Genomic DNA, 144,179 nt, shown 5'->3' with positions numbered 1-144,179 from the left:
CTGTAAAAATGAGGCTTGGGATCTGCCCGATACACACTTGGGCAACTAACGGAATCTCTCGTTTCCCTCAAAGTTGATTTCATGGGGCGCCTGGGTGGCTCAGTGGTTAAAGCCTCTGCCTTCAGCTCAGGTCATGATCCCAGGGTCCTGGGATCGAGCCCCACATCGGGCTCTCTGCTCCGCAGGAAGTCTGCTTCCTCCTCTCTCTCTGCCTGCCTCTCTGCCTAGTTGTGATTTCTCTCTGTCAAATAAAAAAAATACCAAAAAAAAAAAAAAAAGATTCTTTGCTGCTAAAATAAAAGCAAGAGTCTGTATTATTAAAAAAAAAGTTGATTTCATTTCCAGGAGAAAAAGAAAATGAAAACTTCCCTATCAGTGTAGAGATTCATATTTGTGGAGACAAACCCAAGTGTTTTGTTCCCCATGTAAAATTCAAACAAAATACCAAAACAAAACCCTGTCCTTTTGGAATGTAGTCTGAGTTCCCTGAATGTTTTGAAATTTAAATCCAGCCCCAAACCTAAAGTATGTTTGGCAATTCTTAATTATTAAAATCTTGGGGAAATTTGAGTGAAATTTTATCCATTTACTTCTGATCTGTTTGCATTCAACCCATCAAAAAAAATATTTAAATGCTACTTCATTTCAAGAGATTTTTTACAAAATCAAAAACCAGGAAGTTCTATTTTACAAACAGTAAACAAATTTAAACACCAAACTCTTTCATTTGGTGGGATTTGTCTAGACCAAAGAGACCGAATGAATTCTAAACTTGGCCAGACACAGCCCTGCCTCCCTACCAGACTTATTCTATCACATGCAAAAAGGCATGAAGTGATACTAGGAGAAAAAAATTTAAATGTATTTTCGATTTGCATACAAAGCTTTGTTCATATCAAACTAGAGTAGAAACTTAAAAAGCATGAAAAGTTTCTGCTCTTTTTGTTGTGATTTCCATCTCAATTTCTCATGGGATTCCATGGCACTGGGCCAGTTTTCTCATTTTGCTGGAGCTCAGGTCTCTCAAGGAAGAAAGAGTCCCAGCATAGGTTACTCTCATAGAAATATACTGAAGGATTTTCTTCATTGATTACAGTGCCTGGAACAACAATAATTTATTTTACCGTACACTGTGGTGATCGTGTGAACTGCCTTGTTACATTTAAAGAGAAAGTTTAGAAAATCCCTAAATGGTTTTCCATGGTGTCTAATTCATTAGCTTTATTTCTTCTTTCTTTAGTTGTTCAATGTTTCCACTAGGAGAAGATAACATGTGAAGTCCTGGCATTGCAAATACCAATGAGTTTAAGTAAAGATCACTTTTAAATTGACCGGATGACCATAAACTTTTGAATTCTTAGTTTCTTAGAAACCAAGCCCCAAAACATTGGATTTTAGTTCAAGAGGTAATAAGAAATGACAACATTAGAGGACCAGCCAGGAAGCTGGAAGGGAAGGAGACACAAAGTATAAAATAACTCTTTATCAAGGGTGAGGTTAGAAATCTCCAACCACAGATACACTCTATCATCACCAAACCCACTATAGTAGACGGATTTCATCAGGTGCTCTAATCATTCACCTTTCACTGTACCCACCACTTGCCAAGGAACTTTCTACTTGTCACTCTGGTGTGAAGCCCTAGACCGAGAACTTTTTAAAAAATCAGCTTTTTTGAGTTATAATTGATATACAAGAAAACATACCCGTTTTTAAATGTATTGGTAGGTGGGTGTGATCAATATATAATTACCACCACGATCAAGCTATAAAACATTTATATCACTCAAAAAGTACTCTTATGCCCAGGTCATCATCTCCAGCCCCAGACAAAGACTAATCTGGTCTGTCGCTCTACAGCTTTGCTTTTTCTAGACTCTCCCAGACATCAAATCACCTGGTCTTCCACTCTGGGCTTCTATCGCTTAGTATCATGCTTTGTTCTTTCATGTATCAGTAGTTCATTTCTTGATGTATTCCATTGTCAGGAAATACTGTAACTTATTTATCCATTCATGAGTTTATAGATATCTGGGTTGGTTTCAGCTTTCAGTTAGTGAAAATTAAGTTGCTATGAACATATATGTACATTTCTTTATGTGGACCCATGATATTTTTCTTATGTAAATGTCTAAGGATTGAATCGCAGGTCATATGATAAGTGTCCATTTAATTTTATAAAAACTGAGAAACAGTTTTCCAAAGGACTGTACCATTTCCCACGTTCCATCAGTAATAGAAGAGAGTTCACATTGTTCCACATCCTCACCAACACATGGTATTGTAAGTGTTCTTAATTTTAGTCATTTAAGTTCATGTGTAGCAATAACTCATTGTTTTTAACTTGCATTTCCTTAATGACGACTGATGTTGAGCATTTTTCACGTCCTTATTTACCATTTGTATATCTTCTTTGGTGAACAGACTGTCCAAATCTTTTGTCCATTCGCTTTTATTTATCAGAGCTGTAAGAGTTCGTCATATATTCTGGCTACAAGTCCTTTATAATATATCTGTTTTCCAAATATTTCTTCCCAGTCTGTGGCTTGCCTTCTCATTTTCTTGATAATGTCTGTTGAACAGCAAAAGTTTATAATTTTGAAGAAATCCAGTTTATTTTTATTTTTCAAAGTTTGTGTTTTTGTACAAAAAAATGTTGTTTTTTGTACAAAAAAATGTTTGTTTAACCTAGTTCAATTTTTTTTTGGTATGCTTTCTACTAGAAGTTTTGTTTTGTTTCGTTTGTTTTTATTTGAGAGAGAGAGGGTGAGAGAAAGCACTGAGCTGGGAGGGGAGAGGGATGCAGTCTCCCTGAAAGCAAGGAGCCGGATACGGGCTCAATCCCGGGACCCTGAGATCATGACCTGAGCTGAAGGCAGAGGCTTAACTGACTGAGCCTCCCAGGCATCCCTCTACTGGAAGTTTTATAGTTTAGGTCTTACACTTAGGTCTATTACCTGCTTAAAATAAATTGAGTGTATGGTATGATGTAAGGTTCAAAGTTCATTTACTTCCTTACAGATGTCAGGTGTTTTTTGTTTTGGTTTGGTGGTTTTTTTTACTTTAAAATTTTTTTTAAGGATTTGATGTATTTATTTGAGAGAGAGAAAGACATAGAGACCATGAGCATGGGAGGGGCAGAGAGAAAGGGACAAGTAGACTCCTCAGTGAGTCGGGAGCCTGACACAGGGCTCAATCCCAGGACCCTGAGATAATGACCTGAGCTGAAGTTGGACACTTAAATGACTGAGTCCCCCAGACATCAACTGTTTTTTTGAAAAAACTCTCCTTTCTCCATTGAGTTACACTGGCACCATTTTTTGAAATTTGATTGACCACGTATGTATGAATCTATTTTTAGATTCTCTATTTTGTCTGTATCTCTCTATTAAGTCTTTAATTTCTCCCAACAGAATCTTATGTTTTAACAGATGCTGCACATATTTTGTTAAATTTATCCCTAAATGGGCGCCTGGGTGGCTCAGTAGGTTAAGCCTCTGCCTTCAGCTGAGGTCATGATCTCAGGGTCCTGGGATCGAACCCCACATCAGGCTCTCTGCTCAGCAGGGAGCCTGCTTCCCCCTCTCTCTCTCTGCCTGCCTCTCTGCCTACTTGTGATCTCTCTTTGTCAAATAAATAAATAAAATCTTTAAAAAATATTTATCCAAAAGTAATTCATATTTTCGATGCCATGCTAAATGTTATATTTTAAAGATTCAATTTCTAGTGATTTGGGACTAACAAAGATACAGCTGATTTTTGTTTAATCAGTTTACATGTTTCAACCTGGCTAAGCTCACTTACTCATTCTTAAAACTTTTTTGGTAGATTTTTCAGAATTTTTCCATGTCAACAATCACGTTGTTTATAAAGAAAAACATGTGTCAGTAGCCCATCCTTTTTAATTGCTAAGTAGTATTCCATTGTAAGGATGTACCATCATTTGGTTTTGTATTCACCAAAGAAGATTTGGCTTTTTTTGGCAATTGTGCGTAAAAGTACTATAACATTTTTGCATATTATTTTCTGTGAGGACATATGCTTTCATCTACCTTGGGTAAATACCAGTTCTGTTTCATGTTTCTGAAGTTCTTATATTAGGTGTGTGTGCGTCTAGGATTGTTACATCTTCCTGATTAATTTATTCCTCTCTCATTAATAAATATCCCTCTCTATCTCTGTTATTATTATATGTTCTGTTGTGCACCAACATGATGCATTTCATGGAATAGTCTGTTCAAAAGCCCCAGAGGTTTCTGGAAGGCCTTTCCCTCTAAAGTGTGTTCTGAGATCAGGGTTATCCTAGTTATCTCAGACAGGGGTTACAAAACAATGCTTGAATCACCTTCAGATCAGAGCCTGGCCAAGGAGAAATCCAGTTGGCAAGAAAGCACTGGATTGCCTTAAACTATTTTCAAATATCACAGTCTTGAATCTCCTCAAACCAACAGGAAATTAAAATTCATTGAAAACTCCTATATCAAGGCTCACAAGCCAGAATGACTCAAATGTGAGATGATGAAATGTCAGGACTGATTTTTGAGGTTTTGGTTCATGAACTTTTTGGTTACTCCTTTTTTCTCTCTTCCTTAGTTTCTTCTAAAACTTTTTGCAAATACATGTAAGTTACTCATGGCTGTGCCCACAATTTCCACAAACACTGAGGACAGAAAACTGTCCTAATGTCCTTCTGTCGTTCTTCCTTCCCTCCTTTTCCTCTTCTCTTATGCCCCTTTTTCTTTCTTCCCCATCACTAAACATTTATCAAGTACCACTATGCATAAGGTACAGTTGCCTCAAAATTTTTAATCATGACCCACGGTAGAAAACACATTTTTACATCAAAACCCAGCACACTCCCATCTTTCTTCCCTTTCTCCACTTGCCCCCTTCTCCAGACCATCTTCCTGTCCCTCTCGTCTGGTTGGAGGGCGGTTAACAGAACAGTGAACACCAATGCCGGGACTGCATCCCCAGCAACTCTAATCTAATTGGTGTGCTGCAAAACTCACAAACCCTTTTTAAAAGCTGCCCAGGTGATTTTAATACAGAGTCAGGGCTAAGAGGCATTCAACTTAATAGTATTTAAGCCCCTTGTATTTCCTTTCCTGGGAAACTGTGATTAAAATATTGAAAGAATTAGCCCCAAGTTACCCCATGAGGCAAGCCTAAAGCCCCGAGATCTTGCGTGTATCTATGCCCCACCTCTATCTGCCCGAAGAGGATGAATATACAGGCAGCTCTTTGCCCTTGATCTAGCGTGGCTTGAGGATTCCCGTCTTCTCTTTTGCTACAGTTTGTAGGTACTGTACCTCCCATTAGTATCTCTGTTGTTCCTGGTTCTTAATAGCCTAGATGGTATCAAGAGCCTAAAGTGTGTTCACTGATAGCTAGAAAGCATCTTAATAAAGACCAAGCCTTTTTCAATTGATCAACATTGATTGTTTCCTCCGGTTAAAGGGACTGAGACAAAACCTAGAGCAGGGCGTGTTCTTGTTGTAGTTAGTGAGATTCCACGAGGGAGCACAAGTGATGGGACCTCCAAGACTATCTCCACAGGAAGAGACAGGCTGACAGCAAAGAGAGGAGAGCACGCTCATCCCCCAGGCTCACGGCCAGGGCTGGCCTGCCGACAGCTGATGTGTCTGGTTTAGACACTGTAGCTCAAGCTGGGGTTTGGATTCCTTCAAACAATCTACACACAAGGAAAGGAAAACACCAACATGATTTTCTTTGACACTTTCCCCTGAGTTCCTTTTCCATTATTATTGTTAGAAATTCCAGAAAGAAAAACACTGAATTAAGCATTACATACATTCCTCCCAGGATGAGAATCGGGTGTGTAGGTTTTGGACTCATGATTAAAGTTCTTGGGTACCCAGTTACTTGGTAACCCAGGAAAGGCCACAGGAATTCCATGCCTACCTTACCTTCTCTAGGGGTACAATGGGCTCAACACAGAGACGTTAAAGGCCAAACTACCCACCATAGTCTTGCTTGAATTTTCCTGACTGGAGGTTGGGATGGTCAAGAAAGACAGGGACTCGCCTCAGCAGAGCTAGCATGTTAGTCGGGGTCCCTGCAGGAAGCAGATGGCACACTCCAAAGGGGTGACTGGAGAGAGATTATAAATGGATAATTTGCAGGGCGATGGGTCAACCTACAAGGGACGATGACACATCCCAGGGCTGACAATATACTGTGCCTTCCCATCCTCGGGCTTGAAAGGAAAAAGTGATAAAAAGCAGTTCCTGGAATCTGGTGAGACCTGCCATGGCGGGAGCTGTGGTCTTCAGTGACGGGATGGAGCTGCTGCCAACCCACAGCCCCGCCGGGAAGCAAACACCCCAACCTCACTCCTCCCTCCCTCCCTCCACGATCTCCTGCTGTGCCTCCCTTTGTCTGAACCCAGCAGGAAATGGGGGCAAAGAAGCCCAGCTGATGCAATCCTTAAAGGCCAGCCGCCCAGGGCGCAGAGCAGGATGGAAAGGGGAGGTAGGGGGAGAGCAGATCCAAGGGGCAAACAGAGTACAAACAGAGAACTGCACAAAAGCCCCAGAGTCCCTTCAAAAGGGAAAGTCTCAAAATACAAATCCACAGTGGATACTCCTACTTCAAACATTCTATCATGATGCGTAAATTGTTAAATATGACTTTGTACACAAAAACACACATGAACTCTGAAGACCTACCCATAGTCCTATTATTATTAATAATACTATTCAAAGGGGAATTAGAAAACTCTATAGCGATTGGATGTGAGGAGCTGAGTAAGTCAGTCATTTAGCAGCTGTAAGGTACAGAGGCTGTTATCAGGCCGCCTCAACCCCCGGGCCCTGCCCCATTTGGGTCCCACCTGTAACACCAAGTGGCCCTACTAGGGATTCCAACAGTGTAAGCTACGGTCCCCTTTGCCTGCTTGGTGCTGACTTTCCTCTCTTGGGCTCCTGCTGGGTGGAATGTCAGCTAAGTGGCAGGGAGCCTGCTCACCAAAGCGGCTGGCTGATTGCTTTGGAAACCCATCCCTCTACTGGAATTTAATGAAAACCACCCACCAGACGCAGGGTGGGGGCATTGGCTCTTTAAATGATGCGTTCCTTTAAGGGAGAAAAAAAAAATCTATCTGTGCCAGCAAAAAAGAGAAAGAATCTAGTTATTCAAAGATGGAAGAAAAATGTTTTTAATTTGTAACTTTGCTAATTTCATTCCCCTGCTCAAAGCTCTTTGATGTTTATCATTGCTGAGAAAATAAATTTCAAATGCTTTACCCTGAGCTTTGCCCTCATCTTTTTCTACCCAGACTCTCATGACTCTCCTTCAATTCTCCTTCTTTCTTCAGAGGGACCGACTCAGAGGAATTTTTCTAGGCCATTCCATGTGTGCTCCCATACACCGGTCTCTCATGCTTTCCACCAATATTTCCCAACCCAGGATTGTCTGCTACTTAGGGGACATTTGGCAATATCTAGGGGCATTTTTGATTGTCACAGCTAGGGAGAGGAACTGCTGCTGGTATTGAATGACTGGGTTTTAGAGATACTGCTCAACATCTCATAAGGCACAGAGAGCCTCTCACAACAAAGTGTTACGGAGCCCCCAGATGACAACAGGGCCAAGGTTGGGGAGCCCTGCTTGAGACTCTGCCAGGAAGTCCTCCTATGCTCCCCCTCAAAATGCTGTCCATTCCCTCACCACTTAGACCAGCACTGCCCAACTGAGGAGCCACTTACCCTCCGGGGCTATGGAGCCCTGGAAATGGGGCAAGTACGAGTTCGATGCACTGTGTCAAATGCTCATCAGATCTCAAAGACTTTGTATGAAAATTAGAATGTGGAATGTTTCCTTCATAATTTTTATATCGATTACATGTTGAAGCAACATTTGGATGTTCTGAGTTAAGTAAAACACATTAAAATTAATTTTACTTGTTTATTTTGACTTTACTAACAGGGCTACTAGAAAATGTTCAGTTACGTATAGGACTGAGTTATATTTCTATCAGTACTGGTCTAGACCAGGAATTGGCAAACCTTTTCTGTAAAGGACCAGACAGCATTTTAATGTTTATGGCCCGTACATGGCCTGGACGTATTTTCTCCTTCTTCTCCTCCCACAGCTCCTCTTCTTTCTCCTTCAACCTTTTAAAAATCTAAAAACCATTCTTAGCTCCAGGGCTATATAGAAACAGGCCTTGGCCCCAGACTTAGCCTATGGGCCATCGCTGACAGACCCATGGAGATCACTGAGCTCCAGAAGTAATCTTTCCTTCCTGGTCTTTCACCAAGAACTTGGACTTCCCCAAATCCCTTCTCCTATAAATTCTGATGTCTGCATCTCGGCCTTTCCTAAATCCATTAGCTCCTAGAAAGTTGATACCATCTTTCCCAGACATGGATCCTTCAGAGAGACGAGCAAGATCGTTCACACCAAGCATGGCCCTATGCGGAAAGCAGGAGCACACAGGGGTGAGGCACCCAAGCTGTGCTTAGCTCCAAGGACCTCCCTGACCTTTTGTTTTCCTTAGCTCTAAGTGGAGCTAATGGTACAACTGAGCTCAGAGACTAGGCGTGAGGATGGATGGAATAACAGACAAACAGAGCACTCAGCACTTTGCCGTGAACAGAGCTGTGCTTCTCATTACTGTTATTACTTTTGTGAGTAATTGTTAGAATTAAAATTCAAGTATTTATTGAGTTAGAGATGAGAGAAATATGAAAACAATTCTTGTTATTCTTCTTGTTTTTATGATTATATTTTAAAAACCCAAGTATTTATGAATTGAATTATAAAGTCCATAGAAGTATAGCCTACAGCTTCCAAAAATCTGATGGTTTTTCCAGGGAGTTACACACACGCATGAATGTGTATATGTTGGCAGCTCAGAATTAACAGGGTATTTTTTCAAGTTCTAAATTCCTCTCAAATGAGAACGAAGTGTTCTCCTGACCCTTCCTACACTTCATATTACTGTCGACATCTGCAACTAATTGGTGATCTATAAGTCAAAACTGTGACCAATGCAAAAAACCTTTAGCAAAGCCGGCCCCAGGTTTGGCTGACCCTTCTTAATGTATTTCAGATTAAGACTAAAACAAGCTACCTTTTAACTGTTCAACTGAGTACCAAACGGTAGCAGTGAATATTTATCAAACCTCAAATAATAACATGATCAGATAACATGCTTACCGGTGAAAATCTAATTTGGAGCATTTCTTAAATTTCATTTGAATTTTTAAATCTCAGACATTTTTGAGAGGTATAGAGGAATATATTGTCAGCATGCTATTTGATTGATTAAAGTAACCCTTTAAGACAACAAATCAAATTATGACCATCAGAATATCTTTGTCGTGACACTTTAAGAAACCGTAGGAAGAGGCAACATAGCATTTTGCTTAAGAACTTGGGCCCTGAAATAAATCGGCCCAAGTTTGGGTCCCAGCTTTACCTTTTACGAGCTAGGTGATGCCCTAAACTTTTGCCTTCATCCATGAAACGGGGGAGAGCAGAAGCTTCTTTGCAGGGAAACCCTGGGAGGGTTAAATGTGATACCTTTAAAGCAAAGTGTTTGGCACACTGCAAACTATGTGTTTCAAACATCAGGCACAAGACGCCTACAAAATGTACAGCCTAGATAAGTAACTATCTTTTTAAAATTAAAGTATATAAAAGGTGATGGACTTGAAAGACTGTCTGTGTGTTGACTAACTGACCTACCCCGTGTTCTTTAGGAGAAGATGGAACTGACTCCAGAGAAGTGCCCATAGGAGAAGCAGCTTGTTGCAAACCAACAACCACATTCCAACTTAGGGCCCCTGTGTGGCAATTTGCTTTCTTGGTCCCGTATCTTAATTCTGGGGCCAGCACCCCCTCAGCTGCCAGGCACGGCTACTTGTGCCAAATTTCAGTTTCATTCCTTCTGAAGAGCGGTGGCTTATCTTCCTGAGATTCCCCTTGGGCAGAGCCCACATTTTCATACCACCCTACCATGCTCTTCAAATCTGGGAAAAATCCACCCAGCAATCTTCATGGCCTGTAGTAAAGGCAAACAAAGAAACAGAAATCTCGCTTCTAAACTGAAGTTCACTTATGTTCATTTATGATCCATGTAATTCAAAAACAGGCTAATAGGAAGACGTTTGTTTATTTTTAAAGTACTAATAGTTTTGAGCAGGATGATTAGACTTTGGATTTTTTTCCATGGACATCTGCCTGTCTCGGGCCCTGGGTCAGGCATCTATAGAGCTGTAGACGTTTCCTTCCACCTGAGCTGCTACTGCTTAATGTCGCACCACCGCTCTGTGAAAGGAAGTGGCCCCCCAGCCTGATGTCTCTGCAGAAACGGGGTCCCCGGAGCCAAGAATGCAGGCACGGTGGCCATGTACTTCTCAAAGGGGCGAGCTCCTTGGGCTGCCGTATCAGTACACATTAACCTTCCTTCATTTGTAGGGTTCTGAAGCTACTTGGAATGAGGGAAAGTACACTGACCACTTGCCCATACCAAGGTTTCCAGGCCCTGCTGGAAGCTGTGGCCACCTCCCAACAGAAGACCAGGTCACCAAGGAGCCTTGGAAATAGTCCTCTGAAGCCATGCTTGGGAGAAAGTTGTCTTCCCACAGCGGAAGCAGTCGTTGATGGGCTAGGCCAATCTCTCTTCCATAACCAGGGTGGGATATGTGCATGGGGACAAGCACACACCAGTGACATCAGCATACTCCCTTCTTCTCCAGCCCAAATATGGCCTGCAGCAGGGGAGGGAAAATGACCACTGCTAGCCACCTCCAGCCAAGCTGCTTAGGCGAGGCGCCGGGGGATCTGGGTATATTACCTCATTTAATCCACGACAGTCTTTGGAATTAGGTCTTTCTCTCTCTCCCCATTTTATACCTGAGGAAGCTGAGGTCCAAGGAGGTTAGAACATTTGCCCAAGCTCCTGCAGATCATAAGTAGCAGAATCCAACCCAGGTGTGAACAACACATTCCTACCCAGACCCCCAGAGCAGGCCAGGAGGGAGTGCAACTAATTGCATCCCCTGATGGCTACCTGTCAGGGTCACTGGGACCGGGGCTTTGTTCCAGGGCTGAATGCAGGCTCCCTCTCCCACTCCCCCTCTCCCCAGGTTGCCAGAGTAATGTGTCTGCTCTGTTCTGCTCCCAGTTTCCCAACTCAGAGCGCCGGAGTCCTCTGCTTGGCTTGGCCGGCTCTCAGCAACGCAGGGCCGTCCATCACTCATGTCTCAGGTTTGCTCCTCGGAGAGCCGCAGTTGACCACAACTGCTTTGGCACCGTTCCACTGTGAGGGAGTCACAAAACTGGCATTTAAGTCCGGAGCGGAAAAAACACCCCAAGCTTGTTCGTTTTTTCTGACAGGTGCTGGAGCCCATGAAAGGTCAGATTCCAGCTCGCAGTCACATCCTGGCTTAGCCGGCTCCAGGCACACAAAGGCCTGTCTGTCTCACCCGAGCGCGGGGAGTGAGGACCCAGGCCAAGGGCTTAAAATGGCCGCCTGATGGCCCGCGCCTGCTGATCCGTTCCTTCACGGACATTGGCCTAAATGAAGCATTGGGGAGCCCAGCTGCCAAGGATGTGTGAAACCAGTGAAATGAAGAAGAATGCGGGCTTTTTTCTGATTTGTAATTGCAAGAGATATTAACCCCCACCGCCACCCCCACCCAGCAGCCCATGAATCCATCCCCTGACATACAGCCCTGCTGTGGCTCATTTGTGAGAGCCCTGGGACACTTCTGTTTCATGTTCAAAGACTTGCTGGGCTGGAAAATTGAGCGAGAGCTGTCCCTCCAACCCCAGCCAGGCTGCTGGGAAAGGAAGGAGTTCGTTCTCTTCCTTGCTGAGGTATCAGGGGTAGCTCCGCATTGTGGTGTTATTGGAACAGAGGCTGTGTGTGTTTAAATGCACGTAGCGCATGCTTTCCACCAGGAATGTTTGTTTTTGCTGCCTTTATGAAAACATGCCCCAATTCATAATGGCTCCAAGGCCCCACAGTCCTGTATTTTAAGTTCCTCATCAACAGCTGTAGGCTGAGGCTCTTCGACACCTTTAACGTCTTCAAAGGATGGTCACTCCACTGGCCCTCCAGCCCCCTCTAGTCATGTGACTCTTTCCCTCCTCCTTCCCCCACCCTCCCCACAACTTTATAGGGAACTGTGATGCTGGCAAGGAGCCAAGGGACAGTGGCTACCACAGATCACCCTGGAAAGGAACATGGGAGATCTTGATTTTATAAGGGCTTCATTTGAAAGCTCCTGCTAAATAGCAAGCTCAGACTCCCAATAAAATTCTTACCAAAAAAAATAATAATAAATCTGTGAAATAAAAGCCTATTGTTTTGGAATAATTTCTTCCCCACCAGTGGAGAATCTCACCCTAACAAGAGACTTTCTTAGTAAAATAAGCCACAGACCAGGCACTGGGGCCCTAGCCTCTTGTCCTAACCGTGCGTTGGAGTTGTTCTGGGTCAAAATGTGCTCATACCCACACGACTAGGGAGCCCCAGCTATATAAGGGGGCAAGATATGCCATGAGCCCTGGCAGGAGGCTGACCGCCAACCTCCTCCTTTGTCTACCCCACTCCCCGCATATCCTAAATGTACCCCCCCAACTAACCCCTGAAATTCCAGTCTCTGCCACCTCAGCAAGGTTCCATCCCACAGACTTCACCAGTGGTTGGACTCAAAGAACTTCTGTTGGCAGCTTCTGTGAAAAGGCGTCCTGGGAGTCTGTCCCACAGCCACTCTGTAATCTCTCTCCGGGAAGCACAGCTCAACCCTAATAAACACACCAGTGCTCACACCGACAATATGCACATATTGTGCTAAGCTCTTCCCCAGCACAGTCATAGGATTTCCCCACCACTCGAGGAAGTTGGTGTGATTCGTCCCATTTCATAGAAAAAGAGCCTGAGGTTCAGAAAGGCCCCCCTCACGGGGTGGAACCGGCATTCAAACTATATAAATCTGACACCACAGTTTAGCCCACTGGGCCACTGAGCCTCTCCCAACCAGGGATGTCAGGAATAAATAATCCCCAACAATCTTTTCAAAGAGTTTAGTAGAAAAAAGCATTTTGGCCAAAATACCTCTCATTTTTTTGGACTCTCAGTATGTGCCTGACACTGCCAGGAGCTGTGTATAAATCTCCCCCAGCATTCCTACAAGGTAGCCAACCTGACTCCATGTTGTGTCAATGGCCTGACAGACATGAGAACAAAGCAAAACGCTGAGTGAGCTCGATCCTAGAGTAAGAGGACCCTGGCCATGCAGCTGGCTTCCATACGATGTAAATGTAGCAGCATCTGGACAACTCACTGCTCCATTTTGTTATTTATTCTTATCAGAAACAATAAATGGCATTTATTGAGCATAAAGCACATGTTTTCGGGTTCCCATCCTAGGTTAGGTTTGTGGTCCCTCTTTAGGGATGTCAGCTTTCCAAAAATGTGATTCCTGTGATTTCCCAGACTGCCTGGGGCTCCGTGCGTGAGTGTGTGTGTGTGTGTGTGTGTGTGTGTGTGTGTGTGTTTGCACACTCCCGCTATGTGTCGGTCACACTGCAGGGAGCTTTTCCTCATTTAAACAGCCAATTAAAACCCACTTTGGCACTTAACGCATGTCACTGCTTCTAGGTGCTCAGCTGCCTTCCCAGCAGGCCTTTAATTTGATAAAGAGCTTCTAATAACGACTAACAGAGCCCCAGTAAGTTAATTAAACCTTGTCCTTTATTTTGCTTTCAAGGTGTACCCTCCCTGTAAAAGGCCCAAGGTCTGTGCTTGCAAATGACTTTAGACAATGTTCCATGCTTCAATGAGAAAAGTATGTCTGTCATGTCCTGGCAAGTTACACTTAAAGTCTCAATTTCAGCATCATGTCAGGCTTTAACGGAGGCCAGAAGCAGATGGAAAAAACCTCTGCACCCAGTTGTATGGAAGCCAGAGTTAGCAATAGAAGATGAGTTTCCTCTGAGACTATAATGCTGAAAGACGACCTGGCTGTCATACCGACCTCCATTTATCCCATTTCTTTAAAGTAATCTGAGAGACCAGATGGGCTGTATAAACAGAACAGGAGGTTCCTGGGAGTTCACTAGCTTAATGAAGCCCGTATGTTTGACTCATGTAATAAGTATTTAATCATGCTGATGAAATTCATTTAAACCTCAGCCACACACGCTGTTGCGAAGTCCCGATAATGCCCCCACGTCACTTGCGCTAGCCGTGCTGGAGTGAGATAGGTGAAACAGAGAGCCGGTGACATTTCTCTTGGTAAGTGGGCTTTGGGAAAGATAATGAGCCGTGAGCAGCTAACATGTAGCATTACTGCCTCTGAGTCCTTGACATCCTGCCCTGCTTCTGCCCATGCAAGGTGCTACATGCTGGGTAATAACTCACGTGTCCCCTCTGCCTAATTTCTGAGTGACCAATGAGAAAAGATACACCACTTGGGAAGCTCTCCGCTGTAAGTAACAGAACCTCCCCCCCCACCCACCCACTTAAACAATCTAGAAATTTTCTGGATGCACATAATTAGAAGTCCTGGTACACAGTGCCGTCAGACCCTGTTAATTCAGCAGCTTTATCACATCACCAAAGACCAGAGTCCTTCCTGTCTCTCATCTGTTATCCGTGGTGGGCTCAGGTGTCCGCAGGCTAGCCGCCTCCACAGCCTCCATGATGGTTGCCCGCGCTACATCACAGCAGGATGTAAATTACCGCAGTCCATTCATAGCCAGAGGAAGGGGAGAAGCCGATCGTTCCTTTATTAACAAAGAAAACTTTTCTTCAAGTGCCAGGTCCCATCCCTAATAGCTTTTGCTCACGAGCCAAAGACTGACATGAGGAGGGGATCCCCTGATTGACTTAGACTCTTTATCTCTGAGCGGCTGGCGCTGAATTGGAGCAGCTCAGGCCGATTTGCAGACGCGGGTAGCACACAGCTCTTACCCTCTTACCAAAGGCCTCCGTTTAGTGACCTCGTGTTGGTATCTTGAAACCAGCCACAACGGGCAGATTTATACCACAGGAACTGGCAGACACTATAAACAGGGCTTTTTCCTGAAGAGCCAGCTGATATGTATTTCCCAGCACATCACTACAGTAGGGTCACTTTCCTTTTTTTTTTTTTTTTTAAAGATTTTATTTATTTGACAGAGAGAAAGAGATCACAAGTAGACAGAGAGGCAGAGAGAGGGGGAAGCAGGCTCTGCTGAGCAGAGAGCCCGATGCAGGGCTCGATCCCAGGACCCTGGGATCATGACCTGAGCCAAAGGCAGACTTTAACCCACTGAGCCACCCAGGCACCCCTAGGGTCACCTTCCTTAAGGCTGGATGCCAGAACAAAACTGGGGCTCTTTTAGCTAGAAAGAAAAATAGGGACGTGGATGCCACATGAGCACTGAACGTTATCTGTCTGAGAAGGGCTCAGCAGCAGAGAAAACACAACACTCAGAGTCTGGGCAAGATTAAAATACCTCATAAAAGTATAGGGCAAACTCTAAGTGGCTTTCAAAATATCCTGGAAGAACCTGCTTGGGTAGAAGGCGCTTGTTTTGTTGTTTGGCTTCATTTTTCTGCCAAAATTGAAAAACTTCTCCTAAGAAAGCTCTTGGTGTCCCTTTGTCTGAAACGGTTCTCCACACTTAGGGTGTTCCAAGCCCATCCAGGAGAATCTGGGATCACTGCAGGCTCCTGGCAGCTTCCCCAGGAGTCTGGTTCACTGGCTCTGCTGAGGGGATCAGGAAGCTGCACTTTGAGCACCATCCTCCTCCCCGCCCCCTCTGTGATTCTGATACAAGTTGTCTGAAAAGAAATTCCATACAGCTAAAGAAGCCTTCCCCACGGTGGTCTAAATCAGAGGTTGGCCAACTAGAGCCCACAAGCTAAGACAGATTTGTATATTTTTAGATGATTTCTAGATCTCAAAAGAAGAATATACTGTTGTGTGATGTTAAGGTAATATGAAATGCAAATTTCAGTGTCCACAATAAAGTTTGCCTACGACACCATCACACATGTGCATCTGTGTTTTACAGAAAGCAGCTGCCCTCAAGCTATGATAGCTGAGTTGAGTCGAACTGCAACAGGAATCCCATGGCCTGCAAAGCCTAAAGTATTTACTCTCTGGCCCTTTACAGAAAAAAGTTTGCCAACCCTGCTCTAACATATTCCATTCAGTCCAAGAACCAATGGAATGAGAAGACTTTCCCTATCAATTCCCTAGCAGAGGGGTTCCCAATGGGTTAAGTCAAAGCCCACCAGCCACATCAGAGCCTTGCAACCTGGGAATCATTCTATGGCTCCATTTCCTTTGGCTCAAAGATGACTAACAATGGCCACATGGCTTTCCCTTTGACTGCTAACGGGCCCTTGATGGTGTGTAGAGTAGGTCGTGGTGTTTTCTTAGTAATATGCTCCACATATACAAAATCAGTAGCCATCATGCCATTCCCCACGGTGCTTCTACCCTGGACACACCCCTGTGCTTGCCCATGGTCGGGGTCAGTGGGGAATGAATACAAACACATAGGACACATGGCCTCTGCCCTCCTGGGACTTACACTTTAGCTGGAAAGAAAATACAGAAAACCTGCAGGCAATGCAAAAACAGCAGCACTTCCATTCCAAGCGGTGGGACTTTTCTAAAAAAAAAAAAAAAAAAAAAAAAAGTCAGATATTTGTTCAACCATTAGGCATCCTAGGTCAGGGCTCCATGAAATAAACGTCCTCTGTGAGAGAGGGACCCACAAAGGAGAGCTCCCAGGACTGAAGGCCATCACTGAGGACTCTGGAAAGTTCCACTCAAAGACTATTTGTTGTCTGAATGTCCCTGATGAGTAGGACACAGAATGTGAACTCAAGGAAGCAGAGGTCTCAAAAGTGGGGGCGGAACGAAAACTGAGGAAGAACGCACAGAGAAGATGATATCTGAGATCTTAAAGTTGGGGGTGGGGCATAGAACCATCAGACTAAGGGCACAAAAACAAGAAAGTATAGGATGACTGAAGAGAATGATATGTCCCCCGGTGAGGTTGGACCAGGGGAATTAGTCTGAGAAGGCAGGTCAGGTCACAGCGCAGAAGATCCCTAATGCCAGAGTCAGACATTGGCACTTAATTCCATAGAAAAGGAGGACTGTTTTTTAATGTACATTTTGCACTAAAATATAACACATACAAAAGGGGACACAAATCACAAGTGATTTTGCAGCAAGTGAGAATATCCAAATAACCAGTAGTTCTGTTCCCTGAAGTATCCCGATCTGTGGGAATTCTCCTCATCCTGGTATATAATTAATAATAACAACGATCATTATGTCTTACACTTATATAGGATGTTATGATTTTTAAATGTCTTTACATGCATTATTTAAGCCACCCGAATTATGTGTAGCTATCATTGTCATTGGCCTTGTACCACAAAGGCATAAAGCAGTAAGACCATGTGAGTATTCAGTAGAAGAAGCTGGACTCTGTATCCTCACTCCATTAATAGTACAATCACTAAAATGATGTGGCAGATATATATTTATTCAAATAGAAACATGGTTAAAATACATTATGGAGTTGAAGAAAACAGACTACCGAATAAGCCATATAGAATTTCGCTCGTGGAAGATCTCGTGGGGCTGTAGAACATTTCAGAGTCAGACCATCTGCTTTCAAACCCTGGCTCTGACATTTACTGGCTGTGTGATTGCTAGGGACTGAATATTCTGTGGGTCCCCCATCTGTGGAAGCCCTAGCCCCCGGGGCAGTGGTACTTGGAACCGGGCAGGTAAGGAGGAGCAGAGGAACCTGTCACAGAAGGGCTGGTGACGTCTCTGCTTCTCCCTCACCGGTACTCTGGGAAATTGATGACTTGATCTGAATGGCCTGGATTTAACTGTTTGGAATTTTGACTCATTTACCTAGTGTTTCCTAGTGATCTGAATTCTGATAACCCTTGTGGAAGGGGTTAGTTCACATCTTAAACAGGGGAGCGTTGGAGTCCTGTGTAGAATTCTCAGCTCCCCCAGGGACCGGTTGTTTGATCTTGAATAATTAACCTCAAACGAAGCTCAGTCTCCCCATCTGTAGAAGCAACGCATTCCTGACAGGCTGCTGAGAGGACTCAGTGAGATGACATTCTGAGCACAGTGCCGGACAGAAAGTAAGCGCCCCAGAGGGGTAGCATGAGTTCGTTAGTAATCACCAACAAAAGGGCACCATCTCAAGAGCAGGGACCCCGAAACAAGCACAGTGGGTGCCTTCCCTACAATCCATGAGGCCCCCAAAGCACCCCAGAGTCTCCAGCCCACATTTATGCTGAGCTCTGCTGAAGTAAGAGGCTCAGGCCGGCTGATAGAGGCCACAGAGGCCAGTAGAGACCAGGGGCGGGGGGAGCCACACGCAGGAGCCTGGTGAGCTGAGAGTAACGGCCCTCACCTCCCTGGGACCTGCCATATCCTGCCACGGGCTTGGGACTGTCTACAGATGCCTGTCTCCTCCAGGTGAACACCCAAGCACCCCCTGTGGGTGTGAGCAAAGGAAGGAACTCTGCAGAGTTCACCAAGTTCCTTCACCAAGGAACTCTGGCTTCCAAAGCAGGCAATGTCAGGAGGTACTTCCCACTCTCCCTCCTACTCTGTCTCAGTTGGGCCTCTGCCACATCCCAGACCCTGAGGACACCAATGCCCTGATGTAGCACCAGAGTAAGGCTGGGGCACCCAAGTACAATGAAGAGGTGAATGCCATTCTCTTATTCCTTCCTTGACTTCTTGGAGCAAAAGGTGGTTTTGAAAAAGCTCAAGGCCCATCCATAGTACAGCACAGAGTGGGCTCAGGGCCCTAGCTTGGGGCAGCGTTCATGACAGTTCTCCTCTCCTGGAAGGAAACTCCAATCCCCTCAGTTTTCATGCCAAGAAATCAAAGACCTGTGCGTTATAGGAACAGGAAGGAATAAAGGAGGTCGGAGAATGAGAAGGACGGAGAGAAAAATTGGACTTCATTGTTTGGAGCCAGGTCCACAGTAGATGGAGAGTGGACTCTGGCAAGGGACAAAGATGTAGTGAGAGGATGATGACCAGGGCTGCAGCCCAAGAGCGACACAAAGAGCTGAAAGCACCAGCAAAGCACATGTGGCCACGGACCCGCAGTCACCCAGCCCTCGACAGCAGGTGCCATGGGGAGACGGACATGCCCCCAGCGCCCATGCTGGTGTGGAGCCCACTTGTCCAGGGAGAAGGGGGCAGAAATAAGAAAAGGAAAAGATGGCTGGCTCACTCTGGAGTCATAAATCACTGGAAGGGAGAGCCCCTGCCCAGTGAAGCTGGAGACTCTACCTGGCACCGTCCTGAGGGCGAGCCTGGGTGTCACCAATCCCTGTGGCCCTGCCCACTGGCCCAGGGTAAGGATGATGGTTATTTTGCTGGCTCTGGAGCAGGTGTCTGCCAACTCATGGACACAAGCCCATTCTGTGTGTTTTCCCTTGAGTGTGAGGGGGGCTAAGAGCAGAGTGGAAATCTGTCCCTGGGAACCTGGGAACGGGGCCCAGCGACCTGGCAGAGCTGGAATGTCCTTGGCCAGTTCTTTGTGAGCAGAGACAGTCAGGAGATGAGTCTCATGATCAGATGACTTGGGCTTGCTGGAGTATTTTCCTCAGGTTTTGGACATCTGAGGTCACTTGAGTGTCCTTGATTTCCTTGTTGTGTCCCTTAGGTAGCTCGCTGAGTTCTAACTGTTTAGCTTGTGTTAATGTTTAGCTCGGGTGAGCTTGCCCAAGAGGTAGATGTCAAAGATGTTGTCAAAGATTGTCAAAGATGTGAATTGTTCACCTCACTGTCGCACCCAAAAAGGAGGGGCCATACCCAAAAAGGGAGAGATTATGGATGGCAATCATCTCCCTCCCTACCAGCCCAGGCGAGCTACATGGATCCTTGCTCCCCAAGGCTTCACCACTCTCCAAATCACATCCCCGCTGGTATATCTGCAACAGCCCTTCCATCTGGCAAACACTCAATAAGGCTACAAGGTGTCTTCCAGGAAGTCTTCCATGACATCTCCCCCACCTCATACCACTGAATGCCAGAAAACCAACAAGAGCTCTTCTTTCTTTCATTTGCTTAACAAATGATTGTTGACTCCTACTATGTGCCAGATGCTGTCAAAACAGGATGGGTACAGTCTCTGCCTTCCTGGAGTTTAGTCTGTTGTGGATTAGAGAGATAATACAATATAAATAAATAAGATGGTCACACTTGAAAATGCTTTAAAGGAAATCAACAAGAAACTGAGAGCAAATGATGACGATGAAAGTTGATAAGTTACCATAGGTGGGGCAATGGAAGAAGGCCTCTCTGAGGACAGATATTCAGCAGAAGCTAGAATATAAGCAGCCAGTGGTACATAGTTCAAAGGGGATGATGTGTGCAGAGAGACCCCAAGTGAGAGGACAGAGAGGCTTCATGCATTTGGAGAACGGTCAGGCTCAGATCACTCTGGGCCAGCAGCCATGGGAAGGAGCTGGGTGGCAATCCACACTCATGATCCTTCAATCATTGGGTATTTTACGTTATTCTGGCAGGCATTCTGTTACACCATTCCCACTGATTTACTTCCCTACCTTCCAAGCAGAGTATGAGCCTTTCAAGGGCAAGGCTGTGTTTTGCTCTGACTGCATCTTTGGCACTAGCCCATTCAGTGCATGTGGATGGATGGGATGGACATTGACCCCTGACCACCTGAGTAGACTTCATACGTGTCTGTTCTCCCCCTTTCCCTCCCTTTCCCAAGGTAAGAAAGAAGCTCTGGCTGGACAAGGGAGTGGCAGAGCCAAGTGGCCAGAGTAACTGACCTAGCCTTTGTCCTGAGATAACCCTGGCACCTGAGACACAAAATCCCCAGGGCTGGAACTGGTGGAGGCTGTGAGCGCTTCTCCAGCTGCTGGCAGCCCCAAAGGTTCTCAGCAAGACCAAGCACCTTTTATGGACTCATCCATGTTTTGAATACATGGCAGAAACTCATGAGGAATTCCTGCCCATTGTTGAAGAATTGTTTACATATAAAAAATCCGGTAAACATAATTCAGGTAATATAATGCTCATGGCATGATTTGATCTGTGGCAAGAAGCATTGATCCTGGGTGCAATTTTGTATTTCATTTTAACACTCAATTCTAGGCCAGGCCCTGCCTTCAGAGAGCTTACAGTCTGGTTAGAAGACTTGTAAACAAGTAAATTCCAGAAAGTATTTCCGTTGCTAGGACATCAGCTCCATTTACAGATGAGGTGATCAACTTTTGCGGGGGGAAAAGGGAGAGCAGGGGACGTTGGGAAGGTTTCCATTTGGGAAAGGAAGAGTATGTGTTGACCAGACAGATGAGAAAATGTCTTTCAGGTGGAGGGAGCAGAGTAAGCAAGGGGGTTGGGGGAGGAAGGTCAGAAAGGGAATATGGCACGATTGTATGTGTATTTGGCAAGGCTCAGTGTCCAATACTGGGGAGAGGAGGGGGGTGGGGCAGGCTACGGATATTTGAGGGCTGTGCTGTGGAGCTTCGACTTGATCCCGTGAATATGTGGAGCCCGTGAAGAGCTTTATGTGGGACAGAGAGCAGAGAGTAGAGGTCACAGTGGCCACCCCCCCCAAAGGCAGCAGGAAGTGGGGGGCAGGAGCTCAGTCAAGGCACAAGTGAGAGCTGCTGCTGGGTGGAAGCCGAGGGTTGAAAAACAGGGATGATTCTGTGGAGGAGCTGGAGCCCTTCGAAAGCTGCTCTGGGGATGGAGAAAGGCTTTCACTCTCAGAGTTTCCCTCAGGGTGGATGACAGCAGCAGCCTGGAGGCGAGTAGATTTGGCGGGAAATTCATCCCCTTTCGGGAGAGTTTGAGTTTGACATACTCAGTACCAAATGTGTAGCTGAGTGGGCATTGGTGGTTCAGTGGTAGAATTCTCGCCTGCCAAATGTGTAGCTGAGCAACTGGGTGCCCACCCTGAGCTTGTCAGCTTGGTGGCCCCATCCGAGCCCTTCCTGGATCACACTGCTTTCCAGGAAACCAGAAGTCTGTGGGACCACCAGGATGAGCCTGCCTACATGCAGGGTCACCTGCTTCTCGACCTTGACCTGGGTGACTAGAACCTGGGACTCCCCTGCCCAAATGGCCCCCAGTTGTGGCCTCTTCCCAGACCTGTCCATCCACGGGTGGCTGATGGGCACACTTTGGTTCCAGGCAGTGGCCCAGTGGTCACTGTTTGGGGCAGTGCAGAGGCCGAGCTTGGTTATGGGTTCCTTGCCCATGTGCATGTGGTAAGGCCTCTTGGGGTCTGGTATAGGGGAGGGGTTTGGAAAAAAAAAAAAGAGTTGCCATTTGTCTCCCACGGATATTAGGGACAGACCTAGGGGTAACCTGTAGGGTTACTTTCTTGGTGTTCTGAAATCGCTCTTATACACTAGTTATAACATCTGCCAGCCCTACCCCCTGCCAGTTGGTCTGACTCCTTTCCACACCCCTCATCATCTTGGTTACCTTTTCTGAACTGACTCTGTCTTGTGTAACTAGACATTCAGATCGCTGCTGCATAAACTCTACAATCAGGGACGGCCGGGGAATTCAGATTCAGTTACGCAGAACAGCATATAGTACCCCCTCCCCAGATGCTGAGTGATGTAGAGGTGACTCGGGAATTAGGTTAGTGGAGGGAGAGAGAGTGGTGACCCAGGGAAGGGTTTGGAGCTGTAGGGCCGTAATCGAGAGGGGAGAGAGAGAGAAAGAATGAGCAAAGAACGGAGGGACAAGGACGAGGAGGTGAGGGCATGCATCTCAAATGACAGCAGCAGAGACAAAGCCACATCTACACCTACGTGTCCTGCAGGGACACAAAACACAAAGGGAAGGGAGGGTCCACTTCACTTTCAAGCCCAAGGTGCTGACCCTCCGCAGTCTTCCTTGTGTCTCTTTCCGGAACAAGGTGGGGGAGGCGGTGTCCTCCTCTCCCTTCCCCTCTGCCCTGATTACTACAGGCCGCCTTCTCCCAGGGGGCAGCAACCATCCTGACTATCTTCTCTGCCCGGCCGGCTCTTCAGCTCCTCACCTTTTCATAATCTCATCTGAAAACATCCTTTTTCATTTGTCTCTTCATTTTTCCCTCCTCCACACATGTCTTTCCCTCCTCTTCTCTCTCTCTCTCTCTCTCTCTCTCTCTCTCTCTCTCTCTCACTCGCTCACCTGGCTGCTGTTGCTTTATAGAGCACTGGGGGGACAGATGACCTGAGAAAACACACCCGTAAAGTAAGCCACTCTGGCCGGGTCTCTGCCTTGTCCGGACCTACAGCAGCTGTGTGATGTCGCAGGCCCCGCTAGTCACCGGCCCCGCTGTTCACCGGCGCACAGCCCAGAGGCCCCACGGTGCCGGTGCTGGCTTAGGAGCTACTCCGTTCCTGTCAGGAGTGTCTTGTGCACGGTTGACCTTAGATCACTGGGACCACTCAGCCCGCAGCCCTGGTGGGTCACTCAAACGGAGTTTCCTGGTGGGGGTGCGGGTGGGGGGCGCTGCTCCAGCCCCGGGGTGTGGGGCGCGGGAGTGGAGGCGCAATAATTCCAGGAGCCTGACATCGGGGCCCCTGGGGTGTTTCATAAGCCCCGACATCTCCTCAGCTCAGCTTCAGGGGGAGCGGAGGCTTCTCTGGCTTTCCCACCCCGTTGTGTCCCTGGACGGGCTCACTTTCCCCACTTGGAGTCTCTTCCCAGACAAAGGACGGGGAAGTGACTGCATGAATCAAGAAAGGTCAAGTCTGGCCCGAAAGAAAAGGGGCACAGTAGGCCCCATTTCGCAAGAGCCCTTTGCGGTTCTTTGAATTAGCTTGTTTTATGTTGCGCTAGGTGGGGAGAGCCCAGGATCACTCTGTCAACAGCTCTATCTATAGCGGGAGCCCAGGGAGGCCGGGCCCTCCCCCCAGCCTCTCGGCTTGCCGAGGCGCTCGCTGACCCTGCGGCTCAGCTGTGGGGATCAATCATCTCCTTCCAGAACTCATCCTTCAGCAGCTGCGTGGCCTTGGCTATTTTTACCACCCCAGGAAGCCGGTGGCCAAGGACGTGCTGGGCCACCTTGGCGGGAGGTGTTGGTGTAGAAGGCTGGTGGGTTGTCAGGGCAGCTGAGCCTCTGCCTCAAGGTTAAATCCAAAGTGCCTGACCTGGAACAGGAGAGCACTTGATCTTCTTCCACTCTGCAACAGTGAAAGCACCCAGAGGCTTAGGCTGGGGAAGCAGGTGGCCAGAGGAGGGAGGGAGCCCAGGGACACCATGGTAGGACTGGGGGATGGGGGGCAGGGAGGAAAGGAGGGCAGACAAGAGTGTGCCTGCGCCTGGGCTTCTCTTAGCCAAACAGGGAGATCGGAAACCAGAAGGTCTCGGGCAGCTGGCCTCAATCACCTGCAGCCTTCCAGCCCTGGGACACCCACCCACTGCCTTCCCATCACCAGCCGACACTTCCAGGGTGCTCTCTCCGTGCTGGGCCCGGACAGGGCCTGGGGATCCAGGGTCTGCCCTGGAGTTATCCAGAGACTAGAGAGGCCAAATCAAACCAAACATCACCAAACCCATGAGGGTCCCTTGCTCCCCAGTCTGCCCATCACCCCAGTTCCTTTGCCTAGACTGAGTGTATAACTAGCTTCCTGCTCAGGTCCCAAAGGGGGAGCCTGTGTAGTGTAAGAGCAGGTGATGCAAAGCATTTCGTGTTTGTAAAGGTTCATCTGATACCCTAAACCAGCTCCTTCAGCACAATCCTCTGAAGTCAGTCAGTATTTTTAGTCTGTTTAAAAATAGTCTGAACAGCCAGAGTCTCAGCTGCTGGTGCACATGTGTGCTCTGCTCACGAAGTGGGAAAGGCAGAACTCACTAATGTCCTGACGGAGCGAAGGGTGGCCGCCTTGGATTCCCGAGATGTCTTCCATCTCTGAAGAGGAAAGGAGGGGATCTGGGAAGGAGAGCTTTGAGGCTGTGTGTGGGTGCCCTCCTGAGGCATTTAGGAAGGGAGAAGTCAGAGCTCATGAGATGTTCTACTGAAGGGATGGGATGGGGGAAGAGCTGAGACTCTGATCCCTTTCAGGCTCCAAAGCCAGAGACAGAAACAAGTGAGCTGGGACAAGAGCCCCAGCACCCCCTGAATGGGGAAGCAGGCTGGTTCCCCAAACCTACCCTGGTCTGTTGTGGAACAGCTGGGAGGATGGCTGAGGGCAGCCTATCCAAGGTATCTCAATAAGAGATACCCTAGGGAATGTTACTTCTCTTAGAGCAGGGGGCAGAACGTGAGGACCTGTGTGGATTACACAAGTCCATGGGCATCCGTGTCCGGCTGGGGCAGCAGGACCAGAGGACCTGAGAGGTTTATAGACTACCCAGGGCTCTGAAGTCCAGCGGGGCCAAGACCTCCCTCAGCGCCCTGGGCTCTCTGTGGCTTAATGGACCAGATACTCTCTTGCCCTTGAAATAGTCTTTCCCACAGTTAATGCCAAATTAGCAAATCATTTAAAGAATAAAGTCACTTGACACTCTCATTTACAGCTGTGTGCAAACTGACATAAGCTTTCTGGAGAACAATGCGGCAATTAGTATTGGACCTTAAAAGTATTCACACCCCTTAGGCTAATCATTTCTGCTTTCCCGGAAAGCAAAGAATGCCCAACAATAGGAGAAAAGTGAAATGAACAACAGAGCATCTCTTTAATAATGATACATACTAATACTATGGGAAAGTGCTAAAAATGTAATACTTGACTTTAAAAGGCAGAATGAAGACTACAGAGAGTATATTACCTTTTTTCATTATTATAACAGTAGCTATAAGATTAGAAATGTCCTTGTTTAAAGAGATTCCTTCATAAGGCACGTGTGCTAGAAGGGAGACCTTGAGGGTTGGGTACTGAACAGGGGCAAAGTAGCAGAAGAGCTCAGGGGAGCTATGGTGTCGACCGTGGAGAGAAAGGGGCATGGAACCAGAGGAGAAGCAAAGAGCTGGGGGGCATGATTCTGAGACTTCCCAGAGAAAAGCAGCCAGAGATAGTCCACATTAGGAGAGCTGCTTATGAGGCACAAAGATGCCCACTGTCACATTTAAAGGTGACTTTGTGGCTCCCATCATTACCTCAACTCTGTACCCACCTGAAATTTTCAGGAAAGCCCATTTCATCAGTAAATGCCTCATGTAAGTGGATGTTGGGGGAAGAAATCCAGAGAAAGACCTAATATCCATCTAGGTTCATAAACTGCTGAACAACACAATTAAAATGGCTGTAGAAATAGATGCTTATGGGCAGTAATTCAGAGGATCTAAGACTCCCTGGGATTTCCAGAAACACTGGGGAGGACTTTGGACTTCCACAGTATCTGCCACACAGTTGAACCTCTCCAGGAGTACAAGACACTGGGGATTCTTGTTAATATCCCATATGCCTGTACACACACACACACGGGCACACACACAGCACTGAAAGAAGCAATACCAGGATTTCAACAGTGGTTACTTTGGTAGTGGGTCTATGACAATATTTACTTTCCTTTTTATACAGCTTAGAAATCTCCAATTCAAATAATAAACAGACTTTGTATAATTTTTCAAAAACAACAAATACAAATAAAAAAAATAAATACAAATAAAAAGCACAGCCATTCCATTTGGCATCTGGAGTGTTTGAGTTTTCCTGTGAGTGGATGAGAAGCCTGATGGCCCAGATCCCATCATCTCTGCTGACTCTACATGTAACCTGGTGCAGCACGAGGGGCCGGGGCCTGCCCACACATGGACAACCGAAGACCACATTGAAACCCCGAAGCTGGAGGTGTGGGACACTCTGGTCTCTTCTGCAGCCTAGAGGGTCCTCAGCTCACATCGCTGGATCTGTGAAAGGGAACCTATTTGCCCTCAAACTGAGGCGGAATTGCAGTTGGAAGGATATAATCAACCACTGTCTCCTGGTTTCTCTGCCTTCCTTTGACTTCGGTTTTTGTGTCTTCCAAAGCCTTGCAAGTAAAATATCATCTTACACTGATTTTCATCTTCAAATATCTTTCCTCTCTTTATGATAGAGCAGAACCCTACACTGCTGGATTTGTTCTCTTTTCTCTCTCAGTGAGGAGAAATTCTGCGCATAGTCGATAGAGATGAAAAGACAAACAACCCCCTTCACAGAACTAGAGCAAATAATACTAAAATTTGTATGGAGCCAAAAAAAACCAAAAACAAAAACAAAAAACAAATCTGAACACTCAAAGCGATCTTGAGAAAGAACAAAACTGGTATCACAGTCCCCAATTTCAAGATAGACTACAAAGCTACACTATCAAAACAGTACGGTACTAGCACAAAAACACACATACAGATAGTGGAACAGAATAGAGAGACAGAAATAAGCCCACGCATATGGGTTCAATCTACAGCAAAGGAGGCAGGCAGCTACAGTGTGAAAAAAAAATTGTCTCTTCAATAAATGGTGTCAGGAAAACTGGAAAGCTACACACACGCAAAAGAATGAAACTGGACCACTTTCTTATATCATACCCAAAAATGAACTCAAAATAGATTAAAGACCTAAATATGAGATCTGAAATCATAGAGCTCCGGGAAGAAAACGGGCAGTAATTTGACATCGGTCTTAGCAACATTTTTCTAGATAAAGTCTCCTCAGGCAAAGGAAACAAAAGCAAAGACAAACTACTGGGACCGCACCAAAACAAGAGGCTTTTGCAGAGCAAAGGAAACCATCAACAAAATAAAAAGGCAACCCACTGAAAGAGGGATATTTGGAAATGCTGTATTTGATAAATGGTTACATCCAAAATACATAAATTACTTACCCAACTCAACACCAAAAAACCCAAACAATCCAATTAAAAAATGGGCAGAGGACACAGACGTTATTCTGAAGAAGACATGGGAGATGGCAAACAGACACATAAAAGATTCTCAGCATCTCTTGTCATGAGGGAAATGCAAATCCAAACCACAATGAGGTTTTTGACTTTACAACTGTCAGAATGGCTAGAATTAAAAAAGACAGGAAATATCAAGTGTTGGTGAGGATGTAGAGAAAAAGGAATCCTGATGCACCTTTAGAGGGAATATAAACTGGTGTAGCCACTGTGGAAAATGAATGGAGGCTCCTCAAAATGTTAAAAATAGAAGTATCGACAAAACAAACTGAGGGTTGCTGGGGGTTGGGAGGTAGGGATAAGGTGGCTGCGTGTGGACCCTGGGGAAAGTATGTGCTATGGTGGGTGCTCTGAAATGTGTGAGCTTGATGATTCACAGACCTGTACCCCCGGGGCAAATAATACATTATATGTTAATAAAACAGAAATAAAATAAAAGAGAGAGAGAGAGAGAATAGAAGTGTTGTATGATCCAGTAATTCTACCACTTGGTATTTACCCAAAGAAAATGAAAACACTAATTTGAAAAGATTTGTGCACCCTTATGTTTATTGTAGTGTTATTTATAATAGCCAAGATACGGAAGCAACCCAAGGGTCTGCTGATAGATGAATGGATAAAGTTGATGCGTGTGTGTGTGTGTGTACATACATATACACACAATGGAATATTACTCAACGATAAAAAAGAATGAGATCATGGGGTGCCTGGGTGGCTCAGCCGGTTAAGCATCTGCCTTCGGCTCAGGTCATGATCCCAGGGTCCCGGGATTGAGTCCCACACCAGGCTCCGTGCTCAGCAGGGAGTCTGTTTCTCCCCCCTGGCTGCCACTCCCCCTGCTTGTGCGTGTGCACACACTGACAAATAAATAAAATCTTAAAAAAAAAAAAAAGTGAAAGCTTGCCATTTGCGACAACATGGATGGACCTGGAGGGTATTATACTAAGTGAAATAAGACAGGGAATGACAAATACATTGTCATTCAGGAATAAGACAGGAATGACAAATTAGATTATATATGGAACCTAAAAAAAAAACAAAACAAATGAATAAACAGAGTACAAACTGATGGTTACCAGAGGGGAAGGGGATGTGGGCGGTGGGCAAAATGGGTGAAGGGGAGCGGGAGACACAGATTTGCAGTTACGGAATGAGTAAGTCACAGGGATGAAAGGTACAACATGAGGAATAAAGTCATTAGATTGTCATTGTATTGAACAGTCATGGAGGGCAGCTACACTTGTGGAATTACTATGCTGCACGCCTGAAACTAATGTAACATTGTGTGTCAACTCTACTTACATTAAAAAAAAAAAAGACAACCAACCCATATGCCCATTGCACCTTGGGGTGGACAAAGCAAGTATTTCTGTCTTAGATGATAATATATACTATCACACTTGGAACTTTTCTACCATTTCCTTTGTGGAGATCTGAAAATGCTTCACTGCCTAACCATTAATTCTCAAACCATTTTGAGGGAAAAGGAAGGAAACTAGGAAAAATTACTCTCAATGTCCTTTTTCTGGACCGTGCCCTCAAACGTTTCTGACTGTGGCCAACTTAGGCTTGGCAGACGTCCCACAGCCTATGTCCCTCTGCCTGTTCCCTCCTTCCAGAAGAAAATAAACCAAACCCTGTAGGAAAAAAACTAGAGGAACAAGAATTTTTTTATTTGTTTTATAAAAACATTATAAGCACATACCCATGATTTTATACTAAACTTCTATTATATACAATACCTATTTCTCACATGTATATATTTTATACAAACTTAAATCTTTTTATATTGCATTATATTTTAAAACATGAAACAATGCTTTCTTCCAAAGCTTAGTAATGCTTAATGATTCTTAGTAGGCTTCAAATAAATAACCTTTGTTTAGGTGCAGGCTAGGCACAGGTATCTCTCCTTGAGTGAGAAAAAAAAAGTGACCTGTAGGTTGACTTTCAGGGCTGGTTTTATTTGTACTGTAGAAGTACAAATATCAGAAAAATTGGAAGATACAAAATTAAATAAACGCAATGAGCCTCTGATGCAACTCAACACACAAGGACACGAATCCTCTCATACAAGATCAGCTGATCGTCCCTCCCTGGCATTCCATCCCCCCAATCAAAAGCCCTATGCTTAGCTCCCCGCCCTCTCGCACATCTCTGGGGTGCCCACCCAGGTCCTGTCCCACATTCTCCAGAGGCCCGTCCTGGCTTTTCAGGAAGCGCCGTGGCAAGAGAACATGGTCTTTCCTGAGTTAGTTATCATTCTGGCCTTTGACGTCTTCCAGTGTAGCTCAGTCTCTCTCTCTCCCTCTCTCTCTCCCTCTCTCTGTGAAATGAAAAGACTAGGTGATTCTCTCCCCACTTTTTATATTCTAGAAGGAGTGGGTATTGTCCTCATGCCCTGGAAATCTCTGCGAACTTGGTCTGGTCCTGCCCGCACGCAAATGGAAATGCCTAGATGGAACTAAGGCCGACAGAAAGGGTTTGGCCAGGTCCCAAAGAAAATAAAATGATTCGGCCCTAAAGAGGCAGACAGTCCTGATTCCGGGCACACGAGGTAAACGCGAATGGAAATCCAACTGTTGTAGAGAGTGATTGCTCAGATGGAGCAAATGTGCTGTGAAATCAGCCCTTGGAAAATCATCTGGAGTTCATCTTCGTGAAATCCAAAAACAATAACGGACTCCCCAGCCGCCCCAGAGGGAGCCTCAGGAGCTCCCCTCGTCAGAAGCCCGGAAAGCCGCGGCGGGAGCCAGGCCCAGGGTCTCCGGGTCTCTGACTCTGCCCTTGTTTATTTACAAACCTGCTTTCCTTTCCCACCTCGGGTCATCCCTCGGCTTGGTCCCCTGGGGAGCCCAGGGCATCCATCATGCCCCTCACCGGGCAGGCGCTGAGACACACATGAAAAAGAGAGACCTTTAACTCAGCAGCTGCCTCCCCAACCCCGGGCAGAGAGGTCCTGCTCACGGCAGGAGGCAGGCAGACCAGGGACTTCACTCTGGGCCATCGCAACAGAAGTCAGAGGGAAGGTGAATCCCAAGGCAGTTCCTGAGGTCCCCTAGAAAAGAGAATGCCCCTTTGGGTTGGGCTATGCCTGTTGCGGTGCACATTCAAAAACGTCAGAGAAGGAGTTCTGACCACTGGGGTATTTTACTCTTGAAAAGGGGCCTGAGCTCATCCGCTTTCCCAGAGGCACCAGGAGTCAGCCCAGGGGAAGTCTGCATCCCCACCAGCCAGGAGATGTCCCAGTGCAAGGACAGCGACCGGTCCTACACAGGAGGTTGGAGCTCTGAGGAATTCAAGGATTTGTTGTCTTGCAATGACCTGGTTTTGACTACTGCAAAAGATCCAGTGAAATGGGTGACTCTCCGGAAGACTGATGGCTCCTGTCCCCAAACCTCACATCTGCCCTTGACACCTTCCCAGAGCCTGGAGCCAGCCCACTCTGGGTCTGTGATCTCACTTGGAAAATTCAGATGGTCGGGCTGAAGCAAAGAAGTTGGAGGGAGTCATGGGAAGGACTGGGAGAATGTTTGTAAGCTGCTTAACAGATGAAAGTGACAACGTGTCAAATTTTCCAAGCTGGTTTCCAAAGCATTCTGTTAATGGGTCTTCCAGAAGCCCGTCTCATAACGACGATCTGAAAGAGGCTTGGGTCCCAACTTTTTCTGCTACAACATACGAGATGATGACATTCATACAGGCAACACACTCCCATGGCCCATCCCATGTGCCCCATTCCCAGCATGTTGGCCCCGTTCCACCCTTCCTCTCCCACCCATGACAGCACAGCAGGACGAACGTGAGTATAAGGGCATTGCAACGGAGGGAATCTAGAAACCACTCCAGTTACAAAAAATAAATTAGTGAACAAATCATTCACTTATTTTACTAGAAGGGACAAATGACTCTTGTCTAAGTGTAGTCTCGTTGGGATGATGGTTGAAAAGGAGAGCTGGAGGAGTGCCTGTGTGCCTCAGTGGGTTAAGCGTCCAACTTTTGATTTCAGCTCAGGTCATGATCTCAGGGTCATGAGATCCAGCCTCGTGGTGGTGGGGTCGGGACGGGGGATAGAGGGGTCCATGCTCAGCAGGGAGTCTGCTTGACATTCTCTCTCTCCTTCCTCTGCCCCTCCCCTCACTTGGGCATGCTTCAGTAAATAAATAAATAAAATCTTAAAAACAAAACAAAACAAAACAAAAAAAAAACAGAGAGAGAGAGAGAGAGAGAGAGAGCGAGAGCGAGGGAGAGAGCTGGAGTGGTATGGAACTCCCAGTCGGTGTTCGAGCCCTGGGCAACAGGCTTGGCTCCCTTAATTTCAGGTCTGGTGTTGGGGACTGGCCATTGTTCCAGGCTAGGGTCCCCAGCCTTTCAGAAGTGGTGGCCCCAGGGCTGGCATCACCCACTATACAAATACTGTAGCATTTTGCACTCTCATTGTTGCAGACTTAGGACTTCCGCGTCTGGCAGGGGTTAGGGTAACTGAAGTGTAATCACATTATCAAGATGGTCATACTTATGATCGTGTGACCCCCCAAAAGAGGCTGGGCTCCTGGGCCATCGAGGAGAGATGAAGCTGAGGAAGGTGGACTGGCAGGGAGGCCTTAGGAGAAAAATGGGTGGTGGGGGGGATGTCTGTGGCAATTCCCAAGCTATGGGGTGAAGGATTCTCTCAGCATTTAGAATCTGCTTTCTTTGTGCCACATCTTGGGCCCCAACAAGCTAATAACTTCTTTCTTTTTCCTTCCTGCCTCCCATAAGGAATACAGCTGAAAATATGTATTTCTGAATTTCAAATCAAACCAGCCGCTTGCCACCCCAGACAGTACTGAGCCCTTCTCCTCAAGCAGTAGCCAGAGCTTCTCGGATGAACTAGCACTTGGGAGGCCCCTGCTGGCCTATGGGCAGGTCAGAGTTCTTTCAAGCTAATTGAGTATTTAGATGTGCTTGAAACCAGAATAGAGATTCCACAGAAAGTCTGTGTGTCCCTCTCTTTTAAATGTCCCTCAGGTCCTCTGAGTCATGGCATCTGTGCACCAAATAAACAACTGGGAGCTACGGGCTTCAGCAAGGACCATCAAGTGGCTCGTCCCTTCTCATGCTCGATGTCCCTTGTCCCTCTGGTTTGACAAGAGATACTGAGTTGACCATAGCGATCCAAAGGCTCAGCTTGTCGAATCTGCAGCATCTGGGGCCTGGTCTTCACGTACTGACCTTGGTCAAAAACATCCCTGTTTTCATTGTAGTCTCCTTCTCCTTCAGTTCATGATACTCAAGCGTCATGCACAGCACGGATCCAGCCATACCTACACGGAGCAGGTCTTCTTCGGGTAGAGACAGACAAACAAATGCAGACAGGTCCAGTGCACTCCAGGACAGTCAGGATTTTCATCTGTTTGTCTCTCCAGACCCTAGAAAAACACCTGGCACATAACAAGTGCTCAATAAGTGAGTATGTGAATTACCACAGAAAAGGCGCGTGAGCCCGAAGTGGTATGGCCAGAATGCCCATGTGCGGAGACAGAGCAGGGCCCAAGGCATGGCCTGCAAGGTGGGGCAGCAGGGAGAACCGGCCCATAATGCCCTGTTCATGCACACCTGACCGACACGTCGGACATGGAGTCATTTGCTGGAGCTGCTCTAGCACGTGATAGAGACTGGGCAGCCTAAGCAGCAGAAATTGTGTCTTTCACAGTTCTAGAGGCCAGAAGTCACTGGGGTGCTTCCTTCTGAGGGCTGTCAGGGAAGATCTGTCCCAGGCCCCTCTCCTGGGTGTGCAGATGGGCAGCTGCTCCTAGGTCTCCTCACACCCTCTTCCCTCCACACAGGTCTGTGTCCCAGTTTCTCCTTACAAGGACACCGGTGATGCCCCCCACGGGAGGACATTACTATAGCTTGATTGCCTTCGTAAGATCCTGTCTCCAAACAAGGTCACACTCTGAGGTACTGAGAGTTAGGACTTCAACATATGAATTTTGGAGTGGACACAATTCAACCCATAGTTAAGTGTTTCATAAACATTAGCTGTTAGTAAACTCAAAAACAGGGAAAAAGTAGAAAACAAAAGCAAAACAAAACCATTAATAATAAAGTCAAATGTTGGGCACCTGGGTAGCTCAGTTGGTTGGGCCACTGCCTTTGGCTCAGGTCATGATCCTGGAGTCCCAAGATTGAGTCCCACATTTGGGCTCCCAGCTCCGCGAGGAATCTGCTTCTCCCTCTGAACTTCTCCCCTCTCGTGCTCTCTCTCTCTCTCTCTCAAATAAATTAATAAAATCTCTTTTTTTAAGTCAAATATTTAATTAGCTCAAAATCTTCTAATAGCTCCATATGCAACCCAAGAGACGAAGGCCAAGTCCCTCAGCCCCACAGTCAAGGACTCCCACGATCAGCCTTCACTCCCTGTGTCAGCGGCCCGTCCCTCGCGTCTCTGCCTGTCTCCCCGGAAAACTCTTTCTTCTCTTCCCCGAATATCCAGCTTCAGCCGCTGCTCAAAAGCCCAGCTATAGGCTTTGCTCCTTCCAGTCTCTTTCCCTGGATGGTTCACTAGCCCGCCTCCCAGCACATGTAAGGGAACTCTGAAGAATAAAGGGACTATTTTCAGAGGAGAAGGGAGGCTGAGGGAAACAAAAAAGGGACCCAGGGACGCAGCGGCACCAGGAAGCCACACCATCCTGTGCTCTCCAGGAGGTGTGGCTTGAAAGAACCCAGCCAAACCAGAATCTTTGGTAATAAGACGGGAAGGAAGCAGGGGGGAAATGTTGCAGGCCCCGCTTTCCTCCTGCCCTCGGGCCTCCTGACTGTGGCTCCACCAGCAAAGCCCACCTAGAAGATGGGGGCAAGGGGCTGGTTGATGTGGTCTACAACGGTCTCTCCCAGGGCACCCAGCGGGGAAAAGAGAGTCTCTGCATGTGAGTCCCAGGCAGACAGAATAATTAGCACACACCCTGCCCCCATCTCTCTTGCCCTCCTCGGAGCCCACAGGGCATTTTTGTATCTGGACGATTTCTGTGACCTAGAGCCAAACCGAGCCCCCCTGGTTGGGGACCTCACTTTCCCAGTGTGTGGCTGTGGCTATGGCTGGAGGATAAGCCCCAAAGCAGAGAGCGTGTCCAAGGCTTCCTCTGCGCCCACCCCCTGTGCTGCTGAATACAAAGCTGGGCTTGTAGTACGTGCTTAGTAAATCAGAGCCGCACACGAGCTGGGTTGTAGAGATGAAGTGTGGGTGGGATCCACACAAACACGTATTGAAAAATCACCGGCTCTGGAAGAACAATTGTCAGGCCCATTTCCTGCTGCAGACAGAGCCAGGAGACGCTAGGGGCTTGGCAACCTGACAGCTGAGGAGCAGCCAGGGAACTGAGCAGGAGACAGAGAAAATGAGCCCTGTGGGTCTGGCCTGGCCCCATCAAAAGCAGACTCAGGGCAAAGTCTCTCTTCCCAGATTCAGGGGCCAAGGTGGGGTGGGTGCTGGCTCTGTTTGCTCAGGTCTGTTGCGAGCCAGAGTTGGGGGTGGTTAGGGAGGAGGCAGCAGCATTTTGGAAGCCGATGGCTCAGCCTCAGGCCAGGCAGAGCTTGAAGACACAGAGACGGTCACCTGAAGGGAGAGCATATACGTGTCTGTTGTGGCACCTGCCATACCCCAGACCCTCCTCTGGTAGAAACTGTCTGCCCTTGACCGAGGCGGGGCTGGAGCGAGAGGTAGGCACCGAATGGACCCAGAGTGAGCACCTGCCTCGATGACAACCTGTCCATAGGCTAGTCGTTGACATAACCGATGGACACTTGGTCCTCACCTCAAAATCCTCTCTGCCCCAGAAGACCTGTTCATTTCATTTCCCTTTCCAAGGAATGCACATGTGACTCAGTTCTAGCCAATGTAATTTATAGGAAAGTCTGCTAGGGGACTTCTAGGAAAAAGAAAGTGACAAAGACAATCTCCCCTATTCCCTGCACTCCGTGTCTCGATGTGATGTTGCCGCCATCTTCTTACTGTCAGAAGTTAAACCAACACCAAAGCTTCTAGCATGGGGTGGCAAGAACTTTAGTCTCTGAGGAGATAACTGAGCCCCTAAAACAGCTGGTCTCCACGCTCACAATCCCAGTACTCCAGTTGTAGGAGGTGGTAAATGCCATTATTTAGGTCTGCTTCCCTGGGGTTTCTGTTACTGACAGCCAAGAACACCCTATTTGATATGACCTGAAAGACAATAAGCTAAGTTGGGTAGACAGTCCCCCTCCAAGATGTGAGCAGGACAGGTAGCCCACCAGTGGTTCAGGAGAGAACTTCAACTGGCACACAAACATTTATTTTAATAGTTACATATTTACCATCTACTCATTTAAACCTATAAGGAGAATGTCAAACCTGTGACACCATGTTTCTTTTAAAAATAAAGTTTCTTAGGGCCCCTGGGTGGCTCAGTTGGTTAAGTCTCCAACTCTTGATTTTGGCTCAGGTCATGATCTCAGGGTCATGAGATTGAACCCTTGGGGGGGCCCAGTGCTGGGCAGGGAGCCTGCTTAAGATCCTCTCTCCCCCTCTGCCCCCCCGCCCCCCTCCCACTCTCCACTCCCCCACCTCACACACACACATTCTCTGTTTCTAAAAAAAATAAAGAATAAAATAAATTTGCTTGTACAAAGGAGAGCATAAAGTACAAATGGTACAACGTGAAATACGATACATGGAATGTGAGTCTAAAATGTCGGTAAATTAGATCAGAGGCTACTGAGGAATTAGCCAGTAAAGAGTGAGAGAGGGGAGCAGGAACACTGAGAGGGTGAGACATTCAGCTCCACAATGACCAGCTAAGGACCCTCAAGTGCTGTGCCTGGGCGGAGGCTGGGGACGCCGCAGAGAATCCCGCCCTGCTGCCTGCAGTGCCGCGTGGAGGCCAACATGGACCAGGTAACTTGACAACACGCCGTCCAGTTCCCATACCAGGAAATTCCGTAAGAGACAAAGCAGTGTCGGGAGTGTGTAGAACAGAAACACCTGACTTCACCTGGAGGAACAGAAAGGCCAGAGAGAGCGAGATGGAGAAAGGAAAATCTCCCCAGAATGGCTGCTCCCATCGGCTCACCTCAGCTCAGGGTGGTGAGCATCCTTAAACTTTTGCTTAGGAGGCTGTGAGGGGCTGCACTGCATCCCCTCAAATATTCAGGCATTGACCTCCTAAGCCCTAGTAGTTCAGAATGTGACTGTATTTGGAGAGAAGATGTTTAAGAGGTATATTAAAATGAGGTCACTAGCACAGGTCCTAGTCCAATATGACTGGTGTCCTAATAAGGAGGAGAAATTTGGGCCCAGAAACACGTGAAGAGAAAAGATGGTGTGAAGATAGCCCTCAACAAGCCAGGGAGAGAGGCCTGGGACACATCCTTCCCTCACAGAGCTCAGAAGGAAGCACCCTGCCGATGCCTTGATTTTGGACTTCCAGACTCCAAAGCTGTGAGACAATGATTTTCTGCTCCTTGAGCCCCCCTCGTCTGTGGTACCGCCCTCAGAAACGAACACAGAGGCCTAAGTGGGTTTTTGTCCTTCACAGTCAAAACAGCCCAAAGGACCCTGAGAGCACATAGACCTGAGTTTGGGAAGGGAAAATCCTGACCAGGGAGGACTTCACAGGGCAGTCCCCTCCGGGTCTGGTAGGCCTCAGGGTCTTCCTCTGTGTCCCCTCTCCCCCAAACAGGAAATCTGGAGCAGACACCCGTCTTCCCTCCTGGACGGGGAGGGAGCTGGTAAGGAGAACCCCCACTCCTGCCAGGTTATGGGCTCCCTGGCCATAACCTTGGATCACTTCTAACAGTCCTGCAGGGACAGCGGGGTTTACTGCCAGGAAGAGAAACCCCAGGAAGCCAGCCTTTCTGCTTCTTGGGGTAGTGGGGTGGAGTGAGATTCTCCAGCCATGACTCATGCAAGGTTTCATGGGGAAGGGAAGTTAAGAGAGTCATAACCACCATACTGAAAAGCAGTTAAGCCCATTTTCATGGCAGCATTACACAGAATTAAAAACTGGACGATTTGATCCTATTTTGCGACCACAGCTGCTGTGAACTATGCACAAGCAAAGTGGATGGGGTGAGCTTCGTGCTGGGACTCAGGCTGGGCACACAGGTTTGCAGGAGGGGGCGTTTGAGCTTCAGCCGAAAACACCCCCACCCCTCCATTCCCTTCCTATTCCTCAGACTCCTCGAGATCACGTGGCCATCTACCCCTTGTCGGGGGACACCAGGATAGCCGGCCTGTGCCAGAGGGAGAAAGGTCAAGGCCTCAGCAGAACAGACTTCAGAGACTCACTCTTGTCCTGGTGCAAAGAACCTCCACTCCACCCCCACCCAGGGCTGCTTGGAAGGTGATGAATTTGAGACATGCCTGCCTAGAGCCAACCAGCTTTTCCTGTCCCAGGGTTTCCTGAGCAACACCTCCCACAGCAGTGAGACTTGGGCAGACAGCACTGAGGAAATCCTGGAGAAGTGGGGGGCCCAGCAGGAAGGAAAACGGGCTCTTTCACAGAGGACAGGAGATTGACAGGTGCTAAGTGAGGGGGCGCGGCTTAGTCAGAGTTGTGCCACACTCTGAGCCTTAGAAGCAGCTCTGGGAGCTGGGCAGGCAGTACGTTCCTCCTAGCCGGCTGGCCTCAGTGCGGCTGGCCTCAGTGCTTCCATCTGTCTGACCGCATTTACTCGCTGTCAAGTGTTTACAAAGTGCAATTCTAACAGCAGAGGAAAACTTTAATATTAACTAGGAGATTACACTTGGATGTCCTGGTCTTTGAACTTGGTCTGGATGAGCAGGGGCATCCTACTCATTCTTTTAATGGAGTAAGCAAGAGGCAGGAATGAGCATGGAAAACGGAATTATTCATCTGACTGCTTTCACTGTCCCTGAGCTCATCCGAGCCGCTTTGTTTTGTACTTGTCTTTGTTTTGTTTTGTTTTGTTTTGTCCAAAGTCAACCAACTAGCATTTGCTTCGTGCCCTGCTGGGCGCCATACAGGATTTTTTCAACCTAACTGAAGGACACATGTACCTGTGAGCAACCACTAACAACACAGGCATTGTGAGGAAGGGCCCCGGACTTTTGAGGGCAAGGAGAAGCTGCTCACCCACTTCCTCATGCCACCCTTGAAGGTCGCCATCTTGCCCATGTGATGGCAGCAGCAGGAAACGTTCTTAGAAGCAAGAGCAATGAAAGAATATGGTCATATTCTCCCGGCAACCGCCAAACTGCACCGCTGTCCCAGATAGGGAAGGAAATGCCAAAACAGCTTCCCCCCCACACACCCTAAAAAGTTATTTCTAGTAACTGCCAGAACTATTGTCTGGCACTGTACAGTTATTCTGGTTTCCACAATTCTGCATGGCAAGTGGTATCTCCCCATTTTACAGACATGAAAGTACTATGAACAATTTGTGGCCCAAGGCACACAGCAGGATTTAATGCAGAATCTGATGACAAAGGTTTCCTCCCGGCCCGCCTCGAAATTGCTCAATGTTTCCATAATCAGTGATTACAACCAATTCAATTTCAAGAATAATAAATTTGGAGTGTGTCTGAAAGGGAGTCAGCAGCTATAAATAAACACGCATGGATATTTCTCTTGAGCAAGCTCCAGTAAATTTTCAGGAGTCACAGCTCTACCTGGAATCTGTTTTCCAGCCGCAGGCGGATCTTTCCCTAGGCATCACAGTGCCAGAAGAGCGAGGCCATCAGCACTGTGTCCCTGAGTCCTGCTGTGCAGCGACAATTTATTCTAGAAACCGCGCTGCAGAGCAGGACCAAAAATAGAAATGCAGGTTTTGCATATTTCATTCCTTAATGCTAGCACTTTGACCTTGTCCATAGTGGACCGGAATGGCTGCTGTGATTAATCCAACTTTGTTGACGCTTGATGTGTCCCTAGTTGGCCTGAAATGCCAGGTGCCTCAAAGGTGACAGTTACCTTCCAAGCAGCTCTACGTCACCATCTAATATTTTAAGCACATTTACCTCCCTGGATGCAGTGAAGGTTTCTAAGCTTCAGTGGGCACGGAGAACGAATGTGTTCTCCAAGGCCTAGGCCAAGATCGAGCATGGGTTTTAACAACGTTTTGAAATGGGGAAGATGACGAAGGAGATTTGTTATGGCCTTCGTTAACAACAGGTCCGTTTAGGTCCATTCCTGAACCTGACGGTCTGGGCAGTCAATTCTAGCAACCACGCCTGGGTTCTCATAACAGACACGAACCAGAGGCTGAGGAAGCCCAGCTACCGAGGCACAGGCAGATCCGATGGTGGAAATGGAAGGCACATCAGCAAAGCAAACTGAGACGCTCTCTGTCTGGTCCCACTTGGCCCCTGCAGGTGTCTGACTTCCCACTTTTCGGCATTCATCCCCTCTAGTGACTACAGTGCTTCCCAAATGACCATGACAGTCAGGGGCAAAATAAAGTGGTTGATTTTTTAATAAACCAATTACACTCCTAGGAAAAGACTACCCTTTCCACTATTGGTTGTTGTTAAAGACAACTTTCTTTTAGGAAGGACTGATGATGCTAGGTAGGAATTTGTTTCCTTTTTTTAATGTTCTCACTTAGCAAAATAAGAAGTTAGCCCTTTGCCAGGGGTTGCCAAAATGTTTACAGATTTCACTGGTCTGGAGAACCTCTGCATTAGAACACCATCAGAAAGCTTGCCTTGAGGATGCAGAGAGTACGCAAGTCCAGACATGTCCCGTGACAATGAGCTTGCCAAGTTCCTTTTCCTCCAGAAGGTGGAATCCTGACTTCCTGAGTTCAGTGGGCACAGGGAGGGCGGGCCCTGCGGGCAGGGAACCAGAGGTCATGCTGAGAGGGGAGTTGGGCAAACATTTTGTATTTACTTTGTGATTCTGCCAAGGCTCTACCTAGGTGCCCCTCCACCAAAAAAGACGAAAGTAAATTCCCCAAAGACAAGAAAAGGGCAACTGGGCAGATTACAGTCTGGAAGGAAACTGTTCTTATGGATGATTTACCAGCCTTCAGTGTTCTCTCTCTCTTCAAAGCCCTAAATACAAGGAAATTGCCTCAAAATGAAGCAAGAACAAGCATAGTTAGTACTTGCTGTTCCCCCAAACAGGACAGTTCTTCCTCAACCTCCTCCAGCTTCCAAGGCCCAGATCAAACTTCGTCCAAAGACGGGTCCCAACTTCCTGAGGTGGCCTCAAACCCCACCTCTCTTGGGCCCCCAACACTCTCCATTCATATTTCTAGGACAGCCTAGCTCATTCTTACATACGTCATTTCCTTCTGATTCAGGCAACAAAGTTAAAATGTTGGAACTTTAATAATAACCTAGGCAAGGCCCACTGTGTGCCTGGCCCTCCTCTCCAGCTGTATCAACGCATCCATCCTCTCAATAACCCAGCGGCTCAGCAAACCCGGTATTACCCTACTTTCATAGCTAGAACCAGACCCCAGGATCTTCCTGCCTCTGGTGCCTGACCCAGTGTTGGCCACGGTCAGTGCCTACTGAATGAAGCGTGAGTTACAAGACAGTTGGATTTGCCTATTTCGGGTGTTGCCAAACCAAGGAATATAGGGCTGGTCTAGATAATGTTTAAGAGTTTTCTCCAGCTGTTCAGTTGTGGGAACCTTAATTAACTTGCACACTCCATAGTCATATTATTTGTATAAATATATCAGTACACTCGTAATTTACCAGTTTATTGATCACTGACTGATGGCTGAGGGTGGGTACACAGTTCTCTCACCACCTTGGATCTTCTGACGTTGTAGGAGTGTGTACAGAATTAGTGATGTGTGTGTGAGTCCCAAAAGGATTAGCAAATTAATACATTAGGCCTGTGTCAACACTTCTATTTTTAAACTAAACTATTTACTCACTTAACTAACTTTTGGCTTTACGGACAGCTGTTAGTACAGCAAACTGGTGTTTAATGAAGCAAGAAAAATAATAAACCATATTGATGTTATTTCCCAAATAAGTGCTTTTTAAAAACATCTCTTTGCTGGGAAGGCAAAAATGGAGCTGGAGAAGATCCAAAGAAATGCAATAATATGGTCAAGAAAATGGAATAATTTCTAGGCAGCCAAAAAAAAGGGGTGGGTCCTTTTTCCTGGAAAGATGAGGGATGAAAGAAAATGTGATAAAAAGCTCTAAAATTGTGAAAGTTACACAAAGAAGATAAACATGAAGAGTTGTTTCCAAATCCCAAAATAACAGAATCACTTTTTTCTTTCTACCTTGGAGATCAACATAAATATAAGCACCTACCAAGAAATATTACTGCTTCCATATTGACAAAGAAGATAAAAGGTAGTACTAACTTTTTACACGGTGACAACTAGTAAAAGCTAATTGGCTTAGAGTGGATGGATTAAGGCGTCTTGTAAATTATGAAGAGAAAACAGTATGTGGGAGGAGGGATGTATTTCCTACGTTGACGAGGCAGACATTGTTGCCAGTGACTCTGCCCTCTCTCTACCTGTCCTTTCTCAAACCAAATATTATGCTGGGTGGACCATGAATCAATGTACCAATATTGGTACCAATGTACCAATCAATGTACCAATATTACACTTCTACCTTTCCTACTGTGTTTGTGTATCAGATGATGAATTTGACTTTTGCTAGAATACATATAAAAGTTGTCCCCCACTGACCAGTTTCATTGCATTACTATTCTATAAAAACAATCATCTTCCAATGAAAGGTCTTAATTTAGTGACAAATGATAGTCCTTCTGAACAGAACTACCAGCAGGACATTAATTAATGCAAAGGCCTTTTGGCTGATCTTAGGAACATTAGCCTAAGTTTTGTCTTGGGCCACAACACATCTCCACCCTTCTTTCTCGTGACCCCAGATCACTGAGCTGCTATGTGTTCCCAATGCAAGAGTCCTGTAAATAAATGATCCCTCTGCTCATAAACTCACCTCGGGCTGAGGACAGTGAATCCTGGCTCCAAAGCCATGAAGGTGTCCACAGGGACACATTCTAACATACACAACAGGACAATGAAAAAGACTGGAACCCCTTCTCGAGTTCTGGCTCAAAGTGCTGTTGCCTTTCCTCTGGCTTCTCCCGACAGCCTTCTCTTAGCAGATAATCACATCTCACCCTTTGGAACATGTACTCGATATTAATGTTACACCCTCGCCTAGCAGGGCGGCCAGCTTTCCCGTGGTGGCTGGGTGAGGGTGGCCTTTGTCCACAGAGCAGGGACTGTGCCAGCGCCTTCAGGTCCAAATAAAATCTTGGAGCTCTTTGCCTTAAGTGGTAATTATTCTGGCAAAGACCCTTTATACCTTGCTCTGAATGTTAGCCCTCCAATGCAGAAAATGACTCTGTGGAAAGTCTTTTGTGTTAAAAAAGCAGCGGCGGCGGCAGCAGCAGCAGCTTTAGTAAAGGCATAGCAGCTTTGGAGATAGAAAATGTATATTTTTACAGGCCAACATGAAACCCTCTTGCGTAGCTAAGAACTATTTCACATACCCATTCGCCTCCTTCAGTGACCTTCCAGGATTCAAGCTCTCAAACCAAATACAGTCTCATGTGTTCCCAAATTATTTTTTCTCAGGGCTAAAGAGAAATTCCCCTAAAGCCACTTTTCCAGAACGCAGCACCCTCTCTTGTGCCAAAGGAAAAAATACACTCAAAACTCCATTTCTCGATATTAGGGTACATTATGGGTATGAAATCTTGGTCCAAATCCCCATGGTCATATAAAACATGTCACAGAATGGTGTTTGGGGGCATGGAGGAGTATTACAAAATAACTATTTCCCCATCAGAGCACACTGGGAAGTGTTTGCTGACACCTTCACTTGAACCCAGCAGGTTCCCTCGGAAGACTTTGGCAAAGAACAGGCCCGTCCTTAATGAGGTGCTGGAATTGGTTAAAAATTTAATATTAATTTACAAAAATGGTACATCCTAAAAATCAGAACTCTGGCCCGCATGGGGGCGTCTGTGCAGGCTGTGTGGCTTCAGCTTTCGGTCTGTGAAATGTCCTGGGTCAACCAAGGATCATCTCCTTGTGTTGGCCACTCCTTCTGTTTCTAAAGCAGTCTGTGGAAAACATCAAGAATTTTTTTTCTTTCTTGAAATTTTTGCCTTTATTCCCTCTCCTGGAAAGTTCTTTCTGAAACTGTTGATTTGTTTCAGAGGACTCCAAGAGATTCCTATTTGCAAGGGCCTTGGGAGCACAAGTCAATAGGTGTGATAATTGCTGGTTCCTCTTGGAGAACGGTTTCCTCTACACACCGTCTAAATAGTCTGGGCTGCCCGGTCATGCCCTGTTGCTCCAGGAGCCTCAACTGCCCTGTCTCTGGTTTTCCTCTATGGCCAGATTGAAGAGAGAGGACCACAAGAGTGGCTGAGGGGGCTTTCCTCCCCACTGCCCTTCTCCATCAGGAGGTTGGGCATTCTGATTTTCAACCACTCAGGGGCTCTCAGTTCCAAATTCAGTAATTTTGCTTTCAGCTCCCATGTCCTTCACAGAATCCCTTTCCCTTCTTTACACACACATTCACATACTCACTCAAATCACACAAAACTCCGTCTAGTTCCGTGGTCTTAATTTATAAGTGGAGTGATGGTTGCAAATTAGTTATACTGGTCCTTCCAAGGCAGACTGCATGCATTTTAATCCCTTAAGATTCTGGGAGTCTTTCTTTTACTTCTAATGCTAGAATTTCAAGGCACCAGAGCAAAGGGGTAAAGTTTTGAGGCAGGCTGGCCTTTGAGCATTCTTCCAAGCACAACACCTACATATTTTAACACCTTTTCAATCAGAAAAGATTTTTTTTTTTTTTGGAGAGTTTGGGAGATGACAAACTTGATAAAATGATTCTAACATGCATTTAAGAGAATAAATACATGAGAATAGCCAAGAAAAGATTTTTGAAAGGAAGAGGAAGGAGAAGATACATGCTTGATTAGATATGAAAACATGAGTTCCACTTCTGTCCAGTGTGCCAAAAGCTGAAAACAGGGCCTCTCCCATCCTCACAAGCACAGAAAGTCAGATAAACTACAAAATCATAGATTTTCCTAAACTCATCAAAAGCTAAGCTCATATAGAATCAAAACACATGAAATCTATGGAAACATAGTCCCTCCAAGGAGAAATGGGACACAAGCAAGGGCCTTCTTGTGGTTGAATATATGAAGAAAAGAGACCAGGTACCATATAAGCAGAGGAAGATGAAAGAGAAGGAGAAGAAGAGAAAGGGGAGGAAAAAAGAAAAGAAGAAGAATTCAGCTACAAATTGTAATAAATTGTTAAAGGCTAAAAGTGGGCAAGCCTGAAAGTATAGCACCCCTGGGAATCAGAAATACAAGTGGAATTTACACCCACTTGCAGGCTTTCATCAGAGGCCTCCACCCACTGCTTGAGAAAAGACTGAAAGTAGGGCAAGAGACCAAAGCAGCTCCCCTCCATGGTGCAGGTCTGTGGGATTGTGAAGCGGTGTTGCTGAGGGAAAGGCACAGATTTATACCCAGACTCTTCGCCTTAAGCCACTGGGGAAAGGCAGTGAACTCTGTTGCACTTGGGCATAGATGAAGACCCACTGTAGCTGGGAGAAAGGTAAGAGACAAAAAAAAATCCTCTATTCTTGGGAAAGGGGCAGGAAAGAGTCCTGGGCTCAAGATTCTGTAAGTCTCTCATCAACGGGAAAGGGACGGGACATGTTCTCCTGCATAAGACCGAAGGCATAGCTCAACCGCCACCGGGAAAAAGGGCAGAATTTCTGAGTAAGCCCCACTCCTGAGACCCAGATACACAAGGCCAGTCTGGGACTGCACGGGGATGAAACCCACCCACACATCCCAGCACCCAGTAACAAGTAACGGCAGTCTACCCCACAGGCTGGGGGCAAGAGCATGGAGAAAGAAGCTCTCCGAGGCAGAGATACAAAGTAAAGGTTGAAATCTGCAGCTGAAGAATGAACACCGAGAAAAATACCTCTGATATTCCAGCCATGATCAAAAACATAAGGTAATGCTGAAGGAATTTGAATCTGGTCATGCACTGAATATTAACATAATAACAACAAATCCAAAAAAACAAACAAACCAAAAAAAACCCAGAACCAAACCCAAGCCCAGCTCAAATCCTGCTATATTCATTCAATCTAACAGAACAAGGTAAATGTCTATTTCCAGGCACAAATTCTATTTACTTTAGCTCTCTGGTCTACATACAATGTTGCATCAATAAAAAATTAGGAGAAACATAAAAAGGGCGGGGGGGACAACCCACTGTCAAGAGACAAAGTAATCAATGCAACCAGATTCCAAGACAATCCAGATAGAATTATCAAATAGGGAATTTAAAACAACCAATATATCAATATATTAGAAGCCTAGTGGAAATGAACACATCAAAATTTTTAATCAGAGAAATGAAAATCATAAGAAAGAATCAAGTAGAAGTATCAGAAGTAAAAAAATGTAACAAAGATGAGGGATGCCTTTGATAGGCTCAAAAATAAATTAGACACAGCTGAGGATAGAAACAGTAAACTTGAAGGAACGTCAATAGAAATAACCAAACTGAAACACAAAAAGGAAAAAAAAAAAAGCCCAGAGAATCCAAGAGCCGTGAAACAATATCAAACACTCTAATTGGAATTCTAAAGGGGGGGGGAAGGGAGGGAAGGAGGAAAAAAAGAAAGAGAGAAAGAGCAAAAAATTGAACGAAAGAAAAAAATGAGACAGAAATATTTGAAAAGATAGTGGCCAAAATTTTCCAAAACTAATGAAAGACATCATGCCGAGAACCCCAGGCAACATAAATACAAATGAATAAAGAAGCCAACACACCAAAATACATTATTTTCAGACTTCTGGGTTTGGATTATACATACAAACGTTTGAAAATAAAGAAACTTAAAGAAAGATCCAGATGGTTTCACTGGAAAATTCTGTCAAAACTTTAGAAATTACCACCTATTATATGCAACATATTCCAGAAAACAGAATGAGACACATTTCATTTTATGAGGCCAGCATTACCCTGACATCAAACCAAAGGTAAGTTTAAAAAACTATTAATATCCCATATGAAATTGGTGCAGAGATCCTTTAAAAAACAAGAGCTATATAAAAAGAATACAGGAAATAAAGACCAAATAAATGATAAATGTCTAAAATTGCTCATGCCAATATTTTTTTTTTAAAGATTTTATTTGACAGAGATCACAAGCAGGCAGAGAGGCAGGCAGAGAGAGAAAGGGGGAAGCAGGCTCCCTGCCAAGCAGAGAGCCTGATGCGGGGCTCGATCCCAGGACCCTGGGATCATGACCTGAGCCGAAAGCAGAGGCTTTAACCCACTGAGCCACCCAGGCACCCTGCTAATGTCAATATTAAAAAAATGGAAATTTGGGCAGAAAATAAAGAATAATATATCAGAAACGAATGGAGTTTATCCTGAGAAAGCAAAACTAATTCAATATTTAAAAACTGTCTTCCACCATATGAACAGCATTTTTAAACACACATATGCATTGCTACTCTTTTTACTCTTGTCATTTGTCTTTTCAGAACAATTGAAAAAATTGTAATGTATTTTACCTTCAATCGTTCAGTTCTCAGTGCTCTTCATGTCTTTGTTCTGGCACCTGTTCCTGCTTGAAGAACTTACATTTCTTGCAGACTGCAGCCCAAGGCAATAAAATCTAGGTTTTCGTTTTCTGAATTTCTTGCCCCTCGGTTAGGGTGGAGGGGTTTGGTTTTTCTGTATCCTTCGCTCAGTTTTATCAGGGCTTTAAGGAAAATGAGATTTTGTCCTATCTCCTGCAGATTAAGGCTTTTGTTCCGGAAGGGGTGAGGAGGGCTGGGAGGGCTGGTTTCAGGTTCCTCCACAGTGGGTATTTTTCCCCTCCCCAGACTGCCCCACGGAGGGATTCTTTCTCGGGACTTTGGCCAGTCTTTTCTGTGAGGGTCTGATGGGCTTCACGGAGAAAAGCCTGCAAAACAGATGCAAACTCCCCAGTATGTGTGGTCCCAGGGGCTCACACTCCCTCACCAGCCCCCACTCATTTTCCGCTAACTCGCTCCCTACTCCAGGTGACTTCTGTTGGCCACATCAGCCCCCCGGGAGGCAAGGGCTCGTGGCCTGTGCTTTTCCACCTGCCCCCACTGACCCTTAGATTTCAGCCTAGTTGCTTGCCCTGTAACCTCAGCTCTCGGAGGGGCCCCTTGGAGCTTGTCGGAGTTTGTTTACTTTAATAAGAGTGCAGGTGACGTTCCTTCTATACATCTACATCTTGAGCTTTTTATTGTCTTCTCACCTGGCTACCCCACATGGCCATTTCATTCCTCAATATGCTTTTCATACCCACAGGAATACCTGTGACAGCCACAGGAGCACGGACGTGCTCCCACCAGCCTGGAGGGAGCCCCCTTCCAGGACCCAGCCTACCCCTTGGAGAGCCAGCGGTCCAGCTGGGGAGGAAGCCGGGGTCCTCAGTCCCGCACTGGGAAAGGTCAGTAGGGAACACAGCTTAAAGAGAGGGCAGTCAGGAGGCAAGTGGCCTCCTAGGGTCATTCGATTTCCAGACTCTGTCTCAGTCTCCCGTGCCTGTTTGTGCCCCCATGGTTGTCATCTAGGAGCCTGGAACCGGCCCCCATCCTAGCACCTTCCCCGTGAGTAATGCCGAGAGCTCCATCTTTGCAGCTGGGGGCTGGGGGCTTGGAGACTGTTTCAGCCTTGGCAGGTGACAATAATGTGGTTGAGAAGCCACGTTTACTGGCAATAGAAAACGGGATCCAGGAGGCACCATGTGTTCCCACTCCACACTGTGTACGTTTTTAGGGGTCTGAGCTGCTCTGGCTTCCAGCTGGTTCATTTGCCTTCACTCTCTAACAAACAGGAGGGACAGGACAGAGAGAGGCACACACTCACCTGTTGTTAGTATGGGGTCTGTATCAGTGTTGAAAAGGAAGAGTTGATTTCTTTCTTTCCTTTTAGTGAAGAGCGAATAGGGGCAGCTGAGCAGCCAGCAGAGCTCCCCTCCTCTACCACACTCAGGGCTGTGCTTCAAAGTGAAAACCACCATGTGCTTGCCTTCGAAGACCTCAATGCTCCGTGGATATTTATTAATGAAATTGCTTACAGAGAGGCTCTAGAAGAGCCCTCTGCTTTTTTGTAGGGTTTGAGACTCAGTGAATTCATACTTGCCTCCCACATTCATCTCAAAATACCCCCCTAAGGACGTAGACTTCATGATCTACACCTCACAGATAGGAAAACCGAAGCTCATAGGGAGTAAGAACCACAGTCACTGGGCTCCTAAGGAGGAGACATGTCTTGGAGTAGCACTAGAGCACTTGGTGCGTTCACACAATGGAGGGAGTTGACGTGGGAGCTGCTTTCTGCAACCTACGTTCTCGCCTTTGTCCCTAAGCTCTCTTGTTGGAGTCTAAGCTCGTCTCTCAGTCAGGAAGCAAGAAAACAGATAATGTGCTCAAAAGAAAAGAGTAGTAAAGGAACTTTACACAAGGTAATAAGCAGAGTTTAAGGAAATCACTGAAGACAGTGATGTATGTTCCTGGCCAATGCATGAGTTTGCTAGGGCAGCTGTAACAAAATAACACAGACTTGTGGCTTCAACGATAGAAATGTATTTGCTCATAGTTCTGGAGGCTAGAAATCCAAGATCAAGGTGTTGGTGGGTTTGGTTTCCTCTGAGGCTTCTCTCCTTGACTTGCAGATGGGCGGGTGCCTTCTTGCTGTGTCCTCACATGGTCATTCCTCTGTGAATGAGCGTCCCTGGTGTCTCTTTGTCTACGTTTCCTATTCTTGTAAGGACGCCAGTCAGATTGGATAAGGGCCCATTCGAGGTCTCCATTTTAACTTAATCTTACCTTTTCAAAGGCCCTATCTCCCAAGTCCAGTTACAGTCTGAAGTATTGGGGGTTAGGGCTTCAATAAATGAATTTGGGAGAGGACACAATTTAGCCCATGACAGCTAGTAACAATGAGGGAGAGATAGTTACTACTACCCTATGACTGAAAGGGCAAAGAAGCCCCCAGCAAGGATGGCTACACCTGACAGGAGTTGTGCCTTTGGTGGAGAGGTGCAGCCAACATGGCCTGGCAGAGAGGGGGTGTGGAGGCGTAATCACCCTGACATCACTGTCCTTTCCTCTCTGACCTCCCATGGGTGTCTTTCTTTGGCTAAACCCAAAGGGAAGCCAGAGGCAAGCAAACCCGCTGACACAGTCCACAGGGGTCTGCCTCCGTGACTGAGAGTAGCATGGGAAAGGGTTGAGGGACAAGTATGAGATACTCAGCACAGCTTACAAACTGAACACTAAGGTTTGCTTGGAAGTGATGGTGATTTACAAGAGCGGCATTCAATTGCCTGGTTTTTCAATTATTCCTAAGTATGTTCAATGGTGAGAGAATATTGGGAAAACAACTATGTAGGGTCATTCTGAGAAGACGTTTCCTAAGAAAACAGTCTTCAGAGATGTCTTCTCTAGGGTTGGGGGCAAGCGCATCATCCGTTACTTAAGCAGACAGTAGAGAAGGGTCAGGGATGACCTGGGTTTCTACCCTCTCATCAGAGCCCTTCCAGTCAGAGTCCAGGTGTGTTCGTGACTGCTTGTGATCATGCCTCTGGGCCTTCACCTGGGCTGCTCCCTCTGCCTGGAGCGCCCTCACACTCCTTTTCACTGGCTGACTCTCACTTACTCTTCAAGAGGGTCATCCACTCCCAGAACGCTTTCTTGGACTCTCCCGCCCACAGTAGGTGCCCCTCAGCACGCTGCCGTCATAGCCAATGTCATCCCCCTTGTAATGCTTGTTTGCTTGACTAAAACAGACACTCACAGAATGAGAAAGTCCACCGGGGAGACCCATGGCACAGGCCTTGGCCCAAAATCAAAATCAAGACAGTCAGCAGGACTGAGGGACATACTCTGACCTTCCTGTAAGGTAGGGAGACTCTTATTGCAGGTGTAATAGGCAGACCAGTTTTCTGGGTTTAGCCATGTGCCAGAGGACGGTAGCAAGTGATAGCGGTGGTCGCCCAAAGATCTCAAGATTTTAATACGTTGAGGACACATACTAATAGGTAGGACACAGCACAGATGAGGGTGGAGGGGCTTAACCGTCCATCCATCCGAGCATACCCTCGAGGGCCACTGTGCTTGGAGGTCAGCGGGTTCAGAAAAGCACCAGCCGCGGTCCCTGCGCCGCCATTATTGCCAGCCAGGCAACAGAGCCGGCGCATGCGCACGTGGGGCCTGCCCCAGCTCTACGGCGTGCTCCCCTGCGGGGTCTCCCTGAGGCCCAACTGGCCTCGCCCATGCGGAGCTAAGTGGCACAGGCGACATAGCACGGCTCTGCGGGTCTGTCACCTGCTTCAGTGCTTCAGAACTGGCCTTTGGAATCAGTTCTCCATCCTGACTCTGACCAGCTCTGACACTGGACACAGTATTTAATCTTGGTGAAGCGATTTCCTCGTCTGTACGACGGAAATCGTGTCTTTGGCGTGTGGTTGCTGTGAGAGAAAAACGAACAAGTAGCACACATTAAATACGCAGCAATTGTTAGTTGCCTTATTTTACTGACAGAAGTACTTAGGGGTTCAGGAGAAAAATCGCCATGGGCTGGGTGGTCAGGAAAGGCTTGGCTGAACGTGAGGAACTTGAATTGGGCCTGGGAAGGTGGGTTTGGAATGTCTATGGATGGTGAACAAAAGGATGGGTCAAGCAATGACCCCAAAACACCAGCCAAAGTAATCCTACGGCCTCTGGGCTCAGACCCTTGTCCAACTTACTTTGGTTTTTATTCCTCAGTCAAGCCTCCCACCTCAGGCAAGCGCCCCCTCACAGCTCCTGCTTCCAGGTCTGGCTAATTCCCCTTGTGCTCAAAACCTCCATGATTTGCTACATGCCATGTGGCCCTCTAATTCCATCCCAAGGCTCTGGAGGTGCAGATCTGCAAACCAGCGTGATTAGCCACCACTGCTGGCTTCCCGTTCAGCATATAAATCTACTGCCTGGGATTACCTCATGCCAGAAAACCGAAATCCAAGTCAGATGGTTAAAGCATTAATAGCAGTGAGTGTTGTAAAGACTCAACAATGCGAACCTTCCCAAAATGAACCATCCTGACCTCCCTTGCGCTGACAATGCGTGTGTGACATCATGTGTAAATGAGCCTTAAATTTGAACCAGGTGCCGAGGGCTGTCTGGCGTCTCCCGGCTGCTGTATTAACCACTAACATGCACAGGGGGATTCTGAGGCAGTAAAATGAAGCGAAACCGATGGCAGTGACCAGTGCTGGGACGCAGCAGCTGTGGCAGGGAATATTCAAATCACGCCCACCCTGTTGGCCCCCAGGCCCTGTAAAGCTTATTTCCGGAGGGCTGGGGAGCCCCGGGAATTTGGCTGGCTTCTCTCAGTGACAAAGCTCCACCATGCAAATCAATCCATTCTGACTTGATTCCCAGGCTTGATTCTGTGCTGTTTGGATTTGCATCCATGAGGCAGGACTCTGAAGCTCTGTCTAAAGCAGTAGTTGGTGGCGGTCAAAGTTGGTCATGCAGGGACAGGCAGCCTAGGAGACATTTTTGGAGGGCACAAGTTCCAAAGAAGAGGGCCACAGCTCCAAACCCTCGGGTGCTATGGCTTCCTCCGGGCTGGGACCTGGAGATGAAAGTGTGCCTTTGTCCGTGCAGCACCACGGACTCCCTGAGCTGGGCCTCTCCCCACAGCAGGTTACATGACAAACAGGCTCTGGAGATCACGAAACAAAATTTGGAGGCCTGGAATGAGGCGTGTATGTGACCTACCATTGTTAATCATAGGTCCCAGAGAGTTGATGAAGCAGGTAAAAGTGAGTTAGGAGGAAATGAAGCCTGGATACAATTAAGAGGGTTTGTTTGTTTGTTTTCTTTTAATGCTATTTGTGGTGCCTGATCCCAGGTTATCAAGAGCATGACCATGTTAGCAGCCTGCATTCCTATCATCACTAGAAACTCAAGGCCTGTAGAAACTGAGACAGAGGATAGAAAGAAGGCTTATGAAATAATTGCTGTCTTCGTGGGTATTGTTCTAGAAGCTCTATACATGCTGGTGAAAAGAATGTGGAGCCCAAGATGGGTGAAAACGCACACTCCACATATCCTATCGGTCTTCAGCTCCAAAGAAATCCTGTGTTGTTGAGGGCAAGCTCTTAAACCACCAACACTCACCAAGTGCACTGCACTGCACTGTGAAGGTCAGGGGTGGGGAGGCAGGATGGGAGGCAGGTCCCAGACAGAGGATATAAAGGGTCTGCTAGACAGAGTATCTTTTCTAAAGCCTGTTACAGTATGGTTAGATGTAAATATACAAGAATTTGCATATTTCATGATGTAAGGAAATTAAATGTAACACCAAGTTGTTAAGGATGGGTTTCCTAGATAATGGAGCAAATAGTTTCATATCAGAGTCTTGGAAGTCTTTCCAGAAGAGGCAAGTATTGAGTTAGGTTTTGAGGAAGAGGAGGAACTTTGGAAAGAGAACATAGCATGAATAGCTTTGTGCAGAATTGTGGAGGCAGAACCATGGCGAGTGCCTTGAGATGCCAAGGGTTATCATAGGATGTGAGGGCATGGGGGAATTCCCACAACTCCAGAAACTGTTCCTCATGCCCCCTAGAGCTGAGACTTTAGAACAAATTAAGTGTGGGTTTTTAGATGACCAGACCTTGAAAGCAGAACGTGCTTTTTCTCATATAGCTTTTGGAAGATAAGGATGGTGATAGTCAATGCAGAGAGGCAATTGAGATCACTTTTGGAACATGCCTTACTCCAAAAGCCTTCAACTAAGAATCTACCTTTTATTTGATCTAAAGCCCAAACTCAGGGGTGCCTGGGTGGCTCACTCGGTTAAATGTCCAACTCTTGATTTTGGCTCAGGTCATAATCTGGGGTCATGATATCGAGCCCTACATTGCACTTTGTGTTCTGCATGGAGTCTGCATAAGAATTCTCTCTCTCCCTCTCCCCCTTCCCTAGTGCTCACATGGGTGCGTGCTCTAAAGGCTAAATTAAGCCTGGCTTCCAGAATTCTCTACAACCAGGATCCTACCCTTCAGCTTTCTTTCTCAAACTGTTCATTACATCTTTACTCCTGACAAAATTTTTACTTGTCACTTCTAAAATATACCTTTCAATTTTTTATGCATTTTTTTCCAAGTGGAAATGCATTCCTCCCATTATCATCTCTACTTTGGTTGTCCTGCAGTTTTACTCAGCTGTTACTTCCTTGGCAAATCTTTCCTATTCATCCAGGCCATGAGCCTCCATTCCTATGAACTTGTCCAGCAGAGGTTTTAATGTTCTTATTACTCACCAAGCTATGTCATTCTTTCAACAAGTGTACATTGATGTCCAGGGCACACATGGCATGCACTAAGGCCAAACCCCGTCCTTCCGGGTATTATGATCCTAGTTGTACACAGCCTGCCTCTGTTGGACTGTGAGCTCCAGGAGTGATTTGATTGAGCAACTAAAGGTTAACCACTGTGTGTACTGAGCAATGCCACGTACCTCTAGGACAAAATCATCCCCTTGCACATGAGGTTAGAAATGGAGTCTAAGAATTTTCTCTCATCAGAAAATTAAATTAAGGTTCTAAACTGCTACAGTATGGCTCTCTGACTTATTGAAAGCAAGTTTCTTTTTGTTTTACTACAGAAGTGGCAACATTGTGAAATGTTTAAGTAACTGAGTCTGGGAGTGATTAGATATCTTTAGGGGGATTTGATTGAAAAGAAAAAAAATCTGGGAAAACCATTTTTACTTTGACATTAAAATTCATGAATGCAACTCTATTTATTTAGTCTGGTTAGCTAATAAGTTGAGAACTATTCTGGATGAGTGAAAGCAAAGAATTTATTTGAATGCAAATGAATGACAAATCTTTAGACAACGACATGGGGAGTATCCAAGTATTTGCTTCCCTGTGAAATGTAAATATTATCATGGTATAATCATTACTGATTGACTCGATAGAACATATAAACCTATGAAGCTTTATAGTAGAAATGCTATTTTTCTAAATGCTGAGACGTTGGCCAAATTTTTTAAAATTTGTAAACCATTAATTATTTAGATATTTTTCCCTTCCAAAGTTTAGGATCAGCAATTACTTGGGGAAAATCCAACTAAAAAAGGGGGGGGGGTGGATATGTGGCAAGTTCTTAACAAATATTTTTATGCTGTATTATGACCTTCCTTTTTTATATTAAAGAATAATGATGATAGGTGGCAAAGTTTTTTTCTTAATGCCCTCCATCAATTTGCAAAATAAAAAGCTGGCAATCTTAGGACTGTTCCCAAAATCTATTTTGAAGGTCCAAGGATCCAAAAGAAATCCAAAGTCTGGAAAACAATGAATCAGAATCTCGATGGTCTGAGCTATATATATATGTGTGTGTGTATATATATATATATATATATAACAAATTTTATTTGTAGAGAGTCATAGAACACAGAATTGGATTTCTAACGCTGTTTTTCAAGGGGTCTAAGTTTTCGCAAAGTCTGATTGACAAATATTGGAAAAATATTCCTGCTTTACCAAAAGCCCACATGCCTTTGCAGAGAATTTTCCTCTGAAATACTTAACAAAAAAGAAATAATAATGCTGTGGCAATAGACCATGACTCAGAGGACAAAGTGTGGGCCCAGTTCTGTCTGGCTGGTGTGGGAGAGCCGACTCAGACTCAGGTGCAACATTTCAATGAATAAAGGAGCTTCTATATAGTTGGTGTTAACTATGTAAAAGCTATGAGCAGATATACTTAACCATTAGCTGGATATACTTAACCATTAGCAGGATAGTTTTAAACAAGTTAAAAACTTGTTTACATTCTGGGTGGGTGACCTTGGGCAAATCTTTTAACTCCCTAACTTCTCTAAACTTTAATTTCTAATTTATTAGAAGGGGGGAAATAGCTGTACTTACTTCAGATGACATGTGATCACATGCTTGACCTGGTGCCTGGTCCATCCACACATGGACTGGCTCATGCTTGGGATTTTATTTTATGAGACTGATGACCTCCCATTCACTTAAAATATCAAACTCCCTCAGATATAAACAGAAAACTGAGTAAGAGAATGAGGGAAGTACAAAAACAGTCTTCACTCTTTCCTCATGGGGGGTGACCTTCCCTAGAAACCCCCTCCTTTCGATTCCTCCTTTTACCATCCAACTAGAAGTAGGGTCAATGGGTTCTGATCCCAAAACACCTTAGGTTGATAAAAGGCATGTTCTGGGAGACCAGCCTCTGAGCTACCATGTTTGGTTCTGGAACCCATGGAACTCTTCTAAGGGGAAGTGTTAGAAGCACACAGCTGCCCCAACCCTAGAGATCTACTTCGTTGAAGTTTGGTCTTTTGTCTTATAAAAGAGAGGCATTTCCCTACAAGGACAACTGAAGACTAATCACGAGTGACTTCAAGTCAATGAAGTGACATTTGGGTGCTCCTGCGATGGCACCTGAAGTGGCCCTGCTTTGAGAGCCACATTTTTTTTCGTTGGTTCAATCACATTTTCACAGGGGGATGGCCTCATAGCCCTTCTGACGTCCCCAGTACTCTGGGAAGAAGCAGTGACTTACTTTTTTCTGGGCGTCACTGGCTTTGAGGTCCACTTTTCTGAGGGTTCTGATCTGGCTAGCACAGATGGTATTATTCTTGTTCTGCCCCATGTGGCTCCAGGGAAGGGTTCTGCACGCACAAGCTGGCTCACACAAGGCATTTCTGTATATCGCTTTTATTGGTTTCAGGAGACAGAGGCAGGCAAATTAAAGCTGAATATTAAACGTTTCTGTTCGTTAAACGCCCTTCAGCCACTTGCACTCACAGGCTCCAGACTCCCACCGCTGGCTCAGCACCCGCGGCCTCTTTTCCTCGGCCTCTTTCCCCCCCGCTTCTCCTCAACCCCTAAATCCATGTTCTCTTTATAAAGAGTTCTGTAGCTGTTTCTTCAACTTCCTCTTCTCCTGCCAACTCATTCTCATAAGGTCTCAACCTTTTTTTAAAAAATTGAGGTAAAATCCACATAACATAAAACTAACCATTTTACAATTCATAGGCATTTAGTAGAGGTTGCATCCCCAATGACTCATCAAGACAGTTTCCTAAATAAAGACATGAAAGATATTTCCTAGTACTAAGAGGAAAAAACATTTTTTTAAGATTATGTATTTTTTTTAAATATTTTTTATTTATTTGACAGAGAGAAATCACAACTAGGCAGAGAGGCAGGCAGAGAGAGAGGAGGAAGCAGGCTCCCTGCAGAGCAGAGAGCCCGATGTGGGGCTCGATCCCAGGACTCTGGGATCATGACCTGAGCTGAAGGCAGAGGCTTTAACCCACTGAGCCACCCAGGCGCCCCAAGATTATGTATTTTTAAGTGATCTCTATACCCAATGTGGGGCTTGAACCTACAACCCTGAGATCAAGAGTCGCACTCCACTGACTGAGCCATCCTGGTGCCCCCTAAGGAGAAATTTAGAATGTCAGTTGCTCCCCGCCCCCCCCTCCGCCGCCTTAAACCTTGTTCTTCCATGGATAGAAGTCTTTTTGGCATTTGAGGAAAAGATACCGTGAAAAAGCTGCTTATCCTTTTGGAGAAAGAGATATAATTTGTGGGGGGAACACGGTTGTGAAACATTTAAAATAGATTTGTTCACAGAGGGTAGTATTTACAAAGCTAATTTTCGGCTTTATTTACTACTCAATGGAGTATCAGCAACTTACTTGCAAATCATTCAACAAACATATACATTTATATATTTTTATATATTACATATAAACTTGACATTTGTCCATAGTTGTTTTGCTACCCACATATATATTTATATATGTAGCAAAACAACTATGAATAAATGTTAAATTTCAGTGGTGTGTATATGGACATATTATTCCAACTCAGATGTATATTTGAAGTTGTTCATAATATAAAGTTGGGAAAAACTCATGGAGAAGAGCTTTTTATTTAGATAAGTTGTACTAAATGGTATAAAAATGTGTTATCCATGTTTTTAGGATATGAAATTTTAGGCTGTGAAGGATATTGGACCCAAGTCTGGTGTCAGCTGCAGTCGTCACACTGATCATTCAAACTAAACAAACCTGAGAAAGATCCAAAGACTGGCTGAGCTGAGCAAAGATTATACGGAATCTGGAAGAGCGACAGCAATAGCCAGCATCTCTCCTCAGAATATCAGTCACACATCACCTCCTCTCCCAGGAACAGCTCACATGTAAAGGGCGCAACTTTCACATGGTGGTCATTAGAGCCATAAGAAAACTCCCTAAACATACAATGAAGTAATATTTTTAACAAATATTTACTGAGCACCAATTGAGTGAACTTATGGTATTAGGTATTGTGTACAAGCTAGTATTTGCAGGACGTGGCTTCTGTTTTGGGGTTAATTACAACTGAGTCAGGGAGAGAAGGTGCTTAAATGTGAAAAGCTAAGTAACACCACAAAATGTAAAGAGTAATTATTACATTGTTGGTGAAAATGTAAGTTAGTAAAACCTTTAATGGAGGGCAATTTAGTAATAGGCATACAAATTAGAAACATGCATACCCTTTGACTCAGAATTCCAGTTAAATGGGTAGGAACAAAATACTATGCAGCTGTAAATAGAGTTAGGCTGCTTGCCTTTTTATTTTATTTTTTTAAAGTAGGCTCCATATTCAGCATGGAGACCAGCATGGAGCTGTAACACACAACCCTGAGATCAAGTCCAATGCTTAACTGATTGAGCCATCCAGGCACCCCTAGGCAGCCTGAAATCTGTTGATACAGAATAATCTCCAAAACAAAAAGTGAAAGGGAAAATAGACAAGTGGGATTACATCAAGCTTAATTAAAACCTTCTTTGCAAGAAAAGAAATAATCAAGAGTGTAAAAATCAACCGACAAATGGGAGAAAATATTTGCAAACCATATATCTTATCTGATAAGGAGTTAATATCCAAAATATACAAGAATTCCTACAACTTAGTAACAGCAACAAAAATAACCCCAAATAACTCTATTTTAAAATGGACAAAGGACTTCAATACACATTTCTCCAAAGACATACAAATGGCCATTGGGCATATGAAGAAATATTCAATGTCGCTGTTAAGGAAATGCAAATTGAAACCATAATGAGGTATCAACTCACATGTGTTAGGATGGTCAGTATAAAAAAAATCAGAAAACAACAAATGCTAGTGAGAATGTGGAGAAACTGGGACCTCGTGCAGTGTTGGTGGGAATGTAAAATGGTGCAGTCACTGTGGAAAAGCATATGGAGGCTCCTCAAAAAATTAAAAACAGAATTTACCATATGATCCAACAATTCCACTTCTGCATATTCATCCAAAATAACTGAATGAGGTATTAAAACTACCATGTCTATTACAGCACTATCCACAAGAGCTAAGAGGTGGAAATAGTCTAAATGGCCACAGCCAGATGAATGGACAAAGAAATTGTGGTATATCTGTACAATGGAGTATTATGTAGCCTTAAAAAAGAAGGAAAACCTGCCATATGCTACAACATGGATGAAACTTGCAGACATTATGCTAAGTGAAACAGCCAGTTACAAAAGGACAAATACTGCATGATTCCACTAAAGCAGTAATACTCATACAAGCAGAAAGTAAAATGATGGTTGCCAGGGCTGGGAGGAGGGGAAAATGAGTTTTTGTTCAATGGATATAGAGTTTCAGTCATGCAAGATAAAAAAAAAGTTCTATAGATCTACTGTATGCATAATAATGTACTTATAATTAACAACAGTATTGTACACTTGAAGGTTTATTAAGAGGATAGATTTCCTACTGGTTTTTTTTTTACAACTGAAATTATGTATCTCTACATATCTTTAAATATCTCTAAGTAAAAAGAAGTCAAGATGCAGAGGACTACATGTAGTATGCCAATGTTTGTGTGTGTGTGTGTGTGTGTGTGTGTGTGTGTGTGTGTGTTCTATATAAATATATAGTTAGCTCAGCTTAGAGTATATTTTGCAAAGATACAGAGAGCTGTAAGAGCAGTTGCTTTCAAGGAGGAAAACTGGATGCTTGGGGCAGATACTGAAGGAGGGAATTTTGTACCAATTACATTTAAATTTTACCAATCAAAAAATATAACACAAAGCCATTTATAAAAAAAATATATACATATAAGGTACTAATGACATATACCAAAAGACTTATCTAAATAATAAGAGATAAGGTGAAATGGAGAATGAAGTATTTACAAGATGGAATTTGAGCCGGGTCCTGAGGAATGGGAAGTGTCACGGTAGGCAGAGGAGAGGAGTAAGGACAGGCCGGGTGTGTAAGTAGAAGTCAGAGTGGGGAAGGAAGAAAAAGAGGAGAGGGCAGGGTAATGAAAGGCAAATCAAGTGCCAGACAGTGAGATGGTTTCAGTGTATCACAGAATGTGGGTAAGAGAGAAAAGAATGAAATACAATTTAGTAGATGACACAGGGGAAGGTGGGATTAATGTGGCGGGCAGTGGGGAGCCACTGTAGGCTCTTGATGAAAGCTGGATTCCAAGGAGATCAATGAACACAACAGACAAAATGAACTAAAAGACAGCTGTTAGAAGACTGATGCAGCCATCCAGTGGGTGCCCATTACAATTGTCTGGGAAGCTTTAGAAATATGTATTGGGGCCTGAGTGTCAGGCAAAGATTCTGATTTCATTGGTTTGAGGTGGAGCCTGAATGTCCTCATTTTTTAACGCTCCCCACGTGATTCTAAAGAGCAGCACCGGCTGAGAACAGCTGTCATAGGCAGAAAGGGATGCAGGCAAAGGTGCAGAGACTGGCAGGAGGCTGGGAGGTTGGAGATAGGATAAAAGCAAATATAGGAGACATTTCCAAGGAAGAACTGATGTGTAATAGACTGGAGGTAACAAGTGAAAAGATATATACAGTCTGTTGGATTTATGCATTCACTCAACAAATAGTTACTAAGTCACTCCCATGTACCAGGTACCATTCTAAGCTCTTAGGATATAGTGACGAGAGACAGACAAGCCCCAGTTCTTAACAAACCTGCAGTCCAGTGGGCTCCGACAACAGGCGAGCCTGACAGCAATGGGCTGTGCTAGAAAGCATGACTGTGGGGTGGGGGCTACTCATCTAGGCCAAACAGTCAGGGGAGACCTTGCTGGGCCAGTGACACTTGGACTGACGCTTGAATGAGGAGGAGCTGGGCCTGCAAAGCTCATTGAAGAGAATGTTCTAACTCGGAAAAACAGTAAGCATGTGCGAACAAGCTGGGTGTGTTCAAGGCACAGAACGGCTAGAGAGAGTCGAAGATATGAGACAAGGTCAGAGAGAGAAGGCATAGACCAAGCAGATTCCATTCTCCATGAGATGAAGGCCCTTGGAGGAAATTAAGCAGAGCAGTGACATGACGTGGTTTACATTTTTAAACAACTACTTTGGCCGCAGTGTGAAAACAAACTGCAGGTGGCGGGAATGGAAGCAAGAAAACAAGTTGGAAGAACAGATTAGAACATGTTGAGTTAAGGTAACTGTACAGCGCCTAGGCAGAAATATCCCAGGACAACTAGAAATGTGGGAAAAAGTGTACCTACTACCTTAGGAGTCACTTCCAGAAGGACTGAAGAAATGCAGATTAGATGACAATACAGGAATTCAGGACGATAACTTTACCCAAAGAAGAGATTAATAACAACATGGAAGAAACATCTCTAGTGGTGGGCTGCAGCCTCTATAGCTGGTCTTGTCTCACTGAGCATCTTTGTCTGTGAATGGGATGAAGAAATGGCAGGATCATGAAGGATGTCAAAAAGCAGGGAATCGGGGCACCTGGGTGGCTCAGTGGGTTAACGCCTCTGCCTTCGGCTCAGGTCATGATCCCAGAGTCCTGGGATAGAGCCCCACATCGGGCTCTCTGCTCAGCAGGGAGCCTGCTTCCTCCTCTCTCTCTGACTGTCTCTCTGCCTATTTGTGATCTCTGTATGTCAAATAAATAAATAAAATCTTTAAAAAAAGGCAGGAAATGATTATGCGCTGGAATCAAAACTCCAAAATGATCTCAACTGCTGGAAGGATGAGCTTAAGTTTAGACAAATTTAACATATATGGATAGATAACAGGTATGTATGAATAAGTATATGTATATAAATGTGTGTATATATATACATATATATGAGATAAATTCCTTCAAACTTAAAAAAATTAAAATCAGTACAAGACCTAGAAATCTGGCAGTTCACTTAAAAGAGAGCTTGAGCTTTTACTGACCACATATTTTACGAGGCTGAAGTGTCCTATCATTGTGAAAAAGCTGAGGTAAAATCAGACTACAGTGACATTATTGACATTATTACAAAACTATAAAAATTATTTTTCTGGGGAAGAATACATCATCATGAAAATAAACTGCACTGATCAGATATTTCTAGAATATTATTTTCTGATTGGACTACTGAAGCAGAGAAGGGAGAAGAGATATGTGATTTGAGGAACAAATAAAACCACCTATATTCAAGTCAGTGCTCAATTCAAGCATACTCAAGCTTTCCCCAAACATCATGTAATCTAATTTGAAGAAACAAGGTGCATTTCCCCTGGCTGAAAGAAAACTTAGGCTTCAAACATGTAGGTCTTTAGAGAATTCACAGAATTCAGAAGACTTGTCCAAAATTAGACAAAAAGGGTAGAGCTGGGATTTGAACACAGGTAAGTATGACTCCAGAATCATTAAAAAAAAAAAAAAAAAAAAAAAAAAAAGAGTCTACCTGCAGGTAAATATATGAAAATATGGATTTTTTTTTTCCTTTGAGTTAAGCAGTTTCATTTATCAAATCCATCTGAAAAAGGTTCAATGAGAAAATTCCAAGTTTTATCTGAGCTTTTTTCAGGTAAGAAATTCAGGTGTCCTATTTAACTTCACAACTTTAGGACTAGGTACAACTCTAGTGCATACTGTGTGGTCAATAAACATTTGTTCAGTAAATTAGCCAGTCCCTTTGCTTGTGTTGTGCACCGGTCCACTGATAAAAGATAAAACACATATACATTCAAACAAATGAAAAACAATTCTCTGCAAGTCTTTTTTTCCTTATACCATTCCATATAACCATGTCTTTTAATCGTCTTTTTTTGCCCCCCCCCAACAACTCAATTTCCCTATCTACCCCTTTCCTTTGTCCCACAGGCAAACAAACCTCTCACTTCCACCTGTCCATCTGGCCATCAGCCAAGATGAGTCTTCCTGCTTCTCAAAACTGCTCACCTTGATTGACAGCTTCACAAGCTATGACAGTGGATCATGAGGACTGTAAAAACACCGATCAGACTGTTCAGGAAGAGTGAGAAACAGAAAGAATTCTGACTGCAACAAGGAAACCACATCTACAATATCTGTACTCATCCTTCACCAAAATTTTGTTTTCCTATTTTCCCCCCTCTTCATTATGAGAAGACTATAGGAGGATAATGGTAGAAAAATGAATAAATGGTGTGTTTAATTAAAAAAAATTCTCAGTACTGTAAAAGATTCTGAGAAGTTCTAAGACCAAAAATTATGACACCCCAAATCCAGGCAGAGTTATTGACAGGAAACAAGGTCTTTTTTTCAATAGGGCTAATTCTAACATAGTCACGGAGTACTGTCAACATGGCAAGAAGAAAATCAGGTTAAAATCAATTGTTTTGAGTTCTTTTGTTTCTAGCATCTACTCCTCATCTCTCCATACCGTACTGGCAATGTCAGCACTAGAAACTCCACACCCAGCTACCCACAGATTATCTAGTGACCTGATCCTGCAAATACACAGGACAGGAATGGAGAAGAGAAAAATCCATTTACCTTCAAAAGAGATCTTTCAAATTCATTAACATCTCATGTAATGCTTACCATTTCATTTGTGCTCACAGAACCTTATTCTTAGGCTCCAAAAATGAATCATTTCAGGGTCAAATGGCTATAGCACTTCTAGGAAATGGGGGGAATACACATTTCAAATACAAAATAGTACCAGTGTGAAGGTCACATGGAAAAGGAATGAATCTTTCCCAACTTATCTCGGTTCACTTCAGAGATCACCCCCCAAACTGTGTGTGTGTGTTGGGGGGGGTAGTTCTTAAAGGTGGATGCCGTCCGTATATGTAGGCAAATACAGAACATGAGATTTTGCAAAAGTAAAAAAGTTTCTAGAAGCACATGAAGGCCAATGATTAGCTCATAATCCATTCAAAGGCATGTGTAAAGGTTATCTGAAAATGGATGGTATGCTTCTGCTTTTCCATTGGTGAATTTACCAGGATACTAAACTTATATTTGAAAGGTGTCAAGGTAGAAGAAACAGAGGAGCAAATAAAGCCCGAGAGTTTGGGCTGATCTGGTAACTTGCTATACCCATCAAATGCCTGTTAGGAATTGCCACAGTGGGGAATCTATGGTAGTTCTAGACTGCAGCTCTATACCTAGATTGTGCTGCATTTCAGATTCTGCTTCTAGATGGAAAGGACACACACACACACACACACACACACACAATTTCCAGACCTTGGGTGTTTAAAGGGCCCTTCACACAGTAAATCAACCTACTCCTGTCTTGTTTTCTCCGCAGCCAGACTGAAATAATACAGCACCAGCAGAGGTGTGAATTACCCCCATTCATCTTAATGGAGTGTTAACTTCAAAGGCTTGTTTTAACCATTTAAATGCTAAGCTCATGAGTAAACATTCTGTTAAAAAAAGGTACAATTTAAACATTCACCCTCAACATATGAAAGTAATTTATATTCTCAGCACTTCGTCTTTTAATTTAGCAAACAAGTCTCCAAGTGTTAGAAAAGTATATATTTTGTGCTTTACTTAAGTTCTATTTTAAATAGTTCTTACCTAATAAATTATGAACATTAAGCCCATAATGCAAGGGCCTATATTTCCCAAGAAAAATGCAGCGGAGTACTTGAACAAGGTTTTTTGGTAATCCTGGTGAAAGGGGCATTGCTCTTACCTGCCATTTTATTAGCTTCCTCCAAACTCTTGCGGAGCTGTGACTCCAAATAGGCAACTAGATAAGGCAGACTATTAAAGTGAAATAATAATAATAAAAAAATTCTACCACAAACAATTTCTCTTGATATTAACTAAGTTTTATGCAGGGTGTTCAATAGGTTACTTGTCTCTTTGCCAAACCTCTCATGATCCTCCCCCATGAGCAGGTGACAAATGTATTAACTGATGCCCAGCTGTCATCACACTTAACATTTGCCCCAGGGGGCATCCTTGCATCTGTTGCAGATTTAGGGTTATTTTGGTATTACTGGAATTAGATTTATGTAAGCAGCTGAACACCTATTTGTATTGGGGTCTATAATTTCATAAAGAAAAAGAGGGTACAAGAATTAGCTTATCAGATTGATGGGCTCTGGCTGACCTGAAGCCACATGGTAAGCCACGCCTGGCTCAGCCCCTGGGACCAGGCTAAGTGTCCAGTTTCAGGAAGATATTAATAAAAGAGTACAGTGGGGGCAGAACTGTGGGGAAACACTACAAAGAGTGCACGTGGGGCCAGTTCCCCTGTGGATGAAGGCTAGAGCAAGATTCTAAACATATTAGCTCTGCAAGATGGAAGATGAAGAAATTCCACATCATTGATTGAAAGCAAATTTGTTTTACTGGTCCAGATGAGGGGATGGGGATAAGGGGATAACTAACAGCTCTCTTAAAAGAGCCTGTCTTGGTCTGCAGCTAATTTATACAAGGTCATTTAATCCTCTCAACACAACCCTGTATAATTGGTATTAACTCTATTTAATACGTATGTGAAAGTGGAGGCTTAGAGAGGTTAAGTACTTTGCCTAAACTCACTGAGATTTGAATCTAAGTCTTTGTAACCCCCCAAACCAGGACTTTTTCCATTATATTACACTGATCCCAAGTTGCCAAAGAAATATCTTAACTCAAAAGAGAAGGTCAGTTGTCAATTTTTCAGCCCATTTCCTCAGTGGGAAGCAAGAGGACACCTGCAAAAGTGGGTATTTCCATACATGCAAATTGTACTTTGCATGCAATTCCCTACTTTACATGTACACAGGGGTAGAATTACATTTTTACTGATACACCCTGGCTTTGGTAGGCTGCTAACAAGGTGCCCTTTACATAAGAACACTCATTGGGGAGGAGAGATCTAGCTTCTGGTTTCTAACCAGAAAAAAGCCACATCAATGGGAAACAATGATTTATAACCTCCACAGAAAATATGATATAAATCATCACTATCTGTCTCTGTTTGCCAAGTAGAAAGTCACATGTTTTAGTGACAAATGAGAAAGCTCACAGAAGTTCCAAATCCACAGCCAATCATCACAGCTGTATCTCATAATGAACAACAGGAAAATCACAAAAGTTTCTTAGAGAAGATTTAGAGGCAGGGCAAAATACCAAATGAAATAATCCCACAGTTTTGTTATTAGTGATTAATGCTGACAACATTAACCCCCGGCTAACATTCAGTTTTGTATATAAGCTCAATATGCTGATTTCTTAAAAAACAAACAAATGAAAGACTGACCCAGTATATTTAATAACATTAAAAACTTCTGCTCTGCCATAAACACTGTTGAGAGAATGAAAAGGCAACCCGCAGACTCGGAGAGAGTCTTTGCAAAACACATTATCTGCTACAGGACTGGTATCTGAAATACACAAAGAATGCATAAAACTCAATAATGAGAAAACAATCCAATTTAAAAAATGGATGAAAGAACTGAACCTCACCAAAGAAAATATACAGATGGCAAATAAGTATATGAAAAGACTCCCAACATCATATGTCATTAGGGAAATGCAAATTGAAACAACAATGAGATACAACTATACAGCCATTAGAATGGCAAAATTCCAAACCACTGACAACACCAAATGTGGGCGAGGATATGGAACAGGAACTCTCATTCATTGCTGTCAGGAATGTAATATATTACAGGCAGTTTGGAAGGCAGTTTGGCAGTTTCTTATAAGACTAAATATATTCTTACCATATGATGCAGCAATGGTGCTCTTTGGTATTGACCCAAATAAGCTGAAATTTATATTCACGCAAAAACCTGCACTCACATATCGATAGCAGCTTTATTCAGAACTTTGAAAGCAACCAAGAGGTCCTTCAACAGGTGAATGAAAAAACAAACTGGCACATCTGTAAAATGGAGTATTTTCCAAAGGTAAAAAGAAATGAGCTATATGAAAATGCACGGAGGAAACTTAACTGCATTTTGTTAAGAGAAAGAAGCCAGCCTGAAAGGTTAGATAATATATAATTCCAAACTATATAACATTCTAGGAAAGGCTCATAGTTTTTATGAAGTCACTCAAGAGATCAGTGGTTGCTGATACCTACATCAACAGTGAACTCTAAGGTAAACTATGTACTTTAGTTAATAATACTGTATCAATATTGGCTCCTCAAGTGTAACAAATGTATCACAGAAAGGCAAGATGTCAATAATATAGGAAACTATGGGTGTACTGGCGGTGAGGGGATATAGAAGAACTCTGTACATTCTGTTCAATAGTTCTGTAAATATTCAACCTACCCTAAAAAATAAAATCTATTAATTTCAAAAAAGCCCCAAAGATTGACTTAATACACTGAAGAACATTCTGTATTTCTTATTTTAATTAAAACTGTTATAAACCCACTTTCCCCTACATATTCCCACTTTGTTCTGCTTTTCTGATGATAATGTTTACAAAAATGTTTACCCATATAAAAAGGATTTATCCAACGGGTCTTCCAGAATTACTCCTTTTTTGCATACAGAGGTAAATTATTCTTCATAAGAAGAGGAAAATATTTCTTTCATTTATTAATCCAATTAAAAATGATTAGTGCTAAACTAAAATTCCCAACCAAAATTCCAAAGATGAGCAAAACAAAAGCCTGTGGAAATAAAAAGATAAAGAACAATTAAGAGTATTTTAAACCTCTACTTCTCTAATAAAGTATACTACAGTTCAAAATATATTAACTTTCTTAATGTAAATAAAATAGTTATAAAATGATGAATTATTTCTTAAAATAGAATTTTTAAAAGAAATAAATAAAAGCTAACCTACCCCAAGCTTTTTCCATGAAAGAAAATCCTCTCTGCTAAGTTTAAGATAAAATAGTCCTGGGAATACAAAAATCAGACATGTTGATGTACTGGAACCTTTGAACAGGAGGAAAAAAAAATAGGTTATTGCCAGATTCAGATGTGAGGCTGGATGACAATGTTATCCACTCTGTTACATGGGATTTTTTGAAATAGAAAACTTACCAACTATACCAAATACATTCTTAATGTCAGGAACATATAATGCAAGTAAAACAATGATAATATTGAGTGCTAGAGTGATCAAAGAATGGCGAATCCATGAGAATGGAAAGTTGGAGAAAAATATCATCATTAAAGCTTTCCGTGCCTATATAACAGAAAAAGAAACAGATTTAAGCAAAGAAAAAGTGTCAAAGCCAAAATACTTGCTTAGGGAAACACCGGTATAGTACAGTAACCGTGACATTCTTGTTCCCTACACCACTTAGATTTTAAAAATATAACATAAACTATTATTATAAAGTATTTATGACACATGAACTAAGAAATATAACTGTGTGCGCTTCATAAAAAATATTTTAATTCTTGAAGAAACTTTCACATTCAATTTCTCTAAGTTGCATACTTTTCAAAATGACCAACAATATTATGTGATGAAATCTCAGAGAATCATTTTCATTAAATTCACACAGAGAAGAACAAAAGGTTAAAATAGAAAAAGAAATCATGCTATGGGAAAGAAACACCATTTATTACTTTATTTTATATTATCTGTTTCATAGCATGTAAATATAAAAACTAGTTCATGACACTCTCCACTGCCAAAGTGGTCAGCAGACAGTCTCGCATCACACCAATATTCATTCAACACCCCCCAACTCCCACTGAGGCATCCCTGGCAGAGCAGTCCATACGGGTAGTGGGCCAAAGATCCCGAGGGCCCAGTTCTTAGGGAGCTCGGTATTTAGAGGTTTGAGACATTCATGCAGAACCATTCATACCTAAAGCCTCTGTTTCCATTTTCTCAGAAATTCTTAAGATTCTTACATATGGCAACTAAATGCAGAAGGAAGATCTGTTCTGCCCCTTAATTATAATTCTCGAGCAAATAAAATATTTTGACTAAGATTAAATTAGAATGTCTATGTGAAAACAAATCTACAATAAACCAGAAGGAGCTTATTTTTGCTGACTTGACTTTTGCCTCTTCATGCACATTCTTTTGAAAACAGAATACAGAATTAAAGACGGGGGGAAAACCTGAAACTTTAGAAGAACCATAGTCTCTAAATTGGAAACAATGCTGTGGGAGAGCGTAAATCTAAACTAAATCTCAAAAAGCAAAAATCAGCTTAGTCGTTCACTGTTATTTCTGTGCTTTCATGGGGCCATATTCAAGTATGAGGTCTTTGATCAATTACTTGACAAATGAATAAGACACACAAGAACTAGATGTGATTCAAACACTCTAGTCTGCAAAGAATTAGTGTTGCCATATTAGGGAGCTGCTGCATTAAGCAACAAGCCCTTTAAGAATACTTACAGGGAAGTGGATTAGAGGGACTGTCAAAAGCACAGCAAATAGTATGCATAACTTCACAGTCATGACAACAACATCATGGGGCAAGTATTTGCTATAACCTTGCAGTAATTCTGATGCCACTTTGTCTGTAAAATAAAAAAATAATAAAGACCACATTATAAACTACTAAGATGTCAATAACAGCAAAATTATTTTTCTTGTACAAACAGATCTTAACAAATGTTGGATTCCCGGTACCAAATCCATCTCTGGCCTTTTTCCTATCCTATCTGAAACACAAAGACATGAGTTAAATATCTTCTTGAAAATTACAATCTTTTCTTTTAGTTAAACTAGAAACCAGCACAGGTAGAACCTCTAAAATTATGACAATGAATATATATATATATATATATATATATATATATATATAAATATCTCTTTAGAACTCTTCCATAATCTGAAGGTTTTGAACATTTAAGTTTGTTTTGTAAGGTGCTTTCACATGTATTACTGAAAGTGTATGATGTGTTCCCTTCCGATAACAATTAAGATAGGTACCTAGGCTAAGAAATATTCACTGACTTGTCCAAGATCACACCACACAAAGGGGAAGAGTTCTCAGAGCTATACACCCCACTTTTTTTTTGGCACCAAAGTCAATACCTTTTCTCAATATCACAATGTTTTCTAGAATCTTACACTTCTGTGCATGTTGTCTGCTTCACCAACATTTCATCTGGAGATTCCTCTTTCCTAAGAAAATGTAGTTGTAAGGAAACGGCTTACTCGGCGAGCCAGTGTGGTAGTCAGGGAGAGAGTGTGCACATGCTGACCATGCTATGCTCTGTGCTGTTCCTCCAGTTTCACAATGTGTTCTGCACCCCCAGGCAGAAAAGGGGCTTGAAGTGAGTGCTCTCAAGACCACTCCATATCCTACCTTGCAGGGAAAGTTCAGTTTGTACTTAAAATGGAATGGTGCTTTTTAAATTTGAGAGTAATAGTATCAGAAAAGATGCTCTGGAGGAAATAAAAAACAAGGATCTAAAATATAACGTAGCAATAAGATGGATACATCTTAGAATAGAATAGAAAATGGATAAACACAGATGTACACATAAGCGGCAGTAGGGGTTCTAAACAAAGAGCTATGGTGATTCTGAATCAGGAAAGGTAACAGTGACTTGGGGATAAGCAAGGAGGCAATCCCGGGAGGCTTGGGGATAATCTTCATGATTTAGAGAATAGCAGAAAGGCAGAGGGCCCTGAATTCTGGGACTACACAGACTAATGTTCAAATTCCTCTACTTACTATCACCTTAACTTCTCTTGAGTGTCTTGGTTCTTACATCTGCAAAATGGGGAAAATAATATTTTGACCTGTGGATTATTGAGAGCAGTAAATGAGATAATTTATGTGTGGGGACAGAGATTTTGTCTCAGAGCAAGAAGAGCACAGGCAGAAGCCCTAATGTAGCAAAGAGAATACGCAGCTGAGAAAATGAGTACCCAATGCTACTACAGTGGCTGAAGCAGGACGTGCTGTAGAGCAAAGACAGTAGCAGCTGATATGGCCAGAAAAGGCATTTAAGACCCAGGAGCAGAGCTCTTCATAGGTAAACCCTATTAAGTGGGCCACAGAGACGCAATGACTTATAAAGACCGGTGTATTATGATCTGAACTAAGCATGAAGAAAGATACCCAAAATAGAAATAACAGTTAGGAGGATACTGTCATAATCCCTGGGAGGTAAGGAGAAACTGAACTAGACCAGTGAAAAAGAAAATGGGAGAGAAACGAACTGTCTAATGTATCAAAGAACTCATGATGTGAGGCTGGTGGACTAAGAGATTAAGAAGAGCCAGGAAAGCTGGGTTCTTGTTTCCAAATCTGAGATATTTGTGCGCCTTTGAAAAAACATGGCAAACTGTTTTATTTCCACTTTCTGAATCATGAAAATGAGCTATTAACATGTATTGCTTACCAATTTTGTAGACTTTTAAAATGGTCTGGTTATGATATAACATTAGGGCACTGGCCTGGCTCCCCAGAGGAACACTTCTTCTCCCTTAACTTATAATACCTTAACATCCATAAAGAGCCAGTATTATTAATCCAGGTACATATAGGCCCCTGTAGTCTGACAAAATTGAGATATTAACCAAGCCTTGGGAGCACGGGATAAAAGGATCCCAAGCAGCTCCAGCCTGAAGAACTAGATTTATTATAAATTCAAAATATCTGTTACATATCCACTTTCTACTTTCCCAGGTCTAAGACAGTCAATTCTGTGTTCTTAGCTGAGCCTTAACATATGTAAGGGATAGAGTACAACTTCCCTGAATTCAGATAAATCTCTATAAATCTTAGTAAGGATCTGACAGTGATCTCTGCAAGTTATGTATGCCATTAAGTCAGGAGGCTGTCCTGTGTAATACATATTGTCAAACCATATGAAGTTTGTAAAGATTACCAGAGAGTAGCAGAAAGATCACTGGATTTGTATTCAGGAGACATGCCACTAAGTGTGTGACTGACAGGTTACTTCACTTCTTTGGGCTTCAGCTGCTCATTTACGAAATGAGTTGGAAGGCCTTAACTTATGACTACTAGCCCTTTTGATAATTGTTCAATCAACAATTTTTTTCCATAAGACTGACAGCTACTGTTATCTCGATAGAAATATACCATAAAAGATGCTCCTCAAATATAATTAACCCCCCAAAAGCTAATGTAAACAGCAAAATCAGTATCTGAATCCTATAAAAAAATTTTTTTTGAAGATTTTATTTATTTATTTATTTGAGAGAGAGAGAGAGCAAGCACGCAAGAGAGCACAAGCAGGGGGAGCAGCAGACAGGGAGGGAGAAGCAGGCTCCCTGCTCAGCAGCCTGCTGACCAGGGAGCCTGATGTGGAACTCGTTCCCAGGATTCTGAGATCATGACCTGAGCTGAAAGCAGACGTTTAACTGACTGAGCCACCCAGGCACCCTATCTGAATCTTTGTGTGTCTCTGGAGAAGAATTACTTTTGTATCATTCTTTTTAATCTATGTATCACCTACCTATGATGAGATTTTTATTAGATGTATACTACTCCATTAGAGAAAATGTGGATACTCTGAGGATTTTGCGGTGGATTAAGTCAGAGACAACATTAACAGCCTTACCTGATAACAAGGACAATCCCTGTGTGGGAAATACTTCACTTACATAATGAAAATGTTTAGCCTCTGTGTTCACGTAACAACAGGTGGGTAGGTATACAGACAGGAAGGTAGGTATGTAGGTAGGCAGGTAGGTAGGCAGATAGAGATACACAGATATGCCTAGAGCTTAAGTGAGCTAGGTTCTTCCAAAAGCTCACTAACCAAAACTTGTTATGAAATGAAGGAATGATGAAGGGATGAAGGAAATCTGGGTTCTATAGTGTAATTCCCTAGGAGGCAACACGGTAACAAAAGCACTGACTCTGGAGAAAGGTCAGAACTGGATTCAAATCGCAGCTTGTTATTCATTAGCTGCAGGTATCTGGCCGGCCGAACCACTCACCCTATGTGAACCTGTACTGTGTAGAGCTCTTAGGGTTCAATTAAGCAATGTATACAAAATACTGGGCACTCACGGAATAAATTTTAACTCAATAAATGTATTAGTGGCCATCGTTTCGCTACTTTCCCTTCAGTCTAAGCTTTCTTGCAATTTAGTACAGCATCTCATGGTCATTTACATAACTATTCCTCAGGAATCCTGGAGAATGGCAGGACATTTGTAGCTTCTTCCAGAAAGCTACTTATCCATGAGGAGGAGGAGGTCTGTTTTTTGGATTTTTTTTCTCAATGTCAAAGATCTCTAAATAGAAGAGTATTTGTGCCAGGTGACAGTTTTACCTTAGAAAAATATACAGCTATTCTGTTTTATTAAGTTTCTGCTGAACCCCAACAGAGAACCTGCTACAGTATCTTACTGACATAGAAAAGAATTACTGAGCTCAAGTCTGTGCAAAAGTTACAAATCCAACAACCAAAACTAGAGCTTATGTAGTTCAAGAATCCTGTTGCATCAGCAATGATCAAAAAAGCTTAACCATCTGCCTTAAATTTCTTTGTAGTTTATCCAGCAGGGTACCATAGTCATGCTGAAAATAATGTTTTTCCTGATGGTGTACACAGAGCTCTACTATACTCCTCTTATCTACAATAGTATAAAAAGCAAGAGCAGATTTAAATTAATGAATAGCCTTTATTACCATTAAAATAGCACAGAGATAATAAGAAAGGGACTATACAGCAATTATAATTTTCTCATATGCTGAGAACTCCAAGACCATACTTAAACATAGTACTATAGACTTACCATATTTAACTCAAATTCCATTAAAGATAGTGAGAAGTAAAGGGCTGAAAAACTCAACACCTGAAATTATAAAATAACTACAATACTAATGATAATAATAGTAGTAATCACCAGTAGTAGCGCTTCTTTGTGGAAGACTGCTATGTGCCAGATACTATATTGGGCATGTTTAACTCATTTCCTCCTTAATACAACTCTACATAATTATCTCTGTCACAGATTAGGAGATGAAGAGATTACAAGGTGAGCTTCCTGTTCAAAGTCACATTAGCTAGTTAGAGTAGACTAGTTTTCTGTACCACATTTGTTGGATTTCAAAATCATACTCTTTCCCAGTAAATCATAATACTTTCCTTAGCTACCTTAGTAAAGGTAGCTGTGGAAGTAAACATTGTCCAAAAACTTGTCAGACTTGGAAAAATTCTGGGAGAGAAGCAAACTGCCATTAGAAGTAATCATGGCTGTTTAACACCTGCAGCACGTGCACAAGGCTATCAAACATGAAATAAATCAGTCATAACAGCTAAATATCACCAGAGCTATAACAGCCATTTACTTGGAGAGTTGTTATAAAAGCATTCAGAAGCTGAAAAATGTAATCAAGAATTGACAACCTGAGTGCAATCTGTTATAAGGGCGTTCTTTGCAAATTAAATATGTTTGCAAATTAAAGAGCCTACTTTTTTTTTTTTCTTTTTCTAGACTTCTAAGTTTTACTTTTTCTTACAGTTCTTTCTGGACAGGAAAAAAAAAAAAAAACAAACACATACCAAGCAGGCAATTTTTCAAAATAAATAAAATTTACTGTTATTTTAAGAATTTAAAAGAATCCTTCACAAAATTTATGGAAAAAGATCATGGTGCAGCATGGAATGCACATTGTCAAATTGTGTGAAGCAAGTCTGAAGGCATACAACCATAACCTAAGCATACAAACATAACCAAGTGTAAACCCTTTCCTTTCTTAACTTTTTCTTCTGCAATTAAGATGATTGATTCTCCCTATCTCCCAAACTGAACTAGTCTAACATACTGAATTCTCAATTAAAAAATAAAATCATTATTGCACATTTTTTTCTTGTGGAAAAACAGCAATGTCCCTAGGCTTTACTTAGGTGTTTAAGAAAATTTTCATATGAAGTTATTAATCTTTTTTTTTTTAAGATTTTATTTATTTATTTGACAGAGAGAGACACAGTGAGAGAGGTAACACAAGCAGGGAGCAGCAGAGGGAGAGGGAGAAGTAGGCTTCCTGCCAAGCATGCAGCCTGATGCGAGGCTTGATCCCAGGACCCCGGGATCATGACCTGAGCTGAAGGCAGACGCTTAACGAATGAGTTATCCAGATGCCCCTGAAGTTATTAATCTTGAACTTGATCCACATGTATTAAAAGGAAGAAAATCAGTTTTTTTAAAGCCCATAAAGCTACTACAGTACTACACTGAATTTTAGCAGCCTAAACAAATTAACTTACTAATGAAAGGCAGAAACAAAGTCTATATTCAGGTGTGACATCAACTATAGAATGATGTCTTTAGTCATTGGTAATTAAATAATATACTTACCATAAAAAGTGAGGTACCCAAAGAGTGCAGATATAAAATAAATGAGAAAACTTAAAACAATTGCTGTATGGGTTACATTTTGCATTCTTTTCTTTGAAGGACTAAAAGACAAAAATGGCAAAAGTAGAAACAATGATCTGAATTATATCTAAAGAAACAAATATCTCCCAAGATGGCTGTCAAGAGGATTCCTTAATTGCTAAAGACCTACTTTATTAATAAATATATATCAGAATTTCTGATTTGAAATTACTGCACAAAGATTATGCTTCCAGGAAACATTCTCAAGTTGGACAGAACTAACTCTCAATTGTTTTTATTTTATTTTTTTTGTGTCTGCGGATATTTATTTTTCCAACTTCAGGGTATTTTTATTAATAATATTAACAGGGAAGCTTTGCGCAGTGGCAGTATCGTAGCCAATGAGGTTTATCCGAGGCGCAATTATTGCTAATTGAAAACTTTTCCCAATAATATTAACAGGGATCACACTAAATTTATATATTAACTTGGAGAGAATTTGCATCTTTAGCATAGTGAGTTGTTCTTTTTTTACTTTTTTTTTTTTTAATTATGTTCAATAAGCCAGCATATTATTTGTTTTGTTTTAAACTAACACTTAGGGGCACCCGGCTGGCTCGGTTTGTAGGGCATGTTTCGGAGTTGTGAGTTTAAGCCCCACACTGGGTGCAGAATTTACTTAAAGACAAAATCTTCAAAACAAATAAATAAACTAACACTTAGAATCCAGTGATGGGAAAGGAGGATTCATAAAGGAGAATGTCATTTGATCTGAAAGACTAAGTAAAAAGAAATTCTTAATATACTTAAAATATTTCAGGATCCTATGGTACCTTTGAAGTTCACAGTATATTGGCAATATGGAGGTATGGCAGAGAAATGAAAAAGCCATGGTAGGTATGGCATAAACACTCTGGAAAAGAATTTAAAAAGATGAAATTATTAAATGCTGTTCTAGTGAAGCCACTACTTCAATTGATAATAAACTCAGGTTCAAAAAAAAAAAATCAATTGGGTGAAATTTATTTCATCTTGCACAAATCATCTCTTTATAAAATAAGGTGTTCTGTTTGTTTTTAAAGAGAGACACAAGTATGGTCACCAACTAATGTTTTGCTTGATTGTTTAGACCTCCTGTCCTAGCTGGAATATTTCTTGGCTGGCTTCTATACCATGTTCAGGGTACCACCAACCAAATCTAAGGGAATATTGAAAATACTAATCACATCTTAGCATTTTTAACTAGGATCTGTTTCAATGGGAATGAATATGATATATTCTAGACTGACCAATTCTTAAAGATCCACTGAAATACACAAACATAAGTGTTTTCTTAATTAAAATACTTAAGAGCCAGAAGAAGTTATAAAGCAAACAAAAGTTATCATTTAAGTGAAAATACTGCCTTTATATAATGAATGGTGATGATTTACTTTCTCTTTTTTAACCATAAAAAGATTTCCCTCTAACAACTTTAGGCTCTTTGACAAAAACTCCAGATGAGTGAAGACCTGTCTTGGGATATAATGCCTCCTAAAATATCTGATGGGAGCTGCGAAGGAAAGCTGTAGCATTTCCTGAGGCTGGATTAGGGGAATGAGAATTTAATTCCCAATTTCTTTTAAAGATATTGCTCAATGTCCTGGCTTGTCAATTACTCTACAGAGATCTTCAAGGCAGATAGCCTTTACCATGTAAAGGATGTAGTAATCTCCCTTGTGGAGCCAGAAAGACATTTCTTATTGAAAAACTGGGGATTAAAAAGGAAAATTCTTCATGGAGGACTTAGCACATTAACATGCTACACTAATTGAGATGTGCAAGAGTGCAGGGGATTCTAGTATCTGGGACTTAGATTTCAACAGAATCAAAAAATGTAGAAGTTTCAGAAGAAACTGGTGGCAATGGGAAGACTTTGGGCTCTTCTAGAATAGTAACTAGACATCCATCCATATCACAGCTCCTGTCTCCTCTGCCAGTGCTCAGGGGCTCTTACAGACATTTCCAGGATCCTGGTTCCCAGAGATGGCAAAAAGACTTGGTCTTCTAGTCTCTACTCCAAGCATCATAAATTTCAACTTTGGAATGTCAGCCAGAAGATACATTGGCAACACTCACTTGCTGATCCAATGATGAGGCTGTTTAGCTACAGACCGAGGTTCTACTCACTGGGGAGGAGTTTTTGATATAATTGGCTATTTAGCTTTACAAGTCCAGAGGGCAACAGGAAGTCTGTATCCACAGAGGACCTTATTGGCCAGACCAGACATTTGGTAAATCTGTTCTTTTAGGCAGTGGCCCATTTAAAACAAGCTCCATTTAAAGGCATGCCGAAAAAAAAAGGTGGCTGTTTCATAATGGGCCACCCTGTGTTAAATAATATTATTCTTCTGGTAGGCAACTCTATACTTAACACTTTCATGAAAATTAATTAGTTACAGGTACAAAGACCTAAGAGACCCTGTTATACAACTCTCTTAAAACTTGAAATGTGAAAAATCAACCAAAAGTATCTGTTAATAACTTACACACCTCTTTGGAGAAATGAAAGAGCCTTGGTTTACAATCATCTGTAGCATTTGAAATCTGTTTAAGAGAATTGAGGGGAAAAAGAGAAATCAGCAGTCATTAAAAGTCAGAATACATCGACAAAAATGATGTATTTATTCTTAGTAGGCTTTCAAATAAAAATATTTCAAAACAAAGTTCCAAATTGCAATATAGTCATTACTTTTTCATTAATTAGGAAAAAATTCATTATTAGTCTCATTTCTTTTTTAGCTTAAAATAAAAAAGGAAGAAACAAACTATAAACTATTACCTGGAAGTATTGCTCTACATAATTTAATGGCAGAGGACAAGGAATGGACCACTTTTTAATTATTACCTGTAAGAATAAGTAGAAAATCCACACTCAAGATTATTTCTTGTAAAATTCATGACAAGAAATTGATTTCAAAGAGGTCAGCATTGTTTCGATTAAACTAATACCATACCAAATAATAGCTATTAGAAGAGTCTTTACTCATATTATTTTTTTTCCAGTTAGAATGGGTCATCCGTTAACATGGTTACCTATCGTGAGGGGAGAGGGGATGCTGTATATCTGTCTGGCGGGGTTCTCCCCCATTAAAGATGGAGAGTCTTCTCATGTCAACTTTCAAAACCCCAAAAGCATCAAGGCATTAAAAAAAAAGTACAACTCAAAGTGGGAACATGATTTTTTAGTGACAATGGTATACTATGGCTATTTGTGGACCTGGCATCAGTAGCAGAGAGAGAAAAATTGAGCAGTTTGGGAAATGGCCACAGGCAGAAAGAAGTAGGGAACTCATGCATAGCAGGAATTCAGGGATTCCTGATGGAGAAGTACTGCACTGCTGGCTTTTTTCAGACTTGTATTACTTTTAATAAATGTAGATAAAGCAGGCTAAGAAAAGAGCACATAGCTAGTGAGATCTAGCTGTTAAAAAGAATTTTTTTAAAAATTCAAAGAAATCCAGAGGAATGAAAATCTCTCAGGATTTTACTCTAGATTGTGGGTACCACCCTCCTCGACCTACACTTGTGGTCATGTGGGCATTACCACTGTTGTAGTAGTTTCAGGGCACGTAATTACTCTGCAAATATTTGCTCCAGGCTGGAACCCAGTATCCACAGGGGCAAGGGAGAATAAAGGAAGCATTTGTCCTTAGCAGGATACCAGTAAGTAAATACTAGTCCTATTGCTCTTTGGTATTTATCTAGTTTTTGATTTTAACTAATTCAAACAAAATTTTATATACTGATAAAACAAATCTAAGAAAAACATATACTTCTAGAGTTAAGTTAATGAGTGAGCTCAAGAATTAATCTTAATTAAAACCCTCACCAACTAAAAAGAAAAAGAAATAAAAGGGTAAACTGAGCAAGTTGCTTGGATAGTTCTAAGTAGGTTTTCAATATGAAATAAAACTAAATGGTCAAATTACCAAGAGGGAAAAAAAATCAAAAGCAATAATTTCAAATCTGTTTTCTGATATGTTTTTTTAAAAAGTATGAGGAGAGGGCAGTATAGAAGCTAGAGCAACAGGGTGGTTCCTGGTCTTTCTCTCAGCCCTACTCCAAATTCAGTGTTGCATATCTCCCCCTTAGTAGCAGTGGTGTGGGGACGGAAGCAACCATGTACTGAGCACCTGTGTACCAAGGACTCTGACAAGGACAGAATGTGAGTGAGCTCATTTATTTTATTAGCTATTATTCTTACCTGGCTTGGAAATAAAAATATTTCAAAACATGCTCCAAAATACAATATCATGATTCTTTCGTTCATTTTCCAATGGATTTCTAGTTAATGAAAAGGTCATTAGCAGTTTGGTTTTACATTAACATAAAATCCAGTTACTATAGCTAATTTCCCTGCAGACACCTATCCCAAGCCCAAGCCTGCCCAGTAGGATGGTGAAATGTGCTGTCCTATAAAGTACAGTACAGAATGGGAATAGAAAGATACCCAACAACAAAGTGTGATGGAGAGGGCTTGCTCAGGTTGTAGACAGAACATGGTAAGAAGATAACTCCAGGGGTTAGAAAGACAGAGGGAAAAATAATTCACTGGCATCAAAGGCCCTTCTTTCTCTCTAAGTTCTTTTCATCTTTCAAGGTGCAGCTCAAGTTTAATTTCCTTCTCTACTGTCAACTGCTATGACTCTTATTCTGAAGCAAATAAAGCAATTATTAATTATGTATTATCGACATGGTTCTCTGTTGTTTTCCAATCAATTTTTCTCATCTCCCCTACGAGACTGACAGATCCGTAAGAGCAGTGGCCACAAGTCTATCTGAAGCACTGATCATGCCTCACTCAGTGCTCAGAACAAGCAAGGATTCTGACTATAAACCATCCACAAAGTTTTCTATTTTGATCTCTGGCTTATTAAAATATTTCTTAAAATACTAATCTGCATTCAAGACAGAACTTTTGGAAAGAATGGCAATCCATTTGTTTTCTAAAAGGGACCAAAAAAGGTAAGTCCATTTGGTTACTGTCATTCTGAGTCACTGCTAGAATAAAATGGATTTTAAAAATTTTAGATATTTCAGAGGGGGCAAAATTTTATGTTAAAATTTTTAGACAAAATAAGGATCTGGGACAACAGATAAGACTAGGTTTTCGGGCACCTGAGTGGCTCAGTTGGTTGAGCTTCAGACTCTTGATCTCAGCTCAGGTCTTGATCTCAGGGTCATGAGTTTGAGTCCCATGTTGGGCTCCACACTAGGCCTGGAGCCTGCTTTAAAAAAAAATTTTTTTTTTTTAAAGACTTAAGTTTTGCTTTCCATCTGGTGGCGGGCATCCGCTCCAAGGTCAGCCAAGATGGGCGCTAAAAGTACATCCAGGAACTATGGAGGAAGAAGCAGTATGGTGTAATGCACTTTCTTCTCAGGGTGCACTGCTGGCAGTACTCACAGCTCTGTGTGCTCCATAGGGCGCCCCCCCGCAATTTCCCACCCAAGCCAGCTGATAAAGCACGTGGACTGGGGCCCAAGGCCAAGCAAGGTTATATAATATATCAGATTCACCACAGTGGCCCCAAATGCCATTCCTAACAGTGAGACCTCGAGCAAGCCCATCCCATCATGGTGCTAACCAGCTAAGGTTTCAGTGGGTTGCAGAGGAGCGAATTGGATGCCACTGTGGGTCTCTGAGAGTCCTGAATTCTTACTGGGTTGGCAAAGATTCCAGGTACAAATTCTTCGAGGTTATCCTCATTGATCCATTCCATAGCCATGAGAAAAATTCCTGACACTGAGCAAATCACTAAATCAGCCCACAAGCACCGGGTGATGCAAGGGCTGACATCTGTGGGCCACCAGAGCCGTGAGAAAGGGCCCTGGGTTCCAGCACCCCATGAGCGGTTCTTGCCATGAGGCACGGGGTAGACACAATACTCTCTGCTAATATAAGTAATGTTTGTAAAATCCTTACCTAATCAACAATTTAGCTCAGTCATGGCTGCTTAAAAGTGTTCTTTGTCTGTCAAAATGAGTTCTCTGTAGATTGTTTCATGAATGCATTGCTAAATTATGAAAGTTAAAGTGCAATAATGTTTGAAGACTGTAAGTGATGGTGTGTCTTGTTCCTAATAAGATAAACACTTTTGTCTTTTCTTTACATCATTAGGGAGTTTATATGCCAGTGTTTAAAATGCTGTTCGGGGGGTGCCTGGGTGGCTCAGTGGGTTAAGCCTCTGTCTTCGGCCCAGGTCATGATCCCAGGGTCCTGGGATCGAGCCCCGCATCGGGCTCTCTGCTCGGCAGGGAGCCTGCTTCCGCTTCTCTCTCTGCCTGCCTCTCTGCCTACTTGTGATCTCTCTCTCTCTCTCTCTCTCTGTCAAATAAATAAATAAAATCTTAAAAAAAATAAATAAAATGCTGTTCGGTATAATAGGTGTAAAATAAATTCCGTAAAAGTGTATGGCAGAAGCTAGCCACGTCACTTGTGGGTGCATGTAATGAAACCTAAAGCTTCACTGGGGTGATGTAATATTCTGCTGGTTTACTCTCAAATGGTTGTTTTTAGGAGTTTGGTAAGAACAAGCTTTTTAAATTGGATTTTGCTTGGAAATGTGAAGAACATCCAAATCCCTTATCATGATCATATGCAGAATAATAAAGTTAACTAGGGCCCACATTTTTAGGTTTAATCCAATATTCCACTTAAGTAATTGTTGCTTTTCAAAGAGTAGTTTTAAAGAATGCCACCATTTTTAGAAGAACTGAATAAACCTATTGTAAGAGGGTTCTCTTACAAATGAAAATAAATCCTCCTTAACCTAAGCAAAATTGCCTAGATTTCCATAGTACCACCGAGGCTCACATAAAAGGAGGAGGCTCCTGATTCTATCCCATGACTCTGTGGGATCTATAGAATACTGAATTTCATACAAAGCAGCCAGTAATGGTATTTACACCAGTGTATATCAAAACTAGCAGAAATTGAACATTAGGTAAATGAGAAGAATTTACCTTAAGATTTGTAAGCTAGTAACCAATGCTAGGATTGGGAAACTGGCAGCCATCAGATAAGCTTTTAAATATGAGAGTAAAAAATTAAAGTCGGCTTTGATCAGAATTTTAAAAAAAGACTGTTACAATTTACATTATTTGGAGAGTGTAATTTAAGAAAGAAAGTAATAGATTTCTTGATTATTTTTTAAAAAAATTTATATTAAGCATTTAAAAAATGTAATACAGATATTATATAGATTTATAAATACATATTGATGAAAACAATAAATGGAGCCATTGGTACCATTCCAAAAAGTCTGGGTTGATATACACATGTATCCTTCCCTAACCATTATGTATTTCTAAACCTAATTGTTTAGAAAATCTAAAATAAAAGTCACAATTAAAAGGAGCATTTTTAAAAAAGTGTACAGTGTCTTCACTGTCCTGTTTTAGACCAAATTTAGCTGTGCTCACCAGTAAAAATTTGAGCAGATGGTTTGTAAAGCATTACAATAAGTACAGAATAAGGGCCGTATTTCCATATGTACAGTAAGAAATCTGCATCAAATTTAAGAGTATCTGCCAGGGGGCGCCTGGGTGGCTCAGTGGTTTAAGCCTCTGCCTTCGGCTCAGGTCATGATCCCAGGGTCCTGGGATCGAGTCCCGCATCGGGCTCTCTGCTTGGCGGGGAGCCTGCTTCCTCCTCTCTCTCTCTGCTTGCCTCTCTGCCTACTTGTGATCTCTCTCTGTCAAATAAATAAATAAAATCTTTAAAAAAAAAAAAAAAGAGTATCTGCCAGGACAGAAATGAATATTGTGAAAACTACAAAAGACATGCCATATCAATATATTTCACATGCTTCAAACTACTGGCTATAAAAACCCAATTACTCTTACCTATGCAATGCTTGGATTGCCAATTATCTGTGAGGAAAAAACCGAGTGTTATCTAGACTGATTCTCTTTCACATCCATATGTTCATTTGCAGACATAGGTCATCCCTAACCATACAGATGTTTCTCAACCATCAGTTTATGAAACTGGACTACTTTCTAGCACCATATAGAAAAATAAACTCAAAGTGGATTAAAGATCTTTAATTAGGAATAAATGTGAGACCTAAAACCATAAAATTCCTAGAAGAGAACATAGGTAGTAATTTCTCTGACATCAGCCATGGCAACATTTTTCTAGACACGTCTCCTAAGGCAAGGGAAATGAAAGCAAAAGTGAATTATTTGGACTATGTTAAAATAAAAAGCTTTGGCACAGTGAAGGAAAAGCACCAGTACAACAAAAAGGAAACCTACTGAATGGAAAAGATATTTGCAAATGATATACCTGATAAGGGGTATCCAAAATACATAAAGAACATATACAATTCAATGTCAAAAAACCAATCAAATTCAAAACCACAATGAAATGTTACCTTATACCTAACAGAATGACTAAAATAAAAAAGACAAGAAATAACAAGTGCTGGTGAAGATTTAAAAAAATACAACCCTTGGGCACTGTTGAAGGGAATGTAAATTTGTACAGTCACTATAGAAAACAATATGGAGTTACCCCAAAATATTTAAAATAGAAATACCATATGATTCAAAATTCCATTACTGGGTATTTAGCTAAAGAAACAAAAACAGTAATTCAAAAAGATATATGCACCCCTATGCTTACTGTAGCACTATTTACAATAGCCAAGATATGGGAGCAACCTAAATACCCATCAATAGACAAATAGATAAGAAAGATGGGTGTGTGTGTGTGTGTGTGTGTGTGTGTGTGTACACACAATGGAATATCACATCGCCACAAAAAGGGTAAGGTAGTGCCATTTGCAACAACATAGATGGACCTAGAGGGTATTTTGCTAAGTGAAGTAAGACTGAAAAAGCAGAATCAGACCTATAAAAACAGAGAGCAAACCGATAGTTGCCAGAGGAAAGCAGGGAAGAGGGGTGGGCAAAATGGATAAAGGAGAATAGAAGAAACAGACTCCCAGTTATGGAATGAATAAGTCATGGAAATAAAAGGCTCAGCATAAGGAACATAGTTAATGATACTGAAATAGCATTGCACGGTGACAGATGCCAGCTATAGTCATGGTGAGCAAAGCATAGTGTAAAAACTTATCAAATCACTGTTGTACACCTGAAACTAATGTAACACTTGTCAACTATACTCAAAAAATAAAGTACCACTGCAAAAAAAAAAAAAAAAGTCCATTTATGGTGAGAATAACTGTTGTCTCCCTTTCCAATGTGGAACCTAAAAAGTGTATGTTCATGGATGTTACCTAAACTTACTGTGGTAATCATTTTGCTATATATGTAAGTCAAGTCTTCATGCTGTACACATTTGAACTTATACAGTGATATCTAAATTAATTGAAGGGGGAAAAAAGTATATGTTCAATTCATTTGCCTCTAAGATAGAAGTCAGACAATTTGAGGTGAGGAGGGCAATGATTTTTAATGCTGATAAATTCAACAAATGATTAAATGTAAACACTGTTAAGTATTTTAGTTTTAAGAGCATCCATTAAAGTATTTCTGAACACTAACACCAGGGTTCCTTCCACTTCATTTAAATGATCTAAAGTTGTTTGATCTCCACATCCCAACAGATAGTTCAACCTAAATTAAATGCATCCTGGATTGTTGTGACAGCTTGAAAATCCGGCTCTATAATATGGTTTAACTACTGGGGTGTTGTGTTGCTCCTTTGGGTACCATTTTTCTTTGACTCATTTTCAACAACAAAGAAGTGTTTAATCACATACACACCCAGTATTATACAGAAATAAATGGATACACACATCTACGCAAAGAATTAAACTTCATCTAAGGTTTTAACAGAGTCAGTGTGCTTTCCTTTCTAGTTAATCAAAAGAGATACTGGATTTGAAAGGATGCTCTAGCTAAGCTTCTTCAAAATAGGTACAATAATTTTGTGGAATAAAAGTGCTTTTAGTAACACACTGAAATAAAACTTTGACAGAAAACAGAGTTAAAAGATAAAAAGAAGACATTAACACAGTAAGTTCAATTTCAGTGAGGAGATAAGCAATATGCTGTATTTTAAACTTACCACAAGAGCAAAGAACACCATAAAGAAAAATGATAAACTACTTGTGTAGCCAAGAAAGCCTGTAAAATAACAGTAAAATAAAAAGCAATTTATAAGGAAAGTGATCCTAACATACAGCTAAAGCTATACATCTTGGGCATGTTTTCTATTACAGTGCTTGGTATCTGGGGCTTAGGGTTGAGAATAACAACATTCCAACTATCTGTCACAGATCATTTATGCAGCTCTGTACAGCAGAATTGGAACTGGCTTACCACTAATGGTACACTGTAAGGAAAGGCTGCTCTTTAATGTTCCACTGTAAAGATTTTATTTTAGTGGGGCAGACAAAATACTACTACAAACCAAGTAATAGGCTAACTAGGCAAGGCTGAAGGCTGAACAACCTAAAATAAGCCCAAGTTCAGAATTATTCACCGTTACCACCCTTCTGCTAAAAATGTGGTACTGTGAAATTTAAAAGCCCCTTAACGTTATCTTCTTTCTTCCTTCTTTCCAAACAAAAACTGTCTTCTTCTCTAAAGACTTACCTATTTTAGGAAGAAGCGCAAGAGGGAACACAATGCCAACACAAATGATTATTAGTAGTGTTTGTCCATCAAGATACCAAGACCTAGTAGAAAAAAAATAGTCCTATCTTAGGCACAGGAATCCAGTGCTTGTGTTACACACACACACACACACACACACACAGTTATAACCATTACAACCACCCACAGGAAAAGCCTACTTCCTTTCATTGAAATATGTTCTTGTGAAATCCTATTATTCTTATTAATGAATTTATATTTAAAAAGGTATCAAAACAATGAGATGTCATTTTTCAACTACCAAATTAGCAAGTATTTAAAAGTAAGATAATAGTCAATGTTGGTGAGGAGTGACAAGATGTACACAAACAGGTGAAGGTAGGGGTGCCTGGATGGTTCAGTCGGTGAGTCTGGCTGTTGTTTTTGGCTCCTATCTCAGAGTCCTGGGATTGAGCCCCAGGGTCAGCTTCTGTACTCAGCGGGAATCTGCTTGAGGATTCTCTCCCTCTTCCTCTGCCCCTCCCCCATGCTAAAGTGCACACACTCTCTTTCACTAAAATAAATAAATAAATCTTGAAAACTGGTGAAGGTAAAAACTGTGTATATTACCTTTCTGGAAAGCAATTTGGCAAAAGATATTGAAAAACTTCAAATATGTAATACTTAGAAAAGATTATTAAAAATAAACAATCAGGGATGCCTGGGTGGCTTAGTCAGTTAAGTGTCTGACTCTTGATTTTGGCTCAGGTCATGATCTCAGGGTCATGAAATGAAATGGAGCCTCCAGACGGCTCTGTGCTGGGTATGGAGCCTGCTTAGATTCTCCCCCATCTCCCTCTGCCTGCCCCCACTCCTCCCTGCTCATATGTACCCTCTCTCTCTCTCAAAAAATAAATGAATAGATCATCAGTTGGGGTGCCTGGGAGGCTCAGCCGGTTAAGTGTCTGACTCTTGATTTCAGAATTTTAGCCCAGGTCTTGATCTCAGGGTCATGAGTTAAAGCCCTGCACTGGGCTCCATGCCAGGTGTGGAGCCCACTGAAAAAGTAAATAAATAAATAAACAATCAACAATAAGAACAAAAATATTTGTAAAAAGATGGTTACTGAAAACATTTAAAATACTGAAAATTGGAAATAAATATCTAAGATCACGACAATTTTAAAACAAATTATGGGACTACAGGATGATCATAAAAAAGAAAATTCTACACATATAATAATATAATGAATAATATAACAATATATTGATATGAAAACATCCTAAATGTACATAGCATGATTAGCAATTTTGAGGAAAAGCATAGATTAAAAATGGAAAAGAACTGCAACATCTTGATAGCCATCATCTTTTGGTGGCAGAATGATGGGTAATTTTTCTTCTTCCCAGTTTCTACATTTTTCAAGTTTTCTAGAAAGAGCATGAGTTACCAGGAAAAAATATATTACATTTTTCATATAAAGACATTAGAATATTAAATTTTAAAAAAGGTAGCTTAAAAGTATGATGATGTATTTGATTACTAAAAAAAAAACCTGAATGAACATTAACAAAAAAGTCAGAAGGATATTCTTAAAATACCAGAAGGAGATATTTCTGTGTGGTAGCAATATGAGCAATTTTAATTTTTTTCCTTGTTTGCACATAGATGGTTTCAATGTTCCAATATAAAATACATGTGTGGAAATTTTTAAAAAGTTAGAGTTAATTCCCCACGAATTTAATAGTAAAGACTTCACTTTAGTATGTAAAGGACAAACAATTCATGAAAGAAGTAGAACTAGTAAATACACATGAAGGAAAATCCAATCTCTGGTGCTAATTAAAGAAATAAATATGAAGCTGTTGAAATTAAACTAGTAAAATTATTCAAAAAATAATATTCAAGGATGTGGCACAACTGGTCCTTCAGGCATTCTAGTGATCCCGTCAATTAGTACTACTTCTGGGAAAACAATGACATTATGGAGCAAATGCAATAAAAACATGGTAATCTAAGAAAATAATCTATAATATAAAGAATCCTATGTGCATGAAGCTATGAATACAACATTACTATAACATTAAGAAGCTTGAGGGAAGTCCTATATATTTAACAACAGAAAATATTAGGCCAATAAAAGCATATTCAGTGGAATGCTATGCAGCTAGAAAAAAAGACAATTTAGTAAAATGGAAAATACTAACAATGAAAATATAAAATATATGATTATTAACTATGTTTAAAAAAGCTTTTTGAGAAAAACTAAAAGGATAAAACAGTGATTAGGTAAGAGATGTTATTATGTCTGATTTTTATTTGCTTTCTTTTCTGAATTTTCTATAATCATCTTTTCACTGAAACATACACATATACACACATGCAGAGAGTAGTAACCAAGTATAGTTAATGTCAATATGGCAGCTGGAACATCAAAGACAATAGGGATTTTTTTTTTTTCCCAAAATCATTTGGCAGGGTGCCTGGGTGGCTCAGTGGGTTAAAGCCTTTGGTTTTAGGCTCAGGTCATGATCTCAGGGTCCTGGGATCGAGCCCCACATCAGGCTCTCTGCTCAGTAGGAAGCCTGCTTCCCCATCTCTCTCTCTGCCTGCCTCTCTGCCTACCTGTTATCTCTCTATCAAATAAATAAATGAAATCAGGGTCAAATCATTTGGCAGATAGTCTCAGAATTCTCAGCTGGCAAAATGCATCCTCTTTTTCTACCAGGTAGCTAAAGTCACCCACTGACATGTTAAATTAAGAAAATGGATACATTCCTGGAAACAGATAATATATCAAAATCATGAGGAATAAAAAATATGAACAGAGCAATAATGAGTAAAGAAAATGAATCAGTGTCAAAAACTTCCCAACAAAGAAAACCCCAGGACCAGATAGTTTTACTGGTGAATTCTACCAAATATGTAAAGAAGAATTCATGCCAATCCTCAAACTCTTCTAAAAAACTGAAGAGAGGGAAATACTCCCAAACTCATTTGACAAGGGCAGCATACTCTAATACGAAAGCCAGATAAGGACACTACAAAAAAAGAGAACTACACATCAATATCCCTGATGAATACAGATGCAAAAATTCTCAACAAAATATTAGCAAAATGAAAATAACGGCACATTAAAAACATCATGCATGATGATTAAGTTGAATTTATCCCTGGAATGCAAGGGTGGCTGAACATATGCAAATCAATAAATATGATACAGCATATTAACAGGATGAAAGATAAAAATCATACGATCATCTCAACAGATACAGAAAAAGCATTTGACGAAATACAATAAACCTTTTATAATAAAAGCCTTCAACAAATTGGGTAGAGAAGGAATATACCTCAATATAATAAGGGCCATATACAACAAACCTACAGCTAACATCATATTCAAGAGTGAAAGGTTGAAAGCTTTTTCTCTAAGGTCAGGAACAACAGGGTGCCCACTCTCACCACTCTTATTAAACATAGTACTGGGAATATTAGCTAGAATAAATCAGGCAAGATTAAAAAACAAAAACAAAAACAAAATAAAAGACATCCAAATTGGAAAGGAAATAGTAACTCTGTATTTGCAGATCATATGATCTTATAGGGAGACTATCCTAAAGACTCAACCAAAATGGCTGTTAGAACTAATGGACACATTCAGTAAAATTGCAGTTAACAAAATCAACATACGGAAATCAGTTACATTTCTATACATTAACAACAAAATATCTGAAAAAGAAATAAAACAATCCCATTTACAATAGCATCAAAAAAATTAAAATATGTAGGAATAAATTTAACCAAGCAAGTGGAAGATGAGTACACTGAAAACTACAAGATAGGACTCCAATGACAGAATTTGAAGAAGAAACAAACAGAAAGATAACCTGTCTATGTTCATGGATAGGAAAAATTCATTTGTTAAAATGTCCATGCTACCCAAAGCCATCTATAGATTTAATGCAATCCCTATTAAGATTTGAATGACATTTTTTACAGAAATAGAACAATCCTAAAATTTGTATGGAACCACAAAAGATCCCACAGAGCCAAAGCAATCCTGAGAGGGAATACAAAGCATCATACTTCCTGATCTCAAACTGTACTACAAAGCTGCTATAGTTATCAAAGCAGTATAGTACTGGCATAAAAATAGACACACAGGCCAATGGAATGAATAAAGAGCTTAGAAATAACTCTGTGCCCATATACAGCCAAACTAATACTGACAAGGGAGCCAAGAGCCCACAATGGGGGAAAAAGTGTCTTCAATGAACAGTGTTAGAAAAACCAGATAAACATATGCAAAAAAATGAAATTGTCTCCTCTCTTATACCACTAACAAAAATTAACTTGGAATGGATTAAACGGATTAAAGACTTAAATGTAGCACCTGAAATCATAAAACACGAAAATATAGGGGGAAAGCTCCTTGACATCAGCCTTGGCTATAATTTTTTGGATATGATACCAAAATCACAAGCAACAAAAGTAAAAATAAGTGGGGTTACACCAAACATGCAAAAAGCTTTTGCACAGCAAAACAAACAATAAACAAAGTGAAGAGGCAATCTATGGAATGAAAGAAAATATTTGCAAACCATGTAACTGATAGGTGGTTAATCCAATTGAAAAATGCACAGAGGAAAACAACGGCCATTTTTCCAAAGAAGACATACAAATGACCAATGAGTACATGAAAAGATGCTCAACATCACTAATCATCACAAAATACAAATTAAAACCACACTGAGAGACCACCTCACACTTGTTAGCATGGGTATCAAAAAGACAAGCAATAACAAGTGTTGGTGAGGAAGTGGAGATAAAGCAATCCTTGTGCACTGTCAGTGAGAAGGTGAACTGGTTCAGCCACTATGGAAAATAGTATGGAGGTTCCTAAAAAAAATTAAAAATAGGGGCATCTGGGTGGCTCAGTCGGTTGAGCGCCTGGCTCTTGATTTCAGCTCAGGTCATGATCTCAGGGTCTTTGGATAGAGCCTTGCAAGCAGGAGTGCTCAACCAGGAATCTGCTTGTTGATTTCTCTCCCTCTCCCGACCTCCCCCCTTGTGTACATGCATGTGCTTGCACTGTCTCTTAAATAAATAAAAAAATAAATAAATAAATACATCTTTTTAAAAAATTAAGTGATCCTGCAATGCCACTTCTGAGTGATATATCCAAAGGAAATGAAAACAGGATATTGAAAAGATATCTGCACTTCCATATTTATTGCAGCATTATTCACAGTAGGTTAAGATATGGAAACAACCTAAGTGTTTGTCACTGGATGAATGAATAAAGATGTGGAGGTGTGTATATATGCATTTATTTTTAAATACCATATATATATAATATGTGTGAAATAATGGAATATTATTCAGCCATGAGAAAGAAGGAGATCTTGCCATTTGTGACAGCATGGTTGTATTATGTGGGTGTTATGCTAAGTGACAGAAGTCAGGCAGAAAAACATTACTGTTTAGCACTTACATGTAGAATCAGAAAAATCCAACCTCGTGGAAACAGAGTAGAATGGTGGTTACCAGCAGGACTGGGGGAAGAGGAGGCAAGGGAACTGCAATGTTGGTCAAATGGTACAAATATGAGTAAATTCTGGGGACTGTGATTGTAGTTAACAATAATAATATACCTGAAAGTTGCTAAGAGAGTAGATCTTAAATGTAACAGTGATGGTGGGGTTAGCTAACACTACTGTAATACAAAAGTGTATCAAAATGTTGTACACCTTAAATTTATACAATATTACATGTTAATTATATTTCAATTTAAAAAGAATGAAAGAAAAGGTATTCCCCCACACGGGTTTCAGCCCCTGGCTTCTAACATGGACTTCATGATTCACTGTGTCTCTTCTATTCCTGGTTTCAGAGGAAATCCTTTGTAACGTATCTTTAGTGGGTATTGGTGGGTGCCAACAACTTCCTTTTAAACAGAACAAAAGAGGGAGCAGCAGCAAAAATAGCACCACGATCACAACTTTCTCTTTTTCACTCTAATCCGTGTCTTTAGGAAATGCCTGTGTCAGATCCTAAAACCTGTGCACAAGTATCGCTAGTACTCACAGACCCGAAGCTGTGCTCCCTGCATTTACACGAGCCTCTCAATCCCTGTATGGAGGGGGAAAATGGGAGCCTCAAAACGTCCCTCGTTGAGAAACTCTTTGCAACTAAATTTCTGAAGCTGGCAAAAATCCCAGGGCTCTACCCTTAAAATCTCCTTTCTTCAGGAATCCAGTATCAGAGCCAGACAACTGCAGTGTCAGGAGGAAAAAGACCCGATGGAGCAGCAGAGCAGATTCCATGTGTTAGCTCTGCTGTCCCTACCATCACGAAGGTGGAGTTGTGCAATGGGCACATTCATCCTTAGGACCCAAAACTCTTCTCTTGCATAAGAATAAACATTTTGAAATCCTGAACTTTACAACTTATACTATTATCACTAGACTATGTCAGACCACAATTCACTCATGCCCAGAACCCACGAGACTGCCCAGAGCACTGAACTGTGGGACTGAAAACGTCACCTCCTCTCAGCAGTCTCTCAGCGTCACCGTTATGGTATGTTAGCGCAAGAAGAGACCTCAGAGATCCTTTGAGTCAACAACTTCATCTTATATGTCTGTAAAAGCAGCAAAAAGATGAGAATGATCTTGGTGACAGGAGAAATGGAAATTATCTCTACCCACCCACCCCTTTTTTTTTAATGATTTATTTGAGAGAGAGAGAGAGAGTGAGTGCGCATGCACGTGAGCAATGCACCATAGGAGGAGAGGGATACAGACTGGCACGAGGCTCCATTTCACAAGCCTGAGATCAGAGCTGAGCTGAAACCAAGAGTCAGACGCATAACAGACTAAGCCACCCAGGCGTTCCTAATCTCTACTCTTGAATAGTCACTCTTGAGTTTACGGTATTTTTCAGTTACTACCTCATTTTTCTCAAGATGGTGCTTTCCTTTACACTCTCCTGGTCACAGGATTGAATTTTAAATTCCTAATATAAAAAGAACTTTATTGCAAAATATAATTTCTCTATCCCTGGCTTGGCTACTGGTTATTATTAATCATTTCTTATACTTATTAAGGTAGATTAATAAAGCCAATTGTAAACACAGTGCTTTTCTTTATCATTCAACTATAGGGCAATTCAGTAACATACACTAAAGGTAGTTTAGATTTGATATGCATGTCACAGGCAACTGAATTGTGTTTGACAATGGATATTTTCCAAAGAACAGAGATGATTAAACTTGGAAAATTAAACCCAGCCCAAGAAATACAAACCAGCAAAAAGTAATCTCCAAAAGTACATATTAAATAAGTATATTTTATAAATCAAGATTTTAATATTTTATTTATTTATTTGACAGAGAGAGAGGTCACAAGTAGGCAGAGAAGCAGGCAGAGAGAGAGGGAGAAACAGGCTCCCCACTGAGCAGAGAGCCCAATGCGGGGCTCGATCCCAGGACCCTGAGATCATGACCTGAGCCGAAGGCAGAGGCTTACACCACTGAGCCACCCAGGCGCCCCTATAAATCAAGATTTTAAAAGAATATACTATCCTTAAATTTTTTCCTAAGAGGAGAAAAAGAATTATCTAACAGAACCCCTGTTTTCCTACTGTAATCTAAATACACATTCCTTTAAGCCAAAAGAATTAGAGTAAAAAGTTTTATACTTCCTAGAAAACTTGTTTGATCTATGGATTTAATCCTATATGATAAAAATGTTCCAAGTATGAAATATAGAGTATAAATCTTTAGCTGTATTGCAAATGCTTTGGCATGCAGATGCTTTTTTCCATATTTTAATGAAAACCAGATTTATTTATAAGTTGCTTTAATTTCATTCTCGAATGGAATGGAACAAGAGTATCATATGTTCTGAATTAGGATCTTACTCACATCCCATATCAATTATGTAACTCAAATGCAAGACAGCTTAATTGTGTCAATCATATTCCACTGACAAGATCATTAAATGTTAACAGAGAGCTTCCAACTTTTAACAGCCATAGATTTTTAAAATATAAATTATTCTCTGAAAAGTACAGATGCCTCATACAAGTTTGGGATAAGTATTATAGCTTCTGACTTCTAACCAATAATTGTTGAAATTAGAATATTATGAACATAAAGTTTCTTTTTGATAACATCTTTATCAAGGTTTATATTTATATAAAGGTACATCAAATCTCACAGAAAATAAGCACACATGGAAGATCTTAAGTGCAATTTATTGTCAATCAAACCCTAAAATAAAAGCATAACAATATCACATTGATCTCAGAAAAAATAATGCTATGTAACTTTATTTAGAAATAAACTACCCTAGATAGTTGTCAATTACCACAATATTTGTTTCTTAATTATTTTACAGCATTAAGCTTTGAAGATTGGTGATTTATCTGCATTCTAACCACTTAATACAGTCTCTTATTGAAGTTTTTACAACTCTGAAATACAAAACAAGCAAATGTACATCAGGTATAAAACAAGATGAGGCTGTTAAAGAGATGTACAATTCTCAACAAAACAGATGATGCAAACTGGTCATAGTATTTTGAAGTATACCTTAAAAAAATTCATTTCTGACTTACAAAAATACCATTTTAATCAATTTTCTACTAATATGAGTAAGATGGGGGTAAATTTTTATTTTTTTAAACAAATGAGGAAAAAAACCCAACAAAATAGATGGGTAATTGATTTAAAGTGAAAGCTATAGTAAAAGTATCACATTTAGAGAAAGAAGACCTAAGTTTTAATAGCAGTTCTTTCTCATACTACCTTAATTATTTCTAAAATTTTATATGCATGTTATCCCTCCTCTTTCCACAAAGACATATAGCAATTAAAACAATGTAAAAAGAAGTCACCAAATTCAGGAGCAAGGAAAAGGCAAACACGTGACAACTATTAGGATTAACAGTTTATGCAATATATTCAAATTTGACTCTGACCTCCCTGGCAGAGCAAACAGGGAAAATCGACCTTTAATATAATTATTATTATTATTGAAATTTCTTTATTTTAAATTAATTAAGTAATCTGACATTCAACATTCGGAAATTTAATCCTCCACATTTACACTATGCTATAAGCTTACAAGAGATATTAAGATAATATCTTAATAAGATATTATATAAATATATATATTTTTATATATTTATAAATATATATTTATATTTATATTTATATATTATATATATTTATATATATTTATATATATATAAATAAGATATATATAAGATAAGATATTATATATCTCAATAGATATATATAATATATCTCAAATATATCTCAAATAAGATACTATATAAATATATATATATATTTATATAGTATCTTATTTGATCATCTCAACAACTTTCTTAAGAAGGCAATATTGGTACGTCCATTAAGACAGGTGAAGAAACCTAAGGCTCAAAATTAAGTTATATGGCCAGAAGAAGTAAAATCAATTTCCTGAGGTCACTGACATGGATAGAACACGTCTCCTTACTCCTCGTCTAACATTCCTGATTCTACTTCTCATTGCCTTGAGTTCTTAGCCCTACATTATAAATTTGTCACATAGAATTTTTTGAGTAATGGAAGTTGTCCTGAATATTTTTACAGCAAATGAAAAAGCGAACTTCACACAGCTCTTTCTTATAGCAATTGTTCATCAAACTAAGGGCATAAAACTTAAATGAATGTGGAAACCCTACAAACAATAAAGTACTACAGAAAGGCACAGTATCTTCTGGTGATGAAAAATCAAAGATTTCCAGTTCCTAGTTAGATCTAAAGTATACCATACTTGCCTTTTATATAAATATGTATTTGCAGTTGTCTAAGTAGAACTTTTTCATGGAAGTCGAGTTGTAAAAGCTAAAAAAGTTAATTTTGAAAATTGGCCCTGCAGTCTAGAACAAGTAAAAATAATAGAGCAAAACAACCAAATATTTAAGTCCAAAAGTCTGATGGGTTTTTGTGTTGTGGTTTAGAAAGTGTGTGAAATAGCTTGATGACACTTAAAAAAATTTATTCTGTCTTTTCAAGTGTATTTTTCTCAAAATTTCTTTTCCTATGAAAGGAAATAAGTTTGCTTTCCCATAGAAAGAGATGAGTCAATAGCCTTTATTTTTTTTTTGAGTCAATAGTCTTTAGAACCCAGTATTTTATAAATAATAAAGGAGAAAGGAAGTATAATGTGGTTTAGTATTGTTTATAGTATTGTTAAAAACCAGGAAATGAAATCATTAAGTCCCTGCAAATCATTTATTTTTTCAAACCATGCTTTAGAATAGAAATCTCACAAGTGCGGTTGTAACTTTACCACTGTGGTTTGTGGAGAAGGGACAGCAGTATGATCCCCTCCCCTCCTTTGTTTAAGACCTTTACACTCCATACTTCTCACCATCCCCCATTCCTACCTCAGACTTTCATATTCCCATAAATTTCTCCTTTCCTCTTCTCTAAGAGAGAGACCCTCCCTGTCCTGCCCATTTTACCATATCATTAATAAATACTTATTGAATTAACAAATGAGTGGACACAACATGAAATATTTTTTCTTACCCAGTATGGTCTCCAGACAAAAATTCTGAAATAGCAGCAGGAAGCTCTGTTTTAATAATTAAAAGATAAGATGACATAGCTGCAAAAAGGATAAAAATAGTTCCTATTAGAATTCTATAATTTTTAGTCATTTAAGAATAATCTATACAGAAACACAGATGTCCATTAGGACTTTGACAACATGTGGAAGATTAACTCATACTGCACTATCCCAAAGGTACAGACACACCAGGATCGGAGATAAGTAACTTTGCAGAGAATAACTGGTAGTTCATTAAATATCCTTTGTTTACATTTCAAACCCAATACAAACAGTTTAGGTAAGAGAAATGGTCTTAATTACAGGATATTTATAAATAAAATTTTCTTTGAAGTTTTGCATAAATTTGTGTATGTTTTCAACCCTGTTTAAGGCATTAGAAGTTAGTTTAGCAATAACTGATAAAGAAACAGGAGTTATTAATAAGTACAGCTAATAATTTTGATTACTTGTTTCTTCTTACTACAGAGAGACAGCCCCCCAGAAGTCTCCCTCTCCCACTCCCTCTTCTTTTCACTGCTAGCCCCCAACACACATAACATTATGCATGTTATTATAAAACAAAAATGAAATGTATAATGAATTACATTTTAAACTGTCCCTAAAACTGATTAGAAAAGATTCAATGGAAATCATTACACATATTAAAGGGACAAAACTTAAAACTTCTATTCCATTTTATTAACAGTTGGGATCATCTTTATTATGCAATCACAACCTGAAGCCAACACTGCTTCCTATATTTTATCTGACAGGATCCAAGAAAGAACTAGCTTTTAGGGGCACCTGGGTGGCTCAGTGGGTTAAAGCCTCTGCCTTCAGCTCAGGTCATGATCTCAGGGTCCTGGGATCGAGCCCCACGTTGGGCTCTCTGCTCAGCAGGGAGCCTGCTTCCTGCCGGCCTCTCTGCCTACTTGTGATCTCTCTCTCTCTGTCAAATAAATAAATAAATATTTAAAAAATAAAATAAAAATCACTTTAAAAAAAACCCTAGTTTTTATTATAGCATTTTAATAATGATTCTATTTCTGATGTAGCTATTAAAAAAAAACAAATCTTATGAACCTTCCATCACATATTAGGAAATTTTAAAATATGGTCACAAAATATAGAACTCACTTATAGGTAAATACTTGAGTTTAAGCTTATATGTTTAAGTATATAGAAACCCAGACGACTGGAATCAGAACTCAGTTTAACAGAGTAATAATCTCTCTTTGCCCCAGAGATTAAGGATATTTTAAAAAAGGACCAACAAGAATATATCCAAGAAGAATAAAGAGTGTACTCTGTACGCACATTAATTTTATTACTTATTTATATTTCAGGAAACATTTCACTTTCTCCTTGGACCTACAAAAACTAAGAAAACAAATGAATGCCAAGTCCAAATGGTAAAAACTGATTAAAAGGTTCGAATGTTTAAGAAGAAGAGTGTGTTTTTTTCAAGCAACATATGTAAACATAGCTAAATTTCTCCACAATTATTATAGTGCTGTGTGACTACTTAAGAAAAAAAGGGAAATATACTAGTTGCTATATAAATTTATATGAAGATATACAATAAGCAGATACACAAATTTTTTAAGTAAAATGACATACCCATGGCAAAATAAAATTTAGAACAGTTAATACTCACTTCTCTGCAATGAAAATACATATAAATACATTTTCCAGTTTATGACTATTCTCCCCCCAAAATGCAGTTGTTGAAGTATAGCTTTTTCCCCAAGAAGTACAGTACTTTTCTTCAAACTCTTTTTGTTTGGGGACATTACAATTGATTGTATATGAAAAGGTTTTCTGTATTGTTCATACTGTCAAAAGGAAAAATGCTATCAATTTGGCACAGAACAGAAGGAAGGTTTAGATTAACCTCCACCACTCAAGGATTTGGAGGTCTGTGTTTATAATACTTTATCTATTCCAAAGAATCACACACATATGGTATAATGAAAATCATGAGCTGAATTTTCTGAAACTGGCCTAGAGCTGTGTAAATGAATCTTGCAAGGAAAAAAAGAGGAAAAAATACCTTGAACACGAGGAATGCAGACTTCCTATACAATGTAATTTATTATCTGCCCATCAGTCTTTCTTGCTTGGATTAATCCAACACCACATGCATTTCTAAAGTTTCAGACATTCATCTCTTTCAGTAATTTTCTATTATTTCTTTTAGATCTTTAGTTGTAAAAGCTTCAATGAATATGATATCATATTTCTTTCTAATATACAATCTGTCATTCTTCCCAGAATTTCTATTAGCCCCTGGCTAATCATCTGATCACTTTTATCCTCTGTTGTAGCCTTAACTCTTTGGTTTTCAAATGGGAGTCCTATTTCATTAGATTCCAGTCTGAAGAATCATGTATATTTCAAGAAACATGAACTCGCCAAACATATGTTTCTCTCTCAAAAAGAGATCTCAGCATACAAGATATAATAAAACATGCAAAATATTGCTTCTTTCTTAGTGAATGCTGGTTTTTGTTTTAAGAGCTACAAAACCACACAACTCCCGATGAGGAAAAGCCCCACTAATTAAGCAGGTAAAACAAAAACACTATCCTTTTCACTGCCTTAATCATTTTTTCTTAACCACAAGTAAACTTCCATTCGAGGACCTAGCACCTTAACATACTATATATAATACAGAGAAGAAATAAAAGAGATTGCCAAACATGCAGTAACTTAGGAAATACATCTTAGATTCACATAAAAAGGACAATTAGCTCAATAAAATAAAATAAGAAAAGTTTTAAAGATAAAATATCAATAGTAAGGCTCATATATGCATTGTTTTTAACCAAAAGGTTCACTAGATCAAACAGCTGCCTGCCACAGCTTTTGTCTCATGTCTTCTATTAATGGCATAAGGAAGTGTTTAAAGACTTATCTTAGAGACAGGTCATAAGCAAGAATTTGTAAATGATTTTTGCTGACATCAATACATAGCATAGACTCCAAATACAAGACACACCATGTTGTACTCTAAATTAACAGCTGTAACAGGGTCATCCATTTTAGCCTTCATTATGGTTAAGTGATTCTGGCCCCCCCTCTAGCAAGCCAGAAGACTTGGTGCTAGAAGACATACCTTGATGACAGGTATTCAAGCCATTACAAATTATTTAGTTTTACCACATTAACTAAGTAAGTATTCTTTTCTCCTTCATCTTAAACATAACTAGTAGAACTCATTTAATGGAAACTACCCTGGGAAGGAAATAAAAACAAATCTGTCAATCTAATCACAACACAGAAATTGAAAGCATTCTTTGAAAACCATGTGGAAAAGCAACTGTTATATGAAGAAATGACTAAAACAGGGCAAAATCTGATTAGGCAATAGCAAGTAGTAAGATATTAATATTGGTTGATCTAATCATAGAAGAGAAACACATGAACTGGGAACACGGAGGTTGAAGGGAGAGATGTCAGAAACAACAGAAAAGGGGAAAGCGCTCTGTGAGAGAAGAATCATGAGAACAGTGAACATCTGGGGGTTCTGAATGCCTATTCCATGCTTCACCGTATTCTAAGTGATTTGCAAGCTATTTTCTCAATTAACCTTTACCACAAAACTGTGAGGTAGATATTTATTCCACAGATATAGAAATGGAGGCACAAAGAAGTCACCTTTGGCTTCTACAACCTTTGGCTGTAGAAACAGCCAGTCTGGCTTGAGAAATGTGCCCTATTAACTATCAGGGGAAAAAAATGCAGGAGCAAAGAGAAGAAGAAATCACTACTGCAAAGAACAATAAAGGAGGTCTGTCAAAAGGACCACTCTCTAGAATTACTTTTTGTCTTTTTCATCGGCATTTAAATGACAATTGCTTACAAATGCTGAAGTCAATGGGTAAGATAAAAGAACTGAATGAGAAGTCTTAAAAATACTACATTCATTTTACTTTGATATATTTTCAATGTAATTTATTTCAGCTTTGTAGCTGGTTTGATGAAGTTATTAATCCAAAAGTCCTCAGATAAGCTAAGGAGTTTCCTGAGGGCCTCTACTGCTCATCTACCACTATGATTCTAATGTATCTGCAACTATTATTGTAATTCAGAGGGAAAAGCTTCCTATTCTTACACATTTGAGATAGTAACATCAAATTGAAATGAAACAAATAAAACTATTCCCCAAAACCCTGAACTCTCATGGACTATTTTTCCCAGAACTCCTTTAAAAAAATTAAAAGCCTCATTTGGAGTCTGGGCCTAAGAAATCATTAGTTTGCAAAAATAATTATCCTTTTTGTTAAACTCTTAAAATACACGTATGAAGATAAGATTACATACAGCTATTTTTAAAACAGAATGAGGTTTTCAGCACTTGGAAGAAGTTCAGCAACTTCTTAAAGGATTAGTCAGTCAGCCCTAAACAGATGTACTATGGGAGGAAATAATAAGTTTGCCTTTCCATCTGAGAGACTCAGTTTTACTTCAAACATGTTTTTAGTCATGTATAGCAACAGGTTTATTCTACTCAACTTGTCTTATTAACCTGGTTAATGTCCAAATACCAGTGAGAGTCTATCCCCGCTCAAAATAGTACACAAGACAACCTCTTTTTCTAAAACCCCCCAAAATGTCATTTTCTTAATTTGTACATAAATGGAAATCAAAATATATGGAGGAAAATTTTCCCCATAACCCTAGGAAAATGTTTATCTTTGTTTTTTATCATTTATCAAGATCTTAAATTTGAACACAAAAGGAGAATATTTACTATTCTGAAATCCTCTAATAAACTTCAATAAGTCAGAGGAATAAACGGTACAGCATAATGAATACAGTGGAAGATACTGTAATAGCAATGTAACAAGACAGATAGCAGCTAGGCTTGAGGTGAACAGAGCATAATGTATAAACATGTCAAATCACTAAGTTGTACACCTGAAACTAATGTAACATTGTGTGTCGACTACATTCACATAAATAATTTTAAAAAATTATTACTAAGAAATATATTACTTTAAAAAATTTTAAAAAAATTTTTGAAAGATTTTATTTATTTATTTGACACGGAGAGAGAAAGAGAGGGCACAAGCAGGAGGAGCAGCAGGCAGAGGCAGAGGGAGAAGCAGGGACTTCTTCTGAGAACTGAGTAAGGAACCCACAGGTCTCCATTCCAGGACCCTGGGATCATGACCTGAGCCCAAGGCAGTCGCTTAACTGCTTAACCCACTGAGCCACCCAGGCACCCCTCAAAACCTTTTTAAAGTGACATGTTGCCAGTAAATTTTATCTGTGAAAATAAATTTTTACTTGTGAAAAAATCTCCTTCCAAATTTCCTGCATCTTTCCCACTCTAAAGTAGTGCTTTCTAGAATTTCTGGACAGTACAGTACTGCTCAGGCTCAAAGAAGCTGCAGTATGTTTACAGATGAGCTGACCAGCAGATGGCGCTGTAACAGCACGCCCAATTCCAGTCTCCCAGGGGAGAGTACAAACTAAAACATCTAAAATGACTTCACTATCCTACCCCTCCCCAAAAAAAGGGCAGAAGATAAAACCAAATAGTTCCTAATTTATTTAATATTAAATCATGAATTTTAAAAATGCTGAGAATTTGAACTTTTTATAGTTCTCAAATGAAAATGATCTTATTTATACATTTCTGATGATGAGATTTAGAAATTATGCTGCTTGAGTATAAAAAAAGGCTGCAGAGTTTCTCTTAAAACTTAAGATTTCCAGACTGAGGTATTAATCAAGACTGTAGGGATAAGGTTTGTAGGACCTGTGCCAGAATGGAAAATCTAGATCATTCTAGCACTTTCAGGAAGTTCCAGTAAAACTACTAATGTTTAGGGTTCTACTTTCAAAATATATAGCAGTGACTCAATCTTTAATCTCCTTTAAGAAACTGGGCTTTAAAAAATTAATAGGCTATTGATAGTGATCCTTCATATTTTATAAAGAGCAAAGTAAGGATTTAACATACTCAGAGCCACTTACCTTTCCACACTTTGAGATGAGTAGGGCATAAAAACAGAAGAAACATCAACTAACTCCACTTTATCATGCACTTGTAGTTCACAGGACTTTCTCTGGTTTGACTAAAAACAATTTGGGGTTTACAGTTTGATTTCTAGGAATATTTAAGCCTACTAAACAGTCTATCTCAAGAGTTCAGATGAATGTGAAACTAACTACTTACTTTGGTTTTTAGGAAAAGAATCTCATAATGCAACACAGCTAGAGGAACTATGTAGAAACTATGTACACTTACTTGCTACTAGGGTTCTTACTCCTTTTACTAGTAGCCCACCAAATTCAAACCCTAAGCAAGAGTTCTCTTGCCTGTAACAGCATTAAATATTAAAACTTCCAGATGTCTCTTTTCTGACTTTGTGTCCCAGCAGCAGTGACTCTCAGAGCCTAGGGAAATGGGCAGCCAGGGGCTAATACTAGTACTTATTTCAGCTCCCTAATTCATTCTTGGGGGCGGGGGCGGGATCAGGAATTGCTTGGAAGTAATAAAACACTTGCTTGAGGGCTCTCCATATTCCAAAGACAAAAAGGTTTCCGTCAGCTTAGAATAAGAGCCCTAAATTTCATGAGTCACATTTTTTTCTATCACAAAGTTTAGAGATTTTTTTCAAAGACACTATATTTTTCCAAACAATTTGTTAGACTACATCTGTGCCCTGTGATTAATACTTGGTGCCTCATTGATGCTGGGGGGAAAAAAAGGTTTCCTGTGAAGTTGTGACAGTAAATTCTTTCCTAAAAAAATTATATACTCACTAATCTATTCCATGGTCTCCTCTTCCCAGCTGATCAATTCTCTTCCTCCTAAAGAAGAACTGAGCCACACGGCTGGCTTTTCCTTCTCGCTCTCCTTCTCTTGTTCCTTCCTTTCTTCCTATCATTAAATATTACTAAATGCCTACTATGTGCTAGGTACTAAGAACATAAATGACTGAGCAAATTACTTAGATTTCTGTAATAAGGAGATGTACGGGACAACTGGGTCTTCACTGAAACATCCATGTAATAAGTATTGATCAAGAGCAATCATGATCATTTTGACTTTAAAGGTCTCTCTGTTCCATTTTCTCATAGATTCATCAAGGACATAAAATCCTAAGAAAACTGAAAAATGTTTAAATGTTACAAAGAACAGAAGAGTTAGGAAGCATTAATCTAAGACATGATTACCTAACCTGAAAACAGATTTCAAAACATTTTATATTCTATTTTATATAAATAAGATTGAACTCTCAATACTTTCAGTCTTTTAATTTTTATATAATTCCAGTCTATAAATCATTCTATGGGTTTTCAAGTCTCTTTCTATCATTTATATAGTATATAAAATTGTCTCTTTGAGGCAAAATCTTAGACTTTTACATTTAAGTAGAAATTTTAGAATTCAACAAATATTATTTATTGAGCTCCTCTACCAGAAATTAGGTCAAGTTAGGAAAACAAATAAAAACACATCGTCCCTATATCCAGTGAGTTTTTAATCTTTTCAGAGATTTTCAAACACTGTATCACAGCAGGAAGGATAAAGGCTTTAGAAGTAGACGGCGAAGTTGAGTCCCAGCTTTATCAAGGGTTTAGTAAAGGTAAGCAAGTTATTTATCCCGTCCATGCACTGATTTCTTCCTCTGTAATATGAGGATTTCATCTCCCTTGGAGAGTTTTAAGTACAGGGGCACCTGGGTGGCTTAGTAGGTTAAGCACTGGACTCGATTTCATCTCAGGTCATGATCTCAGGGTCGTGAGATCAAGCCCTATAGCAGGCTCCATGCTGGCCCTGAAGTCTGCCTAAGACACTCTCTCTCCCTCTGCCCCTCCCTGCTTGTTCGCTCTTGCTCTTTCTCTCTCTTTCAAAAAAAGAATAATAATAAGAAGTTGTAAGTACAATTAAAGTGTCTAGTAGAATGTTTGACCTAGAAAGGATCTATGATATCCATTTTTCAGTTCTAACCAATCAGGGCAAAAACTCAAGACCATTTATACTAATAATGATCATCCTGTATTTCAGAAAATGGTATCAGAACCAGATTACATTCAGATGGGCATGTAAGAAGCCTAAAATTTCAATGTGAAGCTATATACTTCTATCACCTTATAAATATCCAACATGTTCCTAATTAATAAAGAAAAAAGGCAAAATCCACTGTGAAAAATAACATGTCATATGCACAACATAGCCAGGAGCCTCCCAAACCAGTATGCTGTTTCTTCTCAAGCATACATACCTAGTAGGTGTTAAGCACTTCCACAGAACCAACTTGTATCAATCAAAAAACTCCTTCTTAAAGCTAGAGTCTCTACACTTTAACCCCAAAGGCTCAGCAGCTACGACAAAGGGTAGTTTGAAAAACTGAGACTCCCCTTTTCTGACGAAGAACAGCAGCCATGAGGCTTTCAGAACAATAGTTCCTGATGTGTTAATTACCTAAGAAAAGACCAAATCATCTTTTGAGCCAAGTATAACTCTCCTACTGAACTTAACTGTAATAAAAATATTTCAATACCCTGAAGGACTTAACACGCCTCCCAAAGTGCCAAATTAGAATTAGAATTTTGGGGCAAGAAAGGACCTGAAGTCCCTGTTACCCATCCTATTCCCACAGCGATTTAGCTAAAAGGAAACTGAAGCCAAGAGAGTAAGGGAGGGATTTCCCCAAGATACATGGCTATCTAGTGGCAGAGACAGGAGTAGAGAGAATTCAAGGTACCTGACTTCTGGTCCAGTGTTCTGCTCACAAGAGCAAGCTTGCACTTCTACTCTAATAAAGGAATGATTTATGCATATCTAAGACAATAGAAGGCAGCTCTGAAAATATTTTAGTTTTTACTTAGTGGGTGCTCAATAAATTACCTTGTAGTCAATATGAAGAAAATCATGAGGATATATTTCTAAAAACTAAACATTATCAGCTTTTCTGAATTTGAGGGACATTAAAAATTACTGTGATTGTTTCTAAGCCAATATTTCTTCTTTTCTTTAAAGATTTGTTTATTTGAGAGAGAGGGAGGGAGGGAGGGAGGGAGGGAGGGAGAATGTACATGCACGTGGGGGTAGGGGCAGAGAGGGAGGGATCCTCCATGGGGCTCAGTCTCACAACCCATGAGATCATGACCTGAGCCAAAACCAAGAGTTGGCCACTTAACCAACAATGCCACCACCCAGGGACCTTAAGTCACTTTTTCTTGAAAAAGGTTATAATAATAAAAAGCAAACAAGCAAATCAACATACTTAGGGCTGAGAGAATTGCTGATTTATCTGCCATCAGATGCAGGAGTCCTTTCTAGGACTTTCTTTTTCTAGAACTTTTTTTTCTTTAATTTCATGTCAGCTTTTCAAACATTTAAAGCTAGTGATCATTCTAGCCATTCCTTTTTCTTTTTTTTCTTGATAAATATATCTAGAATATTACAAAGTACTTGGACATAGTTCATACAGATCATATTCAGCTCTGTTCAGTTCAACAAAGGTTTATCAAGCCCTTGTGCTAGTTTCTGGGAGTACAAAAAGAAATGAGACCAAGCCCTTGCCTTGGAAGAGCTTACAAGAGAGTAGGGGAGAAAAGCACACACAGAAATAGCTTCATTCTAATAAAAAGTGCTAAAATAGATCATGTACAATAATAGATACAAGATTAGAGAACAAGGAAGGGATGAGAGTGAAGGATACCAAGAATATAACAGTGGGCATTTTGGCAGGGTCACATATTCAGATCCAAATTCCTGGACTGAAAATACTATATAAGGGGTGTCTAGGTGGCCCAGTCAGTTAAGCAGCTGCCTTCAGCTCAGGGTATGATCTCAGGTCCTGGGATCAGCCCCAAGTTAGGATCCCTGCTCAGTGGAGAGTCTGCTTCTCCCTTTGCCCCTCCCACCTGCTCATGTGGGAGGTCACGCTCTCTTAAATCAATAAATAAAATCTTAAAAAAAAAATTCTACATAAAATGCCAAACAATAGTTCAACCTAATCTGAACAAAATGTGATGGCTCTTAGTAATAAGATAGAGAGAATAATGAGGGGCTGAAAATATTAAAATACACACTTATATTAGGGACACCTGGGTGGCTCAGTTGGTTAAGTATCTGCCTTCAGCTCAGATCATGGTCCTGGGATTGAACCCCCCATCAGGCTCCCTGCTGGGGGGGAGGGGAATGTGCTTCTCCCTTCCTCTGCTGCTCTCCCTGCTTATGCTCTCTCTCTCCCTCTCTCTCAAATAAATAAAATCTTTAAAAAAATATATACACTCATATTAGACATTATAAGTGTATATTTAAGCAATTATATTTGCTAAAATAAGATAAATTATTCTAAAGCAGATCTTAAAATCAATGGCATTATACAAATTCATAAAGGAAGAGACTAGTTACTGGCTTCTAGTGTGAAGATGAAGTAGTGTGTGTTAGAAGGAGATTATTTGGTATGACACCCAAGAAAGCATTCTTCTCTTTTTTCCATGTGCATTCAAAGAATTAAAACATGAATATTCAGGATTCCCAAAACAATGGCAAGTATAATTTATTGTTGGAATGTTAATTTTTTCCTTGACCAAGAAACCCATTAAAGACGGAATTTGGTTGAACAATACTTAAAGTAAAATAGCTCAGATCTCTTGAGTATCAGAGTTGAACTTTATTAAAGCTGCCATCTTTAAATTATTCTGAACTGTTACACATAAGAAATAAGATTAAAATTTCCTCTGACCATACAATCTTGTGTAAGGTCCAAAATGCATGTCAACCTTCCCTGTGTATTTTCCTTTAAACTACTAGCATTTATTTAGCCCTCAGTTCATGGTACAAGAAAATTAAGACCTTGTTCAGCACGATATAGCTTCTTTATAACATACAAACATGACTCCCATATTTGGGATTTAAATGTTTAATACATTTAGTTAGTAACTGTCTATAATTAACAATTTTTGTTTCTACATGGTTCTCGATATTAGGATCTTTTTAAATGAAAACAAGATGCAAGATACATGTGAGAACGGTTCTTATTTGTTTCAGGTTTGTTTGTTTGTTTATTGTTTTAGAGAGGCAGGGGCAGAAGGAGAGGGAGAGGGAGAATCTTATGCAGGCTCCACACCCAGCACACAGACCACTGCAGGGCTCAATCTCAAGACCCTGAGATCATGACCTGCACGGAAATCTGAAGTAAGATGCTTAACCAACTGAGCCACCAAGGCGCCCCAGGTTTGTTTATTTTTTAAACTACCCTGTCATTTTAAATTTCTTGGTTATAACAGGATATTACTTATCTATGCCAGATTGTTCACAGCCCAGGAAACATCACTGCCTCTGAAGCAGTACATGCCAATGCAGTAATTAGGACAAAAGTAGAGGGGAAATATTTTAGAATCACATGGAGAGTTTCTCCAAACTGCCCCTTACAACACTACCACAACTACAGAAAGCCAGTGCTTTAGAGGTATATTCCAGACCTAAGAACAAGATTGAAATCAAGGATTTACCTGGAACTAAATTTAGAAGCTACTGTCCTACAAAGGCTGTTAATAAAAAGGATCTTAAAAAAAAAAAGAGAGAGAGAGAGAGAGTAATAAGACCTACACTGAAAGTTTCTGAAGATACCTATGAGTGCAGAGGTCCAGGTTCCCAGCTAGACCGGTAGTAAGGCAATAAAAAAAAGGAGGAAATCGCTGCCACCACATTTATGCATAAGCAGTGCGCCTTCAGTGGCTTACCTCCAATATTCTGAATCAGGATGGTGCCGGCTACCACCACCTATAAAAGAACAAATGCATTCACAAGATGAAAGAAGAAATAATATAAAAGGACCCGTATTTTATTAAAATCCCACAACCATTACTAAAAAACAGATGCAGAAGAGAAGAGAAATTGAAAATACATTGTCAGCCATTTGTAATACATAAAACTAATTATCATCACATAAAAAGCCTTTCTTTAATAGTTCCACAGTTACTATAAAGAATGCTTTGGAAAATTTTCTTGGCAATCATTTTAAACAGTTAAAAGTGTTAAAAAGCTAGTAACTGGTGATTATCAAAGTAGCAAAAAATTGAAATTAAATCTATCTGGTCTCATTCTCACTTTTTCACTGCTTTAGAGGTAGAATTAGACATTGCTTTAGTAGGTCAACTGCTACAGCTTGATGTCTACTGCGCGGGTATCATTTTGCTTCGAAGAAACTCATATAGTCTTCTGAGTGTGTCAGTGCGGCATAGAGCAAGCTTTTGAACATCCCGTCCCAGGAATTAGTAAAGTCTAGAGCAGAAACCTCTAGAGCCCACATATTCTCAAATTTGAAATTTTAAGTAAACTATTTCAAACTCAGTAATATGAAGTGAGCTTAGTGTTAAGACAAAAAAGAAAGTCGTATAGACTTTGTCTGTTGGAGAACTCCTCCCCTTTCAAACTGGGGTAGGTGCTGCTCAGCTCTGGCCAGTTGCTGGCATATGAGAATGTGCATCCAATGTAGCTTGATCCTCTACATTTCGTTAAATTTTCAAGAAAAGTCAGAAATGGAATTCTTTCAAGATTTCTTAACTCTTAGCTGGCAATCAGTTAAAAAAAAAAAAGTAAGCCAAACCAGTATGCCTAAGGACTAAGTTGAGCTTGTAGGTTTGCTGGCTTGTGATTCAGATAAGCTTCCCGGGAAACTCAAGACACCTTATCCATTCTTGGTAATCAGATGTACTCAAAGGAAATGACTAAACATTCTACTTCCACTTAGGTCTTTCAATCGCATAAATCTTGGTGGATCTACAACCCCAATGGGTATTTGGAGTGGCCTAGCTACCTAGGATCATTCAGTTCACGGACTGGAAACAGATCATCTCTCAGACTCGCCTCTATTAGGAATTCCATCGGAATTCCATCATTGCCTATGATGGAAACACTGGAGGCCTTGGGGTCTGCAAATCAAGGCTAATGATAGGTGTCTTTGAAGATGGCAGTAGTTGCCACTCTAACTTTCCTAGAATAAACTTTGCATGTCAACTCATTCAAAGTTTAGTATAAAATGTCACAGTTGGGGCACCTGGGTGGCTCAGTGCGTTAAGCCTCTGCCTTCAGCTCAGGTCATGATCCCAGGGTCCTGGGATCAAGCCCCACATCGGGCTCTCTGCTCCGCGGGGAGCCTGCTTCCCTCTCTCTCTCTCTGCCTGCCTCTCTGCCTACTTGTGATCTCTGTCTGTCAAATAAATAAAATCTTCAAAATGTTACATTTACTTGTGAAAAGACTATTTTGAACTTTTGCACACTCTTTCTTATGCAATTGATAGCTATCGTCAGTCATACATGAAATTTGGATTTCTACTAATAAATTGCAAAAAACAGTAAGATCAACTTATTCATGATTATCTTTCCATCTTAAGTGCTGAATATAAGCACTCAAGATCTAGAAAGCCAGTATGTCTATCTACCTATCTATGTGTTCAGAGGCTACTATAGTGCATGGCACATGGTATTAACTCAATATTTGTTTGATGAGTAAATAAATTGACTTATAGACAATTTTAAAAATCTTTCTTCAAAAGTTCAAAAAATTTAAACATATTTCCGAACAATGTTATCTTATCATGTCCTATCCACATCTGCATAACTGGAAAGAAGGAAAAAGGAAAGTTTCAACCCAATTATGGAAGTGGAGAGGAAGTAAAAAAAAAAAAAAAAAAAAAGGCAAGCAAACAGCAACTCCTCATTTAGAGTATCCTCTGTCTGTGTACCTGCCTCCTAAGAACTGAGTGCATACATGAATGATAATGCAACTATTTCAGAGTTTTAGGGAAAGGGGCTCTTAATTCTTTTAGATTCTGCTATTCAAGGAATGCAGGAAATGCTAGTGTGAAATAACAGTCATGATGCTTAGAGTCATATTTATGGATCATACGAAATTCATTTGAGAGTTCTTTTGTACATATAAATAACATTGTCTTCTTCCTTGGTTAAACTGGATACAGGAAACTGATGATGATTATACCAAACATCCCTGTCTTCAGGAAAGAAAAACTGTTATCAGGATGATTAACGAAACCCTTTACCTGCAAGTAACCTATTCTCCATTTTGTTCAAGTTTCAGGTTATTAAGACAAGGCCCAAACCATGAGGCTACACGCATGTTTTAAATATTCCCTTTTGTACTTTGAAAACAAAGTGAATTTGAATGTAAATACAGGTTTTTTTCCCCTATTATGTGGCTATATCTTTTTCCTCCCAGACTCACTACTTAGAAGTTGGTTTGGCTGGCTACAGACACTGTATCCTTTAAGATTAAAAACAAAATAAACAAACACAAAACACAAACAACAGATTTACAATTGAGAAGAAAAAGTCCATTTGCAAAGAACATGAAAATGGGTTTTTAAAGTATGACAGATCTTCAGAAATAAAGTACTACAGCACTCACAAAAATATTTAACTCCTGATTACTGTGGAAGACATTGTTTCCTCTACCTCTCAATTTAGTTTCATATGCTTACCACAAACGAATGCCCAATAAATATTACTGTTATTTCTATTATTCTGAGAAGGAAAAGCAGTTGATTTAGAGTCGAGTTCAACGATATAATACTGGCTTTAAGTAACTGTGGACGAACAGGCCCCTTCATTTCTCTGGGCCTTCATTTCCTCACCTCTAAATGAGAAATAGCTTGATCATCTTTTAGCACTCTTCAGCTCTTAAATGATATAAATGATATAAATATAAATGATTAAATGATATAATCTCCTAATTAACAGTTTTGTAAACAGTAACACAATAATCTTTTTTTTTTAAGATTTTTATTTATTTATATATTTGACAGAGAGAGAGATCACAAGTAGGAAGGGAGGCAGGCAGAGAGAGAGAGAGGCTCCCTGCGGAGCAGAGAGCGCGATGTGGGGTTCGATCCCATGATCCTGGGATCATGACCTAAGCCGAAGGCAGAGGCTTAACCCACTGAGCCATCCAGGCACCCAAACATGCCATAATCTTAATTCTATGCTTCTTTCTTTTCCTACCTTTATCCAGTTATGAGGATTTATCCAGTTAATAGAATCAAAATTAATAAAGAAATATTTAAAACAGGCCATTGTTACAGTTTTAAAATCATTCAAGTCACTGCTCTCCTTCATTAGCGTGAAAAATACTAATAGAGTTAAGTGTCGAATTAAATTTATCGATGCATCTTCCAGAAGGGAGTATAGAGAGATTTCTTCTCTTTGTCTTTCTGTTCCCATCATTGTCTTTCTTCACTTTAGTTTCCTTTTAGTCTCCTAATTTCTTTCTCTTAGATATATCTGTCTCTTTTTTTTTTAAGATTTTATTTATTTATTTGACAGAGAGAGATCACAAGTAGATAGAGAGGCAGGCAGAGAGAGAGAGAGAGGGAAGCAGGCTCCCTGCTGAGCAGAGAGCCCGATGTGGGACTCGATCCCAGGACCCCGAGATCATGACCTGAGCCGAAGGCAGCGGCTTAACCCACTGAGCCACCCAGGCGCCCCTGATATATCTGTCTCTTTTAACTAGAAATGGAAGGGTAAAAAAATGTTTCTATGGATTTGGGAGACAGTAAAGAGAAAAAAAAAAAATTACCTTTCCAGGTAATCCAAATGCAAAGAGTCCAAGATCTTCATAAGATGTCACAGCTGTTAAGAGAGATTATAATTTTTACTTTTACACAAAATGATTCGTGTGCCAAACCTTAAAGGGAGAAAAGCTATTCTACTACGACCTTTTAGCTATGAGATGGTCAGATTAAATTTAAAGCAGAAGTAACCACTTCTGGGGGAAACTTTTGGAGACTTATGGGCTGTAAGGACAGAGTCTTCTTAGAATAAGTAGAGTTTAGCAAATCCCAGTGTTATCTAATTACCACCTAGGCTACAGTAGCTCAAATGCACTAATTACTCAAGAACAACCCCACTTCTCCCTAAACAGTACTTGAATACTACACTATCCAAAAGCAAGTTTTCACTGGCAATATTTTCTGAAAACTGCATATGTAATTAAAGTATGAAATTTGTATCCTCCAGAGACAATAATTTTTCCTTACCCTCGTAATTAGTAGGACATACACTTTCTCTTTTCATAAGAGTATGGAATTACATTTTCATTCCACATATTTAAGAAATACAGGCACAGAAAAGATGAAAATTAAATGGCTCATAAAAGAACCAAATTTGCCCTTAGCCCATATAGCTTCATGTTCTAACTAATGACACCACCAGTAAAAATGAGAAGTAAAAACACTTACGTAATCCTATAGTTTGGAAAAAATGCTTAACCTTATAGTACTTAAACTAGAAAGAAGCAGACTAGCAGATACACTTTTCCTATTGAGTCCAAGATATGTCTCATCATTTTTTAAAGCAAGTTTTAATATATTCTCTCAAGACATACACGGGTTTTCTTTAAACTCTCACTAACTTAACAAAAAGCTCCCCTCTACTTTTGTATGCAAAGGTCACCAAGTTTGTAAAGTTAAGCATTTTAAAAATCGTATGTGGCCTTTTCAAGTTATTCCTACAAAGTTGAAAAGAAAACAAATGTTGAAAATAAAAAATTACTAAAATACTAATTAAGAACAGAAATTTTAACTTTTTTCATTGCAAAAGTTAAATTTTTAACTTTAATCTATTATCAGAGTTGATGGATGACACAGGTATTTTTTGAAGTGTATTTACATACTGCTAAACACAGTGAACAAAAACAATTTAGCTATGATTTGGGGATATATAATTTGATTATAAGTAGAAACCTTTATACTTTAATAATGAAAGACTTCTGCAACAATCTTACAGGGGTAGATTTTGGATATATTTTAGAACATGAAAATTAAAAAACGGAGTTACAAAATTAAGAACTGAAATTTTTTCCTCCTATGTGAAATGCCAAAAGTCTTTTTTCCAAATATACATACTCTAAAGTGAATGTCATCACAAAAATTAATAATTATTTTAATCAATAAATCTTTCCTAGTTTAATTTTCTAAACATAATCGATAATAATATTATATAGGAGCACAATTCCTTAAATTTGACATTCGAAAGCCTTGGTATATGTATTAAACCAGAAAAAATTATCTAAATGTTAGCTTCTAACTAATTTGCCATTGACAAGGTAAGTTTGCTGACTATTATGTGTATGTGAACCAAGCTGCCAGAAGATCTCTGATCTGCCACTGAAGCAGATTAAAGGAACATCACTGTTAATTTTAGCACCCCTCTTTAATATTACAGTGAAAATTATTCGTTCTTTTTTCCTTTCTTTTAGATTTTATTTATTTACTTGCCAGAGAGAGAGAGAGCGAGCACAAGCAGGGGAAGGCGTAGGTTCCCTGCTGAGCAAGGATCCTGATATGGGACTCAATCCCAGGACCCTGGGATCACAACCTGAGCAGAAGGCAGATGCTTAACTGACTAAGCCACCCAGGCATTCCTATAGGTTCTTTCTTAAGAAAAACTTTCCTTCTGAAAAAATGAAATAAGATGGGATTGGGAGAGAGACAAACCATAAGAGACTCTTAATCTCGCAAAAACAAACTAAGGGTTCCTGGGGGGTGGGGGGGTTGGGAGAGGGGGGTTGGGTTATGGACATTGGGGAGGGTATGTGCTATGGTGAGTGCTGTGAAGTGTGTAAACCTGGTGATTCACAGACCTGTACGCCTGGGGCAAATAATACATTATGTGTTAGTAAAAATAATTTTAAAATAAATAAACAAACAAACAAACAAACAAAATGCAGGCTTCCATCAGTCTCTCATAAGGAGGAAAAAAAAAAAAAGAAAGAAAGAAAGAAAAACTTTCCTTCCAAGAACTTAAAGTCAGGGGGCTTTTCAGTGTCTCAATATACTGAACAAGTTGCTATGTAGAGGTTCTCAGTCAATGAGCAAATTATTAAGATGATACTAATCCAAAAATTTAACTAAGGTTTATTTTATTTTTGAACAGCAGAAAACAAGTATAGATTGTATATTTAGTAAACATGAAAAGCAAATAAATTTCCCACAAGCAAGTCATAATACTGAAGGATTCCAAAAAAGATTGGCATTTCAATTACCTAAATAAATTAAACATTTATTAATTTTTATATTACAACACAACCTTTATTATCACAGAAAATACCATCAAACTAACACTTTAATAAAGATAACTGTAGTTGCAACCTCTTTTTTAAAATTTTTTATTTATTTATTTGTAAGAAAGACTGAGTGAGAAAAAGAGCATGAGCAGGGGAAGAGGGAGAAGCAGGCTTCCTGCTGAGCAGGGAGCCCAGTGTGGGGCTTGATCCCAGGACCCTGGGATCATGACCTGAGCTGGAGGCAGTCGCTTAACCGACTAAGTCACCCAGGCGCCCCTGTACTTGCAACTTCTGACAGTAGTGGCATACATTTTAGCAATGCCAAACTTGCTCTCTATTACTTTCTAGTTTTATAAAAATACCTCTAAATACACCAAACTCCCATATGCAGAGTAAAAAACCTTTAGACTTTTAAATGGAGACTGAGTACAATGTTCGAATCTGCACTCTATCTTTCAAACCGGCATGTCTGGCTAGCCATTCGGTTTTGTCGCTGTCATCATACTTCTTTTATGTTGCAAAAATTAGAAGCATTTTCCCATGTCTAAGACATCAAGAGTATAAGTAATGGCTTCTGGCTTAACATTGAGGCTTTACTAAAATATGTACCCAGTCAGCCAAACGTTTTATCTCTACAAATTCCCTTTTTAATGGTTTTCTGGATCATCTCAACATATAAACTGAAACAACCCTAGAGAAACATTTTTAAAGTTCTGTTCTATCATTTGGGCAGTTAAGATGCTAGTATACAGTGTAAACTGGTATGACATTTGGAATACAGTTTAAACAATGAACCTTTAAAAAAATTTGTAACACTTGGGGGCACTTGGGTGGCTCAGTCGTTTAGGTGGCTGACTCTTGATTTTGGCTCAGGTCATGATCTCAGGGTTGTGAGATCAGCCCCTTGCCAGGCTCCAAGCGCCACTCAGCACGGAGTCTGCTTGTACTTCTCCCTGCCCCTCCCCCAGCTCACTCATTCCCTCTCTCTCAAATAAATAAAATTTCTAAAAATTTTTTTTCTTTTTTAAAAAATTTTATTTTTTTGACAGAGAGAAAGATCACACATAGGCAGAGAGGCAGGCAGAGAAAGAGGGGGAAGCAGGCTCCCCACTGAGCAGAGAGTCCAATGTGGGGCTTGATCCCAGGACCCTGAGACCACGACCCAAGCCGAAAGAAGAGGCTTACCCCACTGAGCCACCCAGGAGCCCTAAAATATATATTTATAACATTTTACCCCTAGAAGCTTGTATCTTAGAAAATAAGACTAAAATTATATGCAAAGATTATCATGCATAATTTACACTGGAAAAAAAAAAACCCACAAACCACCTAAATGTTCAATAATGATAAAGTGGTTAAGTATAGTACAGTAGATACTCCTGATACATTCAATATGTAGCCATTAAAAACTATGTTTATAATATGAAAAATGCCAATACTGAGTGAAAAAGTTGATTTGAATATGATCCATAAAATAGAAAACATAAAAAGAGTGGGATTAACTATAAACTGATAATAATGAATGCAGTCTTCTTTCTTTGTCTTCCTTTCTTGGGGGGCATTCAAATATTCAACAATGACCATAATGGGCTGGTGGCACTTTAAAAACCATACCTCTTGAATAGTTCTATTATATCTTCCATCAAATATTAGATAGGGTTGATTTAAGTTGCAACCTTAAATTTCTCCGGTGTTTAGTAGTTTAAGTATCACTTGGTCTACTAATAAAGGATATTTTTCTGCTCTTTCATATGATCAATGTTTTAATATCTTATTTATAAAGTGAAAATGTTTTGAGAGATCTCAAAATAAGACGTGGTAATGACCAGTCACATTAGAAGCATATTCCTACAGAAGAGGAATAACATTAATTATGAAAATTATAAAATTAATTCAGTCTTTTACAGGAAACCATACAAGCAGTACTTGGCACAATTCTCCTAAAATAAATAACTGAAAGCAGTCGTTAGCAATCTATTTTAGGAAATTATTTTTTGATATTAGAGAAATCAATGTTATGTTTTCAGAAGGCAGAAAGGCTGTAAATCTTAACAAGTAAATTGGGGGAAAATTTCTTCTTTAATGTACCATCAAGGCACACTTTAGTGCTATTTTGGCTAGACCAAGAGTTTGGCCTCCACACGAATCATTTGGAAAGCTGCTTCCCATAAAGTCGTGGAATATTTCCAGCTAGTTACTCCAGTGTTCTGTCTGCTTTGCATTTTTTCCTCAATGAAATAGGACAATTAATAAACTCTGGTTACAGTACAAAGCCCAAGTTTCAGCAGCAGCAATATTATCTTTGGATCCGAATTGAGGGACATGAGTTATTCAAATACAGTTCAACTCTCAGAAAGTTGGCCATTTGGAATGTACCCTTATTATTTTGAAATTCTTTTCTCTCTTGTGCTTTCCATCATTTTCCTCTCACCTTTTCCTCCCTAATAGTGTCATGCAGGTCATTCATCTATTGAGGGTCTACTATGTAGCTGTAATCACTACTTCCGATCTTTCTCAATATGCAATTAAATGTCAGTTTACCCACCAAATGTGGCATGATTTTAGAGAATTTGATGCAGGAAAGAAAATAAGACACTAGAATACTAGAAACATTCTCCTTTCAAGTGATACAGAGGTTGTGATATTGTATGTGTAGAGAAAGTTCTAGGATCCCAATATACCACTTGGCTCTATGATTTACATTTACATAGTCTTATCCTATAAATGCTATTCACTAGTTTTCAACTTTAGACTCAACTTACAGAGAAAACATGAATGACATACATACTATTACAAAACAGAAAGTAAATACTGTCAGTCTTAACAATATAAAGGTGCAGCAGGGAAATACGGGGAATATGGGAAATAGGGAGAGGACACATGTAAGGATAAGAGCACTAACATCATATCACATAGCAGAGAGTCAAGGGATGCTGTGTAAAGTCCATGGAACAAAAATAAAAATTAAGTGCATCCGAGTTACAAAATAATCAGTCCATCTCAGATAGGTTACAATACCTATAAGAATTTCATTTCAGATAGTAAATGGAGCGCTTGGAATTTTTTTAAAGAAGGTATTACCATGGGGGCACCTGGGTGGCTCAGTCAGTTAAGCATCTGGCTTTGGCTCGGGTCATGATCCCAGGGTCCTGGGATGGAGCCCACACCAGCTCCCCACACAGCAGGGAGTCTGCTTCTCCCTCTGCCTCTGCTCCTCCCTCAGCTCATGCATATTTTCTCATAAACAAACAAACAAACAAACAAACAAATAAGAAGGGTGCTGCAATGGACAGTATTGAGAATCATTGCTCTAAAGGGCTTACATAAAAAAACAAAAACAAAAACAAAAACAAAATGTGCTTACCCAAGTGGTAAGCACAAAGAAGACATTTTACTTCTCATTTATTTCATCATCATTGCTAACAATTAAAATCCTAGTAAAAGAACTATAACCTTATTTTAGGAAGAGGAAGTTAGGGGGCTATGCTCTCTTCATTGGTGGGCTCCAAGAAGGACCAAAATTCTCTTTGGAAGCAACAAGTGGTGAATCCCAGTATCTGCCTTGACTCTTTTCAACCACCTTAGTTGCTTTTCACTGGTTCAGCAAAAATGCCACAAATACCTTAAGTGACACTTAGTCTATCTCTTCAGTTTCATTTTCTCTTTTGTAACTCATACTCAAACAGTAAACTATTTTTGGTATCTTGAATATCATATGTAGTACCTACCTTTGTATACGCAATATTCTCTCTTGCCTTGTCTCCTACTAGTCAAATTCCTTTTCAGCTCAGTCCTCCAGGAATATTTACTGACCCTCAACCCCCAGCCAGACAAGGCAAATCACTCCCTCCTCTCAGTTATCACTATATCTAGGCCATATTCAAATAGCTACAATTGTCAAACTGCCATTATAATATTTTTTTAACTTACGTATTTGTCTCCCCAATTAGACTATTAACTCTTTCAGGTAAGGAAATCTTATTCATCTCTGTATTCCCAATAGATAAAAAAGAGTACTGAATAAATAAATGAACCTTACCCTGGGCTTTAGTTCTAGAGTAGACCCATCTAGATATAGAGTTGACCCTTGAGCAACACAGGGCCTTTGGTGCCAACCCCCATGCAATCGAAAATCTGTGTGTAACTTTTGACTCCTCAGAAACTTAACTACTAATAGCTTGCTGTTGACTAGAACCCTTACTCATAAGTCAAGGAACACAAACTTTCTATGTTATGTACATTATATACTGGCTTCTTATAATGAAGGAAACGACAGAAATGAAAATGTTATTAAGAAATCATAAAGAAGACAAAATACGATTTCCATATTGTATTTATTTTTTTAAAAATCCAATATAAGATGGTGGAGAAGTAGCAGGCTGAGACTACATCAGGTAGCAGGAGATCAGCTCGATAGCTTATCTAAACATTGCAAACACCTACAAATCCAACGGAGATCGAAGAGAAGAAGAACAGCAATTCTAGAAACAGAAAATCAACCACTTTCTGAAAGGAAGGACTGGCGGAGAAGTGAATCTAAAACGACGGGAAGATAGACCGCGGGGGGAGGGGCCAGCTGCCGGCAAGCGGCAGAGCAACGGAGCACAAAATCAGGACTTTTAAAAGTCTGTTCCACTGAGGGACATTGCTCCAGAGGCTAAACCGGGGTAAAGCCCACGCGGCTCAGCGTGGCCCCAGGTCCCGCAGGGACACAGAAGGATCGGGGGTGTCGGAGTGTCGCAGAGCTCGCAGGTGTTAGAACGGAGAAGCCGGCTACAGAGATAGAGCCGAGGACTGAACTCTCAGCTCGGGGTTACCTTGAACTGGTCGCAGGCTGGGTGAACTCGGAGCGCGGCTGGAGGCTGGGGATATGGGAGTGATTGGGTGCTGTCCTCTGGGGGCGCACTGAGGAGTGGGGCCCTGGGCTCTCGGCTCCTCTGGGCCGGAGGCTAGGAGGCCGCCATTTTCATTCCCGTCCTCCGGGATGCGGAAAGCATCCTCTACGGAAAGCGTTCAGGGAACAGAAGCTCCCAAAAGCGAACCCAAGCGGATTACTTAGTCCGGCCCCCGGTAAGGGCGGTGCAATTCCGCCTTGGGCAAAGACACTTGAGAGTCACTACAACAGGCCCCTCCCCCAGAAGGTCAACAAAATATCCAGCCAGGACGAAGTTCATCTATCAAGGAAAGCAGGTTCAATTCCTAAGACAGCAGCGGAATTCCAGAGGAGGAGAAAGCAAAGCACGGAACTCATGACTTTCTCCCCATGATTCTTTAGTCTTGCAGTTAATTCAATTTTTTTTTTCAATTTTTTTCTTTCTTTTTTCTTCTTCTGCTAAATTTTTTAAAACTTTTACCCTTTTCCTTTTCAACGTTTTTGACTAGTTTATCTAAAATATATGTTTTTTCTTTCTTTTTTATATTTTTTCTTTATTTGTTTTATTTTTTAAATTTTTTTCTTTTTTTTCTGAACCTCTTTTTATCCCCTTTCTCCCCCCCACAATTTGGGGTCTCTTCTGATTTGGTTACAGTGCATTTTTCTGGGGTCTTTGCCACCATTTTAATATTTTATTTGATCCTTCATATTCTCTTATCTGGACAAAATGACAAGGCAGAAAAAATCACCACAAACAAAAGAACAAGAGGCAGTACCGAAGGCTAGGGACCTAATCAACACAGACTTTGGTAATACGTCAGATCAAGAGTTCAGAATGACGATTCTGAAGGTTCTAGCCAGGCTCGAAAAAGGCATGGAAGATATTAGAGAAACACTCTCTGGAGATATAAAAGCCCTTTCTGGAGAAATTAAAGAACTAAAATCTAACCAAGTTGAAATAAAAAAAGCTATTAATGAGGTGCAATCAAAAATGGAGGCTCTCACTGCTAGGATAAATGAGGCAGAAGAAAGAATCAGTGATAGAGAAGACCAAATGACAGAGAATAAAGAAGCCAAGCAAAAGAGGGACAAACAGCTACTGGACCACAAGGGGAGAATTCGAGAGATAAGTGACACCATAAGACGAAACAACATTAGAATAATTGGGATTCCAGAAGAAGAAGAAAGAGAGAGGGGAGCAGAAGGCATATTGGAGAGAATTATTGGAGAGAATTTCCCTAATATGGCAAAGGGAACAAGCATCAAAATCCAGGAGGTGCAGAGAACCCCCCTCAAAGTCAACAAGAATAGGTCCACACCCCGTCACCTAATAGTAAAATTTACAAGTCTTAGTGACAAAGAGAAAATCCTGAAAGCAGCCCGGGAAAAGAAGTCTGTAACATACAATGGTAAAAATATTAGATTGGCAGCAGACTTATCCACAGAGACTTGGCAGGCCAGAAAGAGCTGGCATGATACATTCAGAGCACTAAACGAGAAAAACATGCAGCCAAGAATACTCTATCCAGCTAGGCGATCACTGAAAATAGAAGGAGAGATAAAAACCTTCCAGGACAAACAAAAACTGAAAGAATTTGCAAACACCAAACCAGCTCTACAGGAAATATTGAAAGGGGTCCTTTAAGCAAAGAGAGAGCCTAAAAGTAGTAGATCAGAAAGGTACAGAGACAATATACAGTAAAAGTCACCTTACAGGCTAATAATGGCACTAAATTCATATCTCTCACTAGTTACCCTGAATGTTAATGGGCTAAATGCCCCAATCAAAAGACACAGGGTAGGGGCGCCTGGGTGGCTCAGTGGGTTAAAGCCTCTGCCTTTCGCTCAGGTCATGATCCCAGGGTCCTGGGATCAAGCCCTGCATTGGGCTCTCTGCTTGGCGGGGAACCTGCTTCCTCCTCTCTCTCTGCCTGCCTCTCTCCCTACTTGTGATCTCTATCTGTCAAATAAATAAATAGAATCTTAAAAAAAAAAAAAGACACAGGGTATCAGAATGGATAAAAAAACAAAACCCATCAATATGTTGCCTACAAGAAACTCATTTTAGACGCGAAGACATCTCCAGATTTAAAGTGAGGGGGTGAAAAACAATTTACCATGCTAATGGGCATCAGAAGAAAGCTGGGGTGGCAATCCTTATATCAGATCAATTAGATTTTAAGCCAAAGACTATAATAAGAGATGAGGAAGGACACTATATCCTACTCAAAGGGTCTGTCCAACAAGAAGATCTAACAATTTTAAATATCTATGCCCCTAGATATTGGGAGCAGCCAACTATATCAACCAATTAATAACAAAATCAAAGAAACACATCAATAAAAATACAATAATAGTAGGGGACTTGAACACTCCCCTCACTGAAATGGACAAATCATCCAAGCAAAAGATCAACAAGGAAATAAAGGCCTTAAACGACACACTGGACCAGATGGACATCACAGATATATTCAGAACATTTCATCCCAAAGCAACAGAATACACATTCTTCTCTAGTGCACATGGAACATTCTCCAGAATAGATCACATCCTGGGTCACAAATCAGGTCTCAACCGGTATCAAAAGACTGGGATCATTCCCGGCATATTTTCAGACCACAATGCTCTGAAGCTAGAACTCAATCACAAGAGGAAAGCTGGAAAGAACCCAAATACATGGAGACTAAACAGCATCCTTCTAAGGAATGAATGGGTCAACCAGGAAATTAAAGAAGAATTGAAAAAATTCATGGAAACAAATGATAATGAAAACACAATGGTTCAAAATCTGTGGGACACAGCAAAGGCAGTCCTGAGAGGAAAATATATAGCAGTACAAGCCTTTCTCAAGAAACAAGAAAGGTCTCAAGTACACAACCTAACCCTACACCTAAAGGAGCTGGAGAAAGAACAAGAAAGAAACCCTAAACTCAGCAGGAGAAGAGAAATCATAAAGATCAGAGCAGAAATCAATGAAATAGAAACCAAAAAAACAATAGAAAAAAATCAATGAAACTAGGAGCTGGTTCTTTGAAAGAATCAATAAGATTGATAAGCCCCTGGCCAGACTTATCCAAAAGAAAAGAGAAAGGACCCAAATAAATAAAATCATAAATGAAAGAGGAGAGATCACACCTAACACCAAAGAAATACAGACAATTATAAGAACATACTATGAGCAACTACACCAACAAATTTGACAATCTGGAAGAAATGGATGCATTCCTAGAGACATATAAACTACCACAATTGAACCAGGAAGATAGAAAACCTGAACAGGCCCATAACCAATAAGGAGATTGAAACAGTCATCAAAAAATCTCCAAACAAACAAAAGCCCAGGGCCAGACGGTTTCCCAGGGGAATTCTACCAAACATTTAAAGAAGAAATAATTCCTATTCTCCTGAAACTGTTCCAAAAAATAGAAATGGAAGGAAAACTTCCAAACTCATTTTATGAGGCCAGCATCACCTTGATCCCCAAACCAGACAAGGATCCCACCAAAAAAGAGAACTACAGACCAATATCCTTGATGAACACAGATGCAAAAATTCTCACCAAAATACTAGCCAATAGGATTCTACAGTACATTAAAAGGATTATTCACCACGATCAAGTGGAATTTATTCCAGGGCTGCAGGGTTGGTTCAACATCCGCAAATCAATTAATGTGATAACACACATTAATAAAAGAAAGAACAAGAACCATATGATACTCTCAATAGATGCTGAAAAAGCATTTGACAAAGTACAGCATCCCTTCCTGATCAAAACTCTTCAAAGTGTAGGGATAGAGGGCACATACCTCAATATTATCAAAGCCATCTATGAAAAACCCACTGCAAATATTCTCAATGGAGAAAAACTGAAAGCTTTTCCGTTAAGGTCAGGAACACGGCAGGGATGTCCATTATCACCACTTCTATTCAACATAGTACTAGAAGTCCTAGCCTCAGCAATCAGACAACAAAAAGAAATTAAAGGCATCCAAATCAGCAAAGAAGAAGTCAAACTATCACTCTTCGCAGATGATATGATACTATATGTGGAAAACCCAAAAGACTCCACTCCAAAACTGCTAGAACTTTTATAGGAATTCAGTAAAGTGTCAGGACATAAAATCAATGCACAGAAATCAGTTGCTTTTCTCTACACCAACAAGAAGACAGAAGAAAGAGAAATTAAGGAGTCAATCCCATTTACAATTGCACCCAAAACTATAAGATACCTAGGAATAAACCTAACCAAAGAGGCTAAGAATCTATATGCAGAAAACTATAAAGTACTCATGACAGAAATTGAGGAAGACACAAAGAAATGGAAAAATGTTCCATGCTCCTGGATTGGAAGAATAAATATTGTGAAAATGTCTATGCTACCTAAAGCAATCTACACATTTAATGCAATCCCTATCAAAATACCACCCATTTTTTTCAAAGAAATTGAACATAATCCTAAAATTTATATGGAACCAGAAAAGACCTCGAATAGCCAAAGGAATATTGAAAAAGAAAGCCAAAGTTGGTGGCATCACAATTCCAGACTTCAAGCTCTATTACAAAGCTGTCATCAGGGTGCCTGGGTGGCTCAGTGGATTAAGCCGCTGCCTTCGGCTCAGGTCATGATCTCAGGGTCCTGGGATCGAGCCCCGCATAGGGCGCTCTGCTCCGCAGGGAGCCTGCTTCCTCCTCTCTCTCTCTCTCTGCCTGCCTCTCTGCCTACTTGTGATCTCTCTCTCTGTCAAATAAATAAATAAAATCTTTAAAAAAAAACAAAAAACAAAAAAAACACAAAGCTGTCATCATCAAGACAGCATGGTACTGGCACAAAAACAGACACATAGATCAATGGAACAGAATAGAGAGCCCAGAAATAGACCCTCAACTCTATGGTCAACTAATCTTCGACAAAGCAGGAAAGAATGTCCAATGGAAAAAAAGACAGCCTCTTCAATAAATGGTGCTGGGAAAATTGGACAGCCACATGCAGAAAAACGAAATTGGACCACTTCCTTACACCACACACGAAAATAGACTCAAAATGGATGAAGGACCTCAATGTGAGAAAGGAATCCATCAAAATCCTTGAGGAGAACACAGGCAGCAACCTCTTCGACCTCAGCCACAGCAACATTTTCCTAGGAACATCGGCAAAGGCAAGGGAAGCAAGGGCAAAAATGAACTATTGGGATTTCATCAAGATCAAAAGCTTTTGCACAGCAAAGGAAACAGTTAACAAAACCAAAAGACAACTGACAGAATGGGAGAAGATATTTGCAAACGACATATCAGATAAAGGGCTAGTGTCCAAAATCTATAAGGAACTTAGCACTCAACACCCAAAGAACAAACAATCCAATCAAGAAATGGGCAGAGGACATGAACAGACATTTCTGCAAAGAAGACATCCAGATGGCTAACAGACACATGAAAAAGTGCTCCACATCACTCGGCATCAGGGAAATACAAATCAAAACCACAAGGAGATACCACCTCACACCAGTCAGAATGGCTAAAATTAACAAGTCAGGAAATGACAGATGCTGGCGAGGATGCGGAGAAAGGGGAACCCTCCTACACTGTTGGTGGGAATGCAAGCTGGTGCAACCACTCTGGAAAACAGCATGGAGGTTCCTCAAAATGTTGAAAATAGAACTACCCTATGACCCAGCAACTGCACTACTGGGTATTTACCCTAAAGATACAAACATAGTGATCCGAAGGGGCATGTGCACCTGAATGTTTATAGCAGCAATGTCTACAATAGTCAAACTATGGAAAGAACCTAGATGTCCATCAACAGATGAATGGATAAAGAAGATGTGGTATATATACACAATGGAATACTATGCAGCCATCAAAAGAAATGAAATCTTGCCATTTGCGACGACGTGGATGGAACTAGAGCGTATCATGCTTAGTGAAATAAGTCAATCGGAGAAAGACAACTATCATATGATCTCCCTGATATGAGGACATGGAGAAGCAACATGGGGGGTTAGGGGGATAGGAGAAGAATAAATGAAACAAGATGGGATTGGGAGGGAGACAAACCATAAATGACTCTTAATCTCACAAAACAAACTGGGGGTTGCTGGGGGGAGGTGGGATTGGGAGAGGGGGAGGGGGTCATGGACATTGGGGAGGGTATGTGCTATGGTGAGTGCTGTGAAGTGTGTAAACCTGACGATTCACAGACCTGTACCCCTGGGGATAAAAATACATTGTATGTTTATAAAAAAAAAAAAAAAAAGAAAAGATGAATACCCAACTTTTGTAGCAACATAGACGGGACTGGAAGTGATTATGCTGAGTGAAATAAGTCAAGCAGAGAGAGTCAAGTATCATATGGTTTCACTTATTTGTGGAGCATAACAAAGAACATGGAGGACATTGGGAGATGGAGAGGAGAAGGAAGTTGAGGGAAATTGGAAGGGGAGGCGAACTGTAAGAGACTATGGACTCTGAAAAACAACCTGAGGGTTTTGAAGGGGCGGGGGTGGGAGGTTGGGGGAACCAGGTGGTGGGTAATAGGGAGGGCACGTATTGCGTGGAGCACTGGGTGTTGTGCAAAAACAATGAATACTGTTACACTGAAAAAAATGAATGAATGAATTAATTAATTAATTTTTTTAAAAAAGAGAATAAGAGGGGGGAAAACAGACAGAGACAGAATAAGAGAGGGAAACTTTCTGGCATAAACAAGTCTTCTGAAGAGTTTTGCTATGAAGGTATGGAGCATATTGAAGGAATGTAGAGTCATTCTTAAAATGGAAGAAATGACAGATTCTCTGTAAGCTGATAGGAAGAAAACAAAGGAACAAAGATGATAAAAAAGAAGTGAGAAGAGAGAGAGTGACTGGAGGGATGTAGGTGAGAGCAGATGGGTTCAGAGCAGAAGTAGAGAACCTTAGATAAGAACACTAAGAGTTCCTCCAAAGTAAGTGCTGGCAAGAGCTTATAATGTTCATTTATGATTCCTTCTATTTTCTCAGTGAAATAGAAAGTGAGGATATCAGCTAAGATTGTAATCAAGGAGAATGTGTTCAAGGCATCATCTCCAAGACAGAATACTAAGTACGTAAATGAACTAAGAAGTTAATGAGGATTGTGTGATAGTGTCATAGGTCCACTAGACACTGAATTATAGTGATAGCGATCTGCGAGGTTGTGTGTTTTTCTTCAGGAACATTCAGTTGCACAGGTGCATGTGTGAAGTAGGCAGAGTCACATTTAACCATGGCTGGAGTTTTGCCAGAGGAGTAGGATGATAAAAGGGAGGAGCAAGGGAGCGCTTGTAATAACATACCATGAAATTTCAACTGGAAAAAGGGGGATATATGGACAAGAGAGTAAAGGAAAGTACAAAGGTGGTAGGATCAATGAACTCCCTCCCACTGACAGTAATGTGGAGACCAGAGAAGGGGCCCTATGGGTTTATTCCCTAAGCACAGAATTTTCCCCAAGGAATCACAATAAGCCAACTGTTTCTGAGACAACACAGTGTTACAACACCTTGGAAACTTCAAGGGTTTTGCATCAGGGAGAACTCATAGTAAAAGCTAGCACTGACCAAAGACTTGGCATTTTATATACATTACTATATTTCATTCTCACAACAATCCCAAAAGGAAAGATTATTATTACCATTTAATAGATAACAAACTAAGGCTAGAGAGATTAAGGTACCTTATATGCTACCTCCATTCCCCAAAACAGTCTTCAGAGACCTTGATTCCTATATAAAATCCAAAACAGCAGAATTTCACAAGAAGAAATCTTTGATTTTTATAAAGATAAACATTCCTCTTATACTCCAGGCAAATAAATGAAGTTATTTTGTAAAGACTTTTGAAAGCCCTTTCTCTGACCAATCAATTTGATCTAATACTCCTTTATGACAGTCCAATACACTGAAGAAAATATTTCTCTAGTCTTTTATGTGTGTGCATATGTATATATATATATATACATATATGTATATATATTTTTTAAAAGCCTACCTCCATAGAGAATTTTACAACGACTGAAGGAATTCAACAGAAGACAGGTGCATCAATGTATATGAAGAACCATGAAGAAGTTAGTTCATGGACCAATAAGCTACAAAAATAAAGGAAAAAGAAAAAAGAGAAAGAAACAGAGGTTTTCAGTTCATACACCCTAAAGTAAAAGAAACCAAGACAGTGTCAGAATTTTAAAGTTAAATATAGATGAACTGAAGGAGAGAAAAAAATTAGCATTACTTGAAAATCTTCCTAAATTGAATATTACTCCCAAATAATTGAAATTAATAAAGCATGTTATAACATTTTAGTAAATGAAGATATAATTGCCATATGGTTGACTAAAATATTACTCTTTCAGTAGAATCCATAATAAAATAACTTATTAAAATGTTAAAACTACCACAATTAGGTAAAAATGATTCTGTCACACAAAGAAGCAGAATTTCAAAACATGTCATTAAAATTCCAGTCAAGGGGCGCCTGGGTGGCTCAGTGCTTAAAGCCTCTGCCTTCAGCTCGGGTCAAGATCCCAGGGTCGTGGGATCGAGCCCCACATCGGGATCTCTGCTCTGCAGGGAGCCTGCTTCCTCCTCTCTCTCTCTGCCTGCCTCTCTGCCTACTTGTGATCTCGGTCTGTCAAATAAATAAATAAAATCTTAAAAAAAAAAAATTCCAGTCAAGTTTCAGGAGGATTCATAGACACCTATTTAATTCTATTATTCCTGAATTTGGGACGCTCTTAAGAACAACTTTTACTTTCAGATTAATATCACTGCATTGTTTCCTAGTACATTCACTGTTTGCACTGTTGCCAAAGCTCCTAGAAAGCAAAGGCACACATTTGCAGGCTGGATGGCCAAAGGTGCTGGTACAAGATATAGCTGTGAACTGTGGATCCTAAATCAGTTTTGCATAAGAATCACCAGGAGGACTTTTAAAAACATATTTCTAAATTGCACCTCAGATTCCTGGAATGAGAATCCCCATGATTTATAAATCTTTATTTATAAAAAGATCTGCAGGTATGTCTGATGCATAGACAGATTAAATAGAGTAGAGCCGAGGATTTGGAACTATGCTCTGGAGAGTCTTAAAATTCTCAAGAAATACCTTTGGGCTTCTCTCACCTGTTCCAGCCAGAATAATCCCATTTTTATCTATTTTATGTAACTATTCTGCTTCTTAAAGTCTGAAAACTACAAAACTGATAGAGCAAAGTGACTTCACCCACATAAGAATTAAACTCATGATTCTGCCATCAAAACTGACCTAATCCAAACACAAAAGAGACCAGACAGATAAAAAGATCAGGACTGAGGGACAAAGAACATGTGTTAATGCCATAAGAAAAACTCTATTAAAGCATTCTGTAATTCATATATTTTTATTCATTGCAACTGAAAAGAACTGAATACATGACTGAATTAAATAATAAAGTTCCAAATGGTAAAACGCATATACACATCTATATTGCTTTAATTGCATATAATTATGTCATTTACCCAAAAACTACCTTCTTCTAGACTTCCAATTAAAAATATAAAACTACCTAAATAAATCCAAAGTTTAGTGACCTTGCCTCCTACAGAGCACCTGAGAAGGTGTTCTCCTTGGGGGAAATAATCACCCTAGGAGAAATATGATCAGAATAAACACTGTCTACTGCTTACCCATAAGATAAAGTTTAGATTCTTTAAACACCTTACAGGTGTTTCCCCTAATCTGCCCAAATCTAGAAAACAATGCTGTGTGCTGTAGAGAAAGGCAGGTAAGTTTCCTCCTCCCATTCTGTCCTTAAATACTCTCTTAGGATTGGGTCTATCTATCCTGGCCTTTTGAAATTCTCCAGTTCAACCACCCTACCTAATAATAACAATATGCCTGCTGGAAATTAAATTTGACACATTCAGTCCTATCTGTGGTTATCATCTCAAGGGGCTGCTTCAACAAATGACTCAGGACAATATTTTTACTCACCTGTCTGAATGCACATACTAAGCAGGAGGTGAACTGAGTAAGAAGCCAGGAGAGCAACTATCAACAGCAAAAAACTGAAATATAAAAGAGTACATGGTCATGGGGTGCCTGGGTGGCTCAGTGGGTTAAGCCTCTGCCTTCAGCTTAGGTCACGATCTCAGGGTCCTGGGCTCTCTGCTCAGCGGGGAGCCTGCTTCCCCCCTTCTCTGCCTGAGGCTCTGCCAACTTGTGATCTCTCTCTCTGTTAAATAAATAAATAAAATCTTAAAAAAAAAAAAGAGTACATGGTTAGAGCCCCACAAAGTTTCCTTTTTTGAGGTATTTCATTACAAAACAATTTATTTTCACATTCAAATGTTCATAGGGACTATCTTTTGAGTAGCTAAATTATGGTCACTCAAGAAAATATTATTCTGTATTCACCAAATTTTATTTAAATGAAAATATACTGCTTTTAGCTTAAAAAAAAAAAAGAAACAAACTTTATTTAAAACATAAACAATTTTCTCCTTCAGCACTCTGGTCTGCTGACTGCTGGCTCAGCCATTCAGTGATCTTGCAATATTTCCCTTTTATAACTATTTCTTCCTATTTGAAGTCTAAACAGAAGTTTTAGTTGTGAAATCTCATTCTCTTCTTTTTCCTTCCCTCCATCCCTCCTCTTCCAATGACTGTACCTCCATATCATACCTTCATCTGTAATTTTGAGTTAAGACTGCATTTCCTAGGGCCACCTGGGAGGCTCAGCTGGTTGAGCATCCAACTCTTGGTTTCAGCTCAGGTCACGATCACAGGGTCCTGGGATGGAGGCCCAGGTATGGCTCCTCACTCAGTGGGGAGTCTGCTGAAGATTCCCTCTCTCTTCCCACCCACTCACATATTCTCACCTTCTCTCTAAAATAAATAAATCTTTTTAGGGGCGCCTGGGTGGCTCAGTGGGTTAAAGCCTCTGCCTTCGGCTCAGGTCATCATCCCAGGGTCCTGGGATCGAGCCCCACGTCCGGCTCTCTGCTCTGCAGGGAGCCTGCTTCCTCCTCTCTCTCTGCCTGCCTCTCTGCCTAGTTGTGATTTCTCTCTGTCAAATAAATAAAATATTAAGAAAAAATAAATCTTTTTAAAAAACATTTCCTAGCATTCATTAAACACATATATGCTCACCAAACCAAACAAAAGCAGTTAATACACATCTATTGACACAGTTTCAAAAGGTGCAAATAATGTAATAATTAGGATCCTTGTGCCAAAAGTGTGAAAAGAGACAACATGCATAATTTCCTACTTATTCTCAGAAGGATACTAACAGGACAAGCTTCTTAGAAAGCTGGCACTAGCGGAGTGCCCCAGAAGTTGAAGAACTTCTTCGTGGTCTACTTAATACTTGTTACGAAGTAGCAAAGCTGAGAGGTACACCTGTCATTTGTACACAAGTACACTTGTCAGTACACTTGAGGCCTCACAAAATAACTGTTTGGTATCACTAAATGGAAAATGTGATATGATTCAATAAGGACATGTGCGGTGGTATACATCAGCTCGCAGATTTTAAAAAGGGAATCCAAAAATAAGTCCTATGATTATGTCTTGCCTAAGATATCAAATACACTTTGGAAGTTTTAAAATTATGAGAGTTTGTTAAGAAACAAAACAAGCAAAGAGGAGAAAAGAGAGAGAGAGAGAAAGACAAATCAAGAAAGAGACTCTTAACTATAGAGAACAAACTGATGGTTACCAGAGGGGAGGTGAGTGGGGGATGGGAGAAATAGGTGATGGGGATTAAGGCATGTACTGTAATAAGCACTAGGTGATGTATGGAATTGCTGAATCACTATACTGTACAACTGAAACCAATATAACACTGTATATTAACTAATGGGAATTTAAATTAAAGCTTGTAAAAAATTATGAGGTGCATCTAGCACTCAGTAGAGTGTGAGACTTCATCTCAGGGTTGTGATTTCAAGCCCCATATTAGTGTGGATTCTACTTAAAATTTTTAATTTTTAAAAATTATGAAAGGTTGTGCATATAACCCATTATAAAAGCAAGTGGGGGTGCGCCTCGATGATACAGTTGGTTGAGCATCTCACTATTGGTTTTAGCTTGGGTCATGATCTCAGGGTCATGGGGTGGAGCCCCAGGTAGGCTTCTGGGTCAGTGTGGAGTCTACTTGAGATTCTCTCTCTCTCCTTCTGCCCCTCCTGCGTGTGCACGTGCTCTCTCTCAAATAAATAAATCTTTTTTTTTAAGTTGCATTACTTAAAAACTGGTTGCTTATCAAGAAATGCAAAATAAAAGCAGAAAATAAACCTAATGAGACTCAATGCATTTTAAATTTCCTGGTAAAATAGATCTGCTTCTACTGATAAAGAAAACAAATGCTAATTGCTAAGGAGAAGGTCTAGTTCTAAAGGATTTGAGCTTAGCAGGCTAACTAACTTGCAAGCAAATCATTATAACACATTATAATAACAGAATGAATACACAAAGTACTACGGAAACACAGAAAAGCCAGGGATTTCTCTTTTGGGCAAAGTGGAATGAGTCAAGTCTAGATGAAAAGGAATAGACACAGAACACATGCCTAGACTCAGGGAAACAAGACGACCTAACAGCAGGAAGATAGGAGAAGATGGATAGAAATGAAAAGATTATGAACTTTACACTCACAAAATTGCTATTTATAGGTAATCTGTATGGCTGATAAACTTTAATTCACTTTGGCCAACTTGACATAACAAATAGCCACTCCTTGGAGCACCTGGGTGGCTCAGTCATTAAGCATTTGCCCTCAGCTCAGGTCATGATCCCAGGGTCCTGGGATTGGGTCCCACATCAGGCTCCTTGCTCAATGGGAAGTCTGCTTCTCCCTCTCCTATTCCCCCTGCTTATATTCCCTCCCTCTCTCTTTCTCTCTCTGTATGTCAAATAAATAAACAATATCTTAAAAACAAAGGAAAAAACAAACAGCCACTCCTTAAGGTTATTATAAGCAAGTGGGGATCAAGTTTCCATTTTTAAAATTAGCCACACTTCTGGATAAAAAATACAAATTATATTGCATCCCTCCAAGCTACAGACTAGCAACAATATAAGAGTAGCAGGAAAATGCCAAAACCCCAGAAATAATTTAACTAGACACCATGTAACATGAGCTCTGGAGCCTATCTCTTTGCTTCTTGGTGTACTATCAAAATGGAAAAAAATTAAATAAATAAAAGTAACAGTAAAAGAAGAAGAAGGAAAAAAAACAAAAACAAAAAACTCACCTAAATCCAAGGATGCCAGTATGAGCCATAACATAAGCTAAGCCAAGGATGCCACTTCCCATGATGGCATTCGTCAGATTAAACACAGAAAAACCAAATGAAACACCTGGGGATCCCTGTCTGTAAATTTCCTGCAAACACACAAATTTAGTAGTGTTAAATGTTTGGATGGTGAAGTTCCAATTTCATTATGAAATGAATGACAAGTTATGGATGAAGTTTCCTGCAAACCACAGGCAGGGTGGGTTCCTTTCTTCCCTTCCCACCACCCACTAGTGCAGGGCCAGGAATCTCGTTTTCTAGAAAAATCATCTCCACCAGTACAGAGTCCAGGCAGACTTCAGGAAAAGCCATGACTGGCCTTGTGACTGCAAAAGATGAAGATAGGATAGGAATGAAGTGGGACAGAGAGAAGTGAGATGGCCTCAGCCCATGTGATTACTGAAGAATTCCTGAGTCAGCTTGGGGCTGCTGTAGACAAGGTTGCTCCCCAATTACTAGGACTGCAAAGGTAATCTCTATATATTTAAAGAATTAAGTTAGCTCAAATGCAAGGATGGTCGGGAATACCTTGCAATGACGATATGATAGAAACAATTCACGTTGCTCTACCGAAGATACCCTTGAAAACACCCTCTTCCAAAAGAGCATTTGGGAGCAAAGTCTAGAAACTGTTAGAGTGCAGGGACTTGAGTTAAAAGGCCAAGGACCCATTGCACAGGATTTGGGGTCAAGGAAGTGCTTATGTACTTAACACCAGGCCACCCCTTTCCTTCACCGCTAAGGCTCTCTGTATGAAGATGTTTCTAGGCACCTAATGACTAAGTCTAGAAAAGAAAAATCTTGTGACTCTGGCAAAAACCTCACAAGACTGGTGGAGGGAACAGGAAGTCCAAGAGACACTAAGAATCAGCACTGAGTTACAAAACGCTAGGACTGCTCATCCAGTCATCGTTTTCCACCTGTGCCTGCGCCTTCTTTCTGGGCCCTGTTATGCGGCTAGCACATCCATGCACTCCGCCCAATCTCATCGGCGTCTGGATGCTGCCTTAGCGCCCCATGACCCAAGAGTCAGGCTCCAGCTTCTCCCTTCTCCCCGTGCCGAACCCCCACCTCCTTCTTTCCCCGGTCTTATGTGCCAGGCATTTCAGGGAAGCCCGGACGCCTTCAGCACCGGGAAGCTAGCAGAGGCCACTTACGTTGCTTAGCAACGGGCTCAAGTCTTCCGCCTCCGCCTCTTCAGGCTGCTGGGCAGACACGTACCAGCTCCGCTCAGCGTTGACGATCCCCCAGGGTGCCTCCATGCTGCTCGCTGGAGGACTACCAGGTCCATCTGGGAGCTACCACCCCAACCCTCCAGTGGTTAGTCGCGTCGGAGGCGGGGCTGTGGGACCGGCCCTTCCGGGTTCCCGTACCTACCCCAGCGAGGCGAAAAAAGGAGGGAATTGACGCGGCCTGATGACGCTCGTCTCTTGGTGGCGAACGGTGATGATGTCATCGAGGGCCAGCCTTTCCACGAGTGACCCGTTTCCGACCCGCACCAGAGCGCGAGAGGGGTATAGTCTTGGAGTCAGCCGCGGAGCGTCGCCGGGAATTGGGATGGTGACGTTGGTGAGGTGGTGAGCGCAAGGCCCCTGAACGGAGAGGCTGAGGGTCGGGTGGCAGTACCCGGCCACCAAGGTCTGCTCTCCGCCGCAAGAACGTTATGAGGTCACCTACCGCCTGGGTGTTGAGCCTAGGTCCGAGTAGTGGCTAGGAAGGAATGAGTTTAATCTTTTCAAAAGCTTTCTGAAAAAGCCTTTCATTTTACACGTGGGAAGCCGAGACTCGGGTTAAGATATTACAAGATCACAGAGCTGGCTTACTGCTAGACCAAATTTGAACCCTGATTGTGAAGTTCGAAAATTGCGTTACGGGGTCCTGGGACAGGGCCCCTTCCCTACCCGTTGGTTCTTTGGTATTTTAGAAGGTAAAGTGAATAACTGATACTGTTAATGGAGTGGGCATATAAGAGTTAGCAAATCCTAGTCCTCCGAATACGGAAACCTCAAGTCATCGACTTGTGGTAGGAAAGCATTGAAGACAGACAACCCAGCAATACTAGCAATATATTAAGACTACAGGTTCTGAAGTCGGGCCGACCTGACTTTTAATCCTTGTTCAGCCCCTTACAGCAGCGAGACTGGGAGAATTAACCTACTTCTGACCTTTAGTATGCTCGTTTACAAAATAAGGATATCACATACCTCGCAAGATTGACAATGTGTCGTACAGAATGTAGCACTCCTAAGAATATACTAGCAAATATTGACCATTTCATTTAGAGGTGATCTTTTAACTTAAATCACAGCCTTCCAATCCCACATGTATAGAAAATTCTGGGTGGAGAGGTTCATTGACGATAGGGAGGCTGATGGATCACTAAGCCCTTGTCGTGGCTGCAGGTGATTTGAAGCTGCAAATTTATTATTTACTACTAATAAAAAACAGTGTATCATGGAAAAGATAGTATACTTGTCACACATTACTAGAAGTTTTAATTATCAGCATTTAGCAGGTTGTTTAAAACGGGAGAATTTTAGGGGTGCCTGGGTGGCTCAATGGGTTAAGCCTCTGCCTTCAGCTGGGGTTCTGGGATCCTGGGATCCTGGATCCTTTTGGGTTCCTGGGGTCCTGGGATCAAGTCTCACATAGGGCTCTCTGCTCAGCGGGGAGCCTGCTTCCCCCTCTCTCTTCCTACTTTTGATCTCTGTCAAATAAATCTTTTTTTAAAAAAATGAGCATTTTAGATTTTTTCCCAAGATTTTATTTATTTGGGGGGGGGAGGGGCAGAGAAAGGGGCAGAGGAAGAGAATCTCCAGCAGACCTCCCGCTGACCGAGTGGTCTGATACAGAGCTCAGTCTCATGACCCTGAGATCATGATCTGAGCCTAAATCAAGAGCCCCACACTTAACTAAGCCACCCAGGCACCCCTAGAATTTTTATTCTTAACCTCTTGTGCACATATAAGTTTGTAATTTTATGGTATTTTTTAAAAATCCATCCTTTTTTTAGGATCTTATGGAGGCCATTTGGATTCTCAAGAATACTTTTCAAAGTGGAAAGCTGTAGAGTATCTGAATCAGAATTATTGACTCCACTATCTTGGACGTCACAGATACAGAAGCATAGCAGAGCACCTTTCTTGTTGGATCAAAGAAAAAAATTCTCAACTATGCCTGAAATAGAAACAGACCAGAGAGACTCTGAATTGTTTTCACCACCCTCTAATGTTCGAGGAATGACAAAACTTGATAGAACAGCTTTTAAAAAGACAGTAACCATCCCAGTGCTTAAAGTAAGGAAAGAAATAGTCAATAAATTGATGCGATCCCTTAAAAGGGCAGCACTGCAGCGCCCAGGCATAAAACGTGTGATTGAAGATCCAGAAGATGAAGAAAGTAGACTAATTATGTTGGATCCCTATAAAATATTTACTGATGATTCCTTTGAGAGAGCAGAACTCAGTATTTTAAAGCAGCTTAATGTCAATCCACAGATATCTAAATACAGTTTGGAACTAACTTATGAAAACTTTAAGGCAGAAGAAATCTTGAAAGCTGTGCTTCCTGAAGGTCAAGATGTGACTTCAGGTTTTAGCAGAGTTGGACATATTGCCCATCTGAACCTTCGGGATCATCAACTACCTTTCAAGCATTTAATTGGTATGTGTCTTAGTAACATTCATGTACTAAATGGTAATTAGCAAGTTCTAACTTTAGTTCTTAAAATTATTTGATGTGAAATTACAGAAGCAGGACATTTTATCATTTTAATTTTAAACTGGATCTTGGGCTACACACCCTCTCTTTTAAGACCAGTTTTGGAATATTCTTCCCCGAGTGACAGCAAAGCTCTAAGAATCAGTTCAGGCTTTTGTGTATACAACATACAAGCATAGATTAAACTCACATCTTCAGCTTTAGCAGAATTCTTTGGCATCTCGTCATTTTGGTACACAGGACTTATTAGGCCCTCAGAGCTATATTGAATTCTAGGTTTCTTAAATTTGAGTGTTTTACCATCAAAAGTGCAAGACAGTGTTTACTGATGCTTTGATTCAACTGATTGAGTCTCTTCTGTATGTCAGGCACCATACTTTGTTTTTTAGTGCCCTTAACCTTTTTAGAAATGATGCTTTTGTGTGTTGTACCTCTGTAAGCCCATGTTTGAGCCTGGGTCATTTATCCTTTGGGATAAGAAAGAAGACTAATCACGATTGCAGGTATCCCTTTACAAATATTGATGTCCATGTATTCTCCAGATTAAATTTTTTTTAATGTAGAGTAATTGTCAGAACTTATGGGAATTATTTTCACCTTTAAAATGTAGTTCTCAGTATTTTGCATGTGTTGAATTTCAGAAATATGCTGTTATGCATTTCCTTGGCTCTTATTGATGATAGGGGCTGATAATACATAGTGATAATACAATAAATATCTAAGCAGATCTTTATAACTGGGCACAAATGTCAAGGATAAGCTTTGCTGTGAGTCATTACTTGTCGTAAGTCAAACATACCTTTCGGCATCCCTATTTTATAAAGGAGCACTCATAGATTAAAAGTGAAACATTTTCATACAGTAGCAATTTTAAAGCTACTATAGACTTTCAGAATTGGTTTTGTTTTTTTTATTTCATGCCTCATTTCAAACTACCGTACCTTAAAAATTGAGTTCTGATACGTGAAGTGGAACAGGATAAGAAAAATGATTGGCTGGAGTTTATTGATAATAAATAAAATCAGGTATCTAATTATCAGAAAGAAACTGGACAAATTTTTATTATGTATCAGTGTATTTGTATTTTTGAGTACTTTTTACTAGCTTACAAATCAAGTTATCTTTATGCAGTGAGATAGCGTGTAGATCCTTATAAATTTTTTAAGTGCTGACAAAAAAGGTAGACTTTAATTGAGGGGCATCAATGTACCATTTCTGGTGTGTTTTATTATTTTGTAGCTTTTCTGGCTCTGGAAAATATTTGACAAAAACAATTTAAGTAAATGAACACTGAATTTAGATAAGACTCTAAAGATCTATGTTTCTTTTTTATTAATGTTTTATTTTTTTATTTGATAGAAAATTTGTAAGAGAGTGGGTGGGAGGGGCAGAGGGAGAAGGACAAGCAGATTTCCCACTGAGCAGGAACCCTGAGATCATGACCTGAGCTGAAGTCAGATGTTTAACCAACTGAGCTACCCAGGCACCCTAAGAATCTATGTTTCTTTTGAAAACTTATTTTCCTGTTATATATTTCCAAAGCGAAGCCATCTATGTGTTTCAAGCACACAGTAAAGCAGACATTTGATTTGGGGCCAGTGAGGACAGACTGGTGATTTCTGAGATCTTTGTTGCCGTGGTCCTTACATCTCTTCTTCCTGTTCTTTACCTTATGGTCTCCCTTTTTGCTTATTGTTGTGTATTGGTCCATTTAAGATTTAGTAAAAAAAATTAAAAAAGGAAAAATATTAGGTAGATCCAAACTCCTTGAAAAAAAAATTTTTTTTTAATATTTTATTTATTTATTTGACAGAGAGTGAGAGAGCACAACCAGGGGAACAGCAGAGGCAGAGTGAAAAGCACGCTCCCCACCTATCGGATCCGCCTGGGATCATGACCTGATCTGAAGGCAGACGCTTAACTGACTGAGCCACCCAGGCGCCCCTCGAAAATTTTTCTTTAAAAACGTACCCATATGGTTTTTTTGTATTTGTATTGGAGATGACATTAACTTTACTAATCTGTTGAATTTTTAGAATTGCATGCCACTGTATGGGTGCAATTTTTGTCTATAAACCAAAAGAAAATTGTTTATTTTCATTTCATACATTCAGTTTTATTTTGCAACCAACTGGCAATATTTATTATGAATTCTTGTCTTTCAGGCCAAGTTATGATTGACAAAAATCCAGGAATCACCTCAGCAGTAAATAAAATCAATAATATTGATAATACATACCGAAATTTCCAAATGGAAGTGCTATCTGGAGAGGAGAACATGATGACCAAGGTGTGGAGTATTTTATTGTCTCCTTGGTACATATTATATCAATTAATGTTTAGAATTTAAAAGATGACAAAGATTAAAAATATTTATAATAACCTAGTATTGATGAGTATGTGAGAATGTGAGCCTTTATATAGCCTTTTTTTTTTTTTTTGAAGATTTTTTATTTACTTATTTGACAGAGAGAGATCACAAGTAGGCAGAGAGGCAGGCAGAGAGAGAGGGAAGCAGGCTTGCTGCTGAGCAGAGAGCCCGATGCGGGACTCGATCCCAGGACCCTGAGATCATGACCTGAGCCGAAGGCAGCGGCTTTAACCACTGAGCCACCCATAGCCTTTTGATGGAAGTGCAGATTTGATAGATACTCAGGAAGAATATATGGTAATACATTGCTGTTTTGAATACGTACGTTCTCTGACCTATCATTGCATTTACAGGAAGTTATCTGAAGGATAGAACTGGACAAAATTGTAATGACGTATGTACTAAATTCTTCATCATCATTTTTATAATAACAAAACAAAGGAATGGAAACAATCTAAATGTTCATCAGTGAATTGATCAAATTCTAGCATATAAAATAGTATGTAGAATAGTATATAGAACATCGCTCTGTTTTAAATAAGTATGTAAATATGCACATATATTAGAATGTTAACAGTGGGCATATTTTTATTTGATGTAGTTACTAGTGACCTTTGTTCTCATCTTTGTACTTTTCTACTGAGCACATATTTCTTTTATAAGAAAAAAAATCTATTTCAAAGAAAAAATATTTTTAATATGTAGGAACAGATACCTGGTACCCCTACAATCTCATCCTCTACCCCCAAAATCCTCTGAAGTGCTGGAGAATATAAATTTTTTTTAAGCCAAAAGTCTTAGATGATTATATATTAACATTATATGAAATTTTATACCCAAGCTAGGAAATAGGTTAAACTCTCTCCATAACTTGACAAAAATTTTAATAACAAAGTCCTCTTAAAATGTAAGATATGTCCTTTTGTTTGTTTCTTTCAAGTTTTTATTTAAATTCTAGTTAGTTAACATATAGTGTAATGTTGGTTTCAGGAGTAGAATTTAGTGATTTATCATTACATATAATACCCAGTGCCTATCACAAGTGCCCTCCTTAATGCCCATCACCCATCTAGCCCCTCTCCTCCCCACCTCCCCTCCAGCAACCCTCAGTTCATGTTCTATAGTTAACAGTGTCTTAGGTCTACTTCCCTTTTTCCCCCTTCCCCTACATTCATCTTTTTTTTTTCCTTAAATTCTACATATGAGTGAAATAATGGCATTTGTCTTTCTTTGACTGACTTACTTCTTTTAAACAGGACTTTGTAAAACTCAGGAGAGAGTTTATGCAAAATGATTATTTTATAAGGTTCTGGGACACATAAGCTTAGGTGAATATTTTAGGTATATTATTTCTCCATAATTTAATAGTAGCTGAATATTAAAATACCATTTACTACACACTTACTATTAGGCCTTAGCTAACGTTTTAAATACAACAAATTTTAAGAAGCCCACAAGATAATGGTTATTCTTTTTAATATTCTCTTTATGCAGGTGAAGTAACAAGGTATGACTGAGTAGGGTGTTGGGAGCCGGGCTTCTGACTCCAGAGTAGTCTTTCCTCGTATGACCTCCATGGCCTACTGCTTGTATGTAGTACATAGTATTACATACATGTAGTTACATGTATGAGGTCTGTGACAGCAAGTGAGATTTGAATGTGAATCCTTTGCCGGTATCATTGCTTATCTCAGCACACACTGATCAAATACTGCATGTTCTTCATTTGCTACCACCCTTTATGATAGCAGGTGGCATCATTCTTCTTGGCTCAGTGGGTTAAGCCACTGCCTTCGGCTCAGGTCATGATCTCAGGGTCCTGGGATCGAGTCCCGCATCGGGCTCTCTGCTCGGCAGGGAGCCTGCTTCCCTCTCTCTCTCTCTCTGCCTGCCTCTCTGCCTACTTGTGATCTCTCTCTCTCTCTCGCTGTCAAATAAATAAATAAAATCTTTAAAAAAAAAAAAAGTTCTGAGAAACTTTTAAAATGGTTTCTGACTGATTTCTTAAGTCAACTAAAGTTTGTTCTTAGGATATATTTAATACTTAACATTTATACCATAAAATAAACGTAAAGGCTCACCCAGTATAATTTCTTTGCTCCAAATAGAATCACATTTAAGTTTGACTTTAGGAGCTCATGCAGCATGTAAGTACTTTGTGTGTATATTGTGAGTAGAAAGATACCTGAAAGTTAATTGGGCTGAAAGTAATGCTGACTGGGTGAGTGAGATATCGGACAGTGTGAGTAAAACCAGAAGGATACTTAGAATTTTTTTTTTCAAACTAGTACTGCGCTTCACATTAAAAAGGGGGAGTAGAGGGGCGCCTGGGTGGCTCAGTGGGTTAAAGCCTTTGCCTTCGGCTCAGGTCATGATCCCAGGGTCCTGGGATCGAGCCCTGCTTCGGGCTCTCTGCTCCGCATGGAGCCTGCTTCCTCCTCTCTCTCTGCCTGCCTCTCTGCCTAGTTGTGATTTCTCTCTGTCAAATAAATAAAATATTTTTAAAAAAAGGGGGGGGAGTAGAAAGGATATTTCAGGAAAAGCTTCCCAAGACATATTCAGAACCTTCCAGGTTTTAGTTGGCAGAATAATGAAGGAACATTTCCAACTCTGGAGACTTAACATGGCCAGAGCATCTGATGTGGTTGGGATGAAAAAATATTTACACAAATTTAAAGGTAGAATATTCCATGAAGGCAGAATATAGAAAATATATATACCTACCAGATTTATAGAACTTACAAACTTTTCTTGCCCTTTAATTCTTCATCCTTTAAAATAAGGGCTGAAGTCACATTCCATGACTATAACTTTAATTTTGTTTTCTGTCGTGTTTATGATAGTCTCCCCAAAAATGGTATTAAGTCTTAAATGTGTTTCAAGACTTAGCTTCATTGTATAAATTTAGTTTAATCCATGAAAACTCAAATTTGGGAAAAGAGAAAATAGCAGAATCATTTGTTCTGTACACTGGCTCTAATTCGTAGTCATGAAATTTGCAATGTCCATGTAACTATCTAGAAACAGCAAAATACCCCAAAATTCACTGGTGCATGACACATCTATCATGACTCCGTCTTACAAACTGAAAACTAAGGAAGCTTATTTGCTGAGTGGAAGTGCTATCTGCAATTTAGCTAGTCATTATGAAGATGTGTGTGGTGTGTTGTTTCGAATTATAGGTTTATTTCTCTATCAGGTGACAAAATAGAGTATGATTAAGCCAGTCAGCTGGCCTGTCTGAAAAATTCATCATGTGATTTGGGAACCACTTTATGACCCATTAGAATGAGATGGAGAGCCATTTGGCTTTAAAGAGATAACTTTTCTCATGTCAAAGTCTAATGTGGGTTGTTAACTGGCCTCAAGGATAGCATAAACACCAGAATTATAATTAAAATGCACTGTTATTTTCTATTAAATGTAAATGTATATGTGTGGGTATATCCATTCCAGTATTCATGGCTGGAATTTAAGACTAATCAGGTTAATCAAAGTATAATTCTTTTTTCAGGTTCGAGAAAACAGCTACACCTATGAATTTGATTTTTCAAAAGTCTATTGGAATCCTCGTCTCTCTACAGAACACAGTCGTATCACAGAACTTCTCAAACCTGGGGATGTACTGTTTGATGTTTTTGCTGGGGTTGGGCCCTTTGCCATTCCAGTAGCAAAGAAAAACTGCACTGTATTTGCTAATGATCTCAATCCTGAATCCCATAAATGGCTGTTGCACAATTGTAAATTAAATAAAGTGGACCAAAAGGTGAAAGTCTTTAACTTGGATGGGAAAGACTTCCTTCAAGGACCAGTAAGAGAAGAGTTAATGCAGCAGCTGGGACCACTGTCAAAAGAAAGAAAACACTCTGTGCACATTGTCATGAACTTGCCAGCAAAGGCTATCGAGTTTCTCAGTGTTTTCAGATCACTTTTAGATGGGCCACCATGCAGCACTGAGCTCCTTCCCATAGTGCACTGTTACAGCTTTTCCAAAGATCCTAATCCTGCTAAGGATGTTCAGCAACAAGCTGGGGCTGTGTTAGGCATTTCCCTGGAGGCATGCAGTTCAATTCACCCAGTAAGAAATGTAGCCCCTAACAAGGAAATGTTATGTATCACCTTCCGGATTCCTGCTGCTGTACTCTACAAGAACCAGACCCTAAATCTAGGTGAGCAGTTTCTGGGAAATTAAATATAAACTATAATACCTTCATGGAGCTTTTTTAGTCTACATATATATTTTATTAATTAAATTTGGAAATATGTGAAACTAATTCTAGTTAGATATTTCAATTCAGGATTCCTTGCTGCTCAGTTGTGACTACTTTCTCCCAATTTTACAAATTTTAGCATGGCGTACACACTGTTTAGTCTAGTAGAAGGCAATTTCATTAAAATAATAAATCCACGGAAATGTTACTATTTCATGTATAAGTTGAATATTAAAAATCTTTAAAAGGCCTATATTATTTGCTTTTTGAGAGTATTTTCCAATGTTAAGTATCTTACCTAATACAGGTTTTCTGGATTTGTTACAGAGAATCATGACGATCCACCTCTTAAACGCCAGAGGACAGAAAAATAAAGTCTTTTCAGAAGAAAAAACTCAAATTGCCTCAGTCACTTAATTGGAAAAAGTTTTCTCTCTCTCCCCACTAGACCCTTACGTAATGAAATATAACTTGTATGGTTTCATAAAATGTTAGCTATGAACTTTAGAATTGAACACTTCTATTTTACCCTTGCTGTCTTATAAATTGAAGATTATCAAATTAAAATTTAAATGAGGGGCGCCTGGGTGGCTCAGTGGATTAAGCCGCTGCCTTCGGCTCAGGTCATGATCTCAGGGTCTTGGAATCGAGCCCCGCATCGGGCTCTCTGCTCAGCAGGGAGCCTGCTTCCTCCTCTCTCTCTCTGCCTGCCTCTCTGCCTACTTGTGATCTCTCTCTCTGTCAAATAAATAAATAAAATCTTTAAAAAATAAAATTTAAATGAAATTTAAATCTACTAAGCATATTTTATGTTATAATCTTACAATCAATTATATCTAATTCTTTATTAATTATATTTAAATATTGACTGTCTCCTGGGAAAATAGGTTTTGAAGGTGGGATAATTGCATGCTAACTAAGAAAGCACTAATACCATTTTGTAGTGATCCTCAGTTG

The 144,179-nt window shown here is 40.7% G+C and overlaps 2 protein-coding genes and 2 pseudogenes across 2 annotated transcripts; 3 read left to right on the top strand and 1 right to left on the bottom strand.

Annotated features, from left to right (window-relative positions):
- Positions 1-67,583: 67,583 nt before the first annotated feature.
- SLC38A6 (solute carrier family 38 member 6) lies at positions 67,584-134,284 on the bottom strand. Its single transcript, XM_046009019.1, has 16 exons — positions 134,078-134,284; positions 132,879-133,009; positions 129,613-129,686; positions 112,267-112,319; positions 108,416-108,455; positions 96,673-96,751; positions 86,106-86,188; positions 85,576-85,634; positions 78,313-78,378; positions 78,024-78,077; positions 76,325-76,404; positions 75,471-75,571; positions 69,570-69,694; positions 68,249-68,393; positions 68,046-68,140; positions 67,584-67,869 (listed from the first exon to the last, which is right to left on the bottom strand). Exons 1-16 carry the CDS (start codon positions 134,180-134,182, stop codon positions 67,789-67,791), a joined length of 1,371 nt encoding a protein of 456 aa, XP_045864975.1. The 5' UTR covers positions 134,183-134,284; the 3' UTR covers positions 67,584-67,788.
- LOC123945246 lies at positions 75,864-76,013 on the top strand (annotated as a pseudogene).
- LOC123944770 lies at positions 80,227-81,690 on the top strand (annotated as a pseudogene).
- TRMT5 (tRNA methyltransferase 5) lies at positions 134,218-143,875 on the top strand. Its single transcript, XM_046009018.1, is given in 6 exon segments — positions 134,218-134,497; positions 135,934-136,583; positions 138,806-138,930; positions 142,526-143,180; positions 143,550-143,593; positions 143,595-143,875. Coding segments are annotated over 6 exon segments (1,680 nt in total). The 5' UTR covers positions 134,218-134,336; the 3' UTR covers positions 143,640-143,875.
- Positions 143,876-144,179: the final 304 nt, after the last annotated feature.

Source organism: Meles meles, chromosome 6, assembly GCF_922984935.1.
Source record: "Meles meles chromosome 6, mMelMel3.1 paternal haplotype, whole genome shotgun sequence".
In the NCBI taxonomy this organism is placed as follows: Eukaryota; Metazoa; Chordata; class Mammalia; order Carnivora; family Mustelidae; genus Meles; species Meles meles.
This window is presented reverse-complemented; position numbering and strand designations above follow the sequence as displayed.

What these genes read in the sequence shown, in the direction of transcription:
- SLC38A6 (XM_046009019.1), bottom strand. Translation starts at nt 134,182, where the DNA reads ATGGAGGCACCCTGGGGGATCGTCAACGCTGAGCGGAGCTGGTACGTG. An exon ending in TGGTGTTCTTTGCTCTTGTG is followed by an intron (nt 78,379 to 85,575) that starts GTAAGTTTAAAA and finishes TTATTCTTACAG; the next exon opens with GTAATAATTAAAAAGTGGTC. An exon ending in GAATGTATTTGGTATAGTTG is followed by an intron (nt 68,141 to 68,248) that starts GTAAGTTTTCTA and finishes TCCTGTTCAAAG; the next exon opens with GTTCCAGTACATCAACATGT.